The 115,095-nt window shown below is 40.1% G+C and overlaps 1 protein-coding gene across 9 annotated transcripts; it reads right to left on the bottom strand.

The window, feature by feature from the left end:
• Positions 1-24,165: 24,165 nt before the first annotated feature.
• PCM1 (pericentriolar material 1) lies at positions 24,166-114,352 on the bottom strand. Of its 9 annotated transcripts, none has more exons than XM_058669883.1 (39): positions 113,955-114,352; positions 102,284-102,397; positions 100,326-100,571; positions 99,130-99,399; positions 98,057-98,227; positions 89,760-89,937; positions 87,202-87,311; positions 84,728-84,944; positions 83,628-83,826; positions 80,328-80,501; positions 79,711-79,868; positions 79,365-79,597; positions 75,961-76,112; positions 75,717-75,846; positions 74,324-74,464; positions 73,681-73,871; positions 72,006-72,209; positions 70,556-70,775; positions 70,314-70,459; positions 69,691-69,881; positions 67,232-67,403; positions 66,274-66,632; positions 55,980-56,144; positions 52,271-52,327; positions 49,470-49,642; positions 48,645-48,776; positions 43,049-43,169; positions 41,392-41,547; positions 40,516-40,652; positions 35,066-35,200; positions 32,664-32,861; positions 31,191-31,253; positions 30,839-30,974; positions 30,419-30,576; positions 28,937-29,006; positions 28,209-28,465; positions 26,009-26,101; positions 25,807-25,921; positions 24,166-24,508 (listed from the first exon to the last, which is right to left on the bottom strand). In XM_058669883.1, exons 2-39 carry the CDS (start codon positions 102,377-102,379, stop codon positions 24,483-24,485), a joined length of 6,150 nt encoding a protein of 2,049 aa, XP_058525866.1. In that variant the 5' UTR covers positions 102,380-102,397; positions 113,955-114,352; the 3' UTR covers positions 24,166-24,482. The 9 variants fall into 9 exon arrangements, with proteins under 9 accessions (XP_058525866.1, XP_058525868.1, XP_058525867.1 ...); XM_058669885.1 differs by having other exon boundaries at positions 79,365-79,594; positions 113,955-114,351; XM_058669884.1 differs by lacking the exon at positions 113,955-114,352 and adding an exon at positions 113,742-113,853.
• Positions 114,353-115,095: the final 743 nt, after the last annotated feature.

Below are 115,095 nucleotides of genomic sequence, written 5' to 3'. Positions count from 1 at the left end.
TTACTGTGTTCCAGACTGTGCGATAGGTACAGCCTTGACATATTTTATCATATGTAATATTCTCAACAAGCCAGTTACATAAGAGTATTCCACAAAGTTCAGGGAAAATGGAATTTAAGTTTAGAGAAAACTTTGAAAAATCCAAGTATGTGTACTATCTTTAAGAAGTTCATGAAAGGCACCAGTATTATGTAGCAGGTAGAGCCACCACCTGGAACACTGGCATCCCATTTGGCATCCCTAGTTGCTCCATTTCCAATCCAGCTCCCTATTAATGTGCCTCAGAAAGCAACAGAAGATGACTCAGGTGTTTGGGCCAATTGGAGCACCTGCAGAAAACTCCAGGCTTCTGACTTGAGACCTACAGAGCTTTGGCCATTGTGGCCATTTGGAGCATGAACCAGCTGATACAAGACCTCTCTCTCGCTCTCTTTTTCTCTCTCTCTCTCTTTAACACACACACACACACACACACACACACACACTGTATCTCCCTCTGTCTCTCTATAATTCTGCCCATCAAACAAATGAATAAATTTTAAAAGCTCATGATCTTCCGTCCACTAGTTCACTCCTCAAATGATCACACAGCCAGGGCTGGACCAAGCCAATGCCAAGAGCCCAGAACTCCATCTGCATCTCCTGTACTGATGGCAAAGACTGGATTGCTTGAGCCAACATCTGCACATAGCAGAACACTGGATTGGAAGCATAGGTGGGGCTCAGCGCTAGACACCTACACCCCAACACCTACCCCAAAATGATCTTTTAATTCCATTTCTCCATGAACTTATTTAACTTCCCCTATACTATTTTTAATTTTATTTTTGCTTAAAAGGAAGCTATAGAGAAAAGTGGAGAGAAAGAGAGAGAGAGAGAGAGAGAGAGAATCATCCATCACTGGTTCACTCCCCAAATGTCCACAATGGCCCAATCTGAAGCCAGGAGCCAAAAGTATCCTCTGGATCTCCCACGTGGGTGCTGAGGCCCCAGAACTTGAGTCATCCTTTGCTGCTTTCCCACACCATAAGCAGGGAGCTGGATCAAAAGTGGAGCAGCCCAGACATGAACCCTTATGAGATGCCATCACTGCAGGCAGAGGTTTACCATACTACAGTACAGTGCTGGCCCTGCATTCTCTCATTCATTTAATTCTCAGTTGCCAACTAAGAGGTGAAGTCAAGTGACTTGCACACAGTTGCCTCAATAAAAATAATGGAAACCAGGATCTGAGCCAGATGTGTCCAACTCTGTGCTCTTAACAGAACACTCCTCTTTCTTAACTTTGTAAGTGGGGCCGAAGAGCACTTCCACAATAAGAGACCAGCCCTCCAGCAGGAGTGTTGCCAGCTTGAGTTCTTGCCATAATTTTGGCACTGCCTTCTACTAGTTATTTATTAACCATTTTATCCTGTGGTGGTGTGAAGCCTTTTGGGGTTAGGAATTTGATGTCAGTTATATTCCTCTAACATGTTCCTCGTTTCTCACGACCCCAGTTTTGCTCAGTATATAAGCACTCAGAGAATGTCAGTGTTTTAGTGGCTCTGGGCCAGCTTTATATTGAAAATAGGAACATTTCTGAAATATTTTTAAGCATGCAGACCTTAGAATGGAACACAATAACAAAACTTGGGCAATTATTACTGATGTTAGTTCCAAAGTAGGAGAGAAAGCTTTGATTGACTGATACTGTTCGTTATCTTAGTGTTGTCTTTAACAGAACTGGCCAGCAGGTCCAAAGCCACACGCAGTCCTGTGTACCAGCCCCAGACAACAGCCCAGGAGGGGGCGACTGGACCTCTCCACAATTAACCTCACCACTGATGGCAACAACTTGAAAAGGGTCTTAGGGTACGGAAGGTCAAGAAGACTTACTGCCTCTTATATTTAAAAAGTAAGGTTTCCCAGCCAGGTGCCACAGGGGATTCTGGTGGGTGCTGGGCTTTCCATGGCACTTTTGCACCTCTTGTGACAGCTTTTGTCCCAGAGGATTCAGTCGCACTGCACATCCAGTTGATGCCTCTGTCCATCTGCAGTGGACAGGCCAACATGGAGACATTGCAGCTGGCTGCCCGTGACTGCTAACAGTGCACATTCATCGTTGTTTTGTTAGCAGACACTTCTGTAGCAGCCACTGTCCCGGAATGACCCAACACAACAGGACCATGGTAGTGTTTGTTATTCATACACATGCATGGGCAATTCCAGTCAATGTTTTCATATCAAGTGTTTGAAATGATGCTGTTTAGCAGAACGCACATGCACTTTAAAGCAGTCACAGGCAGCTCGCTTGATTGCCCATAAAACAGCCTGTCAGCTGCAAACAGTATTATTGCTATACATGTAAAATATGTGATATATATCATACAAATATCACAGAGACTGACAGTATATATGCTTCTTTCAAAACATACAGTCTCTGGGGACAGCAGATAAAACTCCCTGAAGTGCCGGCATCCATTATAGATAAGAAGGAGAATGTGTTGGTGGTGGATTCTTTCAAAATATTATGGTACGAGATAGGAGTTCTGAGGAGTCAGCCACAAAGTTAGGCATGTCCACCGGTGTGAGGTGAGTGAGATCACATTAAGATAAAGATGAATGCCCAAGGAGAAATGACTTGATGCCAGTACCATGTTTTGTTTTGCTCACACTCCTGCATGATGAACCATATTGCCAGAAGGAGTAAGTCAGACTTTTCATCTTTGCTACTGAAGAAAATATTCCCTGGTAAGTCTGACAGCCAATGACTGGCTCTTTCGTTATCAGCAGAGAAAGAAGTCTTTCTAAGCAGTAGGCAGTCGAGTTTTAAATTGGGTATTTTTGTTTCTGATTGTTAATTTGTAATTGCTGGTTGGGAGAATGTATAAAATTTCACTTTTGCTCACCATACCGAGTACACATAATGCATGCACACACACACACACACACACACACACACACACACACGCACACAAGGCTGCTTAGAAAAGTTAGTGAAGTCGCTGGCGTTTAGCACAGTAAGATCCCACTTGGAGTGCCCACATCCCGTATCAGAGTGCCTGATCCAAGTCCCAGCTTTGTTCCCATTTGATTTCTGCTGAGGTATACCCTGGAAGCCTGCAAGTAGCTGGGTCCCTACTACCCATGTGGGAGACCAGATCTGAGCTCCTAGTTCCTGGCTGTGACATGGCCCAGCCCCAGCTTTGCTGACACTTGGAGAATGACCCAGCAGATGGGAGCTTTGTCTATCTCCATCCCTCTGCCTTTCAAATAAGTTTTTAAACTGTTTTTTAAGAGTGATTATTTATGTATCTATTAATGTGAAAGGTGTAGTTACAAAGAGAGGAGACAGATCTGCCATCTGCTGCTTCATTCCCCAAATGGCCACAATGGCCAGAGCTGAGCTGATCCAAAGCCAGGAGCCAGGAGCTTCCTCTGGGTCTTCCATGCAGGTGCAGGGTCCTAAAAGAGTTCCAGGCCTTAAGCAGAGAGCTGGTTCGAAAGTGAAGCAGCCAGGCCATGAACCATGGTCCATATAGGAAGCCAGTGCTGTAGGCAGAGGCTTAATCTCCTGTGCCACTGCTCCCGCCTTTCAAAATTTGGGGAACACTATGGACAGCATTATTTTCAGAGCCCTCAGCATTGAAAGCTTACATGCTTACACACCTAAAACCCAGCAAGTAGCAAGTTATGTTATGAATCATAAACTTATATAGAAGGAATGTTTCCTATCTTTTCATGTTTTACATTAGATAATGCTGTAAGGTTTATTTCATGGTCACATCTGAATTTCAGTAATAAAGTTGTGTGACTCATGGCTGTTGTTTGACAGCAATTTAGCTCTGAATTCATGAAGGACTTTAAACCCCAAAGGCCTAATGGTGCAGAGAGAGAAAATGGTGTTTGGGAGGTGGGTCTAGTAGAAGGGTCTAAGTCCTTGAGGTGTTTCCTCCCAATAGTGTTTATGTATAGAAGCCTAAATGGTGCCCAGCCTGACCTCTGCTGCCTGGTTCACTGTGTGCTGCTTTGTTAGCAGGTGCTCTGCCTGTGCCAGCCACCACCACCATCACAGGGCTGCCCAATCTTAAGCCTGACCCTTCAAAACTGTGAGCTAAATAAGCTTCTCTCTCCTTTGTTAAGTGGCTTATCTCCAGTGTTTCATTGCAGTAACTTAATACAGTTCGTGTATAGAAAAACACAGGATTTTGTTTGACTTGCATGCATAGAGCTCTGTTTTCATCAGTTATACCTCTAAATGACCTGACAATTTTGTATCAAGTGCAGTCATTCAGGCACTGGGTTAGGTTATGCCAATTTTTTAAATGTATAAATAATGTATTTACCCTTTTTGATTAAAAAGGTTAAGAAGTTTGCTCTTATCTTTTGATTCAATTCCTCTCTCCAAAGGGACTTCTTACACCAGGGGTGGGGAGGAGTATCCAGCTCATGGGCCATATAAGGCCCACAGAATCATTTGATCTGGTCCTGCAAAGGCAACTGCAAGTGAGATTCAAAATTTACTAAGTCTATAGGCTAATTTTTAGGTTGATAATTTTGTGTAATCCAAAAATGATGTTAGAAATATCCAAATAGCCCTTAGCAGAAAAAAAGTTTCCCCAATCCCTACCTAAAATTTTCTGTCTTATTCTGTGTTCATTGTTTTTTATCATTATTATTATTAAACTTGTGAATCTCTTTAGCGTGTAACTATTACAGGTTTTCATCATCTTTTTAAAATTCTTTGAGGTATTTCAAAGGATGCATTTGGTGGACACTTACTCTGTTTTCAGAGTTTTGAGATTGTAAGTGACGTTGCAATGAACATCCTCTGTATTTACGTGACATTAATAAGACTAGATAACAGCTGTAGAGTCAAGAAAAGACGTGGTTCGGTGCACATTTACTGTACGTTGCTATTAAAGCATATGTTCCCACCAAGAGTGCCTTTCCCTTCACTCAGAAACAGCACGCGTTATCAATGGTGCTGTTCCTGAAGCTGTGACATTAGCACACACATTTGTTAACAGTGAGAAAGCAGTTACACTCTTCAGGTACCCATCTCAGGGCGAACAAATGGAGAATCTGGAATATCTGATCCAAAAGAGTAACAAAAAAAGCTTAATTTCTATATTTAAAAGTTGTCCTAAAGTTCAAGCCCCTGTTTGCCACCAAGACAGATACAGCAGCCTGTCCAAGCAAACACTTCCGTTGAACACAACAAGGACACTGAGCAAAACCTGCAATGTGCCCAGCAGGCACTGTACCAGCTTGGAAAAGACACACTGCCTTCCCTGGCGGGACTCTGTGGCCTCCAAGGAGTTCTAAGGGAGTAAATTACACCCGAGGGTTGCCCAAGATGGCAGTGTGCTGCAGGGAGAACAAACACGAAACCATAGCTGGAAAAGGAGGATGAGAGAAGGACGACGTTTTAAAGAATAATTTGGAGTTTTGGTGGATTACAGAGGAAAAGAATATGTCTGTAGCATGGAAGGACAAAACAGCATGACCAGCTTGAGGAACTGCAAGTTGTAAAGCACCTGCAGCAACACACAGGCATGTTTGGGGATCTCTGATGACCATGGTAGGTCAAGTCATTTTGCAAAGGTACACTTACTTAACACCCCAGCCCCTTGATTGCAGAATCACTGTGTCCCAGAAACCTTTGGAATCAACATTTCTTCCTGCATAAAAAGAAATAGATTCTGTTTCTTTCTTCCAACAATACCTTCTCTGCACTTACTTGTGCGCATAAGAAAAAAATGAACACATTTGACTTTATGGAAATGAATAACTTTTGGGAGCCTCTTTTAGCCTGCCAGACAAGATACCTGTGGCCCTTGTCATCATGCCTGCGTCAGTTCCAGTTGCTGCCTCCAGTTTCTCATCAATGCAGAGCCCGTGAGGCAGCAAGGATGGCTCAAGTCATTGGGTTGTGCCACCGACATCTGGCCCAGCCCTAGACAGGTCCAGTTGCTGCAGGCATTTTTGGAGGGAGTCAATGGATAAATAAGCTCTCTCTAACTCTGTCTATTTCTGCCTCTCAAATAAAAAACAAATGCTTCTTAATGGGCACTGAAATTCAAATAAAAACAAGTCTGTAACAGAGAAAATACACACAGATGCCTCAATAAGTTCATAGACACCTGAAATTAAACAATATTGAGGTTGGTACAGAAGTTCGTTTAAATCCATTAAATTTTTTTTCGTGGATTGTCATGGTGTCTCATAAGTATGGATTTCAAAAAAGAATTCTTGCTGGGACCAGCAAGGTGGCACAGTGAGCTAATTTTCCGTCTTGCAGCGCCGGCATCCCCTGTAACAGGCCCCAGTTCATGTTCTGGCTGCTCAGCTTCTGACCCAGCTCCCTGCTGTGGCCTGGGAAAGTGGTAGAGGAGGGCTCAAAGCCTTGTGACCCTGCACCTGTGTGGGAGACCCGGAAGAAGCTCCTGGCTCCTGGCTTAGGATCCGTTCTGGCCATTTGGGGAGTGGACCAGTGGATGGAAGACCTTTCGATGAAATCTGTGTTTCAAATGGAAATAAATCTTTTTTAAAAAAATTGTTGCACAAAATAAACTTGCATTTTTAAATTCCATTTGTAAGAAGTAACCATTTAATTCATTTTCTTTTTTTTTTTTTTTTAAATTTTATTTTAAATTCATTAATTACATTGTATTATGTGACACAGTTTCATAGGTACTGGGATTCTCCCCACCCCTCCCCAAACCCTCCCACCATGGTGGATTCCTCCACCTTGTTAATTCATTTTCAAAGATGTTTAGCTGAGAGTAAACAACCAGCTAGCCTAACAACAGCTTGGTTACCTGCACCTGGAAGTTCCTAGGCGAACAGGGAGTAGGAGCCGCAACAGGTGAAGGAAATTCCCGCCAAAATTGTAACCTGGTAGTTATTCTGCCAATGAGGAACGAGGGGAGGGACTTCCGTGCTAGGACACAAATAGCTGGCTGTGGAACACCTTGGCGAGCACTGGTTCACCGGACACCTACAAAATTGTTGAAGTCTCTCACTTCTTGAACACACACTCTGATGACGGTGAGGGGGCTGTTTGTCACAACTTGGAATCTCATTCAGGATCTCTAAACCTGTGGATTGAGGCTCAGGCACAGGGGTAGACATGGCCTATCTCATTTCGGGTGCTGTGTGATGTCTTCATGTGTCCTGTCATCCCAGAAGCCACAGAAAGGCCTGACTACGACTGAAGTTCAGAGGACCGCAGGTGGCACGGTGACCAGGCAACCTGTAGAAGCCAAGGTAGGAAAACTTTGAAAATACTGCTTTGGTGGTTGGACATTTCAGGGGTTCGGTGTGGGTGACTGAGACCTATCAGAGGTGAAGCCAAGTGTGGACTGCTGACCCGTGTTTTGTTCCGCGAGAGAAATGCTTTGAGGGGAACCCAGCAGGTCCTGGTGTGGTGCAAGGGGCTGAGCTCACAAAAACACTTGAGGTGGCGTGCGTGAGAACTGCTAGTGCACGAGCGAGGGATCTCCATTAGGGGAGATGGAGCACACGTTTGCTACAAGTTCCTCCGGCCAGACACCAACACACAGTGACCAGTCACAAATGGGAAATAATTCTAGGCCTAAGCAAGGCAGTGCTGACATTTCCCCCAGGTAACCAACTGGGGTGTTGGGTTCCTGGGGGAATGCCTCATCCGACTAGGATCAAAAAAAAGTAAGCAATGCTGGCTTATTGGCCCTGAAGACCCAATTAGTGGGGCCGGAAGTGGCAGCCTAGTGCTAAAGTCCTAGCCTTGCATGCGCCATGATCCCATACAGATGCAGGTTCATATCCAGGATGTTCCACTTCCCTTCCAGATCCCTGCTTGTGGCCATGGAGGATGGCCCAAAGCTTTGGGACCCTGCACCCGCATGGGAGACCTGGAAGAAGCTCCTGGCTTCGAAATGGTCACTTGGGGAGTGAACCAGCAGGTGGAGCAGATGGAAGATCTTTCCAAGAAAAATTAGTGAACCTTCACTCTTCAGGACCAAGTTTGGTCCAGTTGAAAATTAGCCTTGCCAGGTTCTAATTTCCTGTGTAAATGATAAAATCCCATTCCTACCAGAAGAAATAAATAATGCTCTCTGCTGGATGAAGTTGACCCTTATGAAGGGAGGACAAAGGCCCCAATGTGAAACCTTGGGAATCTTCTCGCACCTACTCCCTCCCAATGTGTCATAGGATGGGGAAAAAGAAAATCAAAGGTAGCAGTAAAGGACTCAGGGAAGTCGGATCTGGAGTTGAACCAATAGCCCCCTTATATCCTTAGAAGTGTTCTTCTGGGGAAGGGGTGTTATCGGCCGGTCCTGAGTGGAACAACCCGGGGATCAAACAGAAACAAAGGACAGAGAAGACCCCCCCGCCCCACACACCCTGTACTCTGCAAATGAGGCAAATTCTGATTTGGATTGTAGAAATAGATGAAAATCCTCTTCACAAGAAGTGAGACATCCCAAGTTTCAGCAAACAGCTGGAAGGCAAACAGGTGTGGCAAGAACTGAAGGGGGAGAAAACATTTTTGGTTGATCACGGAGCCCATTCTTTCCTGACACACTGAAGAGTTCAGAATTATCCAGGGAAAAGCTGACAGCGTTAAGGGTAAGAGGGAATGGGTTCCAAATTTGAATATTTTTTCAAAAAGGAAAAAAGTTAGTCAGACTGGGACCAGACCAAATTGAAGGATCACTTCTCCCCTTCCCCCTAAGATTCACTTTATTTGACAGACAGATTGGGAGGCAACCAGCTAACCTAACAACTTCACTCCCCAAGTAGCCACAACTGCCAGGGTTGAGCCAGGCCACATCCAGGAGCTTCTCCCCGGTCTCCCACGTGGCTGCAGACCCAAGCAATTGAGCTATCCCCTGCTACTTTCCCAACTGCATTAACAGGGAACTGGCTCTCAAACCATGAAGGAGCCATGAATCTGAGCCAACCTTACTATGACATTAGCTTTAGGATTAGGAGTAGAAACAGGACAAATAAAAGAGAAAAAAGGTCTACAGTCAAAAAGGGAATAAATTGCTTAGTCCTATGTGAAAGTGGAGGGTAACCTAGCAACCGGTCTGCTAAAAACCTGTGGATTGTATACTCTTAATTAAGCTTTAAAATATGAACAGAGGGGCCTTGTAAACAGGAGGGGAATGTAATATTAAGACTTCAGTTTACTAGAAAGCATACTTATGTTTTGTCTTGTACTACTAAAAGTTTTCCTGAGACTTCTAGGGTTTGCAACATTTTGGTAAGAGCTCTCTAGGCACAAGAGCATACTGTTTATCCCTTCTTGGACTTTTGGCTAAGATCAGAGATGAAGAATGTATCGTTGGCGAAAAAGTTTAAGAAACAGAAAAACTGAAGGAATGTTTGCAGGAGTTAAATGTTGCATATTACAAATCCAAATAGCAGTATTATGTGATTTTTTTTCTACCTCTTCATTTCATGATGTTGATACCACAGGCTAATGAAAGAGTCTCTGTTTTTGTAATTAAACTAAACATTTCAGGTGTTTCTCTGCTGTTATCAAGCCCTGATTAGGAAAACTTGGGTTTTTTAATGGATTGTTTGGTTTTGGCCCATGGTTTGGAAAAATCATTGTAAAACTGTGACAGATTTATATTGTGCTAAAAGGGAATTAATGTCCATATTACATAAAGGAAGATGCTGGGTACCCCAAGCTATGTGTGATGCAATCCTCATAGACTAAGGGTATATGAGAATCTGTATTGTCACAAGCAGGTGTGTGGAGGTTGTGCAAATGCCAGGGGGCATCCCTCATGTTAAAAGGTCTCCTGTCTCACCCGCTTGAGTTCACTTTCATCCCTTATGAACTAGCAAGTTGGTGCTGATTAAGACAGCTCCAGCTCAGCTGGGAAGGTGCTTGTCAAACGCTCCCGATGGCTGACATGACTGTCCACACTATTGAAAAGGACTAGTAGTAAATAAGGCCCAAAGGAAAAGGAGTCAAAGACCAGAGGGAGATGATCCGGAGAGCACTTCAAAGTGATGGAAACAGGTTGGTTCAGTCTTCCAAAATTCATGTAAGAACTGGAAGGGAGATCAGCTGGTACGTGAGTTGGGACAGGATACAGAGGTAGGCATGCTTGGTAGAATGGGCCAGATCTTGAGTACAGGACCTTACCCCAGGCACAGGTAGTTCCATTTCTCCTAGATTAGCATACCAATCCTGATGCCTGCTGGCTCTACATCAGGACAAGGAAATATGGGGAAACAAGACTTGTAAAAAACTGATTGCTTTGCCACTCCTTCCGCCCCCTCTAACTCCTCACCCCCACCCCAACACATACATACAGCAAAGGTCAGACTCCAAACTATGTTGCTCCATAGGGAATATGAATTATTTCCCCTGGCCAAGTTCAATGAACCCATGGGAGAACTGCCGACCTGCACATGCCTGTTGAAATGTTACTGGTGAGCCTGAGAGCAGTAATCACCCACTCCTCCTTAGACACTGGGCTGATGTCTGTTAGTGTTGTGGAAAGGGAACTTCTATGTCCTGTTACCATCCACCTGGACTGTGGGAGTTGTGCTTTGGTTCAAGCGGAAGTCCCTTCAACCTGGCATTCCACAAAATACCTGAAGGTAGAGAAGGTCACTAAAAGAATGAGACCCAAGATTGTTTTAGAAACAGTAAGTGGTAAACATCTGGTTCATTTTCACAGTAAGGTGTTTAGCTGCAAGAAAACACTAACTGACAGAACAGCCTTGCAGACAAGTAGTTAGCCAGCATAACAAATAGGTCACAAGCACCCAAAAGATCTTAGGCAATGGCTGACATAGCAAGTAAAGTCACTTTGTAAGGAGTGACTCAAACAGCGACCCCAAGACTGAGCCCACCAGCCTGGGTCAGTGCCATCTTGAATGTTTTGAATGCCTGCTGACTCAGTGATGTCTTAAATCCCCTAGGTCTCAGCCCCCTTGAATACCTGGTTACCCAGCACTACTGTAAACCTCCTAAATCTCAAACCCTTAAGGCCCACTTGCCCAGTCAAGCTTAGTGACCTCAGGTTTAAACTGTGCGCTCCACCAATCCCCTGAGGCATTTATCCCTGGCGTCCACTTACAGCTGCATCTGCCAATCCCTGACGTGGCACTTCCTATACCCACCTCGAGGCCATAAAGATGCCTCTTCCCTTTGTACTCTCTCGTCGTGCTCTCTCTCAGGTTTTCTCTGTTCTCTCTTTCTCCTGCTCTCTGTCTCTGCTCTGCTCCTTATCTGTCTCTCTGCTCTACTCTCACTTTCTCCCTGCCACATGTTACCTACCTTGCTGAAGGCCTCTTGTGTGGCTCACTTGCTGTGTCCGGTGTCTTGGTTTGGGCGAAAAGCTAATACACCTCCTATAGCATCAGTATACCATATGGGCCCCAGTTAGAGTCCTGGATGCTCCAATTCTAATCAAGCTCGCTGCTGATGTACCTGGGAAAGCACCCACGTGGGAGGCCTATAAGAAGCTTCAGTCTTCAGACCAGCCCAGTTCCAGCCATTTCTGCCTTTGGGGAACGAACTGGCAGATGGATCTATCTTTCTGTCCCCTGATCTCCATCTCCCTGGCATACTAAAAGTAAATAGAAAAAAAAAAAGTTGCTTGCTGTATGTAATCCACCCTTGCTGTGGTGGCACACCAGGCATCTGGTCTTGCAAGATTGACAGAAGTGCAGCAAAAGTGTGATTGAATGTGAAATCCATCTATTTCTCACATTCTAAAAGTAGTTTTTGAAAGTGCACTGTATTTGCCAAACACTTAAAAGCTTCTTATATGTGTCAAGAGGTCTGGGGCCAGCATATGTTCTGGAAATTAGCTCATTGATATGGATGCTTGCATTCCATATCAAAGTCCCTGGATGGGAGTTCTGTCAGCAGCACCAGCTCTCTGCACAAACCAGCAGGTGCTCCAGCCCCACAAAGGCAGCCCCACAAGTCCCTACAGAATCTGTCTCCGGATCCAGTTCTGTTGTATTCTGGTGGTTGTTGCACCTGGAAAAGCAGCAGAAGATGGGCTGAGTACTTGTGGCCCTGCTACCCACATGGGAGACCAGAATGAAGTTCCTGGCTTCTGGATTCAACCTGGCCCAGACCTGGCTGTTGGAGCGAAACTGGAGAGAGAACTAGTGGATGGAAGATCTTTTCCTGTCTCTCCCTCTCTGGTTTTCAGATATGTTTTAAAAATTACAAGAGGTCCAATTGTTTATGTTGAGTGCATTGGCACACAAGGCACCAAAAAGTGGCTGGCAGGGTCAGTTAAACCGGGGAGGGCACAGGTTGTTGGCAGCTGTGAGCGCCACCACAGTCTTCTCAGAAGGCAGGTAAATTATGACAATTGGCTGGAAATGAGCTTAAATGCCACTTGCTAACATTTCTAAACTAAGAAAACTAAAATGGGAAAGAAATGAAAATGTTGTAATGACTTACCAATTTTTAAAAAAAAGATTTATCGATTTTTTTTTAAAGTTCTTTCTTTTTAATTGGAAAGCACATTTACAGAGAGGCCAGACAGAAATATCTTCCATCCTTTGGTTCAGTCCCCAAAAGTGGTCACAACGGCAAGAGCTGAGCTGATCCGAAGCCAGGAGTCAGGAGTTCTTCCAGGTCTCCCACACGGGTGCAGGGTCCCAAGGCTTTAGGCCATCCTTTCCCAGGCCACAGGCAGGGAGCTGGATGGGAAGTGGAACAGCTGGGACATGAACCGGTGCTCTTGCAGAATCCTGGCAATTGAATGGGGAAAATTAGGCAATTGAGCTGTTGCACCAGGCCCAACTTACCAGTTTTCCCCCTAACATACATAGTCACAGGTTAATTACCTATTCTTAGTAGCCAGAGCCCTTTGAAAACGCTGCTCTACAGACTTCCTGATCAAATTAGTCATAATTTCACAAGAAACTGATTCATGTTAATGAGTGTCCAGTAATTTAATAGTTCATTTGCATTGATTTTTAAATTCCCTGGATATTTACTAAATTCATGACCATAATAATCTGCTGAATAGTCAACTAACAAGTGATTTTGGATGTTGGATGCTGGATGCATATGGCTTCAGCTATCTTTTTCACTGTCCCTGAGGGGAATACCATGGGATCCTCTAACAGCATGTTATAGAAAGCCTTGGTGGAGTTTAATTGGCAGGTCAGTGGAGTGTTCACACAGTTAAATTACAGCTGCCATGTGGTTTACAGAAGTTTGTACGGGATTCGGGTTTCTGTTCCCACGAGCCCCTCAGCTGCCCAGCAGCAGTTGGCACTGAGCCACACTTGCAAATTGTGGCTTGAGCCAAGAGGCAGCAAGCTTGGCCTCTGAAAAGATGCAGTTTACACAGCAAGCCTCTGGGGTCATATGCTGTAGGTTGCTCAAGAAAATCAAGGAAGAACTTGACTTTTGATATAATGAATTAAATAAAAATGCACAAGCCAGGACCTGGTGCGATAGCCTAGTTGCTAGGGTCCTTGCCTTGAATACACCGGGATCCCTTATGGTTCTAATCCTGGCAGCCCCGCTTCCCACCCAGCTCCCTGATTGTGGTCTGGGAAAGCAACTGAGGATGGCCCAAGGCCTTGGAACCCTGCACCCAGGTAGGAGACCCAGAAGAGGCTCTGGGCTCCCGGCTTCTGATTGACTTAGCTCCAGCCGTTGTGGTCACTTGGGGAGTGAACCATCAGAAGCAGGATCTTCCTCTCTGTCTCCTCCTCTCTGTATATCTGCCTTTCCAATAAAAATAAATAAATTTAAAAAAATGCATGAGCCAGCAGAGACCCAGGGAGAATTAGACAGTCCAGTGTGCAGTAAGCAGAGCCAGGCAGAATGACCTGTGGTTCTCAGGAGTGGTGCTGGGTGCCTGGGAGGCACAGAGCTACAGCAAGTGATTGTTTGCCTTTGAACATGCCATTGACCCACGGTAAACAGATGTGCCAGGGGTCTGAACTGCCTGGACCAGCAGAAGGCATGTTCGTCAACAGGGAGCAGGGAATGTTTGCTGGTGGTGGCCAGCCTCCTAGCTGCCACCAGACGATCTTAATCCTCAAACAGCAGTGTGGACTATTTAAACCCACTTTGATCAGTCTAATGGTGGCATGTGTGACAGAAGGACCCATGGCATCTAAATTACTAGATAAAAAGTATAAAGGGAGTGCTGGCACTGCGGCATAGCAAGTGAAGCCTCTGACTGCCGTGCCAGCATCCCATATGGCACCGGTTTGATTACTGGTTGCTCCCCCTCCCATCCAGCTTCCTGCTAATGTGCCTAGAAAAGTAGTAGAACATGGCTCAACTCCTTGGGCTCCTGCACCCATGCGAGACACCTGGAAGAAGCTCCTGCTGTCAGCTTTGAGCCAGCTCAGCTCTGACCATTGTGGCCATCTTGGGGGTGAACCAGCATCTAGAGGATTATGTATGACTCTCCCTCTCTGTTTAACTACATCTTTTAAATAAATAAATCATATTAAAAAAAACTAGTGGGCTCGGCAGCGTGGCCTGGTGGCTAAGGTCCTCGCCTTGATCCCATATGGCCGCTGGTTCTAATCCCGGCAGCTCCACTTCCTCTCTGTCTCTCCTCCTCTCAGTATATCTGACTTTGTAATGAAAATAAAATAAATCTTAAAAAAAAAAAACTAGTGAAAATACTCAAGCCCAAATTCAACCACTTATCTATTGGTTAGAAATATCCATTTGTGTGCTTGGCTCAAGTGTTTAAAAAGGAGCTTTGTAACTGGACAAAGCAACTGAAACTTTGCTAATATTTTTTTTTTTTGAGATTTTTTTTCTAGTTGAAAGGCAGATTTATAGAGAGACACATCTATCTACTGATTCCTTCCCTAACAGGCTGCAGTGCTGTAGCTGAACTGATCCAAATCTGGTAGCTAGGAGCTTCTTCCGGGTCTCCCACCTGGGTGCAAAGGCCCAAGGATTTGAGCATTAGCAGGAGGTTGAATTGGAGGTAGAGCAGCAGGGACTAGAACTGGTGCCCGGAAAGGACACTGGCACTGAGGGTTGAGGCTGAACCTGCTATTCCATGGCACCTGCCCCAGTAGTCACTCCTTTTGTTAAAATGTATGTGTAATGTTTAAGAAATATAAAATATGTGCTTAAGGGATAAAAATCTGCTAAGCATGAAATAACAAAATATAAAAGCCTCCATCAACTAACGCTAAATAATTGCGTTTCTTCTCAGGATTTTCTATTACCTCCCTCTAAAGGAATTGCTACTCCTAATTTTTTTTTTAAGATTTATTTGTTTTATTACAAAGTCAGATATACAGAGAGGAGGAGAGACAGAGAGGAAGATCTTCCATCCGATGTTTCACTCCCCAAGTGAGCGACAACGGGTGCGCGCCGATCCAAAGCCAGGAACCAGGAACCTCTTCCAGGTCTCCCACGCGGGTGCAGGGTCCCAAAGCTTTGGGCCGTCCTCAACTGCTTTCCCAGGCCACAAGCAGGGAGCTGGATGGGAAGTGGAGCTGCCGGGATTAGAACCGGCGCCCATATGGGGTCCCCGGGCATTCAAGGCGAGGACTTTAGCCGCTAGGCCACGCCGCCGTTACCGCTACTCCTAATTTTATCTTCGTTCTTTCTTAAACAAAAAAATTACTCATTCAATGAGTAATTAACATTAATTAACATTCAATGTTGATATGTATAGGTGGCAGTTTGGTTCTGTTATTTTAGCAATGGGTTATTCTTTCATTTAGTATTCTGTTGGCATTTTAGTGGAATGCTCTCCACATTTGCCTTTGGTTTGGGTAGTTGCTAGTTCATGCCCCAAATGGCCACACTGGGCAGAACTGAGCCAATCTGAAGCCAGGAGTCAAGAGCCAGGAACTTCTTTCCAGATCTCCCACATTGGATGCAGGGGCCCAAGTACTTGAGCCATCCTCTGCTGCTTTCTCTGACCATCAGCAGGGGGTGGATCAAAAGTGGAGCAGCCTGGTCTCAAACCGGTGCCGAAATGGAATGCTGGTGCTTCAGGTACTGGCCTAGGCATTTAATAGGCCAACTTTATTATTTGTGTATTTGAGAGCGTGTGAGCAAGCAAATGAGTGACCTCAGCTGGTTCACTCCTCAAAAGCTAGTAGCAGTCAGTTCTGGAGTCAGGAATTGGGATCATATTCCAGGACTCCCATGCTGGTGGCAAGAGCCCAATTACTGAACCATCACTCCTCCCTTCTCAGGTCCGTACTCATGGGAAGCTTGTCAGAAGTCAAACCCAGGCACTGCCATTTGGGGTGCAGGTGTGTTAACTGTGAAGCTAACCATCAGCTCCTATTGTTTCTCCTTTGCATTATTTCCAAACAGTGCTTGATTTTTTTTTTTTTTATCATCATTCATGAAAGTATTACATGTTAAAAAAAAAAATGTCTTCCAGGGACCAGTGTGATAGTCTAGTGGCTAAAGTCCTTGCCTTGCATACACCAGGATTCCATATGGGCACCGGTTCTAATCCCAGCGGCCCAGGTGGGACTCAATGCTTTGGGACTTGGCGACAGCCACCACTGCCATGCAGAGTGAGTCCTGGGTTTTTGGGTGGTCAGTGTGCCAAATGGTGCCAGGCCCTGCCTGCTGGCCACCTGCTGGTGAGCTCTGGGGTCTTGGAGGTGAGGAACTGCTGCCTAGGTACATCCATGAATGAGGCCACTGTGTGTGTTGGTGAGGAATCAATCCTGAGGGACTTGCAATGACAAGTAAGCGAGGGTACTGAGACCTGGTGGTTTGGAGGGGAGAGACCAGACAATCTGTATGGGTCAGATGGATATACCAGCTTACATGTGAGTCCTGTGTAGGACTTGTTACCACTGAACAATGCTGACCACCACACGCCAGTCCATGCAAAAGCTAAGGCTGGGTGCCTGTCCAGCAGGGCTAGATTCTAGTACCTGACAGAATGTTGATCAGGGGACGGGTCATATTAGGCAGGGCCATGACACTAACCAATAAAAAAGAGAACCAGGTCTAGGGGTAGATTCTGTTAGGGATATGTGGGGCCAACCTTGTGGAAATACAAGTCCCACGGGTTAGCTTGAAATACAAGTCCCGCGGGTTAGCTCAAGAGTTGGGGTGGTGATGGGCTGAGCTAGGTGTGACCATGGAACTTGCCATCATTCACGCGTAAAGGGACTGACAACAGTCTGGGCAGGTCCAGGCTGCAGCACCCACAGGTGCATCCTAAAACAGGGTGTAGGCCATGCCAGGTTGCAACATTCACCAGCTCATACAAGGCCAAAATGGAAGGACAGGCTATGCCAGGCACTGGCCTAACACCTGCTGGCATCTACGAGATCTGGGTCTAGGAGTGGTCAAGTGGGAGAACTTGGGAAACTCCCCTAGTGGGTCATAATTCTCACTGATGAGCACATGGTCCAGGCCTGAGGGTCGGGAAAGCTGGGCAAAGTAGCTCCAACTGTTGGCTAATGTCTAAGTTGGTTATGGAAGGGGGTGAACTGGGCAGGGCTGAGCAAACCTTAGCTCATCAGCAAGAACAGAAATCAGGCTGGAGCACAGGTCAAGCTGAGCTAGGATCTTACATGAGATCTTGCATGAGCCAGAGGTAGGAATAGACTGAGCAGGGCCAAGTTCCATCACCCGCCACTGAGAACAGGAGGCAGGCCGGGTCAGGCCAGGTTACAGCATCTAAGGCAAAGGCCAAGACAGGTGAGGGGCTATGCCAAACTGGGTCAGAGCAACTATTGGCATGCACACGATCTATGGCTGAGAACAGGCCTGGTTGGGGAGCTAAAGGGACACCCTGGCTGGGCTGGGGTTCCCACTGGTGAGTGCAGGGCCAGAGTGGGAATTGCATTCTGGTCTGGATATGGCTGCAGCATCCCTTTGCACAAGTGTTTACTGGGTCTGGGGTGTGCCAGATTAGGCTAGACTCCAGCATCAACTGGTGCTTGTGAGAACCAGGGTAGGTGTAAGGACAGACTAGGCGAGTTCTCTGCCCCTACTGAGCCATGCGTGAACTGTGGGTATAGCCCAGGCTTGGCTGGGCTGAAACATCTAACAGTAAGAACCAGAAAGGGTTGAAGGCCAGTCAGGAAAGGCCACTGTTCCTGCCAGGACAGGAGGTGGGCTATGTAGGGCTGGCCCATGGACCCACCAATGTGTGTGAGATCTGACATTAGGACAGGTTCTGATGGAGGAGCTTGAGAAACCCCTCTGTTGGGACACAGTTCCTGCAGGTGAGCACAAGAACCACAATAGAGAGCAGCCCAGACCAGGCCAGGGAAAAGTACCCACTAGCACACATTTGGCATAGGTCAGGGACGTATCCGGCTGAACCAGTTCACATCACCCACTGGCAAATCTAAGCACCAGAACAGAGTGTGAGGGCATCAAACCAGGTTCAGTATACATTAGGGCTGGGACTGGGGATGGCTGGGCTGTGCTAGGCTATTAACCCCCACCAGCAGGAGCTGCAATTGGAGGTGGGCCAGGCCAGGCTACAGCGCCCAGTGACAAATGCTGAGGCGAGGTGGGCCATGCCAGACTGGGCTGCAGTACCCAACCAGCACACATGAGGATTAGGTGGGGGAGCGGCAAAGCTGGTAGGGGGAATGTGGAGGGCTCTCCTGCTGGACCACCACTCCCAGTGGACAGTGTGAGTTGGGATGGGGGCAAACCAGACTGGGCAAAGATATCTCACCTGTGGGCCTCATGTGAGCTAGATCAGGGAAAAGCCAGGCTAGGCTGATAGTTCTTACTGGTGCAAGAATAAATCAGAGTGGGTGAGGGTTGGTTGGGCTCTGCTGCAGCATCAGGTGGCAGATACTGGCACTGGGGATTAATTCTGTCAAGTTAAACTGCAAAACTACCTGGAGAGTGCATGATTTGGGAGTGGGCCCAGTAGGGAAATAGTGGGCACTTCCCTTCTGGGTTTCCACTCCCACTGGAGATCATGAAAACTAGGACTGGGGCAGGTATGGCTGGACAGAATGGCACCCAACAGCATGTGTGTGGGCTGGATAGTAGGGTTGGTTGGGTTGCACTAGGCTTTAGGGCCTGTTGACATGTATGAGAGCTGAATGGGATGTGGGACAGACTGAACCAGTCTGTTGTATATATTGGCAAGCATGGGAACCAGGGCAGGGGGTGGGCCTAGTGGGGGTTATTGAGGGTTGGTCCGAGTAGGCTGCAGCTACCCCTGGTTTGTGTAAGGGCCAGGTGTAGAATCAGGCTGGGCAGAATCAGGCTGGACTGCAACACCCATTGGTTTGCATAGAAGACAGGGATGAAGAAGTGACCCAGCAATTGCCACCACCAGCATATGCATAAGTTGATTGGGGTGATGGAGTGTGCTGGACCCTGGACTGGCAAGCACACACAAGAATCAGATCTGGGATCACCTCAGCTGAAGTTTCTTTGGGGAATCTCCCCAACTGAACTGCTGGTCTCAGAACCCCAACCATGAAGAGAAGTGCAGGTTCCATGGTCTGACCATGGAGTGCATGTGTCAAAGCTGAGCCTCGTCAGAGACTGAGACGGAGCACTGGACAGCATATCCAGGTGCATATGAAGGATATGACAGTCCATCGGAACCTGCAGAGAACACGTAGTATCACAACAGAGGATGGAGGACAGAACAAATCAATCATCAACCCCAGCCATGTGTTGGCAGTGAAACTCTGGGCAAACAGAGACTCAAAGGTGGACCATGTCAGCCAGTGGATTCTGGAGATATTTCATCGTGTTGGGAATGGAAAGACTAGCAGCAATTCAGAACTGCTGAACTCTGAAAACCACTTGAGCAATGCCCTCAGAGTATGCCCCACGTCAGGGACCCTGGGATGGGTGGGAGGCTGGGTCGGGCTTCTCCCTTTATCTTTCCCTTTTCCAGGTACAAGAAAAAAAAAAAGGAAGAGAATGTGGAAACAATGGTTTTACCCACTTTCTTCTAGCCCTTGACCCTTTGTGCCCTAATCAATTATGTAAAGATCATCAAAATAAAACAAAAAGATTTGGAGAAAAAAATGAGCGTCATTCACATGCAATACAGTCCAAGGCATCTTTAAAAACAGTAATTTGAAACACTAATTTTGTAAATTAAAAAAAAAAAAACACTTTACTATTTGAAAGCCAGAGCAAGAGATAGACAAATATTGCATCCATTGGTTTATTCCTCAAATGGCTGCCAAAGCCAGAAGCCTGGATGGATGCAGGGACCCATCTTTCACTGCTTTCCAAGGTGAATTAGCAGAAAGCTAAATTGGAAGTGGAGCAGCCAGGTCCTACACCAGTGCCCATTAGGGATGCTGGCATCACAGGCAATGGTTTAACCTACTATGCTGCAACATAGGCCCTCTAACTTTGTAAATTAACATCCATTACTCTGTGTCTTAAATACTGTGGGTGACGTGGGGTTAAGAGTGAGGACAGGGGCTGGTGCAGTGGCTCAACTGGCTAATCCTCCACCTTCTAGCACCGGCATCCCATATGGGTGCTAGCTCGTGTCCTGGCTGCTGCACTTCTATCCAGCTCCCTACTTAAAATCTGGGAAAGTAGAATATGGCCCAAGGCCTTGGGACCCTGTGCCCATTTGGAGACCTGGAAGAAGCTCTTGGCTCCTGGTTTTGGATTGGCTCAGCTCCAACCCTTGCAGCCATTTGGGTAGTGAACCAGTGGATGGAATAGCTTTCCCTCTCAGTGCCTGCTTCTCTGTGAACCTGCCTTTCCAATAAAAAAAAAAAAAATCTTAAAAAAAGGTAGGGAATGGAAAGAAAGGAAACACGACACTGTTGGGTAAACTTCCCAGCAAAAGTCCATAAAAATGAAGGCTGTTTGACTCTTCTCTAAGGAGTATTTAGCCAGGATATATTAGCAAAGCACATGCAGGAGTTTTAAAACAGTGAAAAGCAAGCAGCGCCCCATATCTGAGTTCTGTAAGTCTGAGGGAAAGTTCAGCTGTTCTGTTCCCTGTGTCTTTTTCTCCCAGATGGATAAATCTGACATTTATATGATACTGTCAAAAATACTGCATCAACATCATACTCACACCTACTGTTACTAGATGAAAATTCTGAGTATACTTGAGAGGACAGGATAATAAAGCTGGTGGGAAACTTTTGCAAATAGCAACGAACAGAGAAAAACTCTCAATTTCTGTTTCTCCAGCTTGCTTAAAGTGAGGCTCATCTCAAAGGCAGAGTTACCACTACTGTGATTCGGTGGAGTACCTAACACTTTACAAGGCCACTTCATGTTTTCACCTCTTCAAGAGAATGACCTCAGGTAGTAGCTGAACTCGGATACAATTAAAGGTGAGGAGTCCCACTGAGTAACACTCAACTGCTTAACTGACAATTACTGCCATGTGCTCTGGTGGTCTTGTACGGGGATTTCTCAAAGTTAATGGAAAATATATATTACAGAAAAAAGTATGCTTGGGTTTAAAAATATTTTGGCACCAAAATAAATCCATCTTTCAGTTCTACTTCTTAACTTTCCTGAAACATCCTTGTAGAGGGGTTAAGTAACTACACATAATGTAACATTTTTTAACTGGGAACACTTTATGATTTTTATTTGAAGCACAGAGGCTGAGATCTTCCATCAGCTGATTTATTCCCCACGTGACCTCAATGACCCAGGCTTGACCCAGACTGAAGCCAGGGGTTTTTGTGGTCTCCCAAGTGAGTGCGGAGACTCAAACACTCGAACCATCTTCTGTTACTTTCCCAGGGACATTAGCTGGGATCTGGATGGGAAGTAGAACAGCCAGGACTTGAAGTGACACCCATATGGAATATCAGCGCTGCAGGCACAGGCTTAACTTGTTACACTACAGCACCGGCCTGTAGAATATGTCTTAAATCCTCACATGTGTTGAAGTCGTTTGCAGGAATGGCCCTTCCTTCTATTCCTTAATTTTTGGGAAAGGAGCCAGTCAGTGACACCAGTGAATCTGAGGAAGAAACTGCAAACAAGGCAAGATCAGAGTAACAATCATAGCTGCACAATAAGAACAGGAAACGCTGGCTTTCCCAGCCAAGGGAACTGAGCAGCTGTATTTGTGAGCAGCAGAGAGAAAATACCGGGTTGTCAGATGAACAATTTATGAGAGCTGGACAACAAATCAGTCTGAAAAAATGTGAGAATGTTCTCTGCACAGAAAGTGCATTCCTGCCGCTGTTGCTGACCAGGGGAGCCTGTCCCTTGCAGGCAGGCCACTCTCCCTCTGACACAGCACAGGGCTGGGCCCCGAGCTCCTTCCTGTGCGAACCACCCAACATCTCCTCACCGTAATCTCACAAGCCAGCTACTTCTCTTGCCCTGACTCATCCAGGGTAAGGAACTAGGAAACTGTAAGCCACACTTGGTGTCCAAAGACCAGCACAATTCCTGGAACCAGTCAACCCCAAAGCGTTCATCCTTCCTGGCCGTGGTCCTGGCACTGGAGGCATTCCTGTGTGACCCTGGGTGGCCTAGATGACCCCTTCCCTGGGACCTGTGAGTACAATCAGCTTCACACCCGCTTGCACTGACCTGCCTGACCACATGCAACAAATACAGCTGGGAAACAATAGAGGATATGTTCAGTTTAAGGAAAATATTCTCATTCAGAGTAAATCAATATTTTTGGTTAGTCCATCTATTGTCATTTTCATGCTGTGATGTTTTACATTTAAAGCTTTCAAAAAAAGGCACAATTCTGGAATATTGAAAAGAATGATCATGTCAATTTAAAGAAAAATTCAATTCAGAATTGTATGTAGGATTTTCATTTATTAACAGTGAAAAAGCATTTATCCAAAGTGAAACGTTACAAAATACAAAGATTGCTTCCACAGTCTGGCTAGCCCCTTGTATTAGGTATTATTTTCCATCTGAATAGGACTTTTCATTCTGGCCTCTTTTTCCCCTATCTCTAACCAAGATTTTTGCTTATGATAAACAGGAGTATTTAATGCCTAACTCTTCAGCAATCGTTACTAGGCAAAATCTCTGGAACAGGTTATTTGCTCTCAAGCTTTGGGTATAGTAAAAGTAAAATACTGACTAAAATGGGAAAACAACAGCCTAGATAGCAGCTTTAAAACAAGTCAGAATGAGCAAGATTGATGGAACAACTACCATGGTAGTAACTAAGAGAATTCCAGTTCTTCTCGGGGCCCATCTTTAATATGCATGCAGAGAAAGCCACAAGGGAAGGCTTCGTCTGAGTACCAAAAGGGAAGTATTCCATCTTTGTGGTCAACATGTGGAAAATACAGAACTTAAGTATTCATACACTTATAATTCCAAGTTCTCTGAGGTGAGGTCAACTGGACGAGAAATGGTTCGAGATGGGCTGTTGTCTCAATCAGACAGATGTACTGGATACAGAATACAGTGAATATCTTCTTAGGAAAATCCTCACTCAGTATTCCCTGAAGACACTGCAGTTAACAGCAGGTGTCAAACAAGACTCTTAAAGGAATACTAACCAAGTTATTTTACAGGAATTTTAGTCAATTGTTAGCAGATTTAAATTACTACTTAAGAACTAATTCTTCTCATTTTGTGTAACGTTGAGTTATTCACTGCTAACAGGCTCTGAGAAACCTTACTGTGTCTATAGCAAGTTTGGAATAAAGATGTAAACCACCTTTTAAAAACTTAGGAAAAACTCACATGCATGTTGCTGACACAGGACATCATCTGCAAACCTGCTGCTCCCACACACAGAAGCCACCGCTGCTGCTTTGGTACTGAGCTGTCATTTCTAAAAGCAGGTCTATCCAATGGCATACAGAATACCAATGCCTTGTTACATCAATTTAGTTATGTTTATCCCCACTTAAGTCTGATTTATTTAAAATTAAGTGTGATACCTTTTCTATGCATTAATACTCCCTAATTATATAAAGTCTTTCAAAATTTTTAGACTGAAGCAACTTAGGATTTGAAATTCTCGAAACTATCTAATAATTGTATAAGCTCGAAGAATGTAACTTCTAAATGTAATCAGATTCAAAAGGATTACTGATATATAGTCTAAATAATTTACAGATACCTGGACTACTGTAGTCCTATTCTTGCACAGCATCTAACAGAACGTGAGCAGTGGCCTGTCTGGAGACTGGCCAAATTGGTTGGATTTTATAATAAATAAGTCTCTCTATCACTCTCTGAACAGCCTAAAAATTATACAGAACATTGACTTACTGCATATAATTCAACATAATTTCCAAAAGGTACTTTACAGTTAAGTCCAAACTTTATTTAAAACTACATCTTAAATTTAATGTTATCAAACATCACAATGGGGGGATAAAAGCAAGACTAAAAAAGAAACAGGAAAAAAAAACCCACAGTGAATCAAAATTTGAATCTGTTCAGAATTCAGCTTCTAATGTTTTAAAACTGCCATGGGCAGAAATTAGCACACCTATCAAAAATGCAGTGTCAAACTAATTTACATTTTATACAGATCAAAGCAGATGTTTATTTAGTGTCATTTTCATATATGCACTATATAAAGACAGGAGCTTGATGAGCCTCTGAAGACCCTTCATATGCTTTGGGCTCCCACTGTTTCTGAAAAATAGAAAAATAACACCTTATAAATCACTTACCAAATTAAGCCATTACTTTCTAGAACTTACTTTATACATTCTCTTCCATTAAAACTTTCACTTCTAACATAAATTAGGATTTACTTTATAAAAATAACCTTAACTTGAATTCCCTGACAAAAGATTGTTAAAAAAACAAAAAATAACAACAAAAAAAACCCCACCTGAGGGATTGTTCCATGATGGCTGACTTGTTTTTTCAAAGAACTATGAAAAGGCCTAAATCTAGACAAAAGAAAAGCAGACAGGAAAAGCAGCAACTCATCAGGATGCTCCACACAGATGGGGCTTCCCTGGAGGAAGCTGGAGGGGCTGGTGCAGAACCAGGAGAGGCTCAGGTGAGGTGGCTGTCAGAAAGCGGTAGGCAAAAGTGGGCAGAGAACTTGGAGATTAACTCAGGACTGGATACCCTACCATCAGTCTCACTGTTTCCAGAAAAAAACAAAAACTCAAAAAAAAAAAAAAAAAATCACATATGAATTCAGTTTAAAATGAAAATCCTTCAATCTTAAAACTGTAAAAAAAATTGAGTGTCCCAGAAGCTGGCCTGTTACACACAAACAAGAAGGAAATTAATGAACTACCTATTGGTTCTTAATATTGAAACAGAATTGTTCTCTGCAAGTATGAGTTATTTATTAAAGATATAAAATAAAAAATGTGTTCACTTTGTATGACGTAAGAGTATCAATAAGCCTGACACAGAGGTGGCAACAGAGGAATAGCAGGCGCGCTGGGAGGATGTTCAAAGCTGACAGAAGCAGAGCAGGGTGTATTTTTAAAATAGCAAAGATGAAAACCAGACAAACCTAAACTACAAACTGGGAGGAGAGGTAAAGACAACATTAAAGACACAATTGTCATGGAGGGGAAAGATGTTATCTGAATTTTAAACATCAGGAAAAATCAATCATAAAATGCTAATTATATAGGCCTCATCCAAAAGAACTAAAAGCCAGTAACTAGAGGAAAGAAATTCTTAATCTTTATCAGTAACTCTTTGGTAACTTACTTTCTTAAACTATGCATAGCTATTTCTTACTTTGCAAAAATTGAAGATTTTAAAAACAGAAAATTACTTAATAAGACTATTCTAAATATACTAAGTAACTGAACTAAACTTCACACAGAATGATGCTTCCTTTCCAGTGACCAGTCCTCAAGCTCCTCGGTACTACTAGTAGGACATTTGGAGTAAGAAACGCAGTACCAAGACTGCATGATTTCTCAGTGTTCTAAGATGAGAACCGCCACTCTTACCTGGTTCTTTGAGCATCTGAGAACTTCCAGCTAACTCTTCAGTGTGCATTTCACATATTTCACCAGGTAAATGGTGCTTCTGTTCTTCTTCTACCATTTTTTTCCTTAGATCTGCCTTTAGAATGAAAATTAAAAATAAAGATCATTTTTCACTTCAACGTTTGTTACAAAAAGACAAGCTTAAATAAAGAGAACCAAATACCTCTGAATAGATTGTCAGTTTAAGTGGTAAATCCTCAACTTTCACAAAGTCTTCTTCATCAGACTTCTGACTTATGTTACCAGATTCTGCTTCCTGTAAAACGAATTTATTACCTGTATTTATTGCTTTTAAAAATTTATTTTTTATAGGAAAGGCAGATTTACAGAGAGAAAGACCTTCTAACAACTGGTTCACTCCCCAAAAGCCCACACTGTTGCTGAGCTGATCTGAAGCCAGGAGCCAGGAGATTCTTCTAGGTCTCTCATGCAGGTTCAGGGTCCCAGGTCATTGGGCCGTCCTCCACCACTTTCCTAGGCCGTAAGTAGGGAGCTGGATGGGAAGTAGAGCAGCTGGAATACAAACTGGCACCCATATGGGACCCAACGCTTGCAAGGTGAGGATTTAGCCATTGAGCCAAACCCAGAATTTATTTTCTTTAAATCTAAGCCTAAGTCATCCATGCTAACAAACAGTGTGTTCTTATCTAAAAACATACAATCAATAATTAAATCATTTGGTTTTCCCTATTTAGCTCTGAATAAATGGGTATTGAGTCAAGAAGTGCTTCATACATGCAATTATGAGCATACTGCTGAGTGTTTTTATACCTGTTTTATTAAAACAACAATATGTTTATGTATGCTGAAGGAAGAAAGAGTAATACGTGGGGCCTAAAAGAACTTGAAACACACCCTTGTATTTACAGAATGCATCCAAGCTAAATGCAACCGAATATAAGCAAAACCAAAACTTTTCTATCAGCTTTGTTGAGGTTTAATTAGAAAGATGAGGTATGAATTTAGTAATACACTTTGGGATCACTTAAAATCTAGTCTTTCCTAGCTCTCTTCTTATTTTTAATGGCATCATTCTACCGGCTACCTGAGGTTTTTATTTGTCTTGCACTATTTCTCACCCAGTTCATCTTGCTCATCACAGCAGATGCTCCTAACAGAGCTTGACTGTATCGCACATTCATCAGATTCATCCTCATAGGATATGATTTTGAGCATTTTAATTTTCTCACAGAAAAATAAAAAAAAAAACCTTCAGTAGGGATTTCTGCCTAAAATTCAGACTCAAGACCTTATATAATCTAACTCCAAGTTAATTTCAACTAAGTATCATCTCTGCAAACACCTATATGATCAAATGACAAGGCAATCATCAGTATTAAATGTATAATCTCACCAGAAGTTCTGATTGCCAGTTTAAGTGGTAAATCAAAACTCTTTTAAAAACCTACCCTTTCTACTCTTTTTAAAATTTAGGGGGGCTGGCGCCATACACAGCAAGCTAAGCCTCAGCCTGCAGTGTCAGCATCCCATAAGGGCACCCATTCATGTCCCAACTGCTCCACTTCTGATTCACTCCCTGATAATGGTTGGGGAAATCAACAGAGGATGGCCCAAGTCCTTGGGTGCCTGCAGTCACATGGGAGGCCCTGGAAGAAGCTCCTGGCTCCGGCTCCTGATTGGCCCAGTTCCAGTCAGCGCAGCCACTTGGGGAGTGAACCAGCAGATGGGAGACCTCTCTGTCTCTCCTTCTTTGTGTAACTCTGCCTTTCTAATATAAAAATAATAAACCTTTAAAAAACCCATAAGCCCTATTTCTAATGAACTACGTAACTCTGAGTAGGAGAAAATCAATTTTAATTTTTAAAAACTGAAGCACATTCTAAAGATCTAAAATTACTTGCCTTAAATAAAAAATCTATTCAACCCCAGGAAAGGAAAACTGCCTGTCCACTACAAAATTGAACAGTAACAAAGTTTCATACTAAAACTACACTTATGTACCTGCTAAAGTTAAGTGCAGATTTTCACTTTTTTTTGTTGAATTGTTTAATTTTGTATCTCAAATGTGAACTTTATCAAAGACCTATGAAATGCTCTACATAGCTGAGAAGTCCAGAATGGGTAGTTTAACAGGTTAACATTACTACCACAGATCTATGCTTGAACTCCCTGTAGTTATCATTATCATCTACAGCTCAACTCTTTGGTTCTCAAAACTATAAAATGTAGAACAGCTTCCAGGTTCTGAGATGTCATTCTAAGTATCACCTTTCTGTATATATGAATGAGAAATAAAAATGTTCCAAACAAGTTCTATGGACATAAAGTTGAGTTCAGTTTATATGCTGAAGATATGAACCTGAAAATGAAGAAATACACATAGAAATGAAAAGCATACGTACGTAGTCATTCACTAACACGGGGGATTCAGTATCAGGACTTCCAGCAAGAGAGCTCTCAGGAGTTTCCTGAGCAGATTTCGTTTCTTTGACTCGAGGCCCCAGGGTTTCCATTTCAGTCAAAGGTAAGGGCAAAGGACTGGGCTGTTGTGATGAATCAACAGTAGGTGGTGGGTCCTGAGGAGCGGCACTATGCAAAGGTTGCTCATTTTCCAAGATGTTGAGGTAACAGGGTTTCACAAGAGAGCTATCTTGGTCATCTGACATCAAAAGAAAGTCTTAACATCAGTTAAGGCAATAACATAAAATGCATGATAGAGTGTAATTATGGCACCGAAGACCCAAAAGTGAGCTCTAAATTTTCTTTAGCAATGGTCTTCAAATTTAATTGATCTAATTTCCAAAAGCAATTTGATGCTAATGAATTAGAAGCTTCCAAGAAAAACATCCAGGAATACAGGTACTTTTGTAAACTCTACCTTGTTTGTATGTAAAGATGTTCCATGAAGGTTTTTTTTGAGTGTATACACTATTTTTTAACTTTTAAAAGCTCCTTGCAAAAATAAAGCCCTATTTATTTTTTTCCACAAAGGCTTAATGGGGAGAAGAAAAATATATCCATGCCAAAGTGTCTTCTAGTTTGTTAGCTAACAATTAGATTTTAAAATATTGTCTTTTTTAATCACAAAAAGGGTACTTTAGTCTTAGAATTGAAGATTTTAGATTTCTACCTTTATTAGAAGTTTCTTGTTCTGATGGGACATCTGTGCTCTCTGTTTTTTCAAAGTCATTTTGTAGAACCTAGGAAGAAAATCATACTGCAACAGCAGGGCCTAGACATTTACAGCCACAGTGAAGGCAACGGATGTTAGTGTATGATTTTTGTCCAACTTTAGACGCTCACAGCAGAACTTCAACATTAACTTCTCAAAGTATTGCAGGAAGGCGGCTCTGGTTGCAATTTCCGGACCACCCTATACATTGTTTCCTCAAAATAATACAAAGAACTGAAAAAGTAAATCTCACTATTTTAGATTATTTTTCTCAGATTCCATTTTAAAATGAAACTAAGACACATATTAAATATCTGGACATAAAGTGCATGAGCTGTCCAGGAGGAGGAGAAGATGTGCTAGTAAGTACCTTAGGCAGAGTGCTAAGTCCCTTCAGTAGAGTGAGAAAACAAAGCCTGAGCAGCACTTCCTAATTCACAGTACCAGCTTGGGAGAAAGAACAATGTCGACAGAGTGTGGGGAGACAGGTGCTCAGTGGTAGTTATTTAGAACCGGTTACGGAAAACATGTATTCCCAGGTTTACTCCCTCCACCACAACAGAAAAAGGGAGGTTCTATTTTAAATAAGTTGAAATAGTGAGCCTCACCCCTGGGGACTCAATAAGGAAAGGGAAAAAATGTCATATTGAAAACAAGGATTCAGCATTCATCTGTGTGATGCTGGGACTCAGCCCTGTTCCCACAGCTCACTCTGTAGCACCAACTATCCCACTGATGCACCTCAGGCAAGAAGAGGAGGGAAAACATTCTCCTGGAAAAGCAAACCCAAAGAGCAGACCAGCAGGTGCCAACATCTGAGTTCAGACAGCTGCCTGACCACTGAGCACCCTTCAGTGAAGCTAAAGGAAGCTCCAACCAATTTGCTGCTCTATTATTCTTTAAAATGAACACACAGGTAAATTAAAAATGTGACCACTGAAATACATTTCGTACAAGGAAATCTTCAAAAGTAAAAATAAGGCAGTGCAACAATAAAAGAAAGAAGAAAATGAGACGATTACTTCAAAAGGTTAGACAATATTAAGAAGAAAAAATTAAAATTGTGGGGAGAATCCAAAAAAAAAAGTTTATCCACGAATGATATAGATTGAAAGGACCCTTGACTGCCCACTAAAGTGAATTAAAAAAAACATGCTTTTAGCAATGTGCATGTTATAATAAAATTTCCAGCTACAACTGGGAGGGAAAGTATGAAGATCAATTTTCCACACCTTCTAAAGTATCTCATAGTTTTTAAGACTTGGCATGAAAAAAAACATTAAAATGCCTTTTACATTGCTAATTATGAAAATAAACTAGTCTTTCAGATCTTACCAAGAGTACTGAAGAGGTCTGCACAATGGGGCTGGGGTCTGACAAGGGGAACTTGTTGGCAGTAATTAACCCTGGCGGAGTGTGGGCTGGTCTGTGTTGGAATACCTGAGAGCCATGTTCACTCTCTTCTGCAGCGTCAGTGTTGGCCTGGAGCGAAGTCTGGACATCCACAGGGCTCTCTTCAAATTCTTCCACTTCGTCCTCATTTTCATCTTCTCCACTTCCATAATTAGTTAAAGCTTGAGTTTCAGCTTTAGACAAATCTAAATTCACCGAGACACAGTTCTAAGTAAATGTCATCATCACACTCTTGCATGGACAACTTTCACATACAGTATGTGAAACTGTCTACTCAGTGAATACCATAAACCAGGGTGCACGCCCAGGTAATTCAGTCAGGGTCATCATGGAATTCAAATTTGGTTGTTTGATGCTGAATTCTACACTCTTCAACACTCCACCCCACGGCTTCATTCACTAACCTATGAGGAATGAACATAAACACGTGCGGAGCCTTCAACTTACTGATGGACACTGGGCAGCCTTCACCTTCTTCGTCGTCGTCTTGATCAGAAACATCAGACCTTACATTTTGGGGACCTTCATCACCATACAACTCAGATGTCTGAGGTGGCTTTACTGTTTCAGTCTCATCCTTATCCTGTCCACAGGTAAATTTGGTTTATCACAAAAAAGAATGGTCATTATCTAATAAAAATACAGAGAATCATTTTGGACAGCCTGGTTTCATTTTTAAAATAACAAAGCTTACCAGAAGAGACATTTAATGATATGCTGCTTTTTCAAGCACTAAGGTAAAAGCTGTTAAATTTTTTAAAGAACCATCATTTCTAGGCACAAATGAATCAGTACGTACTTTATCTTCATCATCAATTTCTCCAGCAGGCAACCCATGTTCTCCTTCAAGAATCCTTTTGGCCTATAGTAAATGAGTTAAATTTTAGCAATATATTTAAGCATGCAATAAACTTTCAAAATGCTATATTTTTGGCTTTCCACACAAGTGTAAATTTATTATTATAATGTCTTGAATTGTCAAACACTGCCCACCTGACTAGTCTACTGATGCAAAGTCTTCAAAAAGTTTATAGAAAAGCATATAATGGGAAAAAGTGCACACAATTCAAAATTTTTCTGCACTAAAATACGTTTACTGTTTATTCCGTTTTCCCTCAAGTATGCTCATACAAAACATTTCAAGTTTATTAAGTTCCTTAATCCAAACCCCATCCTCATTCAGTCTTACCAATGTCAACAAATGGTACTAAATACACCCAGAAGTACATGCCAGAACAATTAGGAAACAGCCACGAGAATTCTTTACCAGATCAAGGATCAAAATGCTTGTTGCTGCATACTAAGATGCTAGATTCCCTCGCATCCCTCTTTTTTAAAGAGTCCAGAGGTCTTTTTTTCTTTCATTTGTTATGCCATGAATTCATAGGGCATGGGCTCTAGCTGTAAGCAATGGCTGAAATTATCTGAAATTTATGCCTAAAATTATAAACATGAAAAATGTGAAACAGATCATCTTGATGCGCTGTCCCTCTCATGAACAGTACAGCCAGAGTCAAGTACAGCTACAGAAAAGGTCTCCCCGGTAAGATCAACATGAGGAGTAACAAGTTCAATTTCACATGTGATCAAGACCAATTTGGTGCTAAATAGCTACTGGCATCCCTCATGGACAGCAGTCCAAGCCCCAGCTCCACTTTTGAACCAGCTTCCTGCTAACATGTCTGGGCCCCTGGCACCCATGTGGGAGACTGGATACAATTTCAGTCTCTTGGTCTAACCATGGCTATTGTTATCATGTTAGGTATGAGCCAACAAATGGAAGACTCACTCACTCTCCTCCCTACGCCTTTAAAATAAATAAAATTTTAAAAGAATTTTCACCTAAAAAAAAAAAAAGACCAATTTGACATGGTACAAAGAACTCCTGGAATAGGAAACCAAAGCCCTAACATACAAGCATGTGTATTTGTAGAGTATGATCTCTTACCTTCTCAGCATCTATGGGGATTGGTAACTCCCACGGACTAAACCCCAGCCCTTCTCTCCTCTTTAGGGACTGAACGAGTGGCAATCAAGTGAACTGGACTCTGACAATGTACATTTAATATCAACTGCTATCTACATTCATGATCTTTCATGCCTACTGCTACTCTTGAGACTCAATGCATTTCTAGCACATGTACTAATTTATAATCTGATTAAATAATGTTGCCACAATAACTACTTCTGCTGGTGTCAAACAGGACTTTAGTTAGTAATAACTATTTATATACCAATGGTAACTACTTCTAAAATAAAAATCACTATTTACCTCTTTGGCATAAGACTGTATCACTTCAGCTGCTTCTATTTTCCTTTTGCATCTCTGTTTAACACTTATACTATTATTGTCCAAATCTTGCATGAGTTTAAAGAAAGCTAACTCATTAAATAACACTTCAGATATCTCTACAAGAAGATCTTCTCCACAGTCTTTCAGTTTTCTGCCAGCAAATTTTGCAAGTGAATCCTATTCAGAAATAAACAAGATAAAAATGTTAAGACTACAGTAAATTTCATTAGTGAGCAGAACAATGAAGAGGGTTAAAGTTTAAATTATAACACTTAAGTACTGAAAAATAAAATTAATGACTATTAAGAAAACAAATTAATAATTATAAAGAACAGTACCATATTACTAAGTAAGATTCTTGCTATCTCGCTTCACAGAGTTGGAGATAGATGAGAAAAAACATACAGTTACAATGCTGAATTCCTAGTTAAGGTAATTGCCAGGCTGGTGTTGCAGCCTCTTAGAAAGCTGCCTCTTGACACGCCCACATTCCGTATTCCAGCTGGAGTCCTGGCTGCTCCACTTCTTACCTAGTCCCTGCTAAGGGTCTGGGAGAGCAGTGGAAAAGGGCTCAAGCACTTGGCCCCTTGCACCTACGTGCTGAAGCTCCCGGCTGCTCTCCCTCCTTGCCCTCTCTTCCCTTTTCCCTCCCAAGCTCTCTCTAACTCTGATTTCTTTTAAAACACACACACATATATATGTATAAACACACACATAACTTGTATACAAATGAATAACACAGGAATTTTTCACAGATATTAAATTTTAAAACAGGAGACTCTTAATCTCCCCGAAGTTGCTAGAAACAATAGGAGAAGCATGAGAAGTCTTCAAAAAGTCCACAGAGTAAGAGTATTCTGAAAAAAAAAAACAACTCATTTTTTTGCATTAAAATAATCTTATCACAAGAAATTTCTGAGATCCCCATCAATATAATTCAGTAGTAAGGACAGAAAATACAAAATCTACCTTATTTAACCAGGTACTTTTAAAGTTTCCCCCATTACAAAAGGTAATCAATAATCTAATTTAAATTTTTCCTTCAGAATCAATAAACTTTAGTTTTATTCATGTTGAAATGTAACATCAAACAAATCTGCTACATTCTTTTAATATTCTATGCAATACTTAATGTAAATGAATTTTTCAGCATATTCCTCTGCAAAACAGAGTGGGGTGAAACTAAAGAAATCAAGTTTTCTTGGACATAGAGGGGAAAAAAAACCTTATTTTTCTGGACTCCGTCCATAATTATATAATGGACAAAACTATGAAAGAGCTACATTAATTGTGATAAAAATACTCAAATTGTGAATTTCTTTCTGCCTTATTCTAAAATGAAGTTACCTCTTTCTGCAGGAATAAGTTAGCTACATTTAAATATTTTAATATTTCAGATATTTCTTAAAAACATTCTTCCCAGTCATTTTCTGTCAGCAAATTTTGCCAGTGATTGCTGTTAAAAAGTGTCTATAATGCACAACACCACTGATTCCTTACATTCCTCATAAATCACACATAAGTACTACTCAACTGAACAATTTAGAGACAATTATTGAATTTACGCTTTAGCCTTAATACAAACAAGATTAAAAAGTACATCTGCATCTGAGCTAGGATTTTAAAAAGTGAATAAAGTGATAATACTATCTCTACAACTCAAGGGAAACTGTGGGATCAGATGAGAAAATGTGGTATCTAGTCGGAGTAACAATGTTAACTGCCTCAATGAGGAAAGAGATGACTATGTAATGGTAATAACCGGATGCAGTGACAGATGAGGGTCCTTCACAAACCTAGGACATTTTCAATCTCAGCACTGCTGACATTTAGGACAGGGTAACTGGTGGCTGTGGGAAGCTGCAGTGTGTCTTGTCGAATGTTCACCAGCAGGCCTAGCCTCTCCCCAGCACCTTTTCCCTTCTTCCATGACAAACTGGCTGCAGCCATAGCTGAGCATCTCAAGGGAAGTAAAATCTTCCCTGCTCATAATCACTGGTCTTAAATCTATTACTTATGAGATCTGAAATTTTTCAGGTTTAAGTTAAAAATTATTTGTTAAAAAGTAACAGAACACATTCTAAACACATTCTAAACATTCCAAACTTGAAATGCTGTAAGTGGGCAGCGGAAAAGTCAAATCAATAGTTTTACTGGAACTGGAAAATGCTGTAAGGATTATCAAGTTAACACAGATTATATTTTTTAGATTAAGAAAAATTCAAAAGTCTTTTAAAATGTCATCCAAAATGGATGCTACAAATGGTGTCTGTTTTAAAAAAAAAATGGTGTAATGCTGGGAAGTATGCCCCTCCCAACCCCCCACAAAATCCTAACCAGATAATACACGCTGGTTAAGTTGTATCAGTAAAAACTCTTACCTGTAATATGCTTCCAAGCTGCTTATGAAAAAACTTTACAAACTCCTTGCTCTCATCATTTTGCTGGGTAAGGGTCAAAACCATGCGTCTTACTGAAGTAAGAAGTTGAGAAGAGCATACTTCATCCATGTGTTCCTAAGAAAAGCTCTAAATGGTTAGAATACAAACTTACCTATTGTTGAAAAAACACTTATCCATATAACATGAAATGTTGTTGTTCTTATGTAGATGGTGTGTCAACCTTCAAATGTACACTTGGAAAAGTCATCCATAAGAAAAGCCAACCTGGGGCTAGCGCTGATATAGAAGGTAAAGCTGCTGCCTGCAGCACCAGCATCCCATATGGGTCCAAGCTATAATCCTGGCTGCTTTACTTCCAAATCAGCTCCCTGCTAAGATGCCTGAGAAAGCAGAAGGCGGCCCAAATACCTGTACTCCTGCACCCACACAGAAGAGAAGAGGCTCCTGGTTCAGACTAGCCCAGCTCTGGCAAATGCAGCCATTTGGGAAGTGAACCAATGTATGAAAGAAATATCTCTCTCTGTTCCTCTCTAACTCTGCCTTTCAAATAAATTCAAAAAGAAAATAAAAGAGAACTCACTGTACATTGCTACATACATTGAGAAGCCTGATCGTTTTGATTTTCTATACAAGATAATGGCCTTTAGAAGAAATGGGTTCATCAATTTTTTATCACAGCTACTCATGCTCTAGTTTCTATTTGCCTCTCTATGTTTACAGTTCAATTCATGTCAACAGTCTTACAACCATACTCACAACCCAGCTCCTTCTCTATTATAATATTCTTACTTAGGGGCCCGGCAGCGTGGCTCAGCGTCTGAGGTCCTCGCCTTGAGCGCGCCCCGGGATCCCATGTGGGCGCCGGTTCTGCTCCCGGCAGCTCCACTTCCCATCCAGCTCCCTGCTTGTGGCCTGGGAAAGCAGTCGAGGACGGCCCAATGCATTGGGACCCTGCACCCGCGTGGGAGACCCGGAGGAGGTTCCGGGTTCCCGGCTTCAGACAGGCGCGCACCGGCCCGTTGCAGCTCACTTGGGGAGTGAAACATCGGATGGAGGATCTTCCTCTCTGTCTCTCCTCCTCTCTCTGTATATCTGACTTTGTAATACAATGAATAAATCTTAAAAAAAAAAAAAATTCTTACTTAGCTTCTGAACCTTGGCATTATTGACATTCTGTGCACTGTATGATGTTTAGAAGCACACTGGCCTCTCCACCTTCATTCTATTCCCCATTTGTTACAACTGAAAATGTCTCTAGACATTAATAAACTGCCTAAGGAACAACACCCCAACCCATTTCAGGCAGGTCTCATTTTTAACTGCTTTTTAGAAGCAAGTGAGGAGTTAAAAAAAAAAATCTCAATCAGGTTTAACTTCCTGAGTCTACCAAATACCAATGTCAATTAATTTCACGGTTCTATAGCCTTTTCCCAGTCAGTTCACCCCTTAATAGGAATCTGTAAAATAAGGTAGCCAAACTACACTATACCTAACAACACCTCTTTGACTTTAGGTTCAGCATTCTGGTGTGGTGTATTCAGCTGCAGCTAGCAACCCTGGATTCTGTATGAGAGAACTGTTCCAGTCCTGGCTACTCTGCTTCAAATTCAGCTCCTTGTTAATATGCCTGGGGAAAGCAGTGATGATGGTCCAAGTACTTGGGTCCCTGCCAGAACCCCAATGGAGAGCTCCTGGGTCTGGCTTTGGACTGGCCTGGTCCCAGTAAGTATTTGGGGAATGAATCAATGGGTGAAAGATTCCTCCCTTTATCTGTCCCTGTCATTTTGCCTTTCAAAAAGTAAATAAATCTTGCAATTTATATATATAAAAAAAGATCTTGTCTGTCTTCAAAGGTCAAATACTAGAAGTCAGATATGTAAATAATTCATCACAACAAAGAGTGTTGTTGAGTTGGTGGCACACTTTAAACTTTCTTATCTACCATGTAACACATTGGAGCTAGCTCCCAGGAAACATTATTTGCTGACGCAACAGTATCACAAAATAATTCCAGGCTTGGTGTAATGAGAAGCCACAGCAACATTCCAGACATAAAGGCAAATACCTCTGAAGAAGTAATACTTCAGCCAGGAGGAGAAGAGAAAGGAATTTTCTATTTTTGATAAAGAAGACAACTTTTAACAATGTTGACATGTGACAGAAAGCACATATGGGAAGCTGTGTTTAGAGTGTGGGCAGGGATGGCAATGAAGTGCATCAGATCCAGGGGTGAAGGCTCCAGAAAGCTAAGGAGTTGACAGATGCTGCTGATTTGTGCCCATTATGACAGGCAGTGTGGGCAAAATATAAAAAGAAAGTAAAATTGATTTATTTCAGGGTTTATAAGATTCAGCTTTTTCACTCAATGAAGAAAGAGGAAGTCTAACTTAGGTGAACAACTTTGCCCACCTGATTTAGATTAGATCTTGAACTGAAGGAAATCTATGAAATGACACATATACAATTCAAAATAATGATTGTAAAGAAACTCGATGAGATATAAGAGAATATAGAACAGATTAAAGAAATGATGAAAACATTACGGAGACAGAACTCAAAATAAGAACCAACCAGAAAGTCTAGAGATGATATCTTCAATCAGTGAAATTAAAAATATCATTGGAGCTTTAACAGCAGAATAGACCAAGTAGAAATAATTTCTGAAGTTGAGGATAAGAATTTTGAACAAACCTAATTAAGACAAAAAAAAAAAAAAAAGCCTCTGCCTGTGCATCCAGCATCCCATATGGGTGCCAGTTTGTGTCTAGCTGCTCTGATTAGGCCTGGGCAAGCAGCCGAGGATGGCTCAGGTCCTTGGGCCCTGCACCCATGTGGGAGACCTAGAAGAAGCTCCTGACTCCTGGGTTCAGATTGGCTAAGCTCTGGCTGCTGTGGACATTTGGAGAGTGAATGAGTGGATGGAAGATCTGTCTCTCTATCTCTGTGTAATTCTGCCCTTCAAATGAAGATTAAACAGAATAAAGAAAGCCTTCATGAAATATGGGCTACCATTAAACAATCAAATATTATATTATAGGTATTACTGAAGGAGCAGAGAACTTGTGACATAAAGTAAAAGTTGAAAATTTCCCAGGTCTTGAAGGAGACAGGGACATCCAGATACATGAAGCTCAAAGAACCCCAAGCAGAGTGAACCGAAAAAGGGAAGACACACTGTCATCAAACTATCAAATGTTAAAGGCAAGGAGAGAATCCTAAAGACTGTAAGAAAAATATCAAAGTAAATACACGGGAAAATGAATCAGACTGACATCAGACTTCTCAGTGGAAACCCTACAGCCCAAAAGAAAGTGAGATGATATAATCAGAACATACAGAACTCACTACTGTTGGACTACCCTTAGAAGAAATCCAAAGGATGGCCTGCATCAGAAGTGAACAGACACAGGTAAACAGCAAATTCACAGTCACATGTAATCATAACCCAATCAATAACATGACAGGTCCTTGTTTTTATGTATCAATAAGAACCTTGAATATAAATGGGTTAAATTCACCAACCTAAAGTTGGCTGGACAAAAAACCATGGTTCCACCATATGCTGCCTACAAGAAACTCAATTCAAAGACACAGACCATGCATGGTAAGGAAAAGATACACTAGGCAAAAAAAAAAAAAAAAAAAAAAGATACACCAGGCAGGTGCAAATCAAAAGCCAGCAGGCATAACTACCATGATATCAGTTAACACAGGCTTTAAATAGCAGCTAAAGAACATTGTATTTTGATAAAAGGTTCAGTTTAGCAAGAAGACATAACAATCACAAATATATATGTACTGATTATTGTTAATCTTTACCATGAGTTAGAAACTCTAATGCCTCACAATTCTTTTTTCAATTATTATTATTGGAAAGTCAGTTACAGAGAGAAGGACACAAACAGAAAAATTTTCCATCTGCTGGTTCACTCAAGTGGCTGCAATGGCTGAAGCTCAGCTGATCTGAAGCCAGGAACAAGGGAATTCTTCCAGGTCTCCCATGCAGGTGCACCATCCCAAAGCTTTGGGCCATCCTCCACCTCTTCTGCTTTCCCAGGCCACAAGCAGGGAACTGAATGGGAAGTTGAACATGCAGGAAACAAATTGGTAGCCATACAGGATCCTGACATATGCAAAGTGAAGATTTAGCTAGTAGGCTACTGGGCTGGGCCCTCCTTTTTTTTTTTTAAAGATGTATTTATTTTTATTGCAAAGGCAGGTTTCCAGAGAGAAGGGGAGACTGACAGAAACAGCTTCTATCCACTAGTTATATATACAGCGAGGAAGAGAGATTAGAGAAAGGTCTTCCATCTGATGACTCACTCCCAAGTGGCCACAATGGCTGGGGCTGAGCTGCTCCAAAGCCAGGAGCCAGAAGCTTCTATCAGGTCTCCCACATGGGTACAAGGTCCCAAGGTTTTGGGCCATCCTCTGCTGCTTTCCTAAGTGATAAGCAGGGAGCTGGATGGAAAGTGGAACAGCTAGGACATGAACTGGTAGTCCATATGGGATCCCGGCACTTGCAGAGGAAGGATTAGCCAACTGAGCCATCATGTCAGGTCTGGCACTTCTTATTTCTTAAGAACGGGGTAAATCTTTGCTAGGACCTTTTGATTTCTACAATGTATTGCCTACTTCTCCCCATTCTCTACCACTTGGACTTTGTCTAAGTCACCATTTTTTATCTGATCTTCCTTCATTCCTGAAACATCATGATCAATTGTCCAAAACAAAGAAACATTTTCATTCTGCCTTGGTAAAAACCTAGGCAGTTTCCTTTTGAACTTTCAAGCAAAATCCAAATTTCTAGTCATGTCCTCAATTGACTCCTGCCTTTTTTCAATGTAATCTCACACAAATTCTCTCTCTTCACACAGGTTTCCATTCAGTTCCTTTAATAGCCAGCTAATTCCTACCTTTCGATCTTTTCGCTAAAACCAGAAAGACCTTGGTTCTATGCTGACTCTGCTCACATCTCTGCTTACATGTTCCCTCTCTGGAAACGTTCTCTCAGTATCCAACTGAAAAGAGACACCATCTCATCAACAAATTTTAATATTCTCTATGGTATGTAGGTAACAGGTAAAATCCATGTCTACTTTTCAATGCAGGAAACAAACTGGTTGCCATACAGGATCCTGACGTATGCAAAGTGAAGATTTAGCTAGTAGGCTACCAGGCTGGGCCCTCCATTGTAACCATTCAAAACTATACAACAGAAGAACAATGCTCTTGAAAGATGATTATAATAAATCTTAAAAAGCAGTATAAGCATATACATGTGCAAAATAGAACAGAAAGATTCAGAAGATGTTGTTAGGGCTATCTCTGAATAAAAAACTAGAAGCCATTTTTTTACCTTCCATCTTTTATATGAATTAAAAAGCAAGCTACAGAATGATTACTGATTTATTAAGATCACTGTTTACCTTCAAAAAAGGAATGACTTCTTTCATAATTGCTTTAATTTGTCGATCCAGCTGTTGAGTATCAATTCTAGGACATGGGATGGCTGAAACATCACTCACAGGCTGCTGTGAACTATGATTCTCAACATTGGGAGTCTCTGTTTTTAAGAAGAAAATTTTGTATTAACAAAATTAGCAAAAAAAAAGCCCATATAATTATATCTTTGAATTTATGCATAATTTTATAGAAAGTCATACTTTCATGCCAAATGATACAAAGAAATATCCACGTAGTATTAGCATCCTGGGCAACTGAAAGAAAACTCTAAAGGCAGTCACTTGCTGCAGAAGTTAGAACACAACTTGTGATGCCAGTAAATCACGTGTGAGTGCCTGTTCAAGTCCCAACCCACCTCCCAATCTGCTTCCTGCTGATGCACACCCTGAAGGCAGCAAGTAATGGCTCAGATTACTGTAACAAATGAAAAATTTAGAGTAAAATAGTAAAGGCACCCCCTCCCCCCCAAAAAATCCTATTAGACAGGGCTTTTAATTTTAAAAATTTTATACTTGGAAATTCAGAGATTCCAAGACTGAGAGATCTTCAGTCTCTTGGTTCACTTTCCAATATCCTACAGTAGTTGGGATTGGACCTCAATATGGGGCTTCCACAAGGATGGCAGGAGCTCAGTCACTTGAGCCATTGCTTGCTGCCCCTCAGGATGCGCATTAAGAGCAAGCTGGACTAACTGGAAGCACAGGCAGGACTTGAACCCAGGCACTCTGAAAAGGGAAGCCAGCATCCAGAAGAGCATCTTAGTCACTGCACAAATACCATCTTCCCCTCAACTTTTTTTTTTCCCAAATGTAACTATCTTAATCAATCCATACACATACCTTCTAGATTACTAACTGTGTTAGTGGCAACAGCCCCATCTTCATCCTCAATCCTGCAGGGGCATCTCACATCTGAGTTACTTTCAACTTCAGTCTTTACACGCTCGTATTCTCTCATTCTGGCTAATGCTTGATCTAAGTGAATCACAGTGTTACCTGCATTTGGAGCAGAAATATTTCTAACATGTAAAAGCAAGCTTTTTCATGTAGTCCTCATAATTTATACCAAAAAATAATGTTTGAAATAGGAAGTGGGTATTTTTAGAATATTAAGCCCATTATTTTCCTCATCATATCCTATTTTTTCACTTAAACAGTTCAAATCTAGACAAATTCTGATGAAAACAATGTAATCTACGACAAGCTAGTACAACATGGAAAAGTCTATCAATAAAATTGCCCTATTCTCGTATGTTCACTTCAGATGAAACTAGTCGTAAAGCAATGAGGGACAGAAAAAATAAAAATTAATGTGAATAGGCAAGATTCAGACACTGAAAGGGCATGACAACCCAAAGGGGAGAAGGCAACCACAGAGTAATTCTCTATAACAAGGTGGATTCAAGGACGCACTTTGTAACTATCTACTCAGGAACTACAGCTTAGGACCTTCGACAGGAGGACAGGAGAGGTAAAAGGATGACTGTGTTTTGGTAAAAGGTAGATACCTAATGATAGGGCAAGGCTTGGCCCTTTTTCTTATAGTGGAAAAATGTCTTTGGAATTATATAAATCTTCTTGTTACAGGAACAAACACTGGAATACTAAGATAATATGTTATCAAATAAACATCTGAAAAGTATGACTGAATCCTCAGGAACCTTCTGATAGGCCACAGCATGAAATCTATCAGGTATCTACATAATCTTGTTTTCCCTAACCTTTCCAAGTCTAGGACTTCAGTTTTTCCTCTTCGAAGTTAGGCAACTTGCTAAGTTTTACTTATTACTCAGCGGGAAAAAATGCAGTGTGTTCACCAAATGTTATTTATGCGAAGAAATTTTTTAAAATTTTAAAGATTTATTTATTTATTAGAAAGGTAGTGTGGGGGGAGGGGGAGAGATGTTCCATGTGCTGGTTCTCTCCAAACGAACACAGCAGCAGGGCTGGGTCAGGCTGCACTAAGGAGCCCAGAACTCCCTCTGGTTCTCCCATGTGGGCAATCGGAACCCATGTACTTGTGTCGCCTTCCACTGCTTTCTCAGGCACATTAGCAGGGAGCCAGATCAGAATTAGAAAACTCAAATCCATACTTTTATGCAGTTAGATAGCAACTAACAACTTAACACTGGTTGTAAGAAATCTGAATTCTTAACTCAGATTATCAAGTATTTTTATTGAAAATATAATTTGATGAGGTCTGAATTTTTCCTATTAGCTGGATGACTTTTAAGGATCCTTCCCTCAAATGAGAAATTAATATTTTTCTGCCTACTCTTTAAGTCAGAAAGTTTATTTTTCACAAGAAACAGCAAAGTACGTAAAATCCCTATTTACCTCATTTATGAAAGTCATTAAGATCCAATGATCTGTTGAGGGTTAAAGAGTTAATAGAAGATTTTGAATTTTAACTGATGGATACTTGTAAATTCATATTCTTTCAAACCGTTTGCACCGTTTAGACTTCTCTGTGTGTTAAAACTAAAAAAATTCTTACCTAGATCATCTGTTGCAAAAGGTTCAAAATTTGAAGATACAGAAATGACACTAGCATTATCAGCATCGTTTTGCTCACTTATTTTATGTGTTTCTCTTTCAAAATTCTTCTCAAAAGTTTCCTAAGTTATGGTAAAATAAACAAACTCAAATCACTAATATTTCACTTAAAACTGTTACATTAAAACTTACAGGAAAAATAAGTATTTCCACAAAACTTTATACCTAAGAGATGTTTGTGTTACTTGAGTACTCCATCCAAAAAGAGTGTGATATAAGTTATTAAAAGATAAAGATTGAACACAGCCACAGAACAATGAAATACTAAGTAACCTTGTACAATAAGTGTCATTATGTAGGTAAAAATATACAGAGCTAGCTATGATTAAATCATAGGATGGCCAACTTAATTAACATTTTAAATCATCTCTACACCTGCAGTGACATTTTCCTACTTCCAGTTCTTAACAGTGCCTAGCATATTACTAAATCATGAAAAAAAATGACAGCACTGCTCATTTAAAAAAAACAAATTTTACTGAAGTGTAGTTCACATATATTAATGTACCCATTTTAAGTATACAGTTTGATAAACTTTGACAAATATATACATTCATGGAACAAATTCATTAAAAAAAATCTTTTTTTATTGAAAACTCAGATGTACAGAGAGGAGGAGACACAGGAAGAAGATCTTCTGTCCGATGATTCATTTCCTAAGTGGTCACAACGGCTGGAGCTGCACCAATCCAAAGCCAGGAGCCAGGAGCTTCTTCTGGTATCCCACATGGTGCAGAGTCCCAGAGCACTGGGCTGTCCTCAACTGCTTTCCAAGGTCACAAGCGGGGCTGACGGGATGAGACCCGGTGCCCATATGGGATCCAACCATGTGCAAGGCAAGTACTTTACCTGCTAGGCTACCACACCGGGCCCAGAAAAAAAATTTTAAACATTATTTCCATCAACTCAAAGTTGTTTTGCATCCCTGTGTGGTCAATGAGCATCACAGCCTCCCCATAAGATTTCTAGCACCACAGATGAGATTTGGTTAGTTTAGGACCTCAGATACATGCATCACACAATATATACTCTTTACTGTTTGACTTCTTTTGCTTAGAATGTTTCTAAAATTAATTCATGTTGTTGTGTGTTTTAGAAGTTCATTACTTGAAATGGTTGAATAGTATTTAATTGTATGGATATACCAATTCGTTTATCCATGTATTTGTTGATGCTGTGGGTTGAGACTATCATGACTAAAGGCACGATAAGCATCAATGTACAATATTTTTGTGGACACTTGTTTTCACTTCTCTTAGATGAACACCTAGAAGAGAAATTGTCAGCTCATGGCCAAGTTTATGTTTAACTTTATTAAAAAACTGCCACGCTGCTTTCCAAAGTGGCTATGCAATTTTACCATCCAAAAGCAATATGAAAGTTCGAGTTGTTCTAAATTCTCAATAATACTTCTGTCAGTTTTTCAAATTTTAGCTATTCGGAGGAGTGTATGGTGGTATCACATTATGTTACAATGTACGTAAAAGCCATACATATTTTCTTTCATGAAACACTTTTTCAAACTTCTTGGCCACTTAAACTAAACTGTTGTCCTTTAAGTTCTAAGCATTCTGTATGCAAGAGGAGTACAAAATTTTGCCTACCTTATGGTTATAAAGTGTGCCCCCATTTTCTTTTAGTTTTTTAGAAGTTTCACCTTTTATAATTTTTTTAAAGATTTATTTTTATTATTCTTTTTCTCCCCCTCCCCTATTTTTATTATTTTTTAAATTGGGAAGTCAGATATACAGAAAAGAGGAGAGACAGGAATATCTTTTATCTGATGATTCACTCCCCAAGCGAACGCAATGACCAGGGCTGAGGCGATCCAAAATCAGCAGCCAGGAGCTTCTTCCAGGTCTCCCACCCAGGTGCAGGGTCCCAAGGCTTTGGTCCATTCTCAACCACTTTCCCAGGCCACAAGCAGGGAGCTGCATGGGAAGCAGCGCCACTGGGATTAGAAGTGGTGCCCATGTGGGATCTTGGCACATTTAAGGCAAGTAATTTAGTTGCTGGGCTACTGTGCCAGGATTTACCTTTTAGAAAATTTTAGGTCAAGTCAAGTTAATTTTGTGTATGTTGTGAGAGAGGAGTGTGTCACATTTACATTTTGATAAAAACACGATTGTGTTTTTCCTCCCAGCTACTTATGTCTCCATCACTGCTAAAAGTTCAGTAGCCAGTGCTGTTCTAGATGAGTGTACATGAACACTAGATGCTGGGCTGCTGCTGCTGCTGCTGCCAACTAAACAGTATTAGCAAAGGAAAGCTGGTGCCATTAATCCTAACTTAAAGCTTTCTAAAAGAATAAAAGAACTAATTTAGTTATTTCAAAATAATAAGGACAGTTATGGATGCTAGTGCCTTTGTATCAAATGATGTAGTTTTTTTAAACAAGTCATTTAAGTTAATCATGCCTACATGAAACAGGGATGTAAGAAAAAAATATCATAGTTTGATCCACAAAATCATTAAAAAGATGCTTAAGAACAGACTATTCATTTTCTACCAAGTTATTTCAATGCCCAGTAAGTTTTAACATAACCCAACATCTTCTACATTTAATGTACACAGCTGAACCTCTTTTTCTTTTTCTTTTCCACAAAAAATATACAATTTTGAGTTAATTATAACCAATCCCAAGCAACACACTGACTGATTCATATTGTATATCACAAAGTCAAAGTAATTTACTTTTTTATTCATGGTAGTATAGGAGTTAGAGCCCACTGCAGAAACACTTCAAGTAGAGGGCCCGGTGGGGTAGCCCAGTGGATAAAGTCCTCACCTTGCATGCACTGGGATCCACATGGGCGCTGGCTCTAATCCTATCAGCTCTGTTTGCCATCCAGCTCCCTGCTTGTGGCCTGGGAAAGCAGTCAAGGATGGTTCAAAGCCTTAGGACCCTGCACCCATGTGGGAGACTCAGAAGAAGCTCCTGGCTCCTGGCTTTGGATCAGCTCAGCTCCTGTCATTGCAGCTGCTTGGGGAGTGAATTAACGGACAGAATATCTTCCTCTCTGCCTCTCCTCCTCTCTGTATATCTGAATTTCCAATTAAAAATTTTTTTTTAAAAAGCAGCACTTTAATCAGAAACAGTAAGTGCTGTCTTAAATGTGAGTAAATTAAAGAACAAAAATTCTGGAAAAAAAGGTTGTGAGGAAATTATCTGAAGAACAGACATAATGTTCTTTTGAGCAAACACCATATTTTCAGAAAAAAGGTAGTTAACGTTTCAGTGCTGGGCAGAAAAACAGAAATGTGTTTCCAACTATCTAGCACATAGTTGTCATCAATTATAGCATTCTTTTTAATTTTAATAATTTTGAAATTGTATTTTTAATATTGTTACATACTTGAGAGGAATGTAAGCCCATGTGGGCCTGCAATGAGGGTTGGGAGGGTGAGGTATGGGAGAAGGTAGGTGGGACAAATGTCAAGCCTTTTTTCCCTCCTGTGTTTGTAGTGGGGGAAGTGGAAGAGACTGCTTCTTGCTGTCAAACTAAATCACCACCTGGGATGGGGGATGATTATTTGATGATGCCTTAGACACCTTGATGTGGGGAGGAATGTTCCAAGGGTGTAACTTGAATGATTTGGGGAAGTATGACAGCCAGCTCTTCTAGGCCAGGGAGGACATGGAGTGTCTTGCTAGAGGATGGAAAAGTAGAACTGGTTGGACAACTCTCCTGGCCAATCTTTGCAGCAAGTGTCTGGGTCTGTGGATGCACTAAGGTAGACGTGACCAGCTAAAAGACCTTGGAAGACTGTCTCAACCTTGGTGCAACGGAGCCGACAATGTCTCCAATGTATCAATTACAGCATCTGAACTATGGTCCTCTAGGTGCTACAGCAATCATGAAAAAAGAATGCATTTGTGATTTCACAAACATATAAAATCGGTTTTAATAGGATCAAGATCTGATCTTTCATACAGACAACTTCAAATACCTAGTATTTGACTACCTCCTCAGTGTACTAGTAATTCCATCATCCAGACAGCTACTTAAGAGGTGCTACTCAGAGGACAGAGTTCACTGAATTTGAATCAATCTCTATCATTATTCCTGACTTCCAAACACTTTAAAATGAATTCCAAATTTTCTCTATCAATTAAAATACACTAAACAAACCATTTTTTCTGGACTTCATTATCTAGGCTTTTTAAATCCAAATATCTGAGTTAGCCAATTGTTGTTACCACAATAAGTCTGCAGTCTCATTCACTAATATATGTATGTATATTTTTATATATATTTAAGACTTAATTTTACTTTCACTTGAAAGAGAGATTTACAGAGAGTGGAGAGACAGCAATCTTCCATTCACTGGTTTATTTCAGATATGCGCTTAATGGCCAGAGCTAAGCCAGTCTAACACCAGGACAACTTCTTCCACGTTTCCCACATGGGTGCAGGGGCCCAAAGACCCGAATCATCTTTTACTGCTTCCCAGGCATATCAGCAGGGAGCTGGACTGGAAATAGGGTAGTCAGGACTCAAACAGCATCCCATATAGGATGCTGTATTGCAGGTGGAGGCCTAACTAACCATGATACAACTCCACTCATACATGCCTTTTTAAAAAAAAAAAAAGATTTATTTTTTTTTTAATTTTTATTGGAAAGTCAGATATACAGAGGAGGAAAGACAGAGAGGAAGATCTTCCTTCCAAAGATTCATTTCCCAAGTGGCCACAGTGGCCGGAGCTGTGCCGATCCAAATCCAGGAGCCCAGAGCCTTCTCCAGGTTTCCCACAAGGGTGCAGGATACCAAGGCTTTGGGTTGTTCTTGACTGCTTTCCCAGGTCATAAGCATGGAGTTGGAAGAGAAGAGGGCTGCTGGGATTAGAAGTGGCGCCCATATGGGATCCCAGCGTATGCAAGGTGAGGACTTTAGCCACTAGACTACCATGCCGAATCTCCCTCCCCCCTTTTTTTTTCTGGTAAAGATTTATTTATTTCACAGGCAGAGAAAACAAAGACAGGGAATGGGGGTGTGAGGAGAAATCTTTCATCTCCTGAATGACTCCCCAAATGGCTGCAATGGTGGATCAGAGTCAGTCTGAAGCCATGAGCCAAGAGGTTATTTCAAGACTCCTAGGTGGGTGGCAGGAACCCAAAAACTTGGGTTATCTTCCTCTGTTTTCCCAGGCCAGTAACAGGGAGCTGGATAAGAAGTGGAACAGCCAGGACATGAACTAGCATCCAAAAGGGATGTCACTGCTGTAGGTGGTGGCTTTACCTGCATGGTCCTTCACTGAATGACTTGATATGAACACATGTCAACATATGTATTGAATGTATATAAAGACAACCCTATGTTCAGCAATAGAGATACTCATTTACATATAGTTTGGTATTCTGTGCTATATTTTGCTTGTGTTTTATGCCTAACCCTTATAAATTAAACAATGCATTATACCCAGCCTTAAAAAAAGTTAAAAATAAGATATAATTACAATTTTACAACTTACTTAAATTTTGTTCACTACACACTGAAATTACATCTACATTTCACTCATCACTATCAGCTTACATCATCAGTAGTGGCAAGGCTTTCACTGGGCGTCAGTTCTGAGTTGGATGCTATCCAAGTGCCAGAGTTCACCGACTTGACATTTCCCCCTTCTTTTTCATGGCTCGCAGAAACATGTCTGGATAATATGTCCTAAAAAAGAAAGTAAAAGTCATTTATACAAGACTAACTTGCTTAATATCAAATTTGTGTTAAAAAGGTAAAAGCAAAAGCTGACAGAAGGGCAAATACAATCAGTTACCTCCCATCTCACAGGCTGAATATGGGGGAGAAGTAACATTAAAGAAAAAAAACCAGGGGAAGACTGATTAGAAACACCTAATCTAAGAGCCTGGTACAGTACCCCAGAAGCTAAAATTTTCACCTCGCACATGCTGGGATTCCATATGGGTGCCAGTTCATATCCCGGCTGTTCCACTTCCCTTCTAGCTCCCAGCCTGTGGCGTGGGAAAGCAGTCAATGATGGCCCAAAGCTCTGGGACACTGCACCCATGTGGAAGACCTAGAAGAGGCTCTCGGCTTCAGATTGGCTCAGTTCTGGCTGTTGTGGTCGCTTGGGGAGTGAACCAGTGAATGGAAGATCTTTTTCTCTATCTCTTCTTTTCTCTGTATATCTGACTCCCAATAAACATACATAAATTGTGGAAAAAAAAAACTTGTTCTAAAAGTTGCTTCAGCTGCATAGTTAGTTTTAAATAAAATATCAAAAGAAACATAGGGAAAATAGATGAAAATAACTATGGAACAAAGATATACTTAAGTCTACAGAAGTAACTAGATAAAAATCACAACAGCGTAGGGGAAAGAATGTTAGGAACCAGATACCTGCAGTGCATATAAAGCCCTCTGTCTCAAGTAGTCTGTATTAAGCAGTTGAAGCTCATGGAAAAGTTCAATAAGAAAATGTGGCCGAGATTCATTTTGAGAAATTAATGTAGCTACTTCAGAATAAATGGTATCCCGTAAAGCTTCAAACATGGAAAAATCGCTGCCAGTTTCTGGAAGATATAAATTTACTATTGAAATACTTTCGTTACAATTTCTATTAACTTGAAACATCACTCTAAGCTTTAACTTACCAAACAAACAAACAAAAAAAACAAACCACACACACAACTCAATTTTAGGGCTTTTAGTCACAGAAAAATGTTTAAGATTATCAATTTAAAAAAACTTTTATAAACATCAAGGTAGGTGTTATACATTAGATACCTGTTTAGAAGTATGAAAAACCTTACTTAGAATTATTTAGGACCACATTTATTTCTCAATAAAAATAACCTAGAAAACTTTATATACTTCATGGGAATAATCAATGAGACTCTGAAAGTTGTTTATTTTGTTCACAGAAAACAAACTGAACAGTAACAATGAAAGCCTGTCTTTTAAGGTTGACACAGTCAAGTCAGCAATTCTAAAGACCTCATCTACAACTCAAGAGAAGTCCCATACTGATGCCTAACTCCATTTGAAATTGAACTTAATAGGTCAATTCCACTTATTTACATATTTAGTAAAGAGTGGAACAGTGACTCATTTGAATTTTCAGTTTCACAGAATAAAGGTATGACTATACCAATTAGCTGATTTCTGCTACACATAAATTTACTGGTAACACAGAACTACTTACTCTTAAATGTGTATTTCTTCCCCTAGTCCTTAGAGTAGAAATTACAAACTAGTCATTTTGAATAATTAGTAAGAATAAAAGAAATGGTCCTTACTGCTATCAAATTCTGTAACTTTCTAGGGCAATGGTAGAACCAAAAGTAGGCAGCTATATATTCACATTGTGCAAAAGATCAGTGAGTGATAAATTGTAAGGAAAAGATTTTAAATGTTGAGTGTTTCAATATCTTGCACTTTGAAATAACTGCAAGATGTAAAAAAATCTCATTTAATAAGGGATATAAAAATTCAAAAGGAATATGCTTTGGGCTCGGCAGCGTGGCCTGGTGGCTAAGGTCTTCGCCTTGATCCCATATGGCTGCTGGTTCTAATCTCGGCAGCTCCACTTCCTCTCTATCTCTCCTCCTCTCAGTATATCTGACTTTGTAATGAAAATAAAATAAATCTTTAAAAAAAAAAAAAAAGGAATATGCTTTGATGAAAAAACTGATAAGTAATTTAAAATCTTCAAGTTTATTTCCAGAAATATATTATAAAAATAATACTTATGGGACCTCTTTATCTTGCCTTAGAAAATTACAAATGAGTGCTGAGGCTCAATAGTCTTATCCTCCACCTCCAAACGCCAGCATCCCATCTGGTACCAGTCCCTGCCCAGGATGTTCTACCTCCGATCCAGATGCCTGGCTGGGACCTGAGAAAGCAGAAGAGGTTGACTCAAATCCTTGAGCCCCTCAACCCATATCAGAAAACCAGGGCAAGTTCCCTTCTCTGGTCTTTGCGGCCATTTGGGGAGTCAACCAACGCCTGGAGGATATTATTCTCCATCTCTCCTTTTCTCTGTAATCTGCCTTTCATTAAAAAAAAAAAAAACTGGAAAAAAATGAGGTGATACTAAATTTTTCTTGGTTTAAAAATGTTCAAATATGATAAAGTACAAAGATGATACTTATATTATTATAAGCAGAACCACAACTATCTGTGTAAGAAATCAATTTTGTGAAAAAAAATCCAGATACAAAGATATGATTTAATGTGAATTCTCCATTTACTATATTACAGCAGGGCTATCATTGTTTAATTTCAAAAATGTTTATTATTTCAAACCAATAATAACATTTAACATCTTCAAAAATTTTATTATATGATAAAATTATTACTCTAAATTAAGACTCATTAACACTTAAATTACTATCAAATAATAAATTATGGGAAACACATGCTATATCACCCTTTTCTATAATCAACAGGTAGAAAGTAGTTTCTCCTCCTGAGCTAAACTGATTAGCTTTGCCTTAGAAGTTCCTAATTTCAATCATGTTTCTCTGCTCTTATTTTGATTTTATTTCATTTTTGGAGTTCTTTTCTTTCAAACCACCACTGCTATATTCAACTCAGTTCTGGGTCCTTCTTTTCAGATTCCTCTAGATATGTAAGCAGGCAATTTATTTTTCACTCATGTACAGCTGCAAGAGGAGCTAAAGAATATTTATAATAAAAAATAATACAGAATCATATTTAAATAATACATACACAAAAACTAGCTTATGAGACTCTATCTAGCTTTCCATGTTGTTTACTTATCATAGTCTCTGTATGTCATAGCTGACTTGGATAGTTTATTTTTTATAGATATTGACTGGCAATCAGAAATAAGCAATAACATAAAAAGATCTCCAGAAATATTACTGCCTTTAAGGAATTAAGAAATACAAATAACTTCTAATCAAATACTACATCATAAAACTGGATCCTATCACCTTTCTACATGTGTTGGTCAGGCTGCACACACATAAAAAGAAAAGAAAAGCAGCCAATTTTACAAATCAAGAATTATACATAAAAACAGGAAAGTCTTCAGAATTTTGTGAGTATGAATTTTTCAGTTATAGTAGTTATATATACTAAGCTAAATCTAAACAAATAATTAGAATAATAAAACTAAGGATTTTAGGACCAATGGGAAAAGTGGACACCAAAACTCAGTAGATTGTTACCTGGCACTTCACTGCATGCATTTCTGTTACACTGCTGTAGTACTCTCCTAGCATGTGCTGTAGGAAAGGCAGACAGAAGGATGAACATACAATGTGTACGAATAGTAAAGACAGGGTCTACACTATCAATCAGTGAATAAAATCCCCCAGAAATATGCAAATTAAAAAAGCATTTGCCTGAACTGAAGTGGTTATCACAGTATGGCCTATGCTTGACATAAAATGTCAATCTCTTCAGGTTTGCTTTGGTAAACTGCCTCCCACAGTGAAGTGTATGCATCCAAGTTCTGGCTCCACTCCCAGCTTGAGCCTCCTGTTACTTTGTACCCTGAAGGCAGCGTGTGACCTCAAGTAGGTGGGTCCCTTCTGCCCAGGTAGGACATCTGAACTGGGTCCCTGGCTCCTAGCTTTGGTCTGGCCCCTTACTGCTTCTCGGCCTTTTGGCTAAGATCACGTGTGGTCTGGCCCTCGCTGGCCCCAGCTGTCGTAGGCTTTCAGGGGTAGGCTTGTGGATGTAAGAGCTCTCTTCTTCTACCTCTTAAATCCAGATACGCTATAAATTAAAAATAATGTGACATGATGATTATCATAAGAAATTTCTACCACTCATTTTTGAAGAATACACAATCAGAGAAGCCTCCTATAGCCCACAAGTGAGAAAAAGGCTCCCTAATTCAGTACCAGCACCATTTACGGTACATTCTAATAATCATGCTGTGGACAGAGTAAGAAGCATTACTAAACACTATAACAACAAAATCCTTTCTAGATTCTAAATCTACTCAAAACATTTTAAAATTCAATCATATTTCCAAGTGATGGTAAAAAAAGACTATCAATTATTTAAGTAAATGATAACTTGTTCAGTTTTTAAATTTACTGCCCTTGTATGAACTCCACCCAACTGTTTAATCTTTGAATATGTAACTGCTTGGGAAAAACAGCAAAAAAGGGTGAAAATTATAGTCTTAGTAAAATTTTGGGTCAAGGCAACAGAACTGTTTTTGTTGCCCAAAAGAATCCTAAACATAACAGTACATCAGATTCAGTTAACTCCGACATTTCCCAGCAATCAACAAATGAAACATGTACTATATGATCATGGAAGTTATATATACATTTTAGGAAATGTAAGACTAATTTACAGGTGATGAAACCTCTATTAACATCTTGATGCACTGTTTTCCAGTCTTTGTGCTTCACATTTTTGTTTACACACAGTTGGAATCACACTGTTCAAATCACACTAAATCCTAACTTTTTTGTTTGTTTCCTTAGGATGGATCTCTCTAAGTGAAATCATTGGATTAAGGGCATGATCTCTGAAGCTTTCCAGAAAAGTTGTACAAGTACTGGAAAAACAAACAAACAAAAAAGCCTTCTTTATTATTCCTGACTTCAAAAATGGAAATAAAACCAAGTCAGAATTACAAGGCTTAAATGAGATGTGTAAATATTTTCTTAAGGGCTGGTATTGTAGTGTAGTGAGTTAAACAGCATCTCATATGGATGCTGATTTGAGTCCTGGCTGTTCCACTTCTGATCCAGCTTCTGCTAATCTGTCTGGGAAAGCACTAGATGGTGGTGCCTGAATCCCTGTGGGAGAACCAAACGAAGTTCCTGGTTTCGTCAGGCCCAGCTCTAGCTGTTGCAGCCATTTGGGGAATGAATCAATCAGTGGGTGGAAGATTCTCTCTCTACCTTTCCTCCATACCCTTTCCTCCTATTTTTCCTCTGTAACTCTCTCAAATAAAAAAAAAAAACTTGTAAATTCATAATAATGAAGCAGCATTAATACAGTTTGGTTAACTATTTTCACCAAGGCTTTTCCCTGCTAACTGGCTCCCTTTCAGTGCTTCCCTGAGATAATTCTTCATGACTAGGGATGTCCTAGGGTTTACTTAAACACATGTGACAAATAAACATGGCCCCATTCATGCAATGAACATTTACGGGCAGCCTCTCATATACCAGTTATTAAGCTGATATTGAAGATACAAATACGAAAAAGAATCTGCTACCAACATGTTAGGTACTACATATTGTGATTCAGGCAAAACTGGTTTACACAAGCTACAAGAGAAACAAAAGACAAAGCTATCTCAGCTTGGATTCAGATGCAACTTCAGGACACAGAATTAAAATTTTATCTAAGGGAATGGCATAGATGCACAGTGGGTAAAGCCACTGCTTGTGACACCAGCATCCCATGTTAGCATGGGCTGCAATGCTAGTCACGTTATTACGACCATGCTTCCTGCTAATGATCTTGGAAAAGCAGCAGAAGATGGTCCAACTGACCAGATGACGAGCCTGACTTGAGCCTGACTCAGCCACGCTGGTGTAGCTATCTGGGGGAGTGAACCAGAAGATGGAAGACTTTTCTTTTTCTCTCCTTTTATGTTAACCATAACTTTCAAATAAAAAACAAATCTTAAAAAACAAAACCAAACCAAACCCAACTTCCCCAAATCAAGGATTTGATAGTAAAAAGGGCTTACCAGGGACAGAAAGACTTGAAGCAGCAAAAAACAAAAACCCCACAAAACCCAAAAGAAACACAAAAATCTGTTTAGTTGACAAATAATAGGATAGCTACGGGAAAAATTCAGTTCAGGGTCTCTGAAACAATGAAGTTCCAGGGGTCAGCACTGCAGCATGTCGGATGCCTGTGATACCTCCATTCTCTATCGGCTGCTCCATTTTCGGTTCAGCTCTCTGCTAATGCACATGGGAAATGTAGAAGATGGCCCAACTGTTTGGGCCCTTGCCACCCACATGAGACCCTAAAGAATTTCCTGGCTCCAGGCTTTGGTCTGGCACAGCCCCAGCAACCATTTGGGCTGTGAATCCACAGATGGAAGATCTCTCCATCTCTCCTGCTCTGTAACTCTTTTAAATAAATGCATAAATAAACAAGTAAATAAATACTTAAAAAAAAAAAAGAAAGTCAAGACAGTGGGTGGTAGACAGGAGTCTGGAAAGGGAAAAAGGAAACCAATCTGTGGAAGCCATATGTATTACATACACTAAGGTCCGCATGGCAATGGCGCAATAGGAAACTAAACTTCCACCTGTGGCAGTCCCATACGGATATTGGTTCAAGTAGCAAATGCTCCTCTTCCCATCCAGCTTCCTGCTTATGTTCTGAGAAAACAGCAGAGGACAGCCCAAGTCTTTGGCCCCTAAATCCACATGGGAGACATGCAAGAAGCTCCAGACACCTGTCTTTGGATCAGCTCAGCTCTGGCCATGAGGGCTATTTGGAGACTGAACCAATAACTAAAAGATCTGTCTTCTCTCCTTTCTCTATGACTATGCCTTTCAAATAAAAATGAATAAATCTTAAAAGATATTCATATGTGGTCTTATAGGACCTATGAAGCCAAAATTTATAAAGCAGAGTGGTATGATTTCAGATATTTTTATTTAGATAATATTTCAGAATTTCAAAATAAGCACTCCATATTAATGTTAACTATTCTGCTTGTTCAGAAAGAACTGTAATAGAATGTGTCAAAAATTACAATAAAAATTATCTTTAGCTTACATTTGTTAGCATCAAGCAATGTGTACCATAATCTCTCAACCATAAAACCTTGCATGTGTTAGGAATGTATCGTAAACTAGTTTTAATACTTGATTTAGGATAGCTTTTGAAATCTTCTGAAGAACTCCTTAAATTAAAGCAAACCAAAAAAGAACATACCTGAAGATATTTCTGCAGACCTACTATATTTTATTATTTTTTCCAGCTGCTCATGATTCTTTCTGCTGAATACTTTGGCGTGAACAGGCTCTTCAGTCTGGGCTGAATGTCTGTTCCTATTTTTGCAAGGTTCACATGTGCTAGACATACTGGCACTTTCATACCCTTGAGTAAAAAAAGTGACAACTGTTATCAGTTGCAACTAACTCGACTGAAAGGGAAATTGATTTCCATAGTGAGATAATAAAGGTAACTCAATCTTTGTTATGAAAGTATAAACAGAATGCAAAACAGCAAATAATATGCCTTGAAGGCATCTTTGTGGTAATCCTGGAATACTGGAGTAAGAGCAATACATTCTAGCACTTCATGGATCTTTGGCAACTGTTTAACATATATATCCCATTCAAAGCATCCTATATGGCAGACCTCATACAACCTAAACTTTGTACTAGTCTCCAAGTTGACAATTTTTCAACATCACTACATTCAGGAATTTAATCTATGTAAATCTCCATTAGCAGACAGACAGGCAATGGACATTGAACATATGTGTGTAGCATGACATAAACTTACCTAACTGTAAGTTTATACATACTTCCATATTCCAAGTTATGCATTTTTTGGCATTTATTTTGGTATGGGTAAAAGGAAGGCTTTTATGATTTTTACTCTACATGTATACAATTGGTTATAACCTCCTGATTGAACCAAATTGCATATTCATCATTATATTAAATCACTGTATTTATTCATTTTTTAAAAAAACTTATTTTTAAAAATTATTTATATATTTTTGAAGATTATTTATTTTTATTGGAAAGGTTGATATACAGAGAGAAAGATCTTCTATACCCTATCTCACTCCCAGTGGCTGCAATGGTCAGAACTGAGCTGATCTGAAACCAAGAGCCAGGAGATTCTTCCGGGTTTCCCACGTTGGTGCAGGGTCCCAAGGCTACGGGCCATCTTCCACTGCTTTCTCAGCCACAAGCAGGGAGCAGAAAGGGAAGTGTAGCAGCTAGCGCACGAACTGGTGCCCATATGGGATCCCGGCGCATGCAAGGTGAATATTTAGCCATTAGGCTATGTACCATGCTGGGCCCCACTGTATTTATTTTTTTAATATTCTATCTGCTTAACTTTGTTATTTCCAAGGCAATTTCATTTTTTTAGCCACAGAATTTAAATATCTGGTTAGGCTAGAACTACCTATTTTCTCTTTTTTTAAGCCTGTTCTTGTGTCTTTCCATTTAAGCACTGGGTTTTGTTTTTTCCCTCTTTCAATATAAAAACAAACCATAAAGACTCGAACTGGAATAAATTCTATTTGGAGATTACTGATCCTTAATAATTTTATGTTTTTGCATTTATCCAATGTTTTTAAATCATCGGTATTGGTCCTAGTACTGTGGCCTAGTGGCTAAATCCTCGCCTTGCACACACGGGTGTCCTTTCATGTCATTTGCCCCACTTCCCATCCAGCTCCCTGCTTGTGGCCTGGGAAAGCAGTCAAGGTCGGCCTAAAGCCTTGGGACCCTGCATCCATGTGGGAGACACGCAAGAAGCTCTGGCTTCCTGGCTTTGGATCGGCTCAGCTCCAGCTGTTGCTGCCACTTGGGGAATGAATCAAGGGACATAAGATCTTTCCCTCTCTCCTTCTCTATGTAAATCTGCCTTTCAATAAAAATAAACCTTGAAAAAAAAAACTAGTACTTTCAGTTACATTTACTTCTGAAGTTTTATTTGCATTCAGTAACTTTTAGTACTGCTATGAGAACATATTCCTCAACTACCATTTCTGCTCAGTTTTAACAATAATACTGAAAAATATCTATTTTTTTAATCAGCCACTCAAACAGTTTACTTTGTTCATTCTAGCAGTTATTTTCGAAAATTGTGCCTTGGGTTTTCAAATATACAAATAACATTAGAAAAAAAATGTGATGGAACCAGTGCTGTGGTGTAAGTACATACAGTCCATGCAAGTGGCTGCAATTCAAGTACCAGATGCTCCACTGGTCAGCATCCTGGTAATTTGCTTGAGGAAGCAGTGAAAGAAGGTTCAGTGTTTGGTCTGCTGTTTTTAGACGGGCTTAGCTCCAGACACTGACCACTTGAAGGGTGAACCAGTATGCAAAAAATCTCTATATAACGCTACCTTTAGAACAAATAAATCATTTTTTAAAATGTGAAATTTGGGGCCCGGTGCAGAGGCTTAGTGGTTGAAGTTCTCACCTTAAATGCACTGGGATCCCATGTGGGCGCCGGTTCTCATCCCGGCAGCTCCACTTTCCATCCAGCTCCCTGCTTGTGGCCTGGGAAAGCAGTCAAGGACAGCCCAAGGCTTTGGGACCCTGCACCTGTGTGGGAGACCTGGAGGAAATTCCTGGCCTCTGGGTTTGGATTGGCTCAGCTCCGGCCACTTGGGGAGTGAATCATCAGACGGAAGATCTTTCTGTCTCTCCTTTCTTCATATTTGACTTTGCAATAAAAATAAATAATCTTTTTTTAAAAAGGTGAAATTTGGTTTTTCCTTTCCTGAAATTCAATTTCTTTAAAAAAATTCTTTATTTATTTTTATTGGAAAGGCAGATATACAGAGAGGAGGTGAGACAGAGAGGAAGGTCTTCCATCTGATGGTTCATTCCCCAAGTGGCTGCAAGAGCTGGAGCTGAGATGATCCAAACCCAGGAGCCAAGAGTTTTTTCTGGGTCTCCCATGTGGCTGCAGGGTCCTAAGGCTTTGGGCCATCCTCGACTGCTTTCCCAGGCTACTAGTAGGAAGCTGGATGGGAAGCGGGGCTGCTGGGATTAGAACTGGCGCCCATATGGGATCTTGGCACATTCAAGGTGAGATTTTTTGGCTGCTATGCTATCGCGTCAGGCCCAACAAATTCTTAGCATAAGGCTTTCTGAACAATACTAAACAGTGGTGTTTAGTCCCTAATGTTAACAGAAATAGCTTTTTTAAACAAACAATTTGCATTGTAAATTGACTGTGGCTAACTGCCTTTAATATTATCTTTAAATAACTGCCTTCTTATGATCATTTCAGAATTTTCATTAGGAACGACTTCAAATTTTTATTTAATACACTGCTAGGAAAAGTGTGACTTTTGTCTTTCTGGTATAATTATGTTATTTTCTGGTAACAAACTATGACCACCTTTCCAAAATAAATTCTAGCGATCACAGTCTAATATTCTTTACCTGCACTGGCAGATCCAATCTGCTCTTATTTTACATTACTTTCCAGTTTTCATTCGTGAGAGAGATCTGTATTCTTTACTGCACTGCTACCTCTCCTCTCTACCTTCCCATTTTAAAGGATGGCTGTTCAGACTCACACACTGCTTCTGCTAGCACTCCTCAACAAACCAGTGCGTTCTCTGCATCCAGACTGGTAAGGTACAGGATTCCTGATCCCAAGAACTTTTGTGATTGTTATGTCTAGGTTACTCCACTTTTCTTTCACTTCTACTAGTGTGCTAAGATTGCCAGATGTCAATTTTGTCCTTTTTCTTTGTATGTAACTTGTTTGTCTCACGTGGAGAGCTAGGAGACGTCGGTTTTTCCTCTAGGATTCAGAAACTGAAGGAAATCAGACATAGATACACATGTGTCCCTGAGCGCTGGGTGGACACGACAGTCAGCTGTTCTTCGTCTCTAGTGTTCCTTCATCTCCTTTATTGTGTATTTAATTACTGCTTCTCCGTCTGCCTTTTTCTCCTTGAGAACTCCTTACACATCAGATGGTCCAGATTTGCCCTTATGGCTCTAATCTTTTTCCCCTTTATCCCTTGGTACTGTACACTGCCTATCGCTTGATTTCTAGGTCATCTGGAACTTAATAATATTTGTCCTCTTTTATAAGTAACCTAAACAGAAGTTAAAGCCATTTTTTTTCTAATTCTGAAGAATCTGTTACAACTGAATCTGCTTACGTACCCTATCGTGTTCAGTCTGTTTTCCTAGTGGTGTCGCCATTTCTAGTGGTGTGCTTCGAAGTCTTCTCTGGCTCCAGGTCCTTCTTACATGCAGTGTTACAGTCACAGGCCTTGTCAGGACTCTAATCTATCCCCTCAGAATTGGACCCAAATGCTGAATGGCTTTAGTGGTGGATAGAGTAACTGGAGATCTCTTCTCCATGGTCAAGCACCTATCAGTTAGCAAGCTGTCCTCCCCAACAAGACAGTATTTTCTCGTCTCTTAGGTGACAAAGGAAAAACACTCTACCTCATGTAAGAGTAGGAACGACTGATGCCTGCCTATTCAACAAAAACAACTGACCAAAAGCATCTAGAAATGGCAAAAGACAGCTGCTCTTACAGACTGAGGGAAAGGGCCCCAAACAGGAAGGGCTGAAAGGATCTCTTCCTGCTCTGTTGTTTGTCCAGATACAGAACGAGCCCAATGCTTTATGGCTTATAGGCTCTAGGTCATAGCAGATGCTCAGCTTAGTAACAAATTCTCAAGATATGATCAATTTATTCTCTGTAATATCCTGTATTGTGGTATAAAGGTTAAGTCTTTGTTTGCTAGTTTTAAGTCCTGGATAGTCCCCTGATCCCTGAAAATGTGCCTGGGAAAGCAGCAAAAGTCCTTGGGCCCTGCAAGCATGTGGCTCCTAGCTTCAGCTTGGCTCAGCCCTGTCTGTTGTGGCTATCTGGGGAGTGAACCAACAGATGGAAGATCTGCTATCTCTTTCTCTCTGTAACTCTGCCTTTCAAATAAATAGAATCTTTAAAAAATATATTCTATCTGCTTTAAACCCTCCCTTTCTGTTTCTAAAACCATTATTCATGTAAGGACCGCATCAAAACAAAATTTATGTCCCTAGTTTCTTAATTTATCTCCAAGTCTGAAGTCCAGCCTTTCCATTCACCCTGTATGAAACTTACTGAAAATAGTCTTAATTATTGATTTTCATGTAGAACAAGTCCAGTAAAACAATATCATTGTCAAAAGTGATATTTAAGCTCATGTGACAGTGTTATATGTAGTCCATTTAAATTAATAGCACACAATATTGTCGACAAAAATCTAAAGTATATTATTCTGAAAAGAGTATTCATAAAAACAAAATTAAGCTTTTGGCTGCCATTACTATCTCACATGGAAAGTACTCAATTTTAACCAAATTCAAATATACATTATGTGGCATACACAAAATACCTTTGGAAACTGCAATAGATATCTTCAAAAAAGGTACATACCCAGTCTCCCACCCAAATAGCTACAGATGAAACTTTGTCCAAAGAGGCCACACAGGTTAGTCAACAACTTGGCAAAAAGCCATAGAATCCTCCTGGAACACGGAGCTCTTTATAGGCAGTTTCTTGCGTCTTGTTCTTCGCCAGGGAGGCTGGCATGCTAGAGGTTCTCATCTCCACTCTGGATTTGATGAACCTGAGATCTTTCTGATTCATTCCAAGAGCACACATCAGACTAGAAAATGGCTTAGGGCAGTATACCTTTAACTGCTCAGCAACATAGTGTTCCATCAGACACACCGCAACGGTCATTAATTCCTATTGTTTCAAGTTCACTCTCATAAAGGTTGGATAAGGGAAACAGACACTGGGCATCGTTAGTGACTCCTCCTTTTTCTGCTTATGTAATTGATAAACTATCAGAATTTAAAACAGTTGACTCTTTTTTTTCTTGTGCTAGTGAAATCTGTTGGCTCTTGCTTTGCCTAATACTTGATATTGGTTTCACATCAACCTCAGCAACAGGAAACATTAGCAGTCCTATTCCAATTTTCCAAGAAAAGAATGAGAAAAATTTGGATATGTAACTAGTCCTCTCTAATAATATCAGAAGAGGGAGCTAGCCTGATACAGTGTGACCAATTACAGATCTGGTAACTGAAAAAACTACGAAGGCAATCATACTCAATTCTAATTTTAATTAAAGTTTAAAGTTGATTTTTATGTGATTTCATAAATTCTTATTTCACATGCAATATGTATTTTTACATGAGCAATATCTGAGGGCTAAAATCAGTTCTCATGGGAAATTTAACACACAAAGATTTAGTACATAAATTCTGAAATATGTCAACATGTACAACATCACATAAACAGTAAATTTGGGAAAGTACAACTATTGTAACTCTTTTCAAAATTTATTTATTTGAAACACAGCTACAGAGAGGGAAACAGACACATAGACACACACACGTCTTCCAGCTTCTAGTTTACTCCCCAAATGGCTGCAACAGCCAGAGCTTGCCTAGGTCAAGGCCAGGAACCAGGAGCTTCTTCTGAGTCTCCTGAGTGGATGTAGAGGTTCAAGGAATAGACCATCTTCCACTGCTTTCTGAGGTGCATTAGCAAGCAGCTGGACCCAAAGTGAAGCTTGTGACCAGTGATGTAGCATGGTAGATTAAGGCCCTGCCTGCAACACTGGCATCCCATATGGGTGCCAGATCAAGTCCCAGCTGCTCCACTTCCAATCCAACTCCTTGTTGATAGCTTGGGAAAGCAGCAGGGGCTGACGCCAGTGCTTGGGCTGCTGCACCCACATGGGAAACCCAGACTAAGCTCTTGGTACTTGGCTTTGGCCTGGCCCAGGCCCGGCCATTGTGGCCATTTGGAGAATGAACTGGGGGACAAAACACCTCTCTGTCATTAATTCTTTCTCTAACTCTTCCTTTAAAATAAAAATAAATAAATCTTTAAAAAGAAAACCTTAAAAAAAAAAAAAAAAGAGCCATTAACCCATTATGCCATAATGCCAGCCCCATATATCTCTTAAACAGCAACTGAAGCTGTTCTATGCTGGTCTCTTCATATCCTCTTCATTTTCAAGTTCCTCTCATCCTACTACTCTAAATTTCAATGACTGCCACTGCAACATGGAAGCTTTTTCAACCTTCTCTCATGCACCTCCATCTACCACTTCTTTCAAGGTAAGGAGAAACATCTTTCTCTAATAAATCTTCACTGTTTCTATTATACAAGGACACCAAAAACCCAGGAGTCTAGCTCAGCACTTGGCAGACTTTTGTGTGTATCTTCACATAAAATACTCAGCAGTTTATTAGAATGTACATTGAAGGAAAAAAAAAAGCATACTGGGATAAAGTGGACCTAAAGTCCTGTCTTTCTGATAACCTTCCAGAGGACGGGGGTGCTGCCCATCCATCGCTCACATCTGGAGTAGCAAGGATTCTGCTCAGTAATTTGATCCCACTGCACATTGACTGTTATTAACAAGGATTTTTCACAATGTTAATGAAAAAATTGGGAAGAAAAGTATGACTTTTTCAGGGGGCAAAACTGTTTTGGGTACAAAAACACTGTCACAGCATATGGAAAATGTTCATTAGGAAAAAATTACACATGGCTTTCAAAATTAGCAGAAAAACAAATCCATTCCTTAAATAGGATTTTGCATAAACTTTGATATACCCTCATATGGTTCTATTTTATTATCAACTCATGTTTTTGTGAATGTGTGCAAAGTGGAACCATTGGTAATACAGGGTCTTGGATTGCTGTTGAACAAATATCCACGTAGGTTTCCAGAAGGCATTTTTATGCCAAAATATGAAGAAAGATAGTACACAGACTAGAAAGTCAATCTTTGCCATAAATTTAAAAAAAGCTGATTTATATTTAAGGAATAACAATTTTGCAGAATAAAGGCATTTCAAAAACATACTAATATACCAGTATTTCTAAGGTTTGGAAGACATGGCCACAAACTGACCAAAACCTCCTTATTGCTACTTAGAAGTGTAGTCTAAGGCCCGTTGTGGTAGCCTATTGACAAAAGTCCCTGCCTTGCAAGCCCGGGATCCCGTATGAGTGCTGGTTCTAATATCAACAGCCCCGTTTCCAATCCAGCCCCCTGCCAGTGCCTTGGGGAAGCAGTGGAAGATGGCCCAGAGCCTTGTGACCCTGCACCTATGTAGGAGACTCGGAGAAAGCTCCTGGATTCTGGCTTCAGACTGACTTAACTTCGGCCGCTGCAGCCACTTGGTGAGTGAATCAGTGGATGGAAGATCTTCCCCTCTGTATGTCTAACTTTCTAATAAAAAATAAATCTTCAAAAAACTAAAAAGTTATAAAAAATATATAGTCTATAAGTCAGAATTGGCAGCATATGAAACTGCTGGAAATGCAGGCTTCTTGGGGCTGGTGCAATGGTGAAGCAGGAGCACCGGCTCGAGTCCCACCTGCTTCACTTCCAAACCTGCTCCCTGTTAATGTGAATGAGAAAACAGCAGAGGACCACCACGGTGCTTGGCCTCCTCACTCATGTGGGAGACCTGGAAGAAGCTGCTGGCTCCGGACCGGCTCTGCTTTGGTTATTACAGTTATTTGGGGCGCAAACCAGTGGGTGGATGGTTTCGCTCTACCTTTCTGCAACTCTGCTTTCAAATAAATAAAAAATAAATTGTGAAAAAGGGGAAAAAACAAACATAATTTCTTGGGTCCTTTTCAGTCCAGATGAATCAGAACCTGCACTTAAAGAAGATTCTCAAGGAAGTGCATGTGAAACATTAGTTTAAGAAGCATTATCCTGGCATACTTCTAGCTGAACAGAGAATGTTGGAAGATGAAATATTAGTCTCTACTTATTCATATGACAGAAAACATCTTTGGATAGGCAAGGCCAAAGGGTATAAAAAGTTATTTAGTTATCCAAAGGGGCAGTTTCAAAATTATTGATAAATACTTAAAATTTTTTTATGATCTTTACATAGTTGATTAGCAAAGGGTCAAGGGCTACAGGAAAGTGGGTAAGACAATTGTTTCCACATCCTCTTTTTTCCTTCCTGTGTCTGGGGGAAGGGGAGACACAAAGGGACAAGCCACACCCACTCTCCCAACCATCGCCAAGAATAATTTTGGAGAAAATGTAAGCACTTATCTGAATGGTTTCAGATCACTGGTTATTTACAAAGTGATTAATTTTTACAACAGGAAAACTGATTTCAAGGATGAAAATATGTATGCTGAGAAAAAAATGTCATCACCCTGTACAAATCTGCTTATTTGACCATCAAACAGATTTTTCTCTTATAGGCAGGGAATAGAAATCAAGGACTTCACAAATCCTTTAAATGATAAAAAGGAGCAAGCATTCTATTTTATATCCACAGTTTTAAGAGTTTCACTACCAAAAAAAATGGTTCAAAAATGAATGCTGCTAAAGTTCTACTTGCTTGCCAAAGTTTATTTTTCACTAAAAGATTCATCAGCAGTTCTACTACACCTGTATAGATTGTGACGGTGTTGGCAGGATGCAGTGATTTTTCTTTCAAATTTTCTTTATCACAGGCCTAGAATACTATATTGCTAAGCACAAAAGTATTAGCTCCTTATACACAAAGCAACCTCTCTAGGTCATAGCCAAAATTCAGTTCTTGCTAACTGAAAAGATTTTCATCAATTCTAGTATTTCAGAATTTGCTTGTAAAACTATTTAAACCTGGTATCAAACTTAGTACATTTTTCAAAAGTCAGGAAACCTATTTTTTTAGGGGGTATGCAATCTACCTCTTGTAGAGGTATGCAGCTAACACTGAAAAGAGAACTTTAATATGATAGTCAATGGCAAGATTCAGTAAGATGTGGATTTAGTCACTAAAGGGCTAAAAACAAACCTGTTTTAAATGATATCAAAAGTTGCAAGTATTTAGAAGTCTTCATTCCTTTAAATGATCCTTCCAAAAAACTAAGGAAAAATCATTAAAGACGTAGATGCGGGTCCAGCATCATGGTGTAGCGGTAAAACCCACTGCCCTTAATACCAGCCTCCCAAACGGCTGCACTTTGTGTCTCAGTTCCTCCATTTCTGACTCAGTGTCTTACTAATGGCCTGGGAAAATTAGTGTAAGATGGCCAAAGAGCTTGGGAGACTCGGAAGAAGCTAATGGCACCTGGTGTGGCTTGTGGCAATCTGGGTGCTGAATCTGCAGACAGAAGCATGCATGTGCTCCCTGGCTCCCTCTCTATGTTTGACTTTCAAATAAAATAAAATTTAATAAAATAAAATTTTAAAGTTGGATGTAGTACAAGATAAAATAATAAATGAAACAGCAAAACTTAGGAATTCTGACAATTTTCCAGTAACCTATAAAATTTGGATAATACCTTGTGAGCTCATAGTTATCACATACATAGGAAACAAGAAACTTGAAAAAAATGTAAAAAAGAATGCCATATTTTAAAATATTCACATTTGGAAATCAGAAAATTAACCAAAAATGACTGTGAAATGCCTAAAAGATGCTAGAACATCTAACCATACTGAAATTAAATACTACTACTTACCAATATTTTTAGCTCTGCTTTTGAGCTGAGCAGAATTCCTCTTCTTACTCTTTGACTTGGGAGTTCTATCTTTAGATGCTAGGCTGGCCTGTGCAGACGCTTTTCTCGTTTTGAAAGTCTTGGTTACTGTTGTTGGATCTACTGGGTCAGGCATGCTGCTAAAGCTTTCCAATGACTCTTCATCAAACTGGTGTCTTCTCCTGCTTGTATCTAATTGACTTTTGCGGTTACTATTTGTAGCTTTTTCTACAGGCACTGCAAATCCAGTCTTAACAAATGGTTTCTCTACTTCCCTTTCTTGATCACACAACCATGGTGTCCTACTGTTTTCCATTTCTTCTTCTGACTGCTTTTGACTCCTTGTGAAAACAAGTATTTTTAAAATAATAATTAGAAATTCAATTTACTAAAAATTTAAGATATAGTTTATGGAACTGATTTAGATGACTAAGACTGTCAACAACTCATAAAATATTTTACAAAAATTATATCAAATAGGAAAAAGAACATAGGTTTATATAACAAATTACTTTGGATTATTATCATTAAACTACTCTTTTTATACTGGAAAAAGTTAGAAATAAAGATCTAAAACTCACAATAGAACACAGAGGAAAATAAAAGCCAAAGGAGAATGGAACACACAAGTTGGGGTTAGGAAAGATCTGCAGGAGAGGAACTGTGAACATGCAATGCTCTGTGTCACCTAAGGCAGTTCGAAAAGAACCAGAATTGTTGAGAACAACCGGCCATTCTAACAATACTATAATTCTCCACTAAGCATAATCTGGCTTTCCTGGTCAGCTGTAATTTCCCAAATTTTATCTGTTCCACACTGGCATCCCTTACTACTTAATTAGGTATTCATATTCATCTTAGTACGGGGAAAAATATGCAAAATAAAGTTAAACAGTTCTATAGCATTTCTTAAAACATTAAGTTATCCTACTTAAGGTACCTTTGTTTTTCTGCTCCAACTGAAGAGCTGCTTTCAAAAGGTTTTGGAAAAGCCATATACTCTGTTTTCCCTGAAGGATTCTGGGCTAACGGCTGCTGCTGTTGGGCAGGTGTAGAAATATTCTGCGGGAAATCTCCAAAATTAGAAGGAAATAATGGACTGAAATTCATACCTGTCAAACAAAAGCAATGAATAAGAGAACAATCCCTTTAGACTTAAAATGAAATTAAACAACGGTTTAAATTTTCTTAGAATTTTTAAAGCCACTGACTTAAAATTCCTGCTAAGGGAGGACTGTCAGAGGTAGGCACTGATGTCCTCTGGGGCACACATCCCATATTGGAGGGCCTCGGCTTAATGAGTCCTGGCTAAGTTTCTGATTCCTGCTTCTTGCTAATGCTCACCCTGGACAGCACCAGTGATGGTTCAAGCAGTTAGGCCGTTACCCAAGTGAGAGACCACACTGAATTCACATTGTCCCTCCTGCTCGCAGTCCTGCCGTGGCCCCTTTTTGTCTGCAATACAAAACCTAAGCTTATTCTCCTCAGATCACATTTGGAATGACCAGTGCTCCACTAGCTTCAGAAGCAGGATAGACATCGAAGCTGCAGAGCCACCCATTCCAGTCCCAGTATGCCTGATAGCTGGCGACTGGAAGATACTCTGCAACAGTGTGTACGTCACTACAAAACAAAAATTAAAAACCCCAAATTTCTTTGCACATCACAGAAAGTGCCGTTATTCTTCAGCCAAATGAATTACTCTTTCCTTACCCTGAAACTACACAACTAGCCCACTTAACTACAACCAAATTCACTAAGGGATTACACCATTTCATTCTCTCATGATTCCACTGATAAGAAAGCCTGCTTGTTAGAGAAAATGTTTCTCATTTTTTAGCTTCGATAACAACATTTCTGGAGTTACTGGATTACCACCACTTTGCAAGCATTTTTCATTACTACTATAGCATCCATAGCATTCCACTGTAAAAATCTATTGATATTCTTACCTTTCTCACTAGACTCTGGAACTCTTAAAGAATTAGTCTTAATCATCTCTGAACTAACACAGTGTATCTAGATGTCTTGCACATAATGATCACATAAAAAATTTAAATAAAAGCCTTAGCTCAATGAATTCACCTTTAAGTCAAGCAGTTAATCTCTGTAACACGACATGGCACCCCTGGGACTAGGGGGGTTGAGCTTACTGCTTAAACTACCTGTTAAGATGCCCACATCCCCTATCAGAGTAACTGGGGATACCCAGTTCTTGCACTGTAGACTCCAGCTTGTGGAATTTCAGTGCAGAATGGCCCGAGCAATGACTGTTGTGATCTCTATGGGATCTCTGACTCGGCTCCCAGCTCTCAGCTTTGGCCTGATTCAGCTGCAGCTACTGCAGTCACTTGGTGCGTCAGCAGACAGGAGCGCTCCACCTCTCAAATAAAAACAAAACCTGTCTAGAAATGTGCTGTATTATTCACCCATATTCTAAAGTGTTTTTTTAAGACTTATTTTATTTTTTGGGCCCAGCGGCGTGGCCTAGCGGCTAAAGTCCTCGTCTTAAAAACCCCGGGATCCCATATGGGCGCTGGTTCTAATCCCGGCAGCTCCACTTCCCATCCAGCTCCCTGCTTGTGGCCTGGGAAAGCAGTCGAGGGTGGCCCAAAGCCTTGGGACCCTGTACCCACATGGGAGACACCGAAGAGCTCCTAACTGCTGGCTTTGGATCAGCTCAGCTCTGGCCTGTTGCAGCCACTGGGGAGGGAATCAGTGGACGAAAGACCTTTCTGTGTCTCCCTCTCTGTATATCTGCCTTTCCAATAAAAAAATAAGTCTTTTTTTTTAAAGATTTATTCATTTTATTACAGCCAGATATACAGAGAGGAGGAGAGACAGAGACGAAGATCTTCTGTCCGATGATTCACTCCCCAAGTGAGCCGCAACAGGTCGATGCGCGCCTATCCGAAGCCGGGAACCTGGAACCTCTTCCGGGTCTCCCACGCGGGTGCAGGGTCCCAATGCATTGGGCCACCCTCTACTGCTTTCCCAGGCCACAAGCAGGGAGCTGGATGGGAAGTGGAGCTGCCGGGATTAGAACCGGCGCCCATATGGGATCCTGGGGCTTTCAAGGCGAGGACTTTAGCCGCTAGGCCACGCCACTGGGCCCAAGGCATGGATTTAAGACACTAGGCTATTGCACCAGGCCCTTAGTCTCCTAACGTTTTACACAGTACCTAATATATAGCACCCACTGACTAGGTCAATTCCCTTTCTCCTCAAATACAACTGAAGCAGCCATTTTTAGTAATTTTGTAAGCAGTGTTATTATGAAGCTTAAATTTTCAATACAAAAACACTGTACAAGGCTTGTAACCGCCATTCTAAGAGGATGTTAAAGTCCAGAAATTGTATGTATTTATATATTTTCCCTTTAGCTTTTTAGTCACCTACCTGGTGTAAACGATGGAAAGTTGGTAAACCCGGGTAAATTAAATAGATTTACAGGCTGTGCTGGAAAACTAAAAGGACAAAATAAGCTGGGAGAAGGAGGATGTGGTACACTGCTGCCTCCGTCTTTGCTTCCTCGCTTCTCTGCGTGCTGATTCTGCTGGTGCATAAGCTCGTTTAACATTTGTTTTAACCTAAAAAAATAGAAGAAGTCAGTAATTTTAAAAAGCAGATACATTATCATGTATAACAAGTGCACTCAGACAGAATATACAATGACTTAATAACATGTAAAACAGCCTGATCATTCTCACACACAGCATTACTAATGAAGCTTAGTTTAATAGTGTAACCTTTGAAACAAATACTGATTTCAGCCTTTCTGTCAGATAATCAATATAAGAAAATAATTATTTATAGGTTTATTTGCTAGAGTATAATTTACATACCACATAATTCATACAATGTAACTATATAACTGGATATATTTTTTAAACAAAGTCCAGTCCACAGTATTATACGAGAGCATCAGACAAATCACATCTTATACAATTCTCACATGATAATGAATATCTGAGTATTAGTATTTCCTATATAGTTTGAACACTTCAAAGAAGAAAGATTACCTCTGAACATTATTCTGCTGCCATGTTAGCTGAGTATAGCACTGGTTTAACTGGTGCATTATAAGGTGTACTTGAGGAGAAGCAACATTACTGGGCATTACACTGTAAGGACCTGTCAGAAGAGTTTGTAGCAGACAAGACAGAGTCTATTGAAAGAAAATTTTGGATAACAGTTATTGATGATTGAAGAAAAAACTGCTTCAAAAATGAAGAGAAAATTTTACTTTCACAATAAATTTTACCTGCTGGTCTTGCATCAAAGTCTGACAAATATTGACACTGAACTCGAGCTGTTTTTTCAGCTGATTAATTTGTTCTTGCCACTGTTCTTTCTCTTCCACATAAGACAGCTCTGACACCCAGCGGAGATTCTCTTGCCGCTGCGTGCTGATATTCTGTTGCCGTGTCTTGGCTAAAGGACGATAATTTCCATCTGCTGAAAAGGGCCGACTGTTCTTCCATCTAATACAAGATTAAAAGCATTAAATTATTATATGCAATGAGTTAGTTTTAAAAATATGACAATAAATCCTGATTCCCTGGTCTTTGAGTTAATATTGTGTGAAGGTCAAGGATTTACAAAACATGATAGAGAGATGAAAATTCTAAATTTGTAACCTTGGACAACTGTCACTTTCATGTTTTTATTCAACAGTTTATGTAATTCTGTATTCTGAAAAATCACTGTTATACAAGCACATCTCCATTTTTCATTCTTTTAAGTTTAGCCACATCCTATTACATTATTAAATGGAATTATGTCTATTGAACCTTATCACATTAATAAAGTTTTTCACTAGTAACAATTCTTTTTTCACTATCTTCAAGTTTTACTTTTGCTTAATGCACAAAGCATCAGCAAAGACGAAAGTGTACATATTAATTCTGATCCAGTCGGGCAACAATACTCTTGTGATATAATAAAAAATATATCCAGTCTTGGTCCCTGCTCATAGCAGAGCTCCTAAACCCTAGGAATCTTGCCTGTGACAGCGTTTTCTATTATTCCAAACAAGCCCATTAGAATCACACTTCGAGTCCTGCTGGTGAGGGAAATTCTTGGAAGGACCCTAAATGGCTTCACAACGGAGTATCATGATCACCAGAAAAACCAGTAAAGTTATTTGAGGGTTGTGACTTTTAGATCCATCTCCCTGGGCTGCCGGAAAGGGAGAGAGGCCAGAGAATGAATCCTATCACCAATGGCCAATGATTTATTAATCATGTCTATATATTTAAACTTCCCTAAAAAATCTTTAAACAACAGACCTCCAAGAGCTTCCAGGCTGGAACACATCTCTGTTGGGAGAGTAGTATGACCAAGGATGGCATGAAGCTCTACAAACATACCCACCTCATACATTGTGCTACACACATTTTTTATTTTGTTGTTACTAAGCTGGATCCTCTATAATAAAAAGTAGACATCAAGTGCTATTGTGAATTATCAAACCTCAAAAAGGGTAACGGGATTACTCCAACATATGCCCAAATCCAACTTAAACAGGGCCCCTGCAACTGGCATATGCAGTGAAGGCAATCAACAGAACTGGACCCTTTTACTTATAAGGTGTTAACTACTTCTGACTACTATCTTAAGTGAACTGAAATGTACGACATTTGGATAGAAGAACTGCAGGACTTCCTGGTACAAAAAGAAATCAACCAAAACAGTAAAACACTGCAACTAACCTATTTTTAGGTTCCTTTACATTATAGGAATTACGGTTGACACTATTGGGAGGATACACAGTAAAGTTATCGTTGGAACTGGCATCTTGTTCTTCCTCCTCCTCCTCTTCATCTGTCCGAACAACTGCTTCAGAAAGGTATCCATCTTCCTCCCCTTCTTCATCTAGTGCACACTGGGTGGAACCTCCCCAAGTTGCCATTGTTCTAGTGATTAAGAATCATAAAAGATGTCATCCTGCAGATGAACTAAATACTTTGTCACTTACTAGATGCAGCAACCATACCAAGGTACTTCACAAAGTTTGTGGAAAATGGAATAAAAATATAAGTTTACTCTGAGGAAAAAAAAAATTGGACCTATGCATATGACAGATCCTCTTAAAACTCATGAAAAACATGTATTTTTTTAAAAAACTATACATTTTAATGTAAAAAAGAGAGAGATTTACTCATTTATTTAAAAAGCAAGCATTCCAGAGAGAGATTAGGAGAAAGAGAGAAAGGTATCTGTTGGTTTGCTCCCACAAACATCTGCAATGGCTGCAGCTGGACCCATCAATTGAATTTGTTCTGAAGAGCTACCAAAACTGAATAGTTATCCTAACGGAAGTCACAATCCCAGATGCATGGTTCTGAAGCCAGAACCCTGTAAAAATAACAGGTAAGTAGGGGACTTCAATTGTGGAATGGTAGATTAAGACAGTGCTTTCAAGGCCAGCAACCTATATCACAGTACTATTCTGTTTCCTGCTAAAGTGCCCAGGAAAACAACAGAAGATGGCTCAATACTTAGAATTGCTGGCTATTGACTCTGACCTGGTCCAGACCTGGCTGCTTTATTCAGGCCATTTGGGGCGTGAACCAGCAGATGGGAGATTTCTATGCATCTCACTCTGTTGCTGTTTCAAAGAAGTAAATCTTTAACCAACAAATAAGAAAAAGGAAAAAGAAATTCATCCTCTTCCCCAAATAAAATAGATGTATAGTATTTAGAACAGATTGAAATACCATTTGATAAGATACATATTGAAATTCCAAGAATAGAAAGAATTCTAAGACAGTGAGACTTCATACAATGTTCTAAAAACATCATCATAGGATATGGAAAGTTAAAGTCACAACAAATGCGAACTTCATCATTTTAGATCAAAACATCACGACATAGCTAATTAACTGATCTAACAGACGAACAGCTCTTTCACAAATAATCTAAACATGAAGTTTCAAACAAACTATTGTTCTATAAAATGTGTTTAAGAGTCTCAGAAACCATACAAACAGTATACAATATACCAGAAAAAGGGCTATTTCTGGTCTAACACAAAACATTACAAAATATTCTCCTAGTCTTTTAATAAGTTTCAATATTAACTAAAAATGTAAGGTTATAAACACAAGAAACTCTGTACTGCCACTGGTCAAATATCATACTAATTTAATAGGAGAGTATATAAAAAGCTGTTGCTATGAAAAGTCAGAACAGAAAGTGCCTGGATTCAGTTATATTGGATCACAAAAATCTTACTTAAACACGAGCCTCACTGAACTAGATTTGTGCTGTGGTACAAAAGGAAAGAGTGGCTACCTTGTATACATGTTTTAGGTAGATTATATAAATATAGATCTATCTATATACGCATATATACACATTAAAAGATTTACACAACATTCTTACTTCTCTGTTCTACTTTGCTGAGGAGTACACACATTCTCCGATCCATCACTTCTCAATGACACAGCCACTGGAGATGTGGTTTCAGCTAGACCTTGCCTCCTCTGATGCTCAGCCATCAGAGCTTCAAGCTGTTTTCTTCTCTGCCGCAGCTCTTCCCTTAACATTTCATGTCTTCGCATTTCTGACCACAACTGTTTTTTAAAAACTCAGAGTCAAGTAAATACTTGAATTTGTATTACTCTATTATCAATACCAACAAAGCTTTCCAATCTCATTTTATTCTTTTATACAAGATATTCATGAAGATAAAAATAATATTTTCAGTGAATAAGAATTACACAATCACAAATTCTTAATGGATGTAAGTAGCACACAAATAAATACAAGTTATTCAGAAGAGTTCTATTTTTTCTTACCAGATTTTAATAAAACGCCACACCTTTCTAACTGAAATGATTACTACTTGCTGCCCCTTCTATAATTTTATCAAGTGTATTGCTATTTAAGAAAAATCCCAATATCCATTCCTATAGAAAAAAAAAGTTATTCCCCAGCTAAGACACACAAAACTATCATTTAAAAACACGTTTAGATTTGTTTATGTTCTTATACTAGAACTTAAAATATCAACATAGCAACATACCTCATTATCTCCTACTGAAGCATCTTCAGCCTCAAAGCCAGATTTGTTTATACTGGTCTCATTTTCATTAACAATTGGTGTTGAAGTAACAGTTGGCATGTATTTTTTTGTGGGGCAATTACCCACACTAGAAGCTGACAGCTAAAAAAAATGGTTTAAAAACTATTATGTGGTATTAAAACAAATTATACTAATTAAATAAGTACAATTTTATTTTTCTAGACCCTAATGCCGTATTTTGATATTACCAGAGAACAACTGCCAACATCATCCAAAAGTACAATCAATGAGAACAGGCTAAAGGTGATAAATAGTAACCCTGAGAAACACCAGACACAACAGACAGTAAGACTTCTTATATTTAACCAACCCTGGCATAGACTCCTCTGGACATTATTTACATTTGGGATAAGGAGAAAACTGAATTAAATAAAGTGGTAAAGCAAGATTGTGGAAAATCAATGCTTAATTTAGCCACACGTCATTTGATGTTTTTAACTTCTGACAAAAAAAAAATCTAAAGAACAAAACTAACCAATAAGGAAAAAAAAATTTTTTTTAAATAAGGAAATAAGAAAGAATTGTTCTTCTCTTCCTATAGTAGTCCTTTACCTGAATATCATACATTGTCAAAGATAGCTTAAACTCTGTTCAATCTCAAAAACCCATTGTAATTAAGCAAAAGTACGTATATGTAATATACATACTATACCTGTTAATGTTACTTAAAAAATGTACGAAAATGTATGGCACTTGTTATGTAATTTTGGATAATGAAAGATGGAGGTGCTGATTTGTGAGTGCGTAAATTCAAATTATAACATTTTAAAAAGTGTTAGACATATCCTCAATCTACAGCTAGCTAATTCAAAAAGTGGAAGAATGGGGGCCAGCATTGTGGCATAGTATGCTAAGCTTCCGCTTGTGAAACTGGTAACCCCTATGTGCTCCTGTTTGTGTACCAGCTGCTCTGCTTCTAATCCAGCTTCCTGCTAATCGCAGAGAAAATCAGCTGAAGATGGCCCACTTGGGCGCCTGCACCCAGACACTGATTCTAGCTCTTGGCTTTGGCCTGGTTCAGCCCTGGTCATTGCTGATAATCTGGCGAATGAATCAATGAATGGAAGACCCATCTGTGTTTGTCTCTCCCTCCCTGTAACTCTTTGAAATGAAATAAATGTTAATAAATAAATTATTGATGATGACTCAATTTCTGTGTGCAATCTTTGCTACTGGAAATTTACAAGTAAGATATGCCCTCTAAAAACATTTCTGTAGACTATTCGCTTCATCCATTATAAAATTATAAATCTGTCACTACAATCAAAAGACATGGTACTTCCAGGTGATATCAAGTTTGTTTAGTCAAACTGAAAGAAATAAATCTACCTACCTGTAGGTCAGGACATGCCTTTTGTAGTGCTTGAATTTTTTCTTGAATCTCAATGAGTTTCTTTCTTTCTTCCTGCAACTGCTTTAGTTCTCTCTGTTGCTGCTGCAGTTTAGCCTCATAAAATTTCTCTCTGTAATGAAGTTGATATTATATTGCAGACTCCAATGAAATCTGATGACAGCATTTAGCACAACACAATACAGCACCTAGTTTTTATTAAATGCAAGCCTAAAGCTCAATATACCTGGCCTTTTCATTTGCTCCAGCATCTTTCTGTGTGTTGTTGGCATTTCCTCTGGTGTTATTGGAATTGTGCTTGGTGTCTTCTTCTGCGGGGTAAAAGTCATCCACATTTGAAGTATTGGCAGAGATAACTCCTTGAGCTGCTTCATCCTCCTAAAACAGCATCATTATATTAAAACATTTGGATTATGCAACCTGTATCTTAATAAAGAACATTAGGCTGTAAAATTTACATCACACAAAAGATTAAGGCTGTAGAAGCATATGATTTCTGTAAAAAACTGAAATTTAACCTCTAGTCATGGCTAGAAATGGAGGTATTAAAACTAAAATGAGCACACTTCAGTTCCAAGTTATCAACTATTCAGTGATAACAAAAACTATCTTTTCTTATTCTGACCAGACGCTAGCTATAAACATCAGCTTCCTGGAAAATATGAAGAAGCTAACTGTACTAGTGGAGCTCACCTCTCACTCTTACCCTGCTAATAACTATCTTATTCTCTCACTGTGATCTTTGGATTTGTCAAGTAAGTACCAACACTTACAATACATGTGATACTAAGACTATAAATACCTCAAAATCTGTCATGACTACAGGAAAAACTAGCCATGTTCCTACCTTACCACCTGCAGATCCATGTTATCGGCTGAAATCAATGTAAATACCGCAATGGGGATAGGGATGGGGAAGAACTCTCTTTTCCTAAAAATATTTAACTCTACAGACATATTTACTCATGCTTTGTCTTATGATTGTAGTTGCTGTTTTTATATTTAGAAATATCTTTGTAATTAAAACCATGATGAGTTAGCAGTGACTCCTAATTACATAACCTTCTAATCAATTTAAAGAGAAATGGTATCATTTTGGTGTTTGCATTAATTTAAAGATGGACTTAATCCACCATTCTAATGGACAGGAAGACTGGAAATCAAGAAGAAGTTGCATTGTTAAGTACTTTCACACAAAAAGTGAAAAATCTAGATTCGTCATTTCTGACCCACCATTATCACTCTGGTCAGCATATCTGAGAAAAAGATTCAAATGGACACAGAACACATGATATAATGGTGTTCAAAAATTACAAAACTAGTATTTGATTTAGAACCTGCTTTAGGGGCTGGCATTGTGGCATAGAGGTTTAGGCCACCACCTACAACAGTGGTCTCTCATAAGGGCCAAATTGAAACCAGCCTGCCACACTTTCAAACCAGTTCCCTGGGAAAAGTTGAGGAAGATGGCCCACAAGCTTAGGCCTCTGCACCCATGAGGGAGACAGGACGGAGTTCCCAGCACTCGGCTTCATCTTGGCCCTGGCCAAGCTATTTTAGCCATTTGGTGAGGGAATCAGGAAATGAAACTGTCTCTGTTTCTCTAAGATGCCTCTCAAGCAAATAAATGAAATTTTTTTAGCTAAGTTTTCTTGTATGTCCACTGTCATGATTAAAGTTCAAAACGTAAAAACAAACAAAAAACCACAAAGTTGTTCCTATTCTTCATTATGTAGTCCGTGTTTCCTAATTAGGTAGCCTTGCAGATATGTTTTGGACTGTATAAGCAAAACCAAACCAAACCAAAACAACACATTTGACTATGTATATATGTTGGCATATATGTAAACAGATGTGTTTATGTACCTTTTTCACCTCAACAGCTTTTTAGGAAGAAAACCCAAGCCAATTCTTCTAATTCTTAAATGTGACTTAATAGCATATCAACATAATAAAATGAAACTGAGGGTAAGAGGAAACAGAATCATTCCTAAACCATTGAATGCACTCATTTTGGACCAGCACTGAAACGTCCATTACAATGAAAATGCACTGGTGTGGGTATGTGACCAAGTCAGTTAGGACACCTGTATTCAACGTCAGGATACCTGGGTGCAACGCCTGGCTCTGGCTCCTACCTCCAGTTCCTGCTAACTGAACAGTGGAGCACAGCACTGACAGCCCAGGTGACGGTTCCTTCCCCCGTATGGGAGACGTGCTCTTTTTCCAGCTCCCAGCTTAGGACCAGCCCAGCCCAGGTGGCTGCAGGCATCTAGGGAATGAACCAGTGGACGGGAGTATTTTCTGTCTCTAATTTTTAAAAGTTAAAAAGTACGTAAGCGCTGACAAAGCAGCTTCTTTATTCTTGAAAAATACAAATATACCAAAAATCTTGCAAGAATGTTCACTATAATGTTCTAGAAGCAGTGAAAAATTAGAAATTATAAAAGTATACATCAATAAGATGTTGCATAAAATTAAGATCTAGTGTAAAATAATACTCAGGAGTATGACATGATTTATAAAAAAACCTTGTGTTTTAAAATGGGGAAATGCTGATATAAAAGCATAGAACACATCTATCAAAATAGAACTTGTATTCTTCATAGTGAAGATATGAATGGAGCTGACAGGCAACAGAAGCACATTTACCTCTGAACAATTTAAAACAAGTAGCACTTCAAAATAAACTGAATTAAACAAGTTTTTCATTCTGACAAAAGAAAAAACCCTGCTTTCCTGTAGTTTTCTATATGTGGTTATCTTAACGTGTGATATTTTATATTTTTTTTATAAAAAAAATTGTTTCCTTTACTCACTAGGCTACCATGCCGGGCCCACAGATTGCCTTTCACAAGTTGTAAGGATCTCAGCCTCCGATATTAGGCACTCAGAGTTCTGGCTCTGAGAGTGGTATAATCCTGGAAACTATCACCTCTTCTGTTCAATCTCTAACTATTTAAACGTTAAAATGACCTTAACAAGGTCAGGGTAATCAGCAAAACAAATACAAAATAAAGCCAGTGCCTTTTTTTTTCTAAGTTATGTTGGTATAGTCAAATCTGTTTCTCTTTTATCTATAGTGGCTTCTGTATTAAGGAGGTGTGACAGAGATCATATAGCCCACAAAGCCAGCTAACTCATCTTCTTAGAAAAAGTCTTCTAAATCTCTGATGTAAATGGCATGTAAAGTACTAAACTTTTTTTTAAACATTTATTTATTTTTATTGGAAAGGCAGTTGCAAAGAGGAGAGACAGAGAGGAAGATCTTGCATCTATTGATTCACTCCCAAGGGGCTGCAACAGCTGGAGTTGAGCCAGGAGTTTCTTCTGGGTCTCCCATGTGTGTGCACGGTCCCAAGGCTTTGGGCTGTCCTCGACTGCTTTCCCAGGACACAAGCAGGGAGCTGGATGGGAAGTGGGGCTGCCGGGATTAGAAACAGTGCCCATACGGGATCCCGGCATGTGCAAGGCAAGGGACTTTAGCCGCTAGGCTACTGCGCCAGCCCAGTACTAAATCTTTAAACTTGGCACATACAAAATAAATAGGTGCTAGTATAATTACCAAAACACATAACTTTTCAGTAAGACTAGCATTTGACAGAGAACTTCTCTGAAAGCAGTGTTTACCTGTACCATAGCAACGAGATCTTGTAACTGCCTAAGTTTCTGTTTTGCAGCCATAAGTCTATTGATCTTCTGCTCAAATTCAGCATCTTCTGGAGGCTCATCAACCAGACTGCTCCTGTGACTAGATAATGAAGCTCCACTAGCTCCCTCCTCTTCCGCTTCCTCCTCCTCTTCGTCATCATCTTCACCTTGTACAACATGCATCCCCTGTTCTCTATTATATCTACAGTCTGCTGAAAACAAATAACACTGATATCAATAATTGTCTTAAAAACCTGAATATTAATGAAATCTACTTCACAAGGAGTGAAATGGAAACCTTATTTGTGAATATACTCAATCATACCTAAAGGAGGAGGCATGTTTATCGTCCTTATGTTGGCAGCAGATCTGTTGTTAATTTCACAATTAGAATTAACTGACCTCCCATCTCTATTATTAGAAACACATTGTACATTACTGTTGCTGCTCACTTCATTCCAGGTAGCAGCTACCTGTGAATTTCTAAAGAAAACAATCTGAAATTATTTACAGTTAAAAAAGGAAAAAATCAGTTTTAGAACTGTGACAAAATATTTCCAAACTCAGACCATAAACAGCTATTCCTTTTAAATTTAAATTATGAATAATCAGCTTCTGCTTCTCATTAACTTCTGCATACAATATCTGGAAATTTAAAAAAGACATCTGAAAATCAAAATTACACCAAAAATACTGTAAGAAAATGAGAAGTTAAACACTTACTGCTTACTTGCATATGGACTAACAAACAGCAGATTTACTAACTAGACTATACTCAGTACCTTCCTGTTTTTCTTTAGCAAAGTTGATAACAATGACCAAAGGAGCAAGCTAACAGATAAAAGGTGAAAAAAACAAAAAACAAATAATAATCACTGCATGAAGGTATTTTTCTCCCACATTAGGATAAAGATACTGCAAATAACAAAAAAATGTTCTTACCGAATGTTAGTAACAGGTTCTGAATTTTCATGCTCAGAATCATATTCTGATTCTTCAGTTTCTTCGTCTTTTGTGTTTTCGTTTACAGCATCTGTCATCATATCTGATGTTTGTTCATAATAATGAACTAATTCTCTTAGCTCATTCAATCTCTTTCGAACTTCATTTAACTTCCTGATAAAAAAAATATAATACTCATATTAGCAAACTAAAGCACACTATTTTCATATAATAGCACCCAGTACAAAGCGTAGATGTACCCAAATTTCCAAGGCATCATCTGTAAAGCAATGAGTTTAATTTTAAGTATTTCTTACTCAAAAAAAACTTTTTTATTTATTTTCTTGGAAAGACAGATATACAAAAAGAAGGAGATGCAGAAAGATCTTCCATCTGCTGGTTCATTCCTCAAGCAGCTACAACGGCTACAGCCTAAGCCATTCGAAGCCAGGAGCCAGGAGCTCTTCTGGGTCTCCCATGCTGGTGCAGGGTCCCAAGGCTTTGGTCCGTCCTCAACTGTTTTCCCAGGCCACAGCAGGGGGCTGGATGGGAAGTGGAGCAGCCAGCACACAAACCAGTGCCCATATGGGATCCCGGTGTGCAAGGTGAGGACTTTCGCTACTAGGCCCCATCATCATTTTATTTTCTAATTTTTAATGTAAAAGCATAAAAAATTTCATTATGATTGTTCATTTTAAGCACATGAAAATGTTAGCAGAAATTTTTTTTAAAGATTTATTTATTTTTAATTGCAAAGTCAGATATACAGAGAGGAGAAGAGACAGAGAGGAAGATCTTTAGTCTATTGATTCACTCCCCAAGTGACCTCAACAGCCAGTGCTGCACCAATCCGAAACCAGGAGCCAGGAACTTCCTCCAGGTCTCCCATGTGGATACAGGGTCCCAAGGCTTTGGGCTGTCCTTGACTACTTTCCCAGGCCACAAGCAGAGAGCTGTATGGGAAGTGGGGCTGCCAGGATTAGAACCAGTGCCCATATGGGATCCCGGCATGTGCAAGGCGAGGGACTTTGGCCACTAGACCAATGCGCCAGGCCCAGAAGAAAATTTAATGTCAAAATATTTCTAAGTTTCTTTCAAACTAAAGTAATAAATAATTTAAATACTACTTCTCAGGCCAAACAGTTATGTATACACTACTGAACATTTACAAATGGTTTCCAATCTGTATGTATAAGGCTCTAAAAGATCTTTACCAGAAGTAGCAAGTATGTTGAGTTTTATTAATATTTATTTACTCATGATACCTAGGGAAGTGCCTGTGTGGCTAAGTTTCTATTCTCATGTGATTAGTTCCTCAGGCTAACCAACTGGTCAGAACCAATTAAACCCAACATGGCCTGAACAACTGTCAGAAAACATCAAACTTCATTATAATCCAAATTCCATGCAGACACTCCAGCCATGCCATGACAGTTAACAATTAGAATGATGACAACCCAAAGAGCTCACAAATAGACAAAAAGAAGGTGGCTCCCAATTCCAGAACTGCACTTCTTTTTCCAGAACAATGACTATTCCTCCCCTAGTGTTATACTGCCCTCTACCTAGGACTTCTCAGACCCAACAGGTTAAGATAATCTGTGAGCTAAATTCCCGTTTTTCTACTGTTCAGCTACTGGAAAAGAAAACAAACTTGTGCTACTTAAATTAAATTTTATCTTCATTACCAGCTTTGTGACACCCAAGAGAAAAGGACACTTCGTTGAGTCTCCCTCGCAAGACCAGCAAACAATTTATTACCTTTATTTATTTCAGACAGAAAAAGCTCCTGTCTGTTGGTTTGGTCTCCCAAAGCCTGCAATGGTGGAGATGAGTCAGGCTGAAGCTGGGCATCAGGAACTCAAGGCATGCCAGCCACATGGCTAGCAGAGACTCAACCACTGAGCAATCAATTGCTGCCTTCCAGGGTGACTAGGGAAGCTCGAATTACCAATAGAACTGGGACTTGAATCCATAATCTAAGATATGGGGTGAGGGCATCCCAAGTGTCATTATTGTTAAACTAAATGTGCACCCCAAGTTTGTTTTGACCTAGGACCAGGAACCATGCTATTGGTTTTTAAATCTTTATAAACCTTTGCAAACTGGTTATCCTACTAGCTAAAATTTTATTCATTAGGAATATTTTGTAGATAAGGAAAGGCAGGCTTAGTAAGGGTAAGTTATTTGTTCAGCACTCCTACAGAACAAGGGGAGAGAAGTAACCTGGCCCACAAGCTGTATAGACTTGAAAATCATTTGGTCAGGCCCTGCCAAGGCAACCACAGGCAGGACATGAAATTCAATAAATCTATAGAAAGTTAACTTTAAATTGGCAAATTTTTATGATCTGTGAATGATGGTATAAATATCCAAAAGGGCCTTGGATAGTAGAATAAAGGTTCCCACCCTGACCCAGAGCAGAGTTCTAATCTCTTGAATACATAAACGTTTTAACTAGTCCTGGTTATTTTTCAAAGTATTTGAAAGACAAGAGGGGCTGGCACTGTGGTTTAATGGGTCTGTGGTGACAGCATCCCATACGGGTGCCAGTTTTGAGTCCCGCCCGCTCCACTTCTAATCATGCTTCATGCTAACTGCCTGTGAAAGCTCTGAATGCTTGGACCCTGAATCCAGGTGGGAGAGAAGAAGCTCCTGGTTCTTGCCTTTGTTGGAAGTAAACCATAGAAGAGGGAGTCTCTCTCTTCTTCTTTCAGAAATATATTTATTTTTATTTGAAAGGCAGATTTTACAGAGAAACACAGTCAGAGAGGTCTTCCATCCACTGGTTCACTTTCCAAATGGCTGCAATGGTCGGAGCTGAGTTGACCAAATAGCCAGGACACTTCTCTGGGTCACCCACGTGGCTGCAGAATCCCAAGGCCTTGAGCCATCCTGCACTGCCCTCCTAGGCCAATAATAGAGCGCTGGATTGGAAGCAGAACAGCTGGGACACAGACCAGCATCTGTATGGGATGCTGGTGTCTCAGGCTGGAAGATTAGCCTGCTATGTCACTGGGCCAAACATTCCCTCCCCTTCTCTTTGTAACTCTGCCTTTCAAATAAATATATAAATAAGTCCTTTAAAAAAAAGTTAACTTCAAAATTCACAGAAATTACCTGTTATGCCACATTTCTCTTTAAATCTCAAGGAATGCACATAATATACCCTTTTTGAACACATCAATTAAGCATATTTATCATTAAAGCATTGTTTTCCAAGATTTTTCAACACACAAGAAATCACACCAATTATCCCTGTTATTTACTTCCAATCTATAAGAAAAGTAAATATTTTACTGGAGTTTTTCCGTTGGATTTAGATGGCCATCGTTTTCACTCTCATTTTGAGAAACCAGAGAAGCAGCAGGATAAGGAACAGATGGTGTAAGACTATTGGATTCTCCATTGACAACCGGTGCTAAGCCTGCAGGAGCTGAGCAAGCCGAAGTTGTACCTCTCTGGTCCCCGTTCCTTTGAGATGCTGAAGAAGGCACAACTACAATAAATAAATACATACATACATAGATACATAAATAAGCATAAATAAACAACCATGACAACAAGAAACAATTATTTACAATATGCTTGGTAAAAGTCATTAACATCTTAAAATCTGTATGTTGCAATTTTAGATAATACACCCAAGCATTTGTTTTGAACATATCAAAAAGACATACAGAAAACATTTTTACTTTTTTCTTTTACAGATTTTTCTCATTTTTACTCAAGGCAGAATTTGTATGTGTAAATGGGTAAAAGAGAAAAGAAATAGAGAAGACAGACATCAATCTAAATTAGTACTATCCACTGGAAATGCAAATACTCTACAATATACTTGGTTCTGGGATAAGTTAAATGGGTTAAATATGTGCAATGTCAACGATGGACAAATTTTTACAGGATATTCCTAGATAACTGTGTGTCCTAGAGTTGTTCCAACCACAAGACCACCAAAATGGTCCAGAGAACCATGCTTGTACTTTTACTGTTCCAGGAAACAAAGCAGAGTGTTAGCATTACTCTCCATCTCCCCCTCCCCCTGTAATTCTTGACTTCCAAATAACACCTTTTTAAAAAGTAGTTTCTAAAACAATTCTAGAAAGTTCCAAGAAACAAACCTGAATTGGCCACATAATGACTATCACGCCTAATCCACACAAATGAAGTGAAGTATAGACATTGTACTAAGTATTGTAAGTAATCTAGAGCTTATTTTCAGAGGATGAGAAGACAGGTATAGGTTTTGTGAAAATACTACAGCATTTAACATAACACACTGGAACATTTGAGGATTTTATTATCCATGGAAGATCCTGGAACCAATTCTTGGTGCATACTGAAGTCCTACACTATACTTTGCATCCCCTAACTAATACTTCTAAAGAATATTTACTTACATGATGAATTGTTTAGATGCTGATCTCGAAGTGTATGAAGTTCTCCAAGCAATTTGTCCATCTTTTGTTTTTTTTCCTGTAGCACTCTCATTTTGCTAAAAAGTTGGACCTTCTCCTCCGGTAAATGTTCTGAAACGGATGGATTCCTGCTTTGGGAAACTTCTCTAGTTAATGACAGACTTTCTGCTTGTCGTCTGTTGTCCGGAACAGCTGGAGGCTTATTTTCAGAAAATAAAGAAGACAAATTAAAACTAAAGCAATTAAAAAGTTAAAATTAAAATTAAAGCATTTACATTCTCAATTTAGAAATACATATAATTTGTTAAAGATTTACCTATTTTTTACTTGAAAAGATTTATAAAGAGGAGGAGACAGAGAAACAGCTTCAATCTGCTAGTTCACTCCCCAAATAGCCAGAACAGCCAGAGCAGAAACAGTCTGAAGCAAGGAGCCAAGGCACTTGAACGGGTCTCCCGCATGAGTGCAGAGGCCCAAAGACTGGGCCATCCTCCACTGCTTTTCCAGCCCATAAACAGGGAGTTAGATAGGAGGTGGATCAGCCAGGACAAGTGGCACCCATGTGGGATGCCAGTGCTGAAAGGCAGACTAGTTTGCTGAGCCACCACACTACTCATATAAGCATTTTTTTTTTTGAATAAAGAGAATATTTGCCTTGGCTTTGCTAGCAGATAAGTATATACCCTTACAAATCCCAAAATAAGTACTTTTTTCTGATACACCACTACAAACATATATGAGGGAACTTCCGCAAGTTTGTGGACAAATGGAATTAAAAGATAACACCTGTTTCCCATGATCTTTCTGAAGATCACGTTCTTTGCATTCACTGGATATCTAGTATTTCCTAGAACCAAATGAAGTGCTAAGAATGCCTTGGGTTATGCAGATTAAACTTCTGAAGCTCTCATTTTCTCTCTTGCTATCATTCTAGACCACCATCATAAACTTTATTTTCCTAGATTTTTTTGTAGCAGTTCATTTGTATGTTCTTCTATTTAAAAACACAACAAATTCTGAAATATCACAAGAAGCTATTGAGGTTTAAGGGATCATACAATCAATACCTCCCATTGTGCTCGGGGAAATTTTAACATTTTCACAAAAATCCATCAATTTTTTTTAAAGGGGTAGTACTGTGGCAATAGTAAGCTAAGCTTCTGCCAGAGCACTGAGATCACACTGGGATATTGGTTCATGCCCTGGCTGCTACATTTCAGATCCAACTCACTGTTTATGGTTTAGGAAAACAGCATAGGATGGCTCAAATCCTTGGGTCCCAACACCCAATCCATGTAAGAGACCGGAGGAAGATCCTGATCAGACCAATTCCACTATGGCCATGTGGGGAGTGAGCCAGTGAATGGAAGATCGCTTTCTGTCTCTTCTTCTCTCTATATAACTCTGCCTTTCAAATAAAAATAAATCTTTACATATATATATATATATATATATATATATTACTAAAAATATGGCAAAAGCACTGTACAGAATCACACTGCTGTTTACAGGGTTAGCCACAATTCAGAACCAAGTACTTACCATTTACATTATGTTTTATTTTGTAATACCTCTGTACATACTCAAATGTGCATTCCTAACATTTCTCAACATAGAGTGGTAACATTTTTAAACTTCTAGTTTGTTATTCATTAGCTTTTGGTTCATTTACCATAACTGCCATACAGAATGTTATTCTATGTACATGGGCATCATAATTTACAAATTTGTTCTTCTGTTCATGGGTACTGTGGTTACTTCTGCTTAACACAACACTGCATTGAAACTGAAAATTCCTAATTCCTTCTGAACACATGTAACTTTCCCCAACGTAACTAGCAGAGTAACGAGAAATTATTTCCTAGACATTGCTAAATATCTCTTCAAGGGGACTAGATCACATTTCTGGTTTGCATAAGGAGGACAATGCATATTCAATTACACACATTTCAGTGGAAAAGCAATAACTGACTCTTTCTAAGGTCCACATTCTTAAAATTCACAGTTGTATCATTATTTACAAAGCTCATCAAATTACAACACTTATCAGCTCTCAAACTTCAGTATTTTCTAAAAATTATTTGTAAAAAATATTTCAAGGACATATATTAAGCAAGTCTTAAAGGTTGTAATCAACAGACCTTTAACAGTCTTCTAGTGGGAAAAACACTATGCTGTCCAGCAACATGCACAAAGAAAAGTTACCATTTTTTTCAAAGTAGATTCCCTTCTAATTTAGTGTTTCCCAGCGTGAGGACTCCCCAGCAATCAGCATTGGAATCACACAGGGAGAAGCTTACAGCTCATCTACAAACCTTAATTTTGGAGGTGTGGGAAACTCCACCAATCAAGAGCCTGCAATGATCCTGCTAAGTGATATTTATGCTAATTTTGAGAACCACTATTCTAATGAATGTTATTTTAAATTCAAACAGCCTTTTAAAAAAGTGCATTACCTGACCATCACGAAGCTGATTATGAAAACGTTGAATTAAATCATTCAATTCTTCATTTAGCTCAGACGTGATACTGACTCCAGATAAACTACCTGTAGTTTCTGCAACAACTGAAAGAAAATTAAACAGCTACTTATTAAAAAAAATCTTTTACAATTTTTGCAAAGCTCGATTATGAAAAAAGTTAAAATCTCACCTAACATACTTGTTTAACCGCCATAACAGATTTAACCACCAACAAATCATCTCATTGGACTATTCCAGCTACCTTACAAATAAAGGGATTATCCTAAGATACAGAAGCCCATCTTTTTCCGTCCCAACATTCGAGGAGATATTTTTATATCCCCAATTAAAAACAGTGAATCGCTGAGTGGGTGCTTTGTATAGTGAACTAAAAATCCACTTAGGACTGTCACACCCCCTATCAAAGTACCCAGGACCAAATCACTAAGCAAAATTTTTTTTGAAATACAAAATGAACTTAAATTTCAAATTCCTGCTGACTCTATCCTTGGCTCCTTTGACCCATGACAGTATATTTTATTAGAACAAACTATCTGATAAAACAAAGCTCATATTCAGAAACAGAAACTCATGACCTAGAACTCAAGAGATTTGTTTGCACTAACACTTCATGAAAGCCTAGAGACTACCTTCTCTAGAGTATGTGCATAAAAATAAAAGCTTTGACTACCAATCTACAAGTCTATGATCACATAAGATGATATAAATATTCAGGATTATTATAAAAATTAAAGGAAATTCTTACAAGTTTTAATGCCCCACTTGAAAAATATTTAAAAGGCTAGTCTTTGAACCAGTATTAGCCTGTACATTAAAATACACCTATGGGGGCCTGACGCAGTAGCCTAGCAGCTTAAGTCCTCGCCTTGAATGCTCCAGGATCCCATTTGGGTGCTGCTTATAATCCCAGCAGCCCCGCTTCCCATCCAGCTCCCTTCTTGTGGCCTGGGAAAGCAGTAGAGGACAGCCCAAAGCTTTGGGACCCTGCACCTGTGTGGGAGACCCAGAAGTTGTTCCTGGCTCCTGGCTTTGGATCTGCTCAGCTCTGGCTATTGCAGCCACTTGGGGAGTGAATCATTGGATGGAAGATCTTCTCTGTCTCATCACTCTGTATATCTGGCTTTACAATAAAATAAATAGATCTTGAAAAATAAAAATATACCTTGATGCCAAAATTATGGTACAGCAGGTTAAGCCTTTGCATAGGATACCAGCATCCCCCCATCCAACTCAAAGCATGGATACTCCCACTTCTGATCCAGCTCCCAAGTAATGTGCCTGGGAATGACAGCTCAAGTACTTGAGTTGCTGCCACTCAACCGAAGACTGTGATGGAGTTCCTGGCTCCCAGTTCACAGTAGCAAAGCCCTGGCTACTGCAGCTATTTGAGGAATAAACCTGTCGATCACTCTTAACCTTGCAAATCATCAATTTAAAACAAATGAACTTTGGAGTGAGCATTTGATCCAGTGTTCAACAATCTTACACTGGAGTACCTCAGCTTGGTTCCCAGCTTCAGTTTCTCACTAACAGATCTTGGGAGGTACATGCGACGGCTCAAGTGTTTGTCCATGCCACTCACATGGAAGACTGGATTAAGTTTCCAGTTCTTAGCTTTAGCCCAACTTAAGGTATCTGGGGAGAAAACAAATGGATGGGAGTTTTCTCTCTGCCTCTCTAACAAAAGAAAAAAAAAGGTTCAGGTCTGGCACAAAGACTCAGTGGCTAAATCTTCGCCTTGTAAGCACTGGGATCCCACATGGGCACCAGTTCGAGTCCTGGCTGTTCCACCTCCCATCCAGCTGTCTGTGGCCTGGCAGAGCAGTGGAGGATGATCCAACGGTCCTGGCTCCCGACTTTGGACTGGCTCAACTTTGACCGTTGTGGCCACCTGCAGAATGAACCTGCGGATGTAGATCTTTGTCTCTTCTTCTCTCTGTAAATCTGCCTTTCCAATAAAAATAAATGCATCTTTAAAAAATATATATGATCTCTAAATTACCTATTTCCAAAAAACAGGAACAAAATTCCTAATTATTACTATATGTAACTATAAAGTTATTAAAGAAATTAAGCTCCACAAAAAGCCATCAAGTTTCTTCTGAAAACTCAAAAATAAATTAGAAATAACAATTATCAGATAGATGAATAAGTGGGCTAGATTAGGACAGCAAGAAAAATTAAGTAATAACGGCAAGCAGCCTGAGTCAGAAACTCAACTCACTGGGAAAAGCAAATCATGATTAGATTACAGTGGAAGGGTGAGTTACAAAGGCTTCTCACTTGTGCTCAATAGATTTAATGACCTGTCAATAAAAATAAAACTTAATGAAAAAGAAAACTTATCCTTGGTGATTTTTCATACATAACAATATCTTGGTTTTAAAATAATCAGGAGGCCGGTGTAGTGGTGCAGTGGGTAAAGTTGTTGTCTATGACGCATAGATTTCAAAGTAACTGGCATCCACTTTGCAATACAATTATCTGCTGAACCTTGTTTAATAGCATAACATTCTGGGACAGTGGCATACCAGAATCGTCCATCACAGCAATGGCCTGCTCTGCTTTATGCTGCAGAGCTAGAAGAGCAGCCTGTCGTCCCTGCAGAGCTCTCAGTTGTTCCTGCTGCTGTAACATCCTTTTTAATAAATCATGCTGTTTTTTCAAATTTTCTATCTCTTCTATAGGTTCCAGGTGAGGATCTCTGGCCTAGAAAGTAAAACCAACAACAGTACTTACATCTAACTGTTATATCCATGTTCCTATTTCAACTACACATGGCAAATTTAAACTAGATACTAAATCAACATTAAATGCACACCCCTAGATAAATTTTAGCAGGGCAGAATGAAGATATAAGCCAGTCATGGTAAATTTCACAGTAAAATATTATAAGCAATGGCTTTCCATGAAGAAAAATAAAAGGAAAGAAAACGACATTAGACAGGAAGGCTGTAAGAGTGGAAGGAACTACATACACAACGCAAAGGAGGAATGGGAACAGATTTTACTGAGTTAATGATCTAAAACATCAGAAAAGCAAACTTTCTATTCTTAGAAGTGACATTGAAAAAAAAAATCCAACAAAGCAAATTTACTAATTTCTAATCAAGACAGGAAATACATTATTTCATTTGATAATTTTATGTAAAAGGTAATTCACATAAAATTTTAGTTGCATCATTATCATTTTGCATTTTGTATAAAAGATATCATAATTATATTTCTTTTCAGATTAGGTCTACTCAGCGAAGTCTGAGGACTTATTATAGAGTATTTCCAAATTCTTCCAAAATGCTGGGTTATCATCTTATCTAAAAATAAAGGAATGTAATGCTAGATAATAATTCTATGAAATGAACAAGTTTTAGATGCTAATCTTAAAACCATACATAATTTAATAAGCCAATAAGAAAAATAAAGAGAAGCTAAATATAGCTCAGAAACAAGACTATAATCCAAATTACACATGAAAATGTATTACACAATGCTATTTTTCGTCACCAATTTACTCTTAAAAATCACTGTAAAAGTTCAATGCTTTCATCAAACATGCATATAAAATATTTTTGTTGCAATTAGTCAACTTTTATTTTGCAGTTAACACATTTTTATAAATTTTAAATGAATGATTTAAATAATGGTGTATTTTGAAAGTAGACACGTGACTGGTGATCTATTTCCTCCATGCAAATCTGATGCCTAGAAATTTTAGGGAGAACACTGAAAAATTCTGATGGTGTCCCTTAAAGTACTGTGTAAAAACCTCTTCTCTTTACTTTCCCAAGTAGAGTTATCAGTATAATAGATATAAATGAGGAACTGTGATAGAATTTTACAGTGTGACCTGGACTGTAATTAGACTAGTAAGTGAAAAACAAAATGCTTGGTATGGTTAAGTACTCAGAGAAACTTAAGATCCAGTAGGTAGCAGGTTACACCAGGAATCAGAAGAGCATGACCAGTGACCTGTCTGATCTGAGTTACCTCAAAACTTTGAGTATGGAAAAGCAATAATCTGTACCTTTATGTAACCACTTATTGAAGCCTTTGTATTGTTCTGAATTGCTAACAAACTAAAACCCCATTTCAATTTAACTACTGTTTACTCATATAAATGAGGCTGCCTTGTTAACATTTACACTTATGCCTCTCAAAATTTATCATCTCGATGCTGACTTATTTCAAGACTATATCATGAAAAGTGGAAGTATTAGGGATAATTATCAGTAGCCAACCTCACAGATGAGACCCACACTAGCTTCGTAATAATTTCATCAGTATTCGGTAAAATTGTAAAACTAGATTAATTTCAATGGAATAATTCAGAAAAGATTCTTCAGGTTGATGTCAATCACCAAATATTCCCTTGTAAACTATAAACAGTAATTAATTAGAATAAACATTATGCAAGTAAAAAAAATTATTGGGGGGGAAATTTTCTGACTGCGTATTTCCCCTAATATAGAATCTTCTCACCTCTTTCAAATAGTTTAGCCTCAGTTACAGTGAAACTATCTAATTTTAAGTAGTTTATCAATATAACAGTTTTACTCTTTAATATGTGAACTCACAAAGAATGTTTATAATTTTCGTTGGCACTGCTTTGTAAAAAAGTGGTATTTCAATAAAGAATTCTAAGTTATTTGTTAAAGTACAGTTATCTTCAGATGCTTCACTAATCCAAATATGAATTCGCAACAATTTTTTATTTCACTTAACTTGCATCCACATATTTTCAGAACAATATTTATGAAGGTGAGCCAAGTAAGGGAAAAGCCACAATAGGGAAGATGAAAAACTTAAAAATAATTAAGAGTGGGAAAATGACAAGGAGATTGTGTATAGATCAGAAATACAGAGGGCCCAGCGCAATGGCTCAGTGGCTAAATTCTTGCCTTGCAAGCTCCAGGATCCAATATGGACACCAGTTCATATCCTGGCTACTCCATTTCCCACCCAGCTCCCTGCTTAGGGACTGTGAAGGCAATAGATGATGGCCCAAAGCCTTGGGACTGTGCACCCACATGGGAGGAAGTGCCTGTCTTCTAGCTTCTGTCTGGTTCAGGCGCAACTCTAGCTGATTAAGTTAATGGGGAATGAACAAGAGGATGGACAATTTCTTTCTCTCCCTCCATCTGTGGTTATATCTTTCTAATAAATAAATAAATCTTGGGGGAAAAAAAAGAAAGAAAAAAAAGTTTAGATAAGGTAGGGAGTGTGTGTGGAAAAACAATGAAGGCATGGGTACCTATACATTTCTTTTGTAAAATTATGAAAAACATCATTTTATCTATATTTTTTTTAAGATTTACTTATTTATTTTTATTACAAAGTCAGATATACAAAGAGGAGAGACAGAGAGGAAGATCTTCCCTCTGATGACTCACTCCCCAAGTGAGCCGCAACGGCCAGTGGTACGCCAATCTAAAGCCAGGAGCCAGGAACTCCTCCAGGTCTCCCACGCGGGTGCAGGGTCCCAAAGTCTTGGGCCGTCCTCTCCTGCTTTCCCAGGCCACAAGCAGGGAGCTGGATGGGAAATGGAGCTGCCAAGATCAGAACCAGAGCCCAAATGGGATCCCAGTGCGTTCAAGGTGAGGACTTTAGCCACTAGGCCATGCCGCTGGGCCTGCAATCTGCCCTCGTGGGTAGCTCTAGCATATCAAACTAGCTGCAGCTCAACAAGGTTGCTTTCAGCTTTGACTCTCAAGTATGAATTCAACACATTGCTTCCCTACTGTCTAACCACATTCCACATTTTTACAGATTCTTAGGAGGTAAGGGGACGTTATGATTAAAGTAAGAGTCAACACAGTATAAAAACATAAACGTAGATGATAAAAGTAAAAAGATTGTTTTCTAAGAAATTGAGGTTATTCTATGGTCTTGCATACTAATAAAATCACACTGGGAAGGCCTTAAAAATCAAGAGTCAAATTAGAATAAACTCACAAGCAAATTCAAGGGAGACTAACACTTTTAGAAGGATATTTTTCAAACACTTAAAAACAGAAAAATGTTTTTAAAACAAAACAGCACTTTGGGAAAAGAGCAAAGGTAACAGAAACTATACTGTAGATAACCATAAAGTTTTGTTTATAAATTTTCAGAAGTGCAAAAAGAACAAAAAATTCTAAAAGACATCCATGTCTCGTATCTTCATCTTTAATCAGCTACTAAACACTTGTATTAAACTACGGCATTTTTCTGCAGAATACTTTATAAGATTCCTGAATACTTCATATAAGAGGATCCCATTAATTGATGTCATATAATAACCTTGAATACTTGTGAGAGCCACAAAACAAAACCAAAAAACCTGACAAAATACCTAGAGGTTAATTTTCATCAATTTTAAAAAGACACTAAAAGCAAACAAAATATCTACAACACAGAAAAGAAAATCCTGCATGATGAACTAACAAAAAATCAGTCTTTTATACAATTATAAAAATACTAGTTTGGTCTTGCCAAAAAATAAAAATACTTCTGAAAAATATTTTTTACTCAAACTGTTTTTTAAACTATTTATTTTTATTGGAAAGGCAGATTTAGACAGAGAAGAGAGAGAGCTTCCATCTGCTGGTTCACTCCCCAAATGGACGCAATGGCCAGGGCTGAGCTGATCCAAAGCCAGGAGCTTCTTCCAGGGTCTCCCATGCCAGTGCATGCAGGGTCCCAAGGCTTTGGGCCATTCTTTACTGCATTCCTGGGCCATAAACAAAGAGGCGGATGGGAAGTGGAGCAGTTGGGACACAATCCAGCACCCATATGGGATGCTGGCACTTATGGGCAGAGTGAGCCTGCACACCAACCCTTCTCAAGCTGTTCTGAGTAGAGCTATATAGTTTTTTTTGAAACCTATGTAGAACACATTTAGGGAAATTAGGGAACACTAAAACAAAAACCAATTTAAAATTACAGGAAAAGCAGAAAAATATTAGTAAACAAGCCAACTGCAAACAACTGAAAAAAAAAAAAAGGGGGGTTTCCAACAGCAACAAAATCATTAGCCAAAAAATAGATAAATGGCCACTGTTGCCTATCGCAATCCAACATGAGTGCCAGTTTGAGTACCAGCTGTTTAACTTTGGATTCAGTTCCCTGGTAACGTAATGCTCTTGCTAAAGCAGCGGAATTTGGCACAAGTTCTTGAGGCTCAACAATCACCAACTCTGGACCCAGTTCTCTGCTAATGCTCTGGGGAAAGAAGTTAAAATCGGTCCAAATGCTTGGGCGCCTACAATTACAGGGGAGACTCAGAAGCAGCAGATCTGGGCTCCTGGCTTTGGCCTGGACAAGTCTTGGCTATAAGCAGCCAATTGATAAGTGAACCAGCGCATGGAAGATCTCTCCCTATCTCTCCTTCTCTTTTTCTCTCTGTAACTCACCCTCCAAATACGTAAATAAATCCTTAAAAAAAATTGCCATTCTTACAAAGTTAGGCAATCCAACAACTTAGTCTGTTTTCTTTTGCTTTAAAACATGACCACAGGATATAAAAATTAAAAGTACCACTTTAATTTACTAACACAAACAAAAGGCAACTAACTGATAATCAAGGTTTAAGAATGTTGTATTTTGTGCCCTCAATAGCAAAAAAGGAAACAAATTATGTTTTAAATCTATTGTTACCATAAAAACAGCCACCACATACAATTCACAGAGAAATGTACATAAAGCAGGAAGAAGTAAAACTTCTAAGGTACAATATTTTACTGAAGCAAATTATAGTTTATTAGTAGCCATGTTAATAATTGTATATTCAAGATTAATAGCAGAAACAGAAAAGGAAGATGAAATAAGAACAAAACAAGTAGTCATTGGAAGACTTCCCGAGTTAATAGTGTAAAGTATCCCTGGGAGGGCCATCCCCATTTTCAGCTAGGCTTCCTATCAGGCTTCAGCTTCCTGCCATTCTGAGGAGGTTGCCATCTTTCCCTTTTGGACTTGGTAACATCAATAGCTGAAACCTGTTCTTGTGAATTCCTAGTCTGTCTCCAATGCACAACTGAATTTTCAAACCTAAAAGATGCCTCCTTTATGAAATAGTGTAGCATATTAATTTCTTAACACAAAGTCCTGTGCAACATACAAGCCAACCTTGTGAATAAATATTTCCCAGTCCATTATTTCTTAAGACTTTTCCCTGCCCCAGTAGTAGTATACTTTAACTTAGACTTTTAATTTTCTATAACACTAATCTATAGAGTTTTCTAGACTATTATTTACTACAATTAAGCAAGTATCACATTCTAGGCAATTTCCAAGCTACTTATCAATTAATATTTAACATCTACTGTACTGTGGATTATTAATCAAATTTCTTGGCATCAAAATTTTGTTATCATGGAAGACATTCTCATCACGGTGAACACCTGGATGCTGGTATGTCAATTACAATACACAATCATATCATTTCTCACCTCTTCCCAAGAGAATTCCTTTACCATACTGTCCAACTTTTCCATTTTCATTAGAATGTTAAGGAATTTATTCCCAGCATTAGTGGAAATAAAAACTATCTTCTCCCCACACCCACAACAGAATCTATTCTTGAACAACTACTTGAATCAAGCCCTCTATGAATCTCCTGGTGGAAATAATGCTGAGAGAAAAAGAAAAATTCAATTTTCCTCTTCCAATTAAAAACAGCAAAGAAGAGAAAGAAGATGAATAAGAAACAATGTAGGTAATGCTGAGAGGAAATAAACCCTCCAATTCCTAATGCTGAATGGTGTTTTGGGACATACTTCTAAAATAAAAGACATAAAAGACATATGGCCCCTTTCAAAAGAAAAGTTTTATTGGCAACAGATTGTCAAGTTAACTAAGGCATAGTAAAAAGCTTTTAAGAAAGCCACGTTAAGGGCCTGCATTATAGCACAACCGATTAAACTGTAACCACTCTGGCATCCCATATTGGAGTGCCAGCTTCAACACTGGCTCCTCGACTTCTTATCTGCCTCCCTGCTAACACACCTGAGAAAGGAGGGGAAGATGGCCCACATACTTGGACACCTAATAGCCAGGTGGAAGAATAGGAAGATGATGGTGTTCCAGGTTACTGGATTCAGTCTGGCCTAAACCTGGCTGTTGAAGCCACTGGCGAGTGAACTAGCAGACGGGAAGATCTCTTATCTGTCTCTGCTTTTCTAATCAATCAATTATAGGGAAAAAGCCAGTTGCATTTAAAGCAGACTAAGTTCTATGAATTAAATTTGTTATAGAAATCTTTACTCAAAGTTCTGAATTCCTAATTAAGTTTGTAAAAGGACAGTATTTTGTTAACTTTCAACTTGCAGTCAGAAGTTTTTATTTTTCTCACTGAGAATACATCATAATGTAAACACCATCCAGTTTCACTTGCTAGTCTTTACCTCAACTCTTCAGTCCTCTGGTAAAACCAGACAGTAGAGCCTGAGAAATGACACATCTCAATACCCTTAAAATGGGCTCCAGCAGCAAATGAATATGGAGACTTTTCCAACAGACAACAAGCAACCCCTAATGATACTTGTACTCTGTACTTGTAGCCCTTATTATATTCAGGATGAGTTTATATTTTCCTAATGCTTATTAAAATTAGTAAAGCTGTATATAAACAAACACACTAGAAAAACAACATCTGTGTATACTGAACAGAAGCAATCGCTAGATATTCAAACTAATGGAGCTATTTTTAAGGTTAATAGATCTCATAAATTTTGATGCCTAAAAATTGCATTCAGCATTAACAATCTGAAGGTTTATTTTCTTGAATTTCCTTTTCAGTAAAGAATGCCTGTAAGACATCATCTTGAAAAGGGGGAGGAGAGCCCGGCGGCGTCGCCTAGTGGCTGAAGTCCTCGCCCTGAATGCACCGGGATCCCATATGGCGCTGGTTCTAATCCCGGCAGCTCCACTTCCCATCCAGCTCCCTGCTTGTGGCCTGGGAAAGCAGGAGAGGACGGCCCAAAGCCTTGGGACCCTGCATTCGCATGGGAGACTATCAGGGTCTCCCGTACCCGCGGAAGAAATCACCCGACACTCCAGGCTCTGTTTCAAGAGCCACTTTACTTCCAGCCAGTCTTTCTTCGTCGTATGTCCCGTCCATCCATCTGTCCGTCCTCTGTAGCTCCCTGTAGCTCTCTGTAGCTCTCTCCCGCCTAAAGCAGGCTGCTTATATATCCTTTTTTCCCATGGGTCCACTGGGTGCTAACTAATTGGCCAGGCCCTGGAGAGGAGGCAAATTTGCCTCACCTGCTGGCAAGACCAGAGCAAAGTGGCCACAGCTGCCACCACGGGGCTTTCAGCAACCCGCTCCCCACAGGAGACCTGGAGGAGGTTCCTGGCTCCTGGCTTCAGATCGGCGTACCACCGGCAATTGCGGTCACTTGCGGAGTGAGTCATTGGAAGGAAGATCTTCCTCTCTCCTCTCCTCTATGTGTATCTGATTTTCCAATAAAAATAAATAAATCTTTAAAAAAAAAAGAAAAGGGGGAGGAAGTTTAACTCTTCATTTCTAGCACTTTAGTTATCAAAAAGCTGCTTACCATGGTATATGAAGCCTCAGACTGCACACCTATGTTTAGTGACGTGCTCTCAACTACAGAACCAGATCCCACAGCTCAATCTACAGTCCAAACATCCTCCTCCTCATTTTCTCTAGCCTGAAATATTGTAGGTATAAATCACACAACTACTAAAAAGTCTAATACGATGTTAGAATGGATGGCACTTCAAAAAAATAATTAACGCCTCTGCAGTGGTAATATAATGTCATCAGGATATGTACATTGAAATACCACAAAAATACCTGCTTATACCAGAAAGGGCCAAAACTTACCAGGATTTTTTGGAGAAATTTCATATATGACTTTTCCTGTTCTTTAAGGTGATCTATCAGATGAGTAAGGCGTTCAACATTAGCAGATCTTTCATTTTTCTCCACAAGATCTTCCCGCATGGAACTAGCTTTAGTAATATAGTCACGGATTTGAATAAGTCTGCTCACAATCTGCACAGGAAATAGTAAAAAGAAAAGTAAGTATGAAGGTATCCAACATATGAAACTGAGCATTACTAATTCAACAGCAACAATTTTATGACAACTTTCTTCAGTCAGATACTTCTACAGTTTAGGAATTTATGTAAAAAAATCTAAAAACAATTTTTTATTCCATTCAAAACTCTAATCACTGTCAATTTAAAATCGCAGTTGCTTTGTTCTACATAATGAGGAATTTTATTTGTAAAACCATATAAACATACTAAACCATTTATAAATTTCCCCTATAATATTTATACATTCTTTATAAATTTAAAGTATTATAAATATTTAAATCATATAGTTAATAACCTCTTTACTAAAAATATGATATTTGACAATTAAATACAATTGCTAATTAACCTGAACATGCCATTTTTAAACTCTTTTTGGACAAAAATTAATTTGTTTTAAATAAATCTGACAAATTCTGAGGATGAAGGAAATATATTATTATGGTTTGGATCATTATGATGATGATGATGATGATGATTGTAAGATACACACTGAAAAACAGAGCATTTCCACCTACTAGTTCCCTTCCCAAATGCCCAGAATGGCTTGGAGAATGCAAGACCAAAAGTTGTAGAAAGCAACTCAATCGCTTTCTCCAACGGGCATGGCTGTCACCACTGCCTCCAGGGGTCTGCACTCACATGAGGCTAGAGCCAGGAGCCGGGGCCTTTACTGAAGGTGGGTACTCTGATACAGGGCACAGGGTTTCACAGCGAGGCCAAATGCCAAACCCCAGGCAAGGATTTTAATTTCACCTAAGCAAACTTCCTAGGTGCACAACCTAAGATAATTTTCTTTTTCAAGCTAAGGTTTTTACTTGGAGGTCTGGAAGAATAATGAGCAAAACAAAGTACCACCTGGCTGCTGTCCATTGCAGGTTCTCCTCGCCCATCTTCTTCAGAGACTTGACAAGTTTGAAAAAGGTCATTACTTAAAGCAGAAGCAAACAATTCTTTACATTGTGCTGATCCAACTGTTTCTCTCTTTTGCGGACTTGTAACAGCATCTTTGCTCTTGTTAGTATTAATCTGCATAGGCAAAAAGTTGAAGGGCTTCCGGTTTTCACCAAGCTGACGTTTGTTGTTCGCAGCTGTTGCTCTACCTTGAGAATCACTTCCAATGCTTCTCTGTTAACAAAAACAAATCCATACCACATAGGCATTCTTTCAACAAACTTGAACTCTGCGTTCTAACTTTTGCTCCCCAGATACTGATTCAGCAGTTACGGATGAATAGCTTTGTAGAAAGAGTTTCACATCCACAAAATTCTTTTACTAAAGTATCAAAATTCAATTAGCACTTCCTGGTCTATTTTATTGAGAAAATCCCACTGATGAATATGAACAAGATTAACCTAAATGAAGTAATAGGAGTACGGGCTACATCTATAATTGTTACAAGTACTTGTTAATACTTAGAGAAACACCACAGCCTGTAAACCCAGTTAACTATTATGAACAGCATCAAGATGTATTTATATGAAGCTTTGTCTGAAAAAATACTGAGCCCAGTGCCTGGCTTATAGTTAAGTGTTCAATAATTAGTAAAAGATATTAATGATACAGGATCATCACCACCATCATCATAATTAAATCTACCTTTCTGCAAATTTATAAGCCTGCTTACCTCCTCTAAGTACAGACATGATATTTATCAAAGGTTCATTCTCATTTCCAACCTTTTATAGTGATCATAAATACAAATAAGTTTTATTCTAAACTTGAGGTAATGAAGCACAGCTCGCATTTACTCAGTAATAAATAAACTGAATATTTCAATTTACTTAACGGCAATTTTATCGTTACTAAAGTGTGAAATTTAGTTTCCGAATGAACTCATTAATCACACAGCAAAGCAGTAAGGTCCATAAAGACTTGTCTTTAACAAGTTCAGTTTGTAGATTTTGTTTCTCTCCAATCAGCACCATCACTATTAATTTTCTTTCCACATACAAACACACTAAAAAAGAGAAAACAGCCCAGTTTTTCTTCTTAGGACAAATTACTCAATCCACAAGTAATTCTAACGGGTTATTTAAAAGTAATTCACAAACCTGATCTAAATCACTGAAGTTTATCCGCTGTTTAAGCTTCTCTAATTCGGCCTGCTCTGGGGCAGACATCTGAGTCATGTATCTACTGTGTGGAAACGTATGTGGAGTCTTTGTTCTTCGCCTTCCAACTCCTGGTGACGACTCCGGAGAAATATCATTAGTTACCCTTTTATCACTGTCTACAGCAAACTTTTTCTTATTCTTTTCTGATGATCTATTTGCCTTCTTCTGTTGGCCACCCCAATCCTTCAAGAAAGGAAAAACAAAAGTAATCTGGCCTCTATCAAATGTAGAAAATAATTTGATGTTTAAAAATGTTAGCCAATCAAAATTAAAACAGCACAACTTTTCACTTAAGTATAAGCTCCTGTAGACAATTATATGTTTATGCTAACAATTTCCCCTCATTATATCTATTCTAATTTCTTAGCCTTCAGAAGACAGATCATTTTCCTACCACAGAACATAAACAAACCCCTCAAATCATAAACATAAAAAATCAATATGAGTATTTCAAAAGTATGTTTAAAAGCTGCTCTTTGCTACTTACAGACTGAATAATGAAAGATATCACAGACACTATTACTGACTTGCTTCAAAGTCTGCCTACATGATTAAAAAGATTTGGAATTGACATGGATTCGGTAGTAATTCTTTTCCAAATAAACATTATATTGTGTAACTCTATATAACTTATTTAACTTCCCAAAGTCTGTTTCCTAACCTCTCAAATATCATCACCTTTAAAACAGGATTAAAATAACGAGCACAAAATATCTACCATATTAGTATTTAATGAGCAATAACAATGTTTTCAGAGATAAAATTATACTAAATGGTAATATTTGATATGCAAGAGGCACTTAATGTTTTAACTAAGAAACATTGTTTCTTAGCTGTACCCACATCCACATAACACATTTAACCAAAAATGTCTACAAATTCCCACCTTATCCATATTGGAAGTGATTATTAAGGTGAAACTACTTAAACTGTTTTCCTCATTTACACCAAAATTCCAGTCTCTACAGACTGTCCCTTCACTCAGCGTATGTGTGGAGGACCTTGCCAAACTTCTAACACTACCTTCCCTGTCGCTTCATGGCCACAGATAATTGGAAAATAAACACAGACCTAATACAAATTGGGAAGACCATACTTTAAAACTTCAAATTAAACCTAAGGGGTTACTAGTCAATATCTAGTGGTAGCCATAATGGCAATCTTCAGCATGTGGGTCAGCTAAAGTGTACACAAGAAGTAGAGAAAGAGTTAGTCTGTGAAGACAAAGCAGAGGCACTCAGAAGCAGTGTCACGGTAGTAAAAAGTAATCCAGGCCAGCGCTCCTTTTCCCAGTTCCTTTCTAGAACCCACCTGTAGTCCATTAACATGGCTTCCATAAAATACTTCCATATCATTTTAATCAATTTCCTCTGGGGTTTATACTAACCCAGGTTCATTTCTGTTTGCTGTAGCCTAGGGCCCCTTACTATCTTGGCCAGCAATGCTTACAAAAAGCTTCAGCCAACTGGAAGCAATCAATCAGGGTAGAGTTGTATTTTAACATCAGTGATTGAGGCTCACATTACATGTAGCCTAGTCGGCCTAGCTGTCGTTTGCAATGTTGGCATTCCATCTCAGAGTGCTGTTCAAGCCCCATCTGCTCCACTTCTAAACCACTCCCCTGCTGTACACACCTGGGGAGTCAGCAGAGAACAGCCTGGATGCTTTGGCACCAGACACTCTTTTAGTAGATCAGGATGAAATTTCTGGCTCTTGGCTGTGACCTGGCCCAGACCTAGTTGCTGTGGCCATCTGGGGAATGAATCAGCAGATGGATCACCTCTGTCTCTCTGCCTGTCTCTCCCTCCCTCTGTCACTCTGCCTATCAAATAAATAAAATCTTTAAAAACATTAGTAGCGAACAATACACCACCAATAACTGGATGATACCATACCATGTTGTTGAGTCGATCATCAACACTCTCACTGCTCCAGTTGGGTAAATCCTGATCATCCATACCTTCTTCAAAAGGGCCTCCTCCTGTGGCCATATTAGCTTTCACAAATTTCTGCAAAACCAGTAAAAAAAAAAAAGCTTTTTTACACATAACAACAAATAGCAATTTTTAAATCATCCTAGAAGTTTAACATGTGAAGAAATTTTCAGAACTCTACAAAGGAGAATATTCAGAACAAAAGAGGCATATTAACTCATGTATTACAAGCAAAATGACACATCTACTGGGAATATATGATGACAAACGTAGTGAAGTATCCAGAGTGATGCAGAGGGAAATAACACTGCCTACCTACTATGCCTACTGACCCGCATACTTCACAATCAGTTTACTAAGTACACTCCTACAAAGTAAAGTAATATAGTAATCAAAAAGGTAGTGGGCCCGGCGCGGTAACCTAGTGGCTGAAGTCCTTGTGTCCTGCATGCACCAGGATCCCATATGGGCACCGGTTCATATCCTGTCTGCTCCACTTCCCATCCAGCTCTGTGCTTGTGGCCTGGGAAAACAGTGAAGGACGGTCCAAAGCCTTGGGACCCTTCACCCGTGTGGGAGACCCTGAAGAAGCTCCTGGTTTTGGATTGGCTCTGCTCAGACCAGTGTAGCCACCTGGGGCGTGAACAGGCAATTGGAAAATCTTTGTATCTTCTTCTCTGTGTAAATCTGTAAATTTAACTTTCCAATAAAAATAAATCATAAAAAAAATATTAGTAACTAAAACCAAGAAACTCAGGAAAGTTGTTGTGAGTATAGTGACTGCCCTATTTTAGGTCGTACTGCTGATACGTCAAAGCTTTTCTTAAATCGGGGGCCAACCAAATTTATATCTCCTCCCCACAAAAAATAAGTGCAGTTTTGCTTCTATTGGTAAAAATCAAGAAAAGGACTGAATTTCCTATCTGTGTTAAGGAGATGAGAAACAAGCACAATGGCAGAACCAGATAACGATAGTAAGATTTCTACATAATCTTGAGGAGGATTTCAGAATTCCTCTAGCTACAGAACTGCAGGTTGGAGGGAAAATAGGTCAAGGAGTAGAAGCAGAAAATATGCAAGGAGCAGGAAAGCCAATAGACTACAAAAGTTAGCTTTCAAGAGTTATGTTTATCAAGGTCCAATGAACTGAAAATGATTGAAATGAATATATATTTAATCTGCTTGGATTCAAAGCTCCTAACTTACCTCACTTACTACAGCATATACCAGCAGGATTATCAACTATGGTAAAGTAGGATTTATCCTTTGCATGTTTTAATGCTACAATAGATACTAAAATATAAATACACAGCAGGTTAAATTTTTTAACTTAAAAATTAAGTAATATTGTAAAAATTCAATACGATATTAACTTCAAATCTTAAATACGAATAGACTGACACTTGACAGTTACATATTTTATACTGATTATATTTTTTAATGAGCATATATTATTATAGTTATCCAAAGAGCTGGAAACAGTAGGGGTGGGAGGAATGGCAGTTAAGTCACTGATTACGATGCTCGCATTTCATACCAACAGTGCCCAGACTTGAGTTCTAGCTCCACTCTGAATTCCAAATTCCTTGAAAATGTGCACCCTCAAGTAGTTGGGGCCCTGCCACCCACCTCAGGGACCCAGTCTGAGCTCTCAGCTTCTGGTTCAGAAGAGGCCCTACCCGCCTGTTCTGAGCATTCGGGAGGTGAACCCAGGATGACGGCTGTTTCTTTCTCTCTGCATCTTAAATGTAATGTTAAGAAGAAATTGAAAAAAAGAGTTGAAAAGACATTTTAAATTGCAGTCAACATTATACCTAAATTAAGACATGAAGGACATTCTGTCAAAATAAATTTTAAAACCCCACAACACATATCAGCTAACATTCTTTTGAAGGTTCTTACAAACAGAAGAACAAAGATTGAAAAGGAAAAAGGCGAGTATTCTTAAAGAATAGACATTTTAAGTCTAGAAAATGTCAAAGTATCATCAATAACCACTTAGAAAATACAATGGGAAAATGATGTCACTTAATAGTGACAAAACCATAATTTTCCCCTTATAAAGAACTATTAAACTTTAAAAAATGTAAGAGAAAATTTAAGTAAAGTAGCAAACCATCTTTCCGGATAGGAAAACTATGTATTATAATCATACTATGTTTTCTAAATATACAGGCTACTGTGAGAGTGTAGCCTAGTGGTTAAGACAGCAGACTCCCCTGTCCACGTGTGGATTCTATTCCCAGCTGTGGCTTTGTATTCTAGCTTCCTCCCAGTGCAGACCGGGGAAGGCAGAGGCCCAGACACCTCATGGGAGACTTACTACTGTCCAGCTTTTGCCCCTCCCCAAACCCTAGGCCTTAGGCTGGCAGGTGGGGAATGAGCCAGTGTACTGGGGGAGTATGCCTTCTCTCTATATGTATCTCTCTCCCTCCCTCCTCTTTTCCTCTCAAAATAATACATTTAAAAAATTTTAAAACTCAATGATTAGGTTTATGTAATCACAATAAAAAAAAAAAAAACCTACTTGGGTTCTTCCTGGAACTAGACTAAATGATTCTAAAAAACTGATCTGAAAGAATAAATGGAAAAAAATGTTTAATATCTGGAAAATAAAAGCAAGGTAACGAGAGGCCAAAAGGGCAGATAGCATATTATGTCATTTTAACCTCACAATTCTTTGATACAGGATTGTCCAAGTGACAGGACAATTTAACACCCATAACTGGGAATCTTCATTTCAATCACCAGAACAAGAAAAATGACCCAAGTCTCTCTTCTCAGTTCTCCTCATCAAACAATCCCTAGACCACCCCAGACACACAAAAGTTAACTTCACAAAAAACCAACAGACATCTTGGGACACAGAGTTTGTTTCTCCACAAATCCAGAAAGGTCAACACATTCTATAACACCAGAAAATGTTTACTTTCTATTATACTTTCTATTATTAAAAATTCTTCCTAAAATACAGAGCTTATCCTAAGCAGTTATTTATAAGCCAATACCACTGAATATTATGAACATAAATTTTTTAAATTATTTAAAAACTGTACATGACAATTACTTTGGAAGAAATAAGTCAAAATCTTAAATGGCTGTCAAAAGTCCACTTATAGGGCCTGGCGCTGTGGCCAAGCAGCTGAAGTCCTTGCCTTGAATGCACCGGGATCCCATATGGGTGCCGGTTATAAAGCCGGCAGCTCCAGCTCCCATCCAGCTCCCTGCTTGTGGCCTGGGAAAGCAGTCAAGAACGGCCCAAAGATTTGGGACCCTGCACCTGTGTAGGAGACCCAGAAGAGCTCCTGGCTCCTGGCTTCGGATAGGCACAGCACCAGCCGTTGCAGTCACTGGGGGAGTGAGTCATTGGACGGAAGATCTTCCTCTCTGTTTCTCCTCCTCTCTATATATATCTGCCTTTGCAGTAAAAATAACTAATTTTTTCTAAAAAAGTCCACTTATGTGGGCTCCTGGCTCCAGATCAGTTCAGCTCTGGCCATTGCAGTTACTTAGGGAGTGAATCACTGGATGGAAGATCCTCCTCTTGTCTCTCCTCCTGTCTGTATAATCTGACTTTCCAATGAAAATAAATAGATCTTTAAAAGTCCACTTATGGACCCAAGGCCATAGCCTAACAGCTAAATCCTCGCTTTGCCTGCACTGGGATCCCATATGAGCGCGAGTTCGTGCACTGGCTGTTCTACGACCCATCCAGCTCCCTGCTTGTGGCCTGGGAAAGCGACAGAAGATGGCCCAAAACTTTGGGGCCATGACCCACTTGGGAGACCCAGAAGAAGCTCCTAGCTCCCTGGTTGTGGATCGGCTCAGCTCTGGCTCAGCCTGTTGTGGCCACTTGGACAGTGAACCAGCAGATCTTTCTGTCTTTCCTTCTTTCTGTAAACTTAACTTTCCAATACAAATAAATAAATCTTTTTTAAAAAGTTTGCTTTCTTTTGTTTTTTATGTTAGCAAACAATATGGTCCTCTGTTATGACTATCATGAAATTGAATATTTAATACCTTAAAATGACATCAAATCTTAAGGGTATACTATTACTTAGCTATATTTATTTGAAGTTAAAGTAATATTTGTATTGGATCATTTCAACACATTTACACTTAGCCAAATTCTGAAATGCGTGAGTGTGCACGCGCACACACACACACACCCCCCTTCCTACCCAAAATAGAAAACAGCAAGTTATTTCCCTCTTTTTCATGCCAAGTTAGCTGCCACAAAGTCTTCATTAAAATACCATATCCTAAATGTTATTCTATAGACATAACACAAACTAGTATTTAGAGGTTTGGATAGACTTCTAATAATCAAAAAGACTGGGAATGTACAGATCAATAGGGCATCATTTCTGTGACAAAACAATTAGAATTGGCTGACTACTATGATCAGGAGAGCAAATGGGAAAGGAGTAAAATGAATTAGATAGTGAACCCAAAGTGTCTAGCTTGTCCAACTAGAAACCCATGATGTTAGTCAATGTGATTAAAAAAGAAACAAATAGGGCCCGGCAGCGTGGCCTAGCAGCTAAAGTCCTCGCCTTGAAATCCCCGGGATCCCATATGGAAGCCGGTTCTAATCCCGGCGGCTCCATGTCCCATCCAGCTCCCTGGGAAAGCAGTTGAGGACAGCCCAAAGCTTTGGGACACTGCACCCGCATGGGAGACCCGGAAGAGGTTCCAGGTTCCCGGCTTCGGATCGGCACGCATCGGCCCGTTGCGGCTCACTTGGGGAGTGAATCATCGGACGGAAGATCTTCCTCTCTGTCTCTCCTCCTCTGTGTATATCTGGCTGTAATAAAATGAATAAATCTTAAAAAAAAAAAAAAAGAAACAAACCTTAGAGAGTAAAATAAGCTGAGCATGCGTTCAATTTTAGAAGTGTGGCATCTGAGACCCCTATACTCTATCCAATTAATTTAAGCTAGTGGACAGCTACCAACCTATCTGTCAGAAGAAAAGTTGGGACTGAAAAGGAGAGGCAAGTCATCCGCTTAAAAAGCACTTCAGGCCCCAGGGTAAGAGTTATGAGAGAATGTACCATGCACTGGTCTTTGAGAGAGATAAGAAAAGGACACTTAGAAAATACAGAAAGACAGAAGAGTGTGCCAAACAGGAGGAATGCGCACGAAGGATGGATTTTGCAAGAAGGAGGTGACTGCTGACTTTGGTGGGGTAATTTCAGCAGAGTGGTTAGGGTAAATTCCATGACCAGAATACAGTTTTAAAGGGAAGGGGGAAAATATAAAGGAGGTCATCAGATTATATGTTTAAGGGAGCAAATTGTCAAGGGAAGCAAACAGAGCTGATCATGAAGAAAGTCTTATCAACATTTAAGTGTGAGGATCACTCTTTGCTGTGTCTCCCTGAGAAGGGGAGCCAGTCGGGATCTTGGGCAAAAGAAGAGCGTCTAGTTCCAGACAGGCAGAGGAACACTGCTCTTGAACTAAAGGGGAAGGAGAGGCTGGAACTGAATGCACACTGGTTAGCGCCTTGGGCAGCCTGTGGCTGAGGGAGTTCTAAGGGGTGTGAAGGAGGGAAGACCGTACGTGAAACACGAGAGAGGGGGGCAGTGTCCGGGAGACCTGACAAGGAAGCAGCTCAGTAGAGCAGACCCCATGCCATGATGTCACTCAGATGCATTCAAATATTTTTTTCTCAGCAGTGCTCATCAACCTTTGAATAAACACTCCAGAGTCCAGCCCGAGTTGGGATCTTGCCAGGTGGATTTATATACATGAGATGAGAAAGCTGAAACTGCTGGAAAACAATTGGTGCCAGTGGTAGAGGACAAGAGAGCCTGAACAGGCAGTGAAAAACAAACCAACTAACCGTCTCCTCTAAACAGGCATTTCTTTCCACTTTCCACCCTACTAAAGGAAGCTGAAACTATCAGGAGACTCACTGAGGTGTATATGACAGCTTCACTGGGCTACTTCATCAAAAAAGACACAAACTGAAAACATGCTATGGCAATTCAAGCTAAAAGCTAAACAAAAAGTCTATCTTTTTGTTTTTTCTTTACACATATTCATTATATAAATAATTCTCAGGCCCAGTGTGGTAGCATAGTGGCTAAAGTCCCACTTAGCATGCACCGGGATCCCATGCGGGCGCCAGTTCATATCCTGACTGCTCTACTTCCCATCCAGCTCCCTGACTGTGGCCTGGGGAAGCAGTCGAGGACGGCCCCAACAGGCCCCTGGCTTTAGATCGGCTCAGCACCGTCTGTGTGGTCACTTGGGGAGTGAATCAGTGTACGAAAGATCTTCCTCTCTGTCTCTCCTCCTCTCTGTATACCCAACTTTCCAATAAAAACAAATAAATCTTAAAAAAGAAATGATTAGTTCTCAACCGTTAGTTCACTCCCCAAATGCCCTTAACAGCCAGAACCAGGTCAAACTGAAACTGGTAATTAAACATTAGGAACTCCATCTACATCTCCCAACAGAAAGGATAGCGTCCAACTCAAGCCTCTACTGCACATTAACAGAGAGCTGTCATGAGGAACAGAGCTGGGAATGGAACCCAAGCACTCTGATATGGATCACAGGTGACTCAAGAGGTATCTTAACCACTAAACCAAATTTCTGCTCCACTAATGACCTTTATGAAGAGATTCTTACTACAGGGATGCACCAGAGGAGCCATTGTGCTATAGTGAGTTAAACTGTTACCTGCAACGCCAGCATCCTATAAGTACTGGTCCAGGCCCCAGATGTTCCACTTTTGATACAGATCCCTGTTAATGCTAGTTATTTCTCAAGTCACTCATAAACATCTCTCAAAATACCTTTAATAACTGTAAATCAATATTTTAGAAATTTTAATTTTTGAATAAACTAATATAGAAACATTTAGTAATAAATATTAATCATAAAATAACTAAAGCTTGTAGCTTATATACGTGTATAACTTTCCAGCTGCACTGAGGTATCAGCTTTACTAATTATAAAAAGTACACCATTTGGAGCCTAAATACAGTGTACAATTAAGGTCGTTTAATAGAAACTGTGAAGAAGAAAATGCTTAGGGGCCCAGAACAACGTCTTCAGTGGCTGAATCCTTGCCTTGCACACCCAGGACCCCTTTTTGGGCACTGGTCGTGTCTGGGTTGCTCCACTTCTCATTCAGCTCCCTGCTTGTGGCCTGGGAAAGCAATGGAGGACTTCCGAAAGCCTTGGGACCCTGCACCTGTGTGGGAGACCCGGAGAAAGCTCCTGGCTCCTGGTTCCTGGCTCCAGATCGGCTGAGTCCTGGCTGTTACAGCCACAAGTGAACTAGTGGGCAGATCTTTCTTTCTGTATCTCCTCTGTAAATATTTTTTAAAAAGTCATTTAGCCAGTTTTCTTTGGGGAATATTTAAAGAATTCCCATAGCCTGATCCATAGTCTTCTTCTTAAAAATTTAATACATTTCTAAAACAAGATACTTTCAGGAGCCAGCACTGTGGCACAGGAGGTTAAGCTACCACTTGCTACACCAGCATCCTGTATCAGAGCACTGGCCAGAGTCCCAGTTGTGCTTCTAACCTAGCTCCCTGTAACGAGTCTGGGAAGGAAGTGGAAGATGGCCCAGTTACTTGGGCTCCTGTCACCCACACGAGAGACTAAGTGGCACTTCTTGGCTCCTGGCTTTGGTCTGGTCCAGACCTGGCTGTTGCAGCCATTTGGGGAATGAACAAGGAAATTAAACATCTTTACCTCTTTGCTGTTCTGCCTTTTAAATAAACAAAAATATACATCTTTTTGTTTATTGTTTGTTTTTGGAAAATGATACTTCTAAATGGAGTAGGTCTTTGGCCTTGAGCTTCAGACGCAGGCTCAGATGGCTGTCAGACACGCAGTATGTGCGCTCAGGACATGGCTTTTACTTCAAACTTTTTGACCCACACTCAAGAGGTTAATGGTGATGACCCAAACAACGAGGCTCCTATCATCCAGGGAGGAGAGCAGCAAGACTGAGCTCCCAATTTCCTGATTTTGGCTTTGGGCCAGTTTTGGCAATTGAGACATTTGGGAAGTGAAGTGGTTAGGTTAGAGGAACATGCGTTTGCTCTCTCAATTTAATTTTTAAAAAGGATAATGCCCATAATTACATTCATCAAATTCAAAAAAAAATCTATAACTCTTGAGCTATTGGTGGGAGGAGAGCAAGTGAACCACAACAAAATACTCAATTTCAATTGCAAAAATTCGATTAAGATCTTATTATGTACCAAGTATTACATATGTCTGTCTCATGACACAGGTACTCTATGCTGAACGTTTTCACAGCATCAGAATAACATATCCTTGTTTTCTAGTAAAGCAATTATGAACCCTGAGGTCAGTTAATACCCCAATATACAAAACCCTGTTTGCTAAGATCTCCCCTCACTGTAAGTCAGACTTAAAACTACCTTAGCAGCAACTACACATTAACCTCCAATCAAATGAGTAAGTTCTCATAGCTATAACTGACCTCAAACCCTTATCTCCAATGTCACTTCACCTCATCCTCATGACAACAGCTTTTCCTATGGTGTGAGCACCTCTGGAAACTCCCTAGCATCCTCCATCCTCCTAAGTATTCCCCTGTTTCCAGGAAACATCACAAGTCCCTCTAAGAATACCACTTGCAAGCAAAGTAAATGCTTTGCTTCCCACTCTCCTAGGCTCATGGGAAAAGGATGCTATTTTCAGAGCATTATTTAATTAATGCTTAACCTTCCCTCTGTTAAAAAAATTAGGTGGATTTAGAAAAAGGCAATCGAAACAGTTGTTTTAGGATAAATTCAAATGAGCTAGAGATTCTATGAAGATAAAGAAATTGGCACCACATAAAGCATTCCAGTATTTAATAATTAGGAATAGCATAGCTCTTCTCTGACAAAAATAATGATGGCAAAGCAATGCAGCACACCAAAAAGCAAGGCAAATAAGATTGCTAACTCCGGGTCACTAATCAGAGTTACATTCTTTGGGCCCAGTGGCGTGGCCTAGTGGCTAAAGTCCTTGCCTTGAAAGCCCCGGGATCCTATATGGGCGCCGGTTCTAATCCTGGCAGCCCCAGCTCCCATCCAGCTCCCTGCTTGTGGCCTGGGAAAGCCGCTGAGGACGGCCCAAAACCTTGGGACCCTGCACCTGGGTGGGAGACCCGGAAGAAGCTCCTGGATCCTGGCTTCGGATAGGCACAGCACCAGCCGTTGCAGTCACTTGGGGAGTGACTCATCGGATGGAAGATATTTCTCTATTCTCCTCCTCTCTCTACATATCTGACTTTGCAATAAAAATAAATAAATCTTAAAAATAAAAAGAATATAACTCTTTTTTTTTTAAGATTTATTTATTTTATTACAAAGTCAGATATACTGAGAGGAGGAGAGACAGAGAGGAAGATCTTCCGTCCGATGATTCATTCCTCAAGTGAGCCGCAACGGCCGGTGCGCACCGATCCGAAGCCGGGAACCTGGAGCTTCTTCCGGGTCTCCCACCCAGGTGCAGGGTCCCAAGGTTTTGGGCCGTCCTCAACGGCTTTCCCAGGCCACAAGCAGGGAGCTGGATGGGAAATGGAGCTGCCAGGATTAGAACCTGCACGGCGCTGGGCCCAGAACCATATTCTGAAAACTGTCTTCATTATCAAATCCTCTTCAAGGATAACACAAAGAACAACACATACAATCATATCAAGTTATCTGTTTAGAAACTAATTTTTGCAGCTCAGAAACAGTTCCTTTCCTGCTCCACACTTCAAAGATGTTACCTCCTCCTGATTATTTTAAAAAAGTCACTAAATTCTTGACTTACAGTATGCAACATAAAATATTTTATGTTCTAAACTATGACTCGAATACCAACAAGAAAAAATACAATTTATCAATATTTTAAACTCAAGTTACCTTCTTTTACAAAACTACATGTAATGTACATTACATGTAAACTTTATCTTTTCTTTAAAATTTATTTATTTAATATTGGAATGTCAGACCAACAGAGAAGGAGACACAGAAAGATCTAACATCTGCTGGTTCATTCCCCAAGTGGAAGCAATAGCCAGAGCTGAGCTGATTCGAAGCCAGAGCTTCTTCCAGGTCTCCTACGTGGGTGCAGGGTCCCAAGGCTTTGGGCCATCTTCGACTGCTTTCCCAGGCCACAAACAGGGAGCTGGATGAGAAGCGGAGCAGCCGAGACACGAACCAGTGTCCACATGGGGTCCTGGTACATGCAAGGTGAGGACTTTAGCCACTAGACTAGTGCACTAGGCCCTATATGATGTAAACCTTTAAACCCCGCCCCCAATCTCAAAGGTCCTACCAAACAAGTAAAATGACATCTTAAACATGCGTTGGAATATAACGAAAATGGTTTACATCATTTAAAGACTAATTGTCAAAGTATATTATCCCGACTAATCAGCCATCTCAAACTGTTCAAGAACTTTGAGTATTCAAAGGGGAAACAATCTGTTTGCTTCGAAGCTATTTCTCAATATTGGTTACCTCCAGTACAAATTTTCAGTATTCAGCACTGTGGCTCACAGCAGGAAGGGGATAAGGAAAGAAAGGAGCAGGTGCACCCGAGGCTCTGGTAACCAGAGAACACCAGAGGCGGAGTCTGGGAAGCAGTTTAAGGGGCGGAGGTGGCAGGGGCGCCCAGAAAACCCGCTTCTTCAACGTCAAAAACGCAATCCGTTACCGGTCTTTTCACAATGCAGGGACCTCAAACCGGCCAGGAAAAATATTTACGCAAGGTAAGATGCTGCGGACTGGGTCGCGGGATGAAGCGTTCGCTCACCCAGTTCCCCAGCGAGACCCATAAAAAACTAATCCCTAAACACAAGTTTCTGCAAAGTAAGCAGCGCTTCCCGAATCCCACTTGGTACTTCGTTCTCCTAGGTCCCAGACTCCACCTAACTAGGTCCACGGTAAGGGATAGGGGAAGAGAGGCAACTGGAGGGGAGTGGGCGTCCCGCTATTGTATACCATCTCATAGCCAAAGTCAGGCACGTCTCCCTTGGCCCTGCTGCTCTTAGGGTCAGCAGACAGCAGAAGCCGGGTTGATCACAGCGCCAACCCCGACACTGCAAGTTGCCTCAAGCACCCTTCGTCCTTCTCCATCCAGATTCTGGACCCCAAAGGCCAGCTTTGTGGGGAGGGAAGGAGAGGCGGAGAGGGAAGCAAGCGCGGTGACAGGCACGATGGCCACCAAGGCCTCTCTCTTGAGAACTCGACTCTGAACCCCAAACACCCCCACGACAGCCCCCGCCCCCGCCCCGCTGGCTTCCTTCTCCCGCAGAGGACATTCCCGAAGTACTCGCGATGCAGTACTCACGGGGCAGCCACCTCCCCCAGAGCCCGAAAAAGAAAGGGGTGGGGCGGCAAGGAGGAGATTCCGCAGTGAGCAGAGCGACCCTAGAGGCTCACCCTAAGATCCCGTGGGTCGGTGGGAGAGGGGTCCGTCTGTCTGCCTAGGGCACGTGAAGTAGGCAGCAAGAAAACCCCGAAGAAACTGCCGAGGAGAGGTGGGTCCCTCCCCAGCCGGGCCCAACAGGGTCAAGTGTCCCGAAGCCGTTGCTTTCCCGCGCCAGTGGCGCGCTGCCCTCGGTTGCCTAGGGCCGGGGACGCGCAGGCATTTACCTGTAACGGAGCAGCTTCTCCTGCCAAGGACGGAGTGGCGGTCAGCCCCCACGACCTGCCACTGGCACCGGCTGTCCCTTAGAGGCCGCAGCGGGAAGGTCCCAAAAGTTCCCTGGCTGCCTTAGGCGCAATGGCCGCCTTCTCTACCTTAGCTACTGGGCACCAACCGCCGCAGCCACCGCCATCTTAGGATCTCATTGTGGTGGGAGAAGAGGGGCGGGGAGAACTGCAGAGGGGGGCAACGCGCCGGGAGACATGCGCGTCTCCTCAGCAACGGCCGCGTGGGGGCGAGAACTCGCCCGGGCCCGGAGCCGCAGCGCGACCTCGGCCAACGCGCTAGACTGGAGGAGTCATGTGACCCGCCCAAGTCTGGGATGTCACTTCTGGCTCTTTAGCCCGGAACGGATCACGCAAACGACCGTACGGAAACTACATATTCCAGAATTCCAACTCGCTGCTAAGCTAGAAATGGCGCCTGCATCACGTAGCCGAGGACTACAATTCCCAGAATGCCGTGCGCTTCTCCGGCGCCGCGCGGAAGTGTGTTGACCCTCCTCGCGGAGGAGGAAGAGGCGCGGCGACACGCTCGGTTTACCGCGGGCTTCGTGCGTCCGCGTGGTGCTAGAAGAGGACCCGCGTCTCTATTCGCTGCCCACCCATATCCCAGTCACCAAGGCGTGGACACAAGAGGGCCTTTAATGCAATTCCAGCCGTCGGTTTTTACGTGAGGAGATAAACACGGGAATGAAATAATTGGCCAGACGACATGTTCTCGTATAGGTGGTTAATGGGAGAATCGTAAATATGGTTCGTGCCCCTTTGAGTTGATGTCCTTTTGTTTGAAAGAGCCAAGTGTTCTTAGAATTTTACCTCAAGAATTTTTTTTTCTCGGAAGCTCTAGTCTCTTCCGTTCCCACGTCTCTGTTAATAGTTCTAATTAAGGTTCGCAGATTGACAGTTTTTAGTTTTAAACTTCCAGGGTCAAAGCCTTTAATGTGCCTGTCCGGAAACGTAAGACGCTGGTCGATTTTAGTTGGATACAAGGTTAGGTAGCAGTTATGGAAGAACATTTAGACTTCTTTTTTTAATAGAAAAACAACAGGAAGAATGACTAATAATGGGCTTCTGGGTTACAACAACA

Source organism: Ochotona princeps, chromosome 11, assembly GCF_030435755.1.
Source record: "Ochotona princeps isolate mOchPri1 chromosome 11, mOchPri1.hap1, whole genome shotgun sequence".
NCBI classification, from domain to species: Eukaryota; Metazoa; Chordata; class Mammalia; order Lagomorpha; family Ochotonidae; genus Ochotona; species Ochotona princeps.
The sequence above is the reverse complement of the archived record's forward strand: the minus strand, read 5'-3'. Positions and strand labels throughout refer to the sequence as shown.

Bases quoted from the DNA above. Each gene is read 5' to 3' on its own strand.
- PCM1 (XM_058669883.1), bottom strand. From the start codon at position 102,379: ATGGCCACAGGAGGAGGCCCTTTTGAAGAAGGTATGGATGATCAGGAT. The intron at 100,572-102,283 runs GTATGGTATCAT...CCTTTCTTGAAG, and splicing joins ATGATCGACTCAACAACATG to GATTGGGGTGGCCAACAGAA. The intron at 99,400-100,325 runs GTTTGTGAATTA...TTTTGTTAACAG, and splicing joins ACTTCAGTGATTTAGATCAG to AGAAGCATTGGAAGTGATTC.